This window comes from Miniopterus schreibersii, assembly GCF_964146895.1.
Source record: "Miniopterus schreibersii genome assembly, chromosome: 13".
In the NCBI taxonomy this organism is placed as follows: domain Eukaryota; kingdom Metazoa; phylum Chordata; class Mammalia; order Chiroptera; family Miniopteridae; genus Miniopterus; species Miniopterus schreibersii.
Genome location: NC_138113.1, coordinates 17,629,422 through 17,750,125, shown reverse-complemented (window position 1 = coordinate 17,750,125; position 120,704 = coordinate 17,629,422). Strand labels below are relative to the sequence as shown.

Genomic DNA, 120,704 nt, shown 5'->3' with positions numbered 1-120,704 from the left:
GTTTTGGTTTTAACTTGGTTAAGAACCGACTTAAAATATTCCATAAAATTCTAGAAAACCCTTTGATGTTGGTTAGTGGTCTGTAAGTATTGAAAATGGCCTTTCAGAAAGTCATTTTAAGCAATTTAGTCTTAACGGGAATTGGCTTTTTGCGTAGCTGCTCATCTGCCAGCATGGGTTGCTTGTGTCTGTCGCACACACTTAGATTTCAGCAGTTTCATTCATGGCCCTCATTCCCATACTTTGACCAGAACTGACCTGTGCACCTGAGTGTTTTTCCATCTGTGTCATAGTTGTGGGTGGTGGTGAAAATCCGCTCGGAGAGCTGGCAGCTGTGCTCCTGGCCACCCTCTCCCTTGGCGGGTTTGCCGGTCAGATGACTGTCTCACTTAGATTCCGTCTGGAGCCTCTGTCACGGAGAGAACTTGCAGTTGGCTTCTGGGCAGACAAAGCTAAGCCGGGGCTTTCCAAGCAGGACAGAATTGCCGCTTCCTCTACCCAAGTCATACGTGGGATGTAGGGATTTCTGCTTCAGATTTGTGGTTTGCTGGAGTTCAGGCTGAGGAATTGATCTACTCTTAACATATTCAGTGTAATACAACTATCATGTTCTTGGGGTTTTTGTGACTTTTTGGGCTCAGAGCTCAAGCTAGCAGTTGGCCAGGTCAAAAGTACCTAAAGGTATGTATCAAAAAGGCTTAGGAGCGGGGATCAGAGCCTTTGTATAGCCCAGTAAAGCGCTTCCACGTATGTTAGCACTTTTTATACTCACAACAGTGCTGTGAGGTGCCTGGGAAACTGCTTTATCAAAAGAGGTGTCTCAGATACCAGGCTTGCAAACCCAGGACTCACTCCACACCTCCTAGGGTTTGCATCGGAGCGAAGTTTCAGATGCAGATGAGTGATGTCCCCAACAAAGACGAAAGCTCTGTCTTGGCTGTGTTCTGAAAAGCACTAAAAGGTAGAGAAAACAAGATTTTGTTAATACTGAAGGTGAAAATCACCCATAATAATACATTTAAAAACAAATATTAGGTAAGCAATGGGTTTTCTCCTGTCCTTTTGATTGTATACCTCGCAAGTATCTGTCTGGTGTATGTGCTATCGAAGTCTCCCGTGCTTACTGCCATGTCTATGTGCACATACTCTTGGTTTTTATTTTACACAAAAATAGAATTACTACAGGCATTTTCCTAGGCCATCGAGTAGCTCTTGGTCGAGAAGCTGGCCCTTGCCTATGACTCTGATCTCCTCTCCCTTTTCTCATTCATTGTGCTCCAGCCGCAGCGAGCCTGCCCTTAGCACTCAGCCGTCTCAGGGCTCCTGTGCTCGTTTATTCTGCTAGGAGCACTCCTTCAGCAGATCTCACCGCTGAGAGCTCTCACACGGCGCCTTTCCGGGCAGCCCTCTCCCAAGCACCCTCGTTAAAGCCGCTGTCACCGTTACTCATTGTCTATGACATTACCCTGTTTTAGCATCTTCCTGGCACGTGGTATCTTAAATATCTGTTCACATGTTACTGTGTCTTCTGTATTCGTATGGTAGCTTCTAAGGGCAGGAATTCTTTTGACTCACTTATTTTTCTAGCTCTTAGATCTGCCAGGTAGAGTCAGAACACAATATTACCTGAACTGTCAGAACTGTAAACATGTTTACAGTTATACTTGTAAACATGTTTAAGCCACTTGATGGGGCAAGGGGATGAAATAATTGCATATCTCTCTGCCACGGTAAATGGTCCTGTCCATATCCCCATGTCACGAACTTGGAGGGGCCTTGAGAAGTAAATGGTTAGGATGAATGAATGTTGAAAAGACCAGTCTTACATCAACGGTACCTAAAAATATTTGGCAGTATCCTACAATACTTAAGGGGACACTCCCCATACATTCAGTGAAACTCGGGCGTTTGAAGGACAGTGCAGGCGGAGGCGGGGGAAGGGAGACGCGGGAGCTCCGGGAGGGGGTGTTCGGGAGGCAGAGTCGGTGAGCCCCCCGGTTTGCCTCGGCGGCGTCCCCGTGGCAGTTGGCTCTCTGGCGTCTGCGGTCGGCCGTTCTGGTGAGTAGAGGGTGAGGGCCCTCTCTCCGGGCTGTTCCCGTGTCAGTGTGCGCACCTGTGCACTGTGTGTCTGGATTTAGGAAATGCGGTGCCACATCCTGTTAGGGACTTTTTCATTAAGTCTGATTTGATCTATGCCTGGCACTACACTCCCTAAACCAAGAAACACTCTCCAAATATAAAAGTAAAACAGCATAATGGACTGCCATGTACCCATCACCCAACTTAAATAATTATCAGCACATAACTAATCTGCTTTCTTCTATAGACCCCACACCTCTCTCCCCACCGCCGACTTAATTGCTTTTAGGGAAATCTCAGATATATCATTTCAATTACAAATATGTCAGTAAGTATCTCTAAAAACGTTAGGACTCTTATTTTTAGCAACCACAATACTCATCACTTCCAAAAGAAGAGAATATTACCTCAATATAAAATACCCAATAAGCATTCAAATTTCCCCAATTGTCTTATAAATATCTTCATACTATAGTCCAAGTGCCTGACCACCCACTATTAGAATGTGCACTTACTGTATTCATGGGCATTGCCCCTGCTGTGTGGCACGAGCTCTAGACAGTCAAGATCCTCAAAAATTAAGGGCGATCCATTGACCTTTCCTCTGAATCCTTTCAGAACTGCACATCCAGAATGAGCCTCTCTAGGTTTTACCGATCAAGGCATTTTTAGCATCAACGTATGAAAGAACCCTCCTTATACCCTCCCTTTCTTCCCACCCCAAAAATGAAATTGTATTTCAGAATGAACAGCTTTTTATTCTCCATAGGGTTGTGATTATGGGCGTAGGAACCTGGGGAAACATGTTGCTGCTTTGAGTCTCACTTCCCGCCCGGGCAGAGCGTTGCAAGGAGAATACAAAAAGTGAACGTGGAAGGGCCCAGAAACGGCTGTAGTAGTAGCAGTACAGGGGTCTCCCCTTGTCCTCGTGTCCACTTCTGCAGTTTCAGTGACGGGTCAACGGCAGTCCACGGCACCCCATTTCCCCAGCCATGGACATGGTGTCCTGACAGCCAGCCGTGTCGTGGCTCGGTGGCCCAGGGCCACCAAAGCAGACGATCCTCCTCCTGACACACCGTGAGGTCAGCAGTAGCCTAAGACGACATTGCAACGCCTACGGTACTATCCGCGGTTTCAGGCACCCACTGGCGTCTGGGAACATATTCCCTGCAGGTAAGGGGGGCTACTATATTAGTAGTAGAGCAGTTGAAGGAGTGGTATTTATTCATTTATTTGTTACCTCAGTTTATTTTATCCCACAAATATTTACTGGGTACCATATGTCAGACCCAGTTACAGGCACCAACTTACTTTCTCTTAATACCCTGGGTCAGTGGCCTCAGCCCAGAGGGTCAATACTCTCCCCGCAGCCTCGGCCCCTCACCCGGTGTATTTGCTTGTTGAGCTGTGGTGTGAGAGACTGGCCGTCACAGCTGGTTAAAAGGCTTCCCTGGTGGGAACGTTCTCCGTATCACACACTGGCACTTACCTGTATTCCCTCGAGAGCTGCTCTCCACATGCTTACTTGTTGCCTCCTTAATGAAGCCTAAGCTTCTCCAGGTAGGCCCGTAGGTAGAGCGGATGTCGAAATCTTAGCCATAACGGGACTTCTTTAGTATTCGCTAATCCACCCCCAACTGACGGCCGTGCCCGCCTTTCCCAGGCTTGCCTTCCCTCGTCCTTGAGAGACGAGTGACAGCCGCTGGAGGCGGTGGTGGCAGGGGTGCCTGGAGAATGGGGTGAAAGAGGACGCAGAGAACTTTGTGCTCTCTTGACTGTTTCTGCCACCTTGGAGACAATCTATGTTTTTGATTTTTGCCTCGTGGCTTTTAGATCCTAAACTCTCAAGGATTTATTTCTTGGCAGAAACATTTAGAAAATCTACCTTTATCCTTAAGTCTGAATATTCCAGTTTTATTATTTTGTTCGGCCAGTGGAATTTTTTTATTAGAGAACACCAGGCATGCTTGATTGCCACCAATTTATTTCCAACACGTAGGCACAGGGAATTGCCCAATATTTGCTTTGTTTTCTTTCCTGGGCCTCTGCGTTCTAGGTGTTACGCCCATGCCGACAGTGTGTAAACACACCTTCCTCGCCTGTTTGTTCACTCCGGCGCTGAGACACCTGCTATAGTCCAGCTATGGGCACCTGATATATTCCAATTACGCTGCCTGCCGAGATACAGCGGTGAGCCACAGACACCACCCCTTTTGCCACGGCCTTTATATTCTAGAAGAGGATGGTTCTATCTCCTGAGGCTGTATTAGGAACTCCTGCCATTTACCTAGAATACAGCAGGGGGCAGATGAAGTCCATTTTTCAAAATCACTTGTGACTGCTCAGCATTTCAGATGTAGCAGATTAAAATTGTTACTTAGTTCAGCTTTTGAAGAAAACTAGAATCTGATTTTGCATTTTGCTCATTGCTTATTCACCTTTTGGTGCCTCTGCTATCAAATCTTGGGACACTCCCCCCCGCCCCCAAATTTTCTGAAATAGTTGTGAGGGAAGCTTGTTAAGTAAAGGAATTCTACTCTGAATGCTTTCAAAAAGAAAGACTATTCAATGGACTTAATTTACTATTTTCTATAAATCTGAATTTTCATTCAAGTGTTTGCTTAAATTGAACTGTAGCTGGGTTTTTATTGTTGCTGAGAGAATTGGTCAAAGAGACCATCATGTTCATTAACTAACCTTATTTCCTAGGTCAGCAATAGTAGCCCCTCCTACATCCTTAGCCCTTCAAAACAAATAAGAGGAAGTTTTTAGAAATGTTAAGAAAGCAAATGCTGTGTGTGTATGTGTGTGTGTGTTAAATGTAGTTATGGGTACAAGAATGGTATCAGAGGGGCAGGAAAGAGGGAAAGACCAAGAATGTGGGGTGTTGTGTTTTGGGCAGAGACCCCAAAAGAATATTCTAATTTTCGAATTTTTAATGCTATGCTAGATTTTCTGGGTGCTTTAAAGCAATCAGTATGCATTTGAGTTATGAAGCTGGATATTGGAATTTCCTATGACAATCTGAGCTAAAGCAAAGATAGTTCCTTGAGCAGACACCTTTCATCAACCAGTGTTTTGTTGGCTCTTTCGTTAATCAGTGCTGTCCCCAGCCTCCTGGTCTATTACTCTGTGGAACGAACAGGAAAATTGTACCAATCTTTCTGGCTATGGCTTCATGGAGAGCTGGTGGTCAAGTAGATGTGGAAGGGGAGGGACTAAGTCAATTTCTTGTGAAACTGTGAGCCAATCACATCTCATTAACCTTTCCCATGAGAGAGTTCTGTGGAACAGGGTCATGTTCACCTGGCTCACCGTTGACTTCACCATTGACTTCCCTGTGCCCGTGGCATCTTTCATGTAATAATGTTTTCAGAGCGTAAATAACAGCCGTCCCATTGACCTCATTTAAAAAGGAACAAAGAGATTAAGAAATGCGGATAATCCTAGCCATGAGTTATTTGGGAATTGTGTGTGTGTGTGTGTGTGTAATTTCTAACCATCTGTTCCTGGCCCACCTATGAATATGTGGAAATGCAGAGGTAATGAGGAGTAGCTAAGGAACTGAAACGCCTTTAAACTTGACCGTCCAACATTGTAGATTCTTTGAATTAAAAGGGCCCTGCCATCCAATTCAGGAATTCTACAATGTCCCTAAAGGGAAGTCACCCATATTTTGTTGGCACACTCACCAAATCTTGAGGCAGCCATTGTATTACTAGACAGCCCTTGTTTCTCTCTCTCTCTCTCTCTCTTAGTAGGGCTGTGGGATGGGAGTGCAGGTATTTAAAAAATATAGAAAAAGACAGGGGAAAATGTAATAACATTATATGCCCACTGCCTAAGAATGAACAGGTACTAATGTCTTGTCCTTTTTACCTCAGCTATACATCGTTGGGAAATAATTTTCCATTGGCCTCTCCTTTTTTGCACATCTGTGAATGAGCTACTGACTTCTTGCTCTGGACTATCTTTTCAAGGGTGTTTGTACAGTAAACAGCCGTGGAATATAGAGATAGTGGTCCCCTTCAGAGTTAAGAGCAGGGCTTTTACAACCTTGGAAGACAGAGTGTGTCTTGCTCTGGAGCAAAGGGCAGGTATGCTTAGCGACCATTATAAAATAATCAGGTTCCTTAAATGCAGGGTTCCTCTCCTGTACTCCAACCACTGCATGTGCAAGTGTCCTGTGGCCTCTTCACATTGCCCTGTGGGAATTGGGGATTAGGAAATCGGCACAAAAATGATGATCTCTTTCTACTGCTATTGTTGTGAGTAATAAGCTGTCTTTTGTCTCTGAACCAGGGACAGCATTCATGAAACTGTGACAGGTTGTTATTTAAACTATGCTAGGCCAGAGAAAAGGGTGGAAATAGCACCCAAGTAATATTAATATTAAAACTTGATAAAGATAGAAAAAAAAACCTAGATAATTTCACTTATGAATGTGGAAGCTAAAATACTAAACAATACTTAGTAAGCAAAATCCAGTAAGAAGTTATAAAAAGCATGAAAGTAAATTAATACATGTTTAGTCCAGGTATGTAAAGATAGTTTAAAATTTGGAAATTTATTAAAAATTCACTGTTAGATTAAAAGAGAAAAATTGTATTATTAAAACAGCAGATGGCAAAAGACATCTGCTAACAGAAATATTTACTAATAAAAAGTCCATGTAAAAAGGGAGCAAATGAAACTTTTTCTTAGCCAGATGATGACTTATCAAACTATGAAGTAGTGAAACCATTTAAAAATCAGGAATAAATAACTGCTATTATCAGTATTTAGTATTGTTTTGGAATTTTAAAATAAGGTAATGGGTTAATGAATTATGTAAAATGTTGGAGAAAACCAAAATCAGTTATCTTTTTTTTTTTTTTTTTTTGCAGAAATATAAATATATATTCAGAATTTAGTGACTTTCATAGCCTACCAGAATGAAGAGAATTTGGTGAGGTGGCTGAATATAATAAACATAAAAAAAGGCAATAGCTTCTCTCTAAGGACACATATCCAGTTAGAAATAAACACAAACCCCATTCTTGACAGAAAGAAAAACTACAAAATACTTAGGAATAAACCTGGTAAAGGGGTTGGCAAAAGACATACATAAAAAAATAACTATAAAATTGTGTTAAGGGTCAGAAGGCAAGATTGAATAAGTGGAGATACAGACCAGGATTCTGCAACATAACATATAATTTACAATGTGAATCCTCACTAATAATCTATGTTAATTTACACATTTAATAAAATTTAATTGGAATTAAAAATGATTACTTAGGATGGGTGGGTGGGGGAAATAGATGAAACGATCTTAATTTTCCTATGAATGACTTGCTTTACCAGGTAGTAAAATTTAAAACAAACTCATGAGATTCAGACGGTAGGGAATTGGCGCTGGAAAGGACAGGTGGAAAGAAGAAAAGGGCCCAGACTGTATCCAATGAATTAGGAAACATAATGAATGAGAAAGGTGACATTTTTAATTCATTGGCAAAAGAATGCTTTGAAAAAAGGAATTGCACTGGTATACATGAGTATCCATTAAGAAAAAAATTAAGCTAGGCCTCTAAATTCACACCTTACTCAAAAATAAATTCCAGGCCTGGCTGGGCGTGGCTCAGCGGTTGAGCATCGACCTGGGATCCAGGCGATCGGGGTTCGATTCCTGGTCAGGGCACATGCCCGGGTTGCGGGCTTGATCAATGACTTTCATCACTGATGTATCTGTCCCTCTCCCTCTCCTTTCCTCTCTCTGAAATCAATAAAGATATATTTAAAATAAATAAATAAATAGATAGATAGATAGATAAATAAATAAATTCCAGGTGGATGAATGTTATGAATCTAAAAGTGACATATTAATAAAAGGATAATATTAATAAAAATTAGGGGTTTCAGTGTTTCCCCTCATTCCAGCCCCAAGGAGGTCGCATAAAGCTGGAAGGTCAGGAGTGGAAGCCCAGCCACCAGCCACAGTGCTTTTCTTTTCTTCCCGAGGCCCCTGGGAAACCAGGCACAGAGAGGCAGCCTGTGCCCTGGAGAGATGAGGAATCTGGGACAGACAGACGTGGGCCGAACCTCAGTTTGGCTCCGTGTTAGCTGTGGGACTTCGGGTAAACTCTTTCATTTCTTTCAACTTTGGATTTCTCTGCAGGGAAATGGAGAGAAGTGCAACGATAGCTTTTGGAGGTCCTGCAATAATGGAACCCACCGTGCTGACAACTGCTCGGGGCTCAGGAAATGCTCGTTTTCTCCATCACTTTGGGCTTCTGAGGCCTTGAAAGGGAACTTGATTTTCGGTGTTTGCGAAGGCCCTCATAGCCCTCTTCGTTACTGAGCATGAAACCAATACAGAGGAGCCTATTCCAGTTCTTTTGGCTCAAGCTTCTTCCAGAAACCTGAGAACTTGCAACACTGGCAAACCCAATGGGTGAGTCTGCCTCTCACAGAAGAAAATCAATAAACATTAGCTCCTCCGAGGCAGACAAATTACAGGAACCACAAGCTCCGCAGTGTTTGGTAATCTTGTGACAAACGCCATCCAGTTCCTTACAGTCCCTGGACAAAGATTTTCTTACCAGGGTCCCACTGGCCAGACCCAAAGTTGGCCAGTCTCTCCTCCTGGTTTCGTCACTTTGCTCATATGACCCCTTTGCACTTTCGCCTGCTGTGAGCGAGGCCGCCTCCTGGTCTGGTGGATTCCCAGCCCCCCAGAGCCAGCCAGTCTCCTCGGAGGGCTGGGAGGCCCCCTGTCTGGCCACTAGCTGTTGGCCCTCAGTTCCAGGAATAACACATCAGGCTGAAGCTTTATTTCTTTGGAAACTTTTTTTTTGGCTTATGGCCCAGCTTCCTCCACTCATTTGAGAGTATTTTGGAGTTTCCTAGGAGAGTTAGGACTCCCATGATCAACCATGGGACTCACAGTCCGTCCTGGAGCAGAGCAGAGCCCTCTGACCCGTCCCGTCTCAGATAAGCGTTCATGCCTCATCCCTTACGGGGACCCAGAGAGGACACCCCACGCAGGGCCATTGCTTCTTAGCTCCTGCCTGTGACTGCCAGGGAAGCCTGCAGTCACCAGCTCTTTCTGTTTCTTAAGGGAAGCTGGAAATCTGAATTGAAAAAATTCAGCACAAAATTTCTTAAAACTACAGATGGAACAAACCAAACACGATTTGGTCTGAAGGCAGGTCAGTTCGCAGGCAGCTGCCTGTTGTTTACAAACGTCCTCGCAGGCACTGCGCCTCTCGGACCCTTCCTCAACCCATCACTGCAGCCTGCTCCGGGGCGACGCCAGACAACCCCCAGTCCAGGGACAGCCAAGAAATGCCTGACCAGGGCTCCTCAGAACTGTCAAGGTCGTGATAAACAAGGAAAGACTGAAAAACTGTCACAGGTCAGGGGACACCTGAAAGACACGACTAAATACCAGGTAGGGTCTCCGAACATTAGCGGAAAAATCGGTGCACTCTGGGTCATGTCCGGAGCTCAGCGGATGGTACTGTACCAGCGTTAATTTCCCGATTTTGACAAATGCAGCTTGGTCATGAAAGACGTTAACATTAGTGGAAACTGGGTGAAGGGGATTTGGGAGCTGTGTACTATATAAGTGCAGTTTTTCTATAAACCTAAAATTATTCCCAGATCAAAAGTTTATTAAAAAGAAAAGTCCCTTCCGAGCCTGAGAAACCTTTCGTTGTTGGGGTTCTGAGAATGAGACCAGGTTTCCAATGTCAAAACCTAAGCTGTCCCATTGGTATTCTTTCTCCCGTGCCTAGCACGGTGTTCAGCTCTGTCGTCCTTCTCTTAGCTCAGATGATGCCAGACACCCCTAAAATAGCCTGTGGAATAGTCCAGAAGCAAGCAGGTGGTCATGTAACTTTACAATAGAAAATGGTGTCTCTCTTCCTATTAGTCAGAGCAAGTCTCTTCGGTGGCCTCACACACGGTTGCCTCCCACTGCGTTGCTCTGGAGGGGCTGGAGTCAGGGTTTGACGTGGAGAAGCAGAGTTTCAGGGGTGCTCCAAAGACTGTCATTTTGCCTAAGGATATGGTCGTTTGACCTGTTGGCCAGGCTGTGCGGCTGGATCATTTTCTAAATGGCTCTGGCTCCATGCAGCAGGATCCGAGAAGACCCCCCTTCTCTCTAAGACAACATTCCCCACGTCAGGAAAACTGAAGAGGCAGAGAGGGCCAAAATGAGCTGTCAGAGCGAGGACAGGGCCAGCATGGGAGTGAGAGGCCTTTACAAGTATGTTCATCTCTCCAGAGGAGTTAAGTTTCTCCAGATTTGTGTCCCTCCAGCTCCACAGGACTTTTTTCACCCTCCAGTGTTCCCAGGCGATCATTCCTGCCCGCAAAGCTCAGCCTCCCCTGTCAGGACCCAATCAAGTGACCACAAATCAAAGAGAGCTTGGACTCATTCCACTAATAGCAGGGAAAGCCATTAGCTAGAGTTGTTTGAAAAGGGAAGTGACTCAGATATCTCTAGTCTCACAAGAAAAGCTTCTGTAATGTCAGATTATTGTTACCAAATGGCTGAGTGGACGGAGGCATCACATTTCTCATAATGAGAGGTTATTTATTGCACCACTGAACTAACACACTCTCCCTTGCTCTCGCTCACACAAGATAAGATGAAGAGGCCTTTCAAGTTGAATTAAGTTTAAAAGGAAAACAACACACATGCTCCCAGCTAATGCGTGGGTTTAGCTCGGGTTGTGTAGGGGGCAGTGTAGACGGCTCCCTCTGCGGGTGGTCTGGGGGGCTCTGCGGGGTTCTCCTTGCCCAGTCTCTAATGCTTGAAAGTTGAACCCATGGGGATCATTCTTTAGGGTTAGGGCATTGTTTCCAGCACGTGTTCATCTCCTGGGCTATGGTGACTGGTTCAGAGATTGGCACACGACAGAATGTGGGCCAGAGGTCTTTCCAAGGATTGTTCTAAGAAGAGCCAGTGGTGAAGGCATCTTCACTCGGGGGGGTGGGGGGGTGGATGGGAACCTAGGGTTCCAGAGGCTGTGTTCTCAGTCACACAGGAAACACTGTCTCTCTCAGCGAGAATAAAGCCAAACAGAGATAAGGCGGAGGAGAGGCAGAGAGAGAGAAGGTCTTCCCGGCATTGAGGCCCAATTCTAGGCACCAAGAGCCCAGATCCGTGTGTGGGTGCCCCAGTATCCTTCCAGTAAAGCCTCGTTTTAATTAAGCTTGTGTGCATTGGGTTTCTACCAACTGCAGGAAAAAACCAGTCTAACTAACGCACTCATCCATGAGCCTGTCTGCCACAGTTTCCATAAACACCGTTTCCCGGTGGCGCGCACAGCCGGGCCGAGACGTCAGAGGCCCCTGGAAGGGAAGGGAGCTGAAGAAGGACCGTGGAGAGAAAAACCTTGGCCCAGGAGAAGCAGCGAAGCCAGAGGCCACAAGTGGGGGCTGTTTTTCTGGGTTTTTATTAGTTGTGCTCATTGCCCTGATCATGCCTTAACCGGGAATCAAACCCACGGCCGTCTAGCGTACAGGATGGGGCTCCAGCCAGCTGAGCAACCCGGCCGGGGCTCTGGTAAGGGTTTTTTGTGTTTTTTGTGTGTTTTTTTTTTAAAGAAAGGACTCTACAACTAAAAGAGTTTTATGTTCATTAGCTTAGAAGATCTTTCCCAGCTGCTCCCACTCTCGAGTTCTTTGTTAGCCCTCCTTAGTCACCTGGCCCGCGGGTGCCCTTTGGAGGCCTGAGAGCCAGCTGTGTTCGCGGGCGGGCCAGGCTGCGGCCAGGAGCGGAGGAGGGCTGCGCTGGAAGCGGGACTCAGCCCCCCGAGGCCCGCACAGCGCCCCATTCCCTCTCCCGGCCCCTGCGGCCCTGCTGAGGAAGCCTGGAATCAGCCAGTCACCGTGCCCCCTCCGGCCTCTGCGGGCCACCCTCACTCTGTGAGGCTCCACCCCAGTCCAAGGGTAGGTGTGGCGTGCAGGGCGGGGGGGTCCCTGACGCCTGAAAGGGGCCCCTGGGAAGGCAGCCGCTTGCCAGGCCCCGGGGCTCTGAGGCTGGAGAGGCTGCTCTGAGTGTGGCAGGACGGCAGGCCCGAGGGCGAGGCGAGAGGACGGGGGAAAGCATGTGGGGTGGATCTGAAGGCTCTCGGAGCCTAATTTTCAATTATAAATAACCCCAGGAGCTGTTCAAAACTCAGCAACATCCCCTAGCGCCCCGCGGCTGGGCAGAGCAGCCACGTGAAGTTTCAGATCTCCTGAGTGTGACAACCTCCCGATGGCCTTCGCAGTGGCGGGGGAAGGGTTCTGAGATCACCCTGAAAGACACTTAGCCAACCGAAGTCAAAGTTACCGCCACGTGTTTGCTGAGCTCCTTGCAGCACGTTAACAAAGGAGGCTGTGCCTGCCGCGGGAACTTGGGATGGACGCAGCCACCGTTACTGGACGCCTACTGTGTGCCTGCAAGCCAGCCCCGCACGAGGCCTTCGGGTGGAAGGGGGAAGCACAGAGAAATAAGTCACCGGCCTTGAGTTCCAGTTCAGGGCAGGAGCAAACACAAGAGCGAGATAATGAGCTAGAGTCCAGAACTTGCTCCATGCTCCAGGACGGCCTTGGGGTGACAAGGAAGGAGGCCCTGGGTGGCCAGGTGCATTGAGCTGGTTCATGCAGGGCAGGGGCAGATCCGGGCAGGATGACTGACTCCTGAGTCCTTGCAGTGAATCTCTGGAAACAAATGAGAAACCAAATGCCCAGCACCCAGGCGCCAGTGGAAAGAGAGACTCCAACCAAGTCGAGGTGTCCTTTGGGAGCGCTGCGTGTGGGGGCAGGGCCCGCGCTGGGCCGCAGGGTCGGGAGGTGGGAAGCCAGAGGCTGTGGTATTTTTTGTTTTGTTTTGTTTTTTGTAAAACCTGTGGCTGGTGGTGGCTGGAAAGGGCCTTCTCCCAGGAAGCTTGAGCAGCCTGAGTGCTGGCGGAGGGGGGTGGTCCCGGGGTGCAACCATAGTCCCGATTGCCTTCACCGCTCCACAGCTAGCTGCGGCCTGCGCCCAAACGGTTCCATTCGAAAAGAAATACTTCTCAGGCAGTCCCAGAAAACATATCATTCGAAGGAAATGTCCTTCTAGGGGAGCAATTTTCAACCGGGGTGCCACAAGGATTTTTAAACCATGCGATGCCTGACTCTGCGGTCGGGGCCACTGACCTCTTTTCCCTTAGATTGTCAAATAAAAAAATGACAACAGCCAACACAGCAATAGCCGTCCGGTGTGAATGACTCAAGATTATACCTATTTTTTGGTCAGATTGGCGAAAAATAAATATTTTTTGGCGTGCCGCAGAATTTTAGCAACTAGTTTATGCGTGTTGTGAGGTGAGGAGGTTGAAAATCGCTGTTCCAGGGTTTTCGTGTAGTTGGAGGGAGGCGGGGTGAGTTCAACATCACGGAATGGTACATGGTGTCCTTTCTGACACTGCTGTGCTGTGTTTTGGGAATGTTTTGGGCTCTAGTGCTGCAGGGGAGGGTGACATGATCTCACTGCAATTTGAAAATAGTGTCCATTTTCTTATTCCCTGGAGAAGTGAGAAAAAAAAAGTGTGTGTGTGTGTGAGTGTGTGTGTGAGTTGGGGGCCTCTGGCTAGAATATCAGATGGCGCGGCATCCGAGGAGACACGTTATATGTGTTATTCAATCAGCTGCCTGGGGAGAAGTGGTTAAATATTTTCAAAGCAACATTTCTAAGCCTCATAGCAAGGCTTTTAGCAGAGCAGGAGGAAGACCTCGCACCTTTCCCAGGTCAGTTCTAGCATTTTCTTCCTTTCTCTTTCTATATTGTCCGAGGAAGGAGGAAATTTGTCCCAGGGAGGCAAAGTCAGTGCCGTCCAACCGGACTCCGGACTCTCTGCTAAACCACCCCGGACAATTCACTTCCCAGACATTGAGAGGCTCTGTGGACCTGTTAGAAGGCAAATGTTCTCAAGAACAGAGCACAGGTCCGCTGAAAGTCCCCCGGTGCCCGGGGCGGGGCAGGGCCGGCCTGGCTGCTGAATGTGTGGGAGGGACGCCTGGTGGGGAATCCGGGACGGTGGGAATGGGGCCAAAATCCGCAGCAGCTGCAAATAATGCTGGGATGTTGGCTCCACTGCTCTGGACCCCTGGAGACAGGGCTGGCTCGGGAACCCGGGGCTTATCACGGAGGGCGTGGAGGCCAGAGGACCTGGACAGGGCCTGGTTGAAGAGGGCCTCCCCTCCGTGGATCTAGCGTGTTCAGTGAAGCTGCAGTCCCCTGCTCAGGCTCTGGAGATGCGCGAAGTTCCTTGTATCCTGTTCATTCTTAATTTCCTAAATAAGCTGTCATTTCACCTCTCTGGGCTTCGTCTTCCTTGTCTGATGAAGGGATTGAGCTAGATAATCTTTAAGGTCCTTGCAGTGCCAACCTCCTGTTCAGGGCTGGCTACCTGCTTAGTCAGGCCCAGTGCAAAATGAAAATGTAAGGCCCTTGTTCAAAAATCAGGGGAAAAGTGCTATTAAAAGTCCTAAAATATAAGGCTTTTCCCCTTCTCCTGAGATCTCCCTCTTTCTCTCTCTTGAATTGTCATGATGTTTTTTTAAATTTTCTATTTAATTTCTTTTTTTTTTTTTTTTAAATATATCTTTATTGATTTCAGAGAGAGGAAAGGAGAGGGAGAGAGAGAGACAGAAACATCAATGATGAGAGAGTCATTGATCGGCTGCCTAGCCCCCAACCTGGGCCTGTGCCCTGACCGGGAATCGAACCCCGATCGCCTGGATCCTAGGTCGACGCTCAACCGCTGAGCCATGCCCGGCCGGGCTCTATTTAATTTCTAAAATAGAAATAAAATTAAATTTCTAAATTTGAAATTTAATATTAATTAACACGACTTTTCCCATTTATCTGGGTATTGTGCAATGCCAGTTTTAAATGATTAAATATGAGAGCTTTTGAGTTACCTATATAATCACTGAAATTGCACAACTTATATTTGTAATGTGCACATGCATATGTATTTTGTTTTCACCGGGATAGTAGAAACATGGTACACAACTAACTCAGCTGTGTTCACTTTACTCCTTGACATGCACGCATTCTACCTGCACTCTCTACCTTTGGCTTCCCGGTAAGGACAGACTGAAAGGAAAAGGGACTGTGGGTGGCTCTATCTTTCCTTTTCTTTCTATGTTGTCATTTTCGGCATAAGTTGTTGATTAATACAGGGAAGTAACAGGAGTAAGGAAGCAAAAGCTGATACAGGAAAATATCACCTGTTTCAGTAAAAAGTAATAAGAAAGGAGCCATCACAAGATCTTGTAAAATACAAAAATGTTGCATGAAGAAGGAAGGAAAGGAACAGGAAAAACAAATGTCAAATGAAGCACAAGCTTCAGAAAAATGTTGCAGTCTAGTTGACAAAATTATGACATTAAAACAACAGTCAGATACCACTACACACCTATTAGAGTGGCCAAAATTCAAATCACTGACAACGCCAAATGCTGACAAGGATGTGGAGCAACAGGAATTCTTTCACTGTTGATGGAAATGCAAAATGGGTACAGTTGGGCAGTTTCCTACAAAACTAGACATATTCTTACTCCACAATCCAGCAATTGCACTCCGTGGTATTTAAACAAATGAGTTGAAAACTCATGTCCACACAAATGCAGCTTTGTTCATGATTGCCAAAACCAGGAAGCCACCGAGATGCCCTTCAGTTGGTGATAATAAGTTGTGGCACATCTCGACAATGGACTATGATTCAGTGCTACAAAGAAATGGACTATTAAGCCAGGAAAAGACATGGGGAAACCTTAAATGTATATTATTACTAAGTAAAAAAAAAAGCCAATCTGAAAATGCTACATACTGTATGATTCCAAGTACATGACATTCTGGAAAAGGCAAAAGTATGGAGAGAGTAAAAAGCTCAATGATTGCCAGGTGCTAAGAGGGAGGGAGGGATGAGTAGTTGGAACACAGGAATTTTAGGACAGTGAAATTGTTCTGTGTGATACTATAATGGTAGATACATGTCATCATTCATCGAAACCTGTAGAATGTGACCCCTAATATAAACTATGAACTTTGGGTGATAATGGTGTCCCGGTGTAGGTTCATTAATTGTAATATGTGTACCGTTCTGGTTTGAGATGTTGATAGTTGGGGAGGCTGTGTGGGGGGGAGGCAGGGGGTACGTGGGAACTGTGCTTTCCACTCAGTTTTGCTACGGACTTAAAACTTCTCTAAAAAATAAAGCCTATTTAAAAAAAATCATGACAAAGCATTTTGGAACTAATTTAAAAACTAATCAAATCAAGAGCCCAAAGCAGAGATACAGAAGATCAGGGGAAATAGGCTGCAATAACAAAAGTTGCTGAAATGTAAACAGAAATGATACAAATTACCAAATAAGATTCTGGAAAGATAGACTATCTGCATAGAGTAATTATATTAGAAAAAAATAGAGAGAGCTGCCAAATAGCTATCATCTCCAAGAAGCACAGAGCCCAGAATTAAAAACCAAACCAAACCCTATGATTAAAATTAGGGTGATACTGGAAGGAACATGAAGGAAAACAGGCGCTGGTGAATATAGAGTAGAGAATATAAATGAAAAAAAACCTGAGCAAAATGAAAAGGAAACAAAGGGCTTCAAAGGTTCTGAGGCACTGCCAGTCTGTGTGCCTGGAACGAACACTGCCCTTTTACCTTCTGTACAACGAATTTTGTCCTTCTATGAATTGATGTATGGATTTTAAACGATAGTCTCATCTATAGTATCATCTTAAGCTTAAGAAATACGTAAAAAGGCATGCTTATTTTTAAAAGGCCAAGCTTTTAAAAAGTGAAAATAAAATAATTTTAAATCTCTCTCTCTCTCTCTCTAATCCTTACCCAAGGATATTTTTTCCATTGCTTTTCAGAAAGAGGGGGAGAGAGAGAGAGAGGGAGGGAGAGAGAGAGAGAGAAACATCAATGTGAGAGAGACGCATTGATTGGTTGCTTCCCACATTGAATGCAACCAATTGACTGAGGCTGGGGATTGAACCTGCAACCGGGGTACATGCCCTTGGCTGGAATCGAACCTGGGACCCTTCAGTCCATGGGCCGACGCTCTAACCACTGAGCAAAACTGGCTAGTGTTAAAATAATTTTAAAACAAAAAATATAATAATACTTTTTTTAAGTTTTAGAATTTAAAAACAGTTGAGAGAAAAATGATGGAATTAGAAGACAGGGAATGGAGATCCAACTTGTGAATAACTGAAGGACTAAAGTGAGCCAAATCATGAAATTAATGGGACAGCAAAAAAAACTTGTGGACATAATTTAATAAAGCTTTCCTTAAATAAATAACTTGAATGAACTTAATAAAAGGATAAGCTGGGCCCCAGAGAAAAGTGACTAAAATGGCTCACACGTAAACAGATTCTAATAAATATTCTGTACTTCAAATTACAAAGACACCTTTGAGTAGTGTCTGAAGTTAATAATCAGAACGCATGATTTCATTCTGTTTGGCATTTTGACATTCTTTATATTTAACCTTCATGAATATTTTTAAATTTTAGTTATGTTTTTATATATATTATAGAATTAGGTGTTGTTTTGTGATCTAATCTAAAACATTTTAAAAAATTGATATAAGAAATGTCTGTCATATTGTTTTATTTTTTCAAATTGCTTATGTAGATATTTTATTATGCAGAGTCTTTGTTGTGTTTGATCATTCAGGCCATAAGATCAAGTCACCTATAAGGAATAAATCAGGATGACCTTAGGTTTCTCCACAGTAACATTCTGTCCTGGAAGACAGTGGAACAATAAGTCCAAAATCCTCCTAGAAAGAAAATGTGATCTACAGATTTTTTAAAATCCAGCTAATCTTTCGTTCAATGACAAGGCCAACTAACTGCTTTTGAACATGCAAGAACTCAGGGAATACAGTTCTAGTGAGCCCTTCTTGAGGAATCTACTAGATAAAAAAAGTACATCCAATTGCAAGATAACAGGATAAAAATATTGGTGGTGAGCACTGAATGCCTCTATTGAACTGTAGAGCCTAGACCTAAGCAAATACGAATAGTAATCATTAGAAGGTGGTCATCTGGCTAATCTAGAACATGCTTGTTTAGTTTCTTTTAGATTGTCATCAGACCAGAAACAAAATGTAAGCATTTTCTAGCGAATTTGAGATCAATCTGTAGCTCTCCTATTTGAGAAATTCAGGTGTAAGCAGCCAACATTTTGAGGTATGTGGTCTATTAACTAAAGATTGGTTTTTCATAAATCTTGCCTTACAAATATACATTCAGGATATTATTCAATGTACGTTGTATAGTAAATATTTCTACTATGCAGATTTACTTCTCATGTATCTATCTGAGGAAGGAAACATTGAAAAGAAGAGCAAAAATTTATAGTTCTCAAACTGCACCTAAATCAACTAAGTAAAAAGTCAGGATGCTACTACTTGAATATAAAAGTCCATTAATTTACAAGGTACTTGCATTCCTGGAAAATTCAGTGTATTTCACCACCATGTAAAAAATTATTATCCATGGCATACCTTCTATTCCTTTATTTATTTGTAAATTTGTGAATTTGATTTTTTTTTCTGTGACTATGTTTTATTTGTAAATATCTTTTATTTTTCATGATAGTTTGGAAGCTTTTTGGGAGCCAGGCTGATGTCTTTCGTACTTTGCGTTTGAATCCCGGCTCTGCCACTTAGAGGCTAAGTGACCTTGGGAAAGTCCCTACAACTTGCTAATCTTGATTTTTGTCTTTGGTAAAAATGGATGAATAATATTACCTGCCTGAAGATTAAATGAGGTATTTTACATGAAGTCCTCAGCACAGTGCCTGGCATAAAGTATGTGATTAATACATATGAACTAGTATTATTCTTGTTTTCTGTTGCCATTATTATTGTTTTTTTGGCCACCATCACTTTCTAGTGCTATCGGAATCTCTCATATTCTACCTGCAGGTCAGCACTAAATAAATGTCATCTTGAAATCAGGTGTTTATGGTACATTTATAATTAGTCTTAGGGTAAAATTGTAATGCCTCGCATTTGCACAGCTCTTGGCAGAGCCATCTGTGCCTCACCACGATCTCATGAGGCAGGTATTACTGGATCACTGGGATCAGTGATATGAAAAAACCAGGCACAGAAGGTGAAGCCCAAGTGTGCTGGAAATTAAAACCTCAATTTGGCCCAAACCACAAACGTCACGCATAAATCAAACCTTATATACCCGTGGCTGAGGCTGATGCCCCTTGGAACAGGCACCCCGCGAGCTCAGCTGAGGATACAGCATTTCCCGTCATGTGCCCACAGACCCGCCTGAGGGCAGTAAGTCAGGCGGCCTTGGCCAAGGATGGCGACGGGCCGCGGTGGCCCACCTGCTCCTGGCATTGCTGTAGTGTGCAGAACCACGGCCAGGCAGCCACCGTGGTGAGCAGTGCCCTCCCTGCAGACCCTTGGGGACGATCTGTGCAAGCCCTAGATTACAAATGAGCACCTGCCTGGTCTTCACACAACCTGCAGGATGGCGGTGCTTTTTCATGGCAGAGAAGGGGTTTGCGTAGAGAAAACAGACGGTGCCACCCTGGCTAAGGTCGTCATCAGAACTCCCAGCAGCCAGCAGGCGTCTCAGAGCCTTTTTAGATCACAGGCCATAGTCAACTCAAAGAGAATATATCTACAAATACAGTTACTGAGAACGCATAGGGCTTGGTGAAGAAAACTAACTTTATTGAGGGATGTAAAAGATTTGAGTAAAAGGGGAGAGATATTATGTATCTGGATGGGAGGACCTGAAAGTCTGGGTGTGTCAACACAGTGCCCTCCAGAAGGTGCTGAGGTAAAATCAGAGATCTTGGCCACTGGGAAGTGCAGCTGGGTAAACCCGGGCACACTGGGAGACCTCGGGCCCCAGCATCGCTCGAGGCCGGGTCCACAGCTCTGCTTTAAGAGCCTTTGCTGAGAATCTTCCAGCAAGAGATGCAGAAAGAAGCTGGCTGCAAATTCCCCACAAATGAGGGCGCTGGTCCAGCCTTCTGGTGACAGGGAAGGTCGGGGGAAACCAAGGGAGGAAGAATAATGACACCTGAGGACTTGCACCATGAGGCATTAGGGACTTGGGAAGCCTGAGAGTCAGGGAAGCCAGCAGTGAAGTAGGACAGAAACCACTGGCCTTGCCAGGAACTTACTAGCACAGTGTGGAATCGGCCAGCCTGTCATGCAGATATGATGGAAGAGAAAATTCTTCCACTGCTCATTCCACAGCCAAGCCACAGACCCTGGCAAGTCCTCGCCTCGGAGGCAACAAAGAAACATTCACAGGGTTTGGCTCCCTTCTTCTGAATCCTATATCTTAAGCTAAAGAAGTCAGTCACGCGAGGCTGGCCTGCTGGAAAATGCACCCGCAGTCTCTGCAGAGATCTCTGCCTCCCCTCTCTCAGTTCTCTCCTCCCACATGCCCACACGCACCAATTCTGGGAATGCCCATTAATGACATGACTGATAGTTTCTTCTGTTTTGCTTTCAGGAATCTTTGGTTTGAAGCCATTGAACCAGGTGGAAAAATGACTTTTTACCACTTTGGAGACACCTTGTGGACAATCCACCGAGAAGTCCATAATATACAGGTAACAAACATTTTGAAGGCCAACAGATTGTCAGGCCTGGGGCCAGGTCTGGGAGATAAGGAAGACTGGCGTTTTCTTTCCTTTTTATTATGATTCGAACTGAAGGGCATGGTCTGGGAACTTTGTCCAAGGGAAGAGATGTCAGAATAACTGGACTTGACTCCTGGCTCTGACAGGTGATCACAGGACATCACACATGGCGCCTCTTCAAGTGTTGCATTCACCCCACACCCTAAGTGTTTTGATTACCTTAGTAGGTCTGACCTGTTTTTTCCAGATAGACATACATAGGATCTCTTCGCAGTCTTTTTATGAAGCCAGTTTGTACCAATCGTGCAAGTTCAATTTTTGGCATCTTTGCTTCCAGGGTTTTATTTCATTCTGGGCCAAGTGTTTCTGGTCATATTTCAACAATCAATTAGTGCAAACCACTGAGTGTCTGCTATGGTACCAGATGCTTTTAGGAGATACAGTCAAGGGATTTGGAGGCAGGTAGGCCTGGGTTTGAGTCTTGACTCTGCCTTATTAGCTGGGTGACATTGGGCCCACCATTTAACCTTCCTGATTACATGGTTCCCTAGGTATAACATAGGATGATAATTCTGGGTTACAGATAATATATATAAAGGGTCTTGAGTATATAATCTTTTAATCAAAGGAGGAACAAAAAATATTCGTGTCAGAAACTAGAACAGACAATTACTTGCTCCTGAGACAATGTACTCCTCGTGGAACATATGAAGCACTGGGAGCTGAGACCCTCAGAGAGGATGTGCTGAGAAAAAAGCACATGCTAATGTAGTCTGAGTACTCATGTTGGATCCAGAAAGAACCTAAGATATCATGTAAAAATAGATAAATTAGCGCAAGGCAACAAATTAGAAGTGATGAAAAGTAAAGCGAAATCCAGGTGGGACACAGAGCGAGAGGGAGAGGGAGGAAGTGCAGAGAATGGACACTGGGGAGCCCCCCCCCCACCCACTTGCTTTAGGGGACACAGATTTGATGCTAAGCTTTCCAGTGGCCACCACCAATGACCATAATGACAACGAGATAACTACAGGGAATGTTGAATACAGGCAAATAATCAGCCTGGAGAGGGGGCTGGGTAGGGAAGGCTCCTTTCCATGGGGAGGGAAAATGATGAAGTTTGCACCAGGCTTTGAAGAATGTCGGAGCTCTGTATTGCAGACAGAGGGAACCACCCCAGCAAAATATATAGGAAGAGATTTAAGAAGTTTCCTGGGGTGTAAGGATCCTTTTGGACAGTCTCAAGGTGGGGCAGGCAGATGACTAAGGTCTTTAACACCAGTCTTCAGATTTCACTCAAAAGGGAGTGCTGACTCTCCCTGAGGACAAAATGACCTGATGAGAGTGGTATTTGGAGGAAATTATCCTGGCACCACACAGATACAATTTTCCCCTTTGCAAATTATAATTCATCAGGGCATTTAGGGGAACACTGTCACGCATGTCTCTCCCTCTGTGGTCCACATCTGGCTCTGCCATTGGCCTTACAGAATATTTAGGAAATCTGTGCAGCATTAGTGTCTAATAACCATTGCTTTAAACACAGTGGAGCAAACCACAAACTTAGAAATGGCACATATCCCTCTGGAGTAATTTAGTCCAGGTTCCCTATGTGACAGGAAATCCCACATTGTAGCATCTACTAGTCTGGACAATGGCGTGAGCGTTGAAAACCAGGGAGGTTTAAATTAATCTTAGAAATACGTGTAAACTCAGTGACTCTTACTTTCAGTTTGCTTTCCTTGCACGTATAAGGTTTTGAGAGTTTAAAAGGGTTCTTAAAAGCACTCTACATAAAATATTTATAGCAGAATGAGCAGGGTTTTGTTTTTTCTTAAAGAAAGTTATAATTTCGTAGCATGTGGCCATCATGATCAGTTAAAAAATATTTAGATTTCGAATTTAGGCTTGAATTTTGGCTGAACCCATTTTTCCTTTGTTGTGTTTTGAGGAGCTAAGGAGTTTGTTCAGTCCTTAGAAGAAACACAGTTAAGAGCTCCTTTGTTGTTCAATGACAGAACCTGCAGAGCGTAGAAACACCAGGTACCATGGGGACTGAGAGTGTTTGGCGGCAGAGGACTATTTGAAGGAACGTGCACTTTCTCAGCCCAACGATGCGCTCCTCTTTTACAAGACTGTAGATGTTCTCTTCTTGACCCCAGTTAGTTGTGATCCATGTGCAACTCATCCTCTGGGACAGCTATTATCAGGCTATTGTGGGGGAAGCATGTCCTTGCTAAACGTTTGATGGAGAAGGGCAAAGGGCAAGGTTTTATGGCTGTGACAGTCACGCATTCCCATCATATAATATGTGGCTGTTTTCTTTGGAGGCCTTTCCCAGTGGACTCTTGTGAAGCGGTTGAACTTGTTGAAAGGGGAGTGATAAGATGACCTGCATACCTGTCTTCCGTGGTTCACTCCTAACTCTCAGCTGGGAAGAGAATTTCATGTGCAAATGAAAGAATTCCTAGGAGAGAGTCCTGGTGCTAGAATTCTTTCATGTCTAGGTGGACTGTCTAAATTGGGGTGTTTGCTGTGACCCTAGGTGATTTCTTTGTAGGGAAGTGAAAGTGAAATCTAGAAGAACTACAGAAAGTATAGAGTTTTGTGGTCATTACTTAAAAAATATTTATTGAATGCCTCATGCTAGCTGCTGTGCTTGGTGCTGGAAATACTAGGGATATATGGACAAACAAGATAAAGCATGGCCCATATGGCAGAGTAGAATTCTCAAAGTGTGTACTAAATGATGACACCAATTTCATGAAATTCTCTTGCCCTCACCCAAACAAACAAACAAACAAATAAAGAAGAGAGGGGGATTATTTTTCTCTCAAACAAATTTGGGAACGAGTGTATACTCTGTTTTGGAGACACATATAGACACCATAGAATAATAAAGGCTATGATATATTCTGTTATAAATAATTGTGCCATTCTTTGTTTAATCCAGTATTTATCAAAAGCACTTAGCCTTGGGAATCTAGTTACTAATATTTTGGGTACTCATTTTCTGTGAAACACTTTGGAAAACACTGTGATGGAGGCAACTCAGTGGAAATTAACAAGTGTCCGAAAACTTTCATTTATACATTAGATACTTTGTTGGATTTGATTTGCTAAGATTTTATTGGGGATTTTTTGCATATATATGTTCATGAACAGTATTTGTCTAAGTTTTCCTTTAGTGTAATATTCTTAATCTGGTTTGTTATTAAGGTAATACTGGCTTCACAGAACAAGTTAAAACATGTTCTCTCTGCTTCTACTTTTTGGAAGAGCTTGTAGGGAGATGGTATCATTTCTTCCTTAATGTTTGGTAGATTTTCATCAGTGAAGCCATCTGGGCCTTGAGAATTCTTTTGGAAGGTTATTAACCATTGTTCAAATTTCTTTAGTAGACATAAGCCTTATCCAATGTTCTGTTTTTCTGTGTGTGAATTTTGGAAGTTTGTGTTCTTTTAGAGAAATGGACCGTTTCAACTAAGTCATCAATGATGAACTTGAAAACGGAGAGTGTGTGGCCTGAAAGCCTGAAATATTTACTGTCTGGCATTTTGCTCTAGAAGATCTTCAGATAATTATGATCACATGTTTTCAATGTCATTGTCTATATTTATGATCATGAGGTCAAGTGAAGATCAAACAAGGGTTTCTTAGGAGTTTGAAAGTGGAAAAGTGGAGAGTGAGTTGAGTAATCCCATGGGAAATCTGAGAACAAATCTCGCATGCACTAGAGCATGCCCCCGAGGCAGACAGGCTGTGTTCCTGTCGGGCCCAAGCGTGCAGGTGTCCTGTCCGGCTACGCATTGCAACTCAGTATCAGCAACTGCAGTGGTCACGGCAATGAAAAGGTTTCCTATTTCTAATTTCTGTCCCAGGAATAGTGAAATTAGATACCCATGTCATGCTGCTCCCAGTAATATCTCAATGCTAATCTATCTTCGACTGAAGATAATCATCTTTACATAATCAGCGGGTGACACCTTATTAAAATCGGCATTGAAGGATTGCCCTTTGACAGAGTTTTAGTTAAGTGTGAGATGTAAGTACCCTAAACCAGCAAACAAATCTGTGTCTTAGTTATTCCATTTTGTACAGCGTGCCTTTGTGTGCTCCGAGAGGAAGTTCCGACTGTCCCTCTCAGGAGTCCCTCCACCTTACTGGTTCATGAATCCCTGGGTGTTTTTTTACCATTTTGCCTGCTCCTGTGACATGGGGCCATGAGTGACACCTGAATGAGCTCTACTAGTAACCCCCTGACCCTAATCAAGAGCCTGTCCCTGAACAGTCTGTGTTCTAGACTACCCTTCCCTCCTGTTGAGATTTTCGTTGACATGATTCCTTGCCTGAGGACCTCTGTTAAAACTCATTGTATTACACAGAATCTCCCAGTCCATAAACATGGATACTTTCTCATTGGTTTAGATCTTCTTTAAATTCTTTCAACCACGTTTCGTGGTTTTCAGAATATAAGTTCCCCCGCTGCACACTCAACATGCACACAACCCATCCATGTTATAGCTCCTCAACCACGTGGCCTTTCCCCCCACACTGTCTAGAGAACACAGACCTTAGCTTAATCCCAATGTTCTTCTCTGTGCTGCACAGAGGAAGTTCTCTTTGTGTCCTCAAGATAACAGCAGCAGCAGGATCCCTTTCAGTTCATTAACAACCGTGTTGCACAAAGCAGATGCTGACTTGTCATCTGCAGGCTGCTCTGGAATCCTTCACCTTGACAGAACAACCAGTCCTCATTCACACGCACAACCTTTCCCTGGAGGAGCTGCCTCTGCGAGAGTCTCCAAAGAAGGAGGGGGGTTGCCCGGGAACCCCTGGCTTTTACAATCCCATGCTGTTCTGCACGCACAGTCCTGCCTGCTGAGCAGGGCTGGGTCAGCACAGGGAAGGTCTGGGCTCTGTGGCACGCAGACCCACTGATGTGTAATCAAGTTCAAACCACAAAGCCTCTTAGGAAATGTGTGGGGGGTTCGCAGGGTCAGCCAGAGGCACATCCAGAGCTTTTGTCTTGGGTCTCCTGCCAAGCCTCCGCCTTCCTCTGGCTAGTCCACCCGGGTCTTTTGTTCCCCAGGCATTTGTCCCTGAGTGCCAGACTCAGCCCCTGAGGCCCATCCTAACCCTACTTAAACCCTCCTCCCTGAGATAGGCCCCTGGAGAGGATTTGCCCCATCTCCTCCTTAGCATTCAAAACCAATTGAACAAATGGAACAGATTTAATTAAAGTATTGAGTGTTTTTGTAATAAAACATAAGGGGGAAAATGTATTCCAGCCAACCAAGACCATGAGTCCTAGTTCCTCATTGCCAAATAGCAGTAACTGAGGTGAACCCTGTGGGTTGCTGGGAACTGGGCCTTTGTAAAAAGCAGCCACTCTGGGTGCCAGCCTAACCTGGTGCCTGTGAGACCGTTGGCAGTTAAGGTGAGTGAATTAAGTTAATTAACCTCCTGAGCCACCGGCTCCTCATTCTTAGAACAGGAAAATACCTACCTCCCCTGTCTTCTGTGTTAGGATTGTTATGAACTAACTATGGACAATGCAGGCATATGGCAAACGCTCAGTAAATGTTAGTTTCCTTTCCTTTTCCATGAAGGAGGCATCGAGGACGACAAAACTGTGACTCAGATTCAGGCACATGTAGAAATGAGGACAGATACTTGTGGAGTGCCACCAAGCGTAGAGCCCAGAGCCTGGTGGAGGGTGCGGACCAGCGTAGAGGTGATTAGAGATAAGGCAGCAGGACCAGAATAAGGGCAGATCAGATGCTGTGAGCTCATGGTAGGGACAGCTACTCTTGGGGGTACAGGGACCGTGGACGGACTTAACAGATATTCAAATGAGATAATTAGGTTTTAATTAATTTTTAAAATGAGCCAAGATCTTGACACAATAGATGTTAGCCAAAACATGGAAACAGTTCAAGTATCCTTCAACTGATAAATGGGTAAACAAATGTGCATGTCCATCCGATGAAATGTTACTCTGCAATAAGAATCAATGAAGTAGCGATGAACCTTGAGATCATGGTAAGTGATAAAAGCCAGTTGCAAAGAAACATTATTATACGATTCCGTTTATATGAAATATCCTAAATAAGCAAATCTGTGCAGACAGAAAGTAGATTGGTGGCTGCGTGTGGGGTGGGAAGAAATAGGGAGTGGCTCTAATGAGTACAGGGCTTCTTTTTAGGGTGATTAAAATACTCTAATATTGACTATGGCAATAGCTGTAAAACAGAATATGCTAAAACCATTGAGTTGCACACTTTTAATAGGTGAATTACATGATATATAAATCATATCTCAGTAACTTTATTTTTAAAAACAACCATGATGAGTGGTAACCCCCACCCCTCAATGGTAGGGTGTCATGGACTTACCAGCACATGGTCCTCTCCACTCCACTGGGCTGGCAGAATAAGGGGGTCACATTTACTAAATGAGAATGTCGGACACAGTGGGATCATGAACCTCCCCCGAGCTCAGAATGCTTTGCAGAAGGTCCACGAGGCAGCCAGGTCTCCTGGCAACCCGTTCGAGATGGCTGACAGACCTGTGGTTTCAGAGCCTTCGCAGGGGACACCTGTGGGTGAGGACAGTGGGGCCGGGGTGAGCATGAGAAGTCGAGTTGCTGCTCAGGCGAGCTCTGGCCTCCCACTTGGGTTGAAGCAAAGCATGGATTAGACTCATGTATACGCTTTCTTTGAAAAAAGAGAGAAGGTTCTCTGTGAAAATCCATTGCCCTTAGGCCCACGGTTCTCAGATTGTAGTGACAGTGAACAGAACGCTTTCCTCGACCTTACAGAACTGTCCACGTTTCCAACAAAAAGGAGTCACTCGGGCTGCTAGGACCTTGTCGCTTCGGTGCAGATCCTTTGCTGAGGACTGCTCTGCAAGGTACCTGCTTACAGCCCTAATCGGCAGTGAACCAGGGAGAAGCATGGCCCTCGGCCAAAATATATTCTGTTGCTAGAAAACAATACAGCTGACGTGTTTATGAAATTATCAGAAGACACTGTCACTTAATACTGATATTGTACGAGACGGCCTTGTCCCCAGAAATGCTCCCACCCTCATCCAAGACTGTTTTTTAGAAGCAAAAGTTGTTTCCTAACATAATCTAGGTTTGTTCTCAATTTGTCTTGACAAGGAATGACATAAATTTGCCAGACAAAGGAGTTCCAATTTTCGTTCCCTGTGTTTAATCTGCACGGACAGAAAGCTGTAAATATCGTAAACGGTTCTGCTGGCTGGCCTCGGAGGGCCCCCTTAGTTAAGGACCATGGTCGATGGTTTCTTGTGTGTCTTCCAAGGGCCGACAGGCTGCTTGCCCATCGCTGGTCTGAGGCCTGGTGAACAAAAGCCCGGGAGCCTGTGCTGAAGGAGGGTGTGACCTTCAACCTCCACCAGCCAGGCCTGGAGGGAAAGAGGCAAAGTTGGGGCTCCAGTAATGTTTAGTGACAGATCTTGTTAGGGTTAAAAAAACAGCTCTGGCACCCAGCTGGGACTTAATCCGGGAAGTGCTCAGAGGGACTTAAGCGGCAGCCGCCAGGCCCCATGCACAGCTGCACCGGGTGCCCACCGAGTCCTCTCTCTGAGCCGGCTCCTGCCAGCGACCCCCATCTGTGTCAGCTGGGTCAATAGGAAGAGTCATTCATTTTTCCCGTTTCCACCAGTATGTCTCAACCTTCCTGAGGCTATGGTGAGGTTCTGACAGTGTCAAGGCACTGATCCTGGTGTTTTTTTGATAAAAAAAATCATCAAGAAAGTAACATGGGCTTAAGTGAACATATAAAGGGGACTCCAGAGAGCTCTGTAGTCCCTTCCATTAAGTGACATTACAGAGAGAAGACAGCCGTCTGTAACTTGCCAGAACCTAACCACCGTGATCTTGGACTTCCAGTCTTCAGGTCTGTGAGAAACAAACTTCTGCTGTTTCTAAGCCACCCAGTCTATGGTATTTTTGTTATGGCAGCTCGAGCTGACTAAGAAAACACCTTACATAAATGTCGGGAGCTTGTAGCCAGGTGTGAGTGGTGTTTAAGTAACAGGCTGAGTGGAGTTGAGATGAAGATCTAGGGCACTGAAATAGTCAGACACACTTCAGGTGGGGAGAATCATGCCACAAACAGCAGGCCTCCATTATCTCCATTTCTGAATCATTCCCACCAGGTGGCATATATGTATTTTGGCACATCTGAATAGATAGGAATGGCCCATTTTATTTATGCCAAAAAAGGATGAGACACGCATGCCCTTGGCATCGCTACATTTAGCAGCATGGTTCTTGCTAATCTTTGCAGCAATTTGGCATTTTACTGAGGTGTGGGTTGGAGCAGCCCAGGACCAGGCGTCTGCTCCCCGAGGCAGCACCTTGGCTTGTGCTCGAGTGCTGTGACTTGGGGGGAACGAGGATGGCACCATGGACAAAACTCTGGTCAAAGTGGAAAATACGGTGAGAACTGAGGATGTGTGCAGGGACCTATGATTGTGGAGGTGTGATATGGGGGAAAGCCTGTATGAGCATGTCCATTTTCTGGTATTTGGGGATTCCTGAAGGTTTGGACATATTACTCTCACACATCAATGGTCTGCTATAAAAGAATGTGACATATTAAAGAAGACTTTTTATTTTGAGGCAACTGTAGGTTCACATGCACTTGTAAGAAATGCCTAACACCCCCCATGTCCTTTACCCATTTTCCCCCAAATGTAACATCTTGAAAATGATAACACAATCCTATAACCATGATATTGGAACATTTCCATCACTGCAAGGACCCTGCACGTGCCCTTTATAGCTCCCCCCACTTCCTTCTCACCCTCACCCTCTCCTTAATTCCTAGGAACCACTAATTTGCTCTCCATTTCTATAACGTTGCCGTTTCAAGAATGGCCTACAAGTGGAATCACACAGTATATAACCTTTTGGGATTGGCTTTTTCCACTCAGCATAATTCTCTGGAGATTCATCCAGGTTGTTGTGTATATCAATATACATTCTTTTTCATTGCTGAGTCATATTCCGCCCCATGGATATACCACCATGTTTAAAAAGTAGTCGTCCATTGAGGGACACCTGAGTTGTTTACAGTTTTGGGCTATTATAAATGAAGCTGTTATAAATGTTTGTATGCAGACTTTTGTATAAACATAAGTCTTCATTGTTCTGGAGTAAATGCCCAAGAGTTCAATTGCTGACTTGTATGATAGTTTACAACACTTTAAGAAAACTAAATTTTTAAAGAAAATTTTTAAAAAGCTAAATGTTCACTGCTTGAAGGAGCTGTCAAATTGTTTTCCAGAGTGGCTGTACCGCTTTTATTCCCACCAGCAATGTATGAGGGATCAAGTCTTTCCGCATGCTCGGTAGCATTTGGCATTATCGCTATTTTCTATTTTAGCCATTCTGATAGGTGACATCTCATATGTGGTTTACTTGCAACCTAACTATGTAATGTTTGAAGTGAGTTTCCTGTAGACAGCATAGAATTGGGTCATATATTTTTAGTCTATTCTACCAATCTATGTCTTGCAATTGGTGCATTTAGACCTTTTACATTTTGTGTAACTTTTGATATATTAGGGTTTAAGTCTACTGTTTTATTTTTGTTTTCTGTCTGTTCTCTCTGTTTTTCACTTCTGTTTTCCTTTTTCTGCCTTCTTGTGAGTTACTTGAACATTTTAAAGACTTCCATATCGACTTATCTATTGTGTTTCTAAGTGTGTCTCTTTATATAACTTTTTGGGTGATTTCTCTAGGCATTCCAGTATATATGCATCACATTACAGTCTACTGATGTTATTTTACCAGTTTGAATAAAGGATAGAAACCTTACCTCCATTTGTTCTCTTTACCTTTACCTGTTTATAATATAATTGTCTTAAATATTTTCTCTAGTGCACTTAAAACCTCACCAAAGCGTTACAATTTTTTCTTCAAATATTAATTTAGAAAACTCAAAAAGAAGGAAAGCCTATTGCATTTATCCACACTTTCGCTTACTAAGTTCTTTCTGCCTTCCTGATGTTCCAAGTTTCCTTCTCTTTCATTTCCCTTCTATTTAGAAAACGTCCTTCAGCCATTCATTTAGGGCAGGTGTCCTAAAACGGCCCCATCTCAGCTCCTAAGCACTGAACCCAGCAGCTTCTTCTCACACTTCACGAACCCTTGGAGCTCTCTGTACGACTGGATGCTAGCCACGGTTCAAATGAATTCACCTCGTGAGCTAGTGTCCATTAGTACCTCCATTTCACAGATGAGGAAATGGAAGATTTGAACCCAGATACGCCAAGCTGACCCCAAAACCGACCCCAAATCCCCTGCGTCTGCTGCTGCTGCTTGGCTGCCCTTCGCTTCCCCACGAAGCATTCTTTGCGTTGGCCCGTGAGCGAGCATTTCTTGGTCCCTCCACCCCTCTGCTTCCCTTCCTCCAGCACCTGTGGGGAAGCATTCCCCAAGGCCCTTTCTTCAGCCTCCTCCCGTCCTTCCCCTGTATCGTTGTCTCTGACTATTGTGATGAATGACATGTATTTATGGGCAGTTACAGCCTGTCGACTACTAACATAGACCCCCATTTCCTGCTTGTACAACATCTGTATTTCCACCAAAAAATAAAATTCGTAATTTCTAATTCTGACTGCATTATCTAACCCCCAAACTTGTTTTTTTCAGGGTTATTTAAAAAAAAAAATTAATCTGTAACAGAAGTACAGAGAAATGTACCAAATAATAAGCATATAGTTCAAGGAATTTCTACAAAGGAAACACACCCTTGCAACCAGCACCAATATCAAGAAACAGAACATTCTCAGCACCCCAGATACACCCTTCCTGTCATTATCCACCTCACCCCAAGAATTACCATTACCTTGATTTTTAACACAATAGATTAGTTTTTCCTGTTTTTGAACTTCATGTAAATGGAATCATATTTATGTTTTGTGACTTTTTCCGCTCAACATCATATTTATAATCTCATTTCCAGTTGTTGCATGTAGAGATAGTTTATCCATTCTTATTACTGTGCAATATTTCATTATGTGAATGTGCTGCAATTGTTGAAATCCATTCTATTGCTTGATGAACATTTGAGTGGTTTCTAGTTTCACGCTGTTGTGACTAATGCTGCTTTGAACATTCTTGTAGGGTTTTTGTGGTGTACATATGCGTTTCTCCTGGGTTCATGCCTAGCAATGGAGTTGCTCGATCTCATGATGCACGCGTTTCAGTTTTAATAGGTAATGTCGAACAGTTTCCCAAAGGGGGTGTACCAACTTACATTCCTACCAGCAATGTATGAAAATTCCAATTAGTTCACATTTTTGCTACCACGTGCATTGGATGCTTTTTTAATTTTTAATTTTAGTTATTCTGGTGGTTGTGCAATGTTATCTTATTATGGTTTAAATGACACTTCCCCAATGACTAATGAAGTTGAGCAACTTTTCCTGTGTATTATCATGTGCATATCATCCTGTGAAAGTGCTTGTTTGAGTCTTTTTGGCCCATTTTTCTATTGGGTTGTCTGTTGTTTTTTCCATATTGACTTACACTCGCTCTTTATATATTCTGGAAAGTAATCCTTTGTTAGATATTTCTACCCCTCTGTGGTTTGCTATTCATTCTCTTAATGGTGCTTTTCTGATGAACAGAAATGTTAATTTTAATGTAATCCAAATATTCATTGCCTTCCTTTAGCACTTCTTTTATCCTGCTCAAACATTTTTATTCTTGACTTGTATACTTCTAATAAATGTCTTCCCATCTTCCCTGTCAGTCAGTCTTGCCACTTTGGAGTCTCTTTGGCTTCTTTCTCTCATTAAGTCCACTTCAGTTAGTCACTATATCAATTTGATGCTACTTTAAAATGAGCTCTTACACACCTTTCCTTCTTACAGCCTCACCTCTGTTCAGGCCCCACTTAGCTCACCACAGAAACTTCTAAGTCGCATTACCTACCTCTCTTCTCCTTTGACCATATCCTTACCATAGTAATCCTGTTAAAACACAACACAGGCCCACTCCTTGTCTCAAAAACAGCCAAGGGTGTGTCTGAGAGTTCACACAACCTGTGCTCCATGAATCCTGTGCTCTTCACTGTTGTTCCCAGTGCTCCTATTATGTCCAGAGTTTCTTTATCCCTCAGCAGCTTTTCCTGGTGAGAGGCCACTATCCTTCCAGGCCCAAATAAGCACAAAATTCTCTATGAGTTTTTCCATGACCCCTCTCATAGCACCCATATTTACCACCTCTCCTTAATGCTGTCTTTTGTAAAAATTATCCGTGTACATTTGTTTCCAGTTCTAGATTGTAAGATTCTGGAGGACAGGGGCTCTTGTCTTATTCGTCTTTATATCTCTCTACAGGGCCTTACACTGAGCCTTTCACATAATTGGGCCCCAACATTTATTTATTTTTGTATATAAAGAGAAACTTATTTTAAGGAGTGGCACGCACAATTGTGGGAACTGGAAAGTCTGAAATCTGCAGGGCAGAGTTGATGGTGTGGTATTGAGTCCAAAGGTAGTCTGGAGACAGAATTGCTCTTTCCTTAGAGGACCTCAGGTTTTTTTCTTTTTCTTTTTTTAAAATTTATCTTTATTGTTGAAAGTATTACAGATGTCCCGTTTTTCCCCCCATTGACAGCCTCCACCCTGCTCCCGCCCCCTCCCCAGGCCTTTACCACATTATTGTCTGTATCCATGGGTTATGCATATACACATATATGTTCTTTGGTTAATCTCTTCCCACCCTCCACGCCCCTCCCCTCTGAGATATGACAGTCTGTTGCATGCTTCAATGTCTCTGGGTCTATTTTGTTCTTCAGTTTATTTTGTTCATTAGCTTTTTCTTAAAGAAGGCCCTTCATTAAACCAGTTCAACAAGTGCTTAAAGAAGAGTTTCTTTTATGAGATAAAATATTGATAAATTTTATAAATCAATTTAGTTCTAATATATAAAGAACATATATATACCTTGGCCACATCCAAACTCACAGGGAGGCATTTTTCCTAAACAGGTTTATTGAGTCCATTTCCCTGAGGAGGTGGGTCTCTCCCTAAAATAAATTCTAGAGTTAGTCGATTTAGATTTTCTCCACCTCATTCCTCTTGAATTCTCTGTGCCTGGTGCCTTGGCGAATGGTTGTAGACCACTCCATCAACATACACGGAAATAGGAAGACTGCAATTTTCTAGATGCTTTCAGTCAAAAATCCTGCTCTTGAAGTCAAAAGAGAGTAAGTCATAAAAAAACCCCACAAAAAACCACCAAGATTGTTTTAAAAAAATCTACCAAGGATACCCTCTCTTGAATAACCTCTTAATTCATCCCTTCAACTTTGGCCTTACAGGCATAGTAAAGATTCTCGTCTCTTGAAATTCACGCCCCGGGTAGTCCCTTCCCACACTGAATAAGCTGACCTCTGGAACCACTAGAATACTGTGCATGTGATGGTGTAGGACTTCTGCGGCTAGGCCATAAAAGAAGTTGTGGCTTCCATCTCTCTCTCTCTTAGATGATCACTCTGGGGAAGCTAGCTGCCGTGTTGTAAGGCCACTCAAGCAGCTCTATAGAAAGGCTGATCTGGCGTGGAACTGAGGCCTCCAGAATACAACCAGCACTAATTCACCAGCCATATGAGGGAGCCACCTTGAAAGCCAATCCTCTAGCCCCAGATAAGCCTCCGCATGATATCACAGTTCTCGTCAACATCTTGAGTATTATGAGGTTTCCCAGAGAAACCATGCGAGATAATAAAAGCTCATGGTTGTTTAAGTCCCTATGTTTTGTGATAATTTGTCACCAAGCTCTGGATAACTAATACAACTGGTTAGAAAGGCTTACAAAAATTATTCCTAAACCTCATAATAAAAACCCTTGGACAACCTCATTTAATACAGTGATAAGCTCTTTTCATGAGGAGCTCTGACTGTTTTGGCAAGACGTGAGCGGTTCTTACAGTTTTAAGTGAGGTGGTAAAGGGGCAGGTGCCATGCCTGGCTGTCCTGGAGAAGGAGCTAAGGCAATCAGCAGGAGGCACATCTCGTCGTCTTCTGCAGAGTGGGACGGGGCAGGGCGTCCACAATGGTGATCTCTTTGCAGAGTCCCAGGTGCTAAAGGAAAGTCAGGAGAACTCCGGGGTTTCTTCTGTGAACGGCTCTGTCTTAGAAAACGTCAGACAAAGCAAACAAAGATTTATTTTCATTTCTCCATTGTTTCTCGGGTGTATTCTGATGCGGCAAAAATCCTTCCTTTGTGCTGCATATCAGCGCTGGACGATTGAGATGTGAACTCCTGTGAAATTTTCAATTAATTACACATTGAGGCTCCATAGGATTTTACCCACAGAACAGTAGGGTTGTTTTGTCGAGTGTTCAAGGCCTACATTTGCCGCTGGCTCACCCCGAGCGCAGTCATGCGATCAGTCACGCAAGTTGTGACAAACCCCTTTGCCATGAAGGAATCGCAGCTGCAGGCCCCACCGGCGCTCGCTTTCCCAAACGGGGCTCTGAAAACTAAGCTCAAACATGCATGTCCGTTTGGACTTATTTTTCATGTTTGTTTTGCCCAAAGCGTGGACCATGTCAGACAAGATGGAGACACCTTCACGGCCTGTTAGTCGCATCTCCCCAGAGCTTCTCACTGGGCTGTCAGGCCAGAAAGGAGCCTCCCGTAGCACCTTCATCAGCACCCCATCCGGGGCCATCGGGACGGTTCGGGCTCCAGCTCTCATTAGCTGAGCGCATTCCCCAGGCCTGCCCTGATCTTCCGTAACTTTTGCTGCCCCGTCCTGAGAAAGCCTTTCTGCAGAGTGACACTTCCCCGTGGGGCAGCCGCAGTAATGAGCCGCCGGTTGGGGTGCCCTTTGCTCTCGCGGGCCGTATATGTTGACATTAACCTTTCGTGTTGTGAGATGTCGCTTTTACCCTTGGCTTCTGCCATGTAAGTCTCATTATTTCTAATAGGCTGAGGCAATTAGGGTCTTGGGGGCTGTCGATGGCAGCCACTTGGAGTGGGGAGGGGGCGCTCAGGGAAAACAGTTGCTTTTTCTTTACTCGAACAATGCGACAGACCTGCCAACAGTGAGGCCGTGGCCGACCTCGGGCCACGCACGGGAAACTCCTCGGCGAGCCCTCTCCCATGTCCTTCCCTCGCAGCAGCTACTGGCTCTTTTCAGACCCTTTTTTTGTGCAGAATTGGACATGCTTGGCAGATATTTCACTGTGTTGGATTTGGCCTAATAAGGAATACATTATTAAACAGGATGATTTGGGAAAGAAATGAGTGCTTTCAAAGAGGCTTTTTTTTCTTTCAAAGATAGTTGGCTGGAAAAACAAAGGGACACTGACAACCAGCCGTCCTGAGCGGTGCATGGGCCCTTGAGGAAGCAGCGCTGAGCCCCGTGGGCCCAGGAAGGTCCCTCAGACTTGTGACTAAGGAAATCTTGACTCCTGATGGAACTCTGTGGTTGTTAAATTCAGTGGGCTTCCCATGGCTGTAGGTGAGTTCAGAAGCTGTTCACTCAAGAGGGAAAACAAAACAGAATTGAGCATGCCTTCTAGGGCTAAGGGATCGAGGGCTAAGGGACAACTCAGAAGAAGGACTTCAGCTTATTCGTAAGCAGTGAAGCTTGAGTGTTCTACATCAGGACAAGATTTTTCTAAACAAATGCAAGAAAAAGCCCCTATATTAATCTGCTTATGAAAACAGCACTTGGGAAAGCCCCTCCAAGTACTGTGTCATAGCTAAGGATGTGCAGTGTCAGAGACCCTAAGGTGCTGCTGCTGAAATCATAGCTCTCTGGGATGTGGCAGTGTGGTCTGCTTCTGGGAGTCCCGCGCTGATTTATTCCTTGCTCTGCAAAATGACACATTTAAAAATGTAAGTTCATTTCAGTTGGTTTGTGCATAGTAGAAATATATGATAGTTGTGAGGTAGAGGGTTCAGAATGTATAACCAATGATCATGAATTCTTCTGTGAATAGGTAACAAGTCTCTAGAAGCCATTGAAAGCCTTCTTTCCTTCCTTCCCTCCCTGCCTCTTCCCTCCTTCCTTCCCCTCCACCTTCCTCTGGTCAGCTGCTCTCAGCCCCAGGGAGAATTTTTCTCTCCTTGGGTCGTCCTTCCTTACTTTTTCAAGTTGTTAACACCTTAGACTCCAGGTGAGAGTGTGGGCTGCTCTGCTTTTGTTCTGGACTATTCAAGCCTTCTGAGCAACAGAAGTCCTCCCTGTTTATATGTCCAGCCCAGGTCAACAGGGAGAGGGCTCAGGCCCAAGGTCCATTTGGCAATGAGGAGTTTACATCATTCTGGAGTCTCCTGTTTTTATAATTTCCTCATGAGCCTTTGAAAACAGTGGCTTGAAAAAGTGGGGGTTGGGAGTTTTCAGCTGACTAATTTTTTACATTCTGAAAATGCAACCCAAGTCTTTGTAATAACACATCCACACAGGAAATGCCAACTCTGCCAGGACAGCGTTATGAAAAGGAAAACTTGTTACTTGGTTTGTTCAATTTGAAGACCAGAATCTTTTTATAATAGGTCTATATGGTCCAGATTATCTATCTGTCTATCTATCTGTCTGTCTGTCTGTCTATCTCTGTCATCTATCATCTATCTATCACAATACCTAACGGGGACTTTAGAAGGTAATAAAAATGATTTTGAATGACGGAATTCATTGAACAATTGACAGATGAGAAAACTGAAGTTCGAAGAATACAAGTGACTTTCCCAGGGTGACATATGTGGTATCTGGTGGAAGCTGCACCCAATCCTAAACTCTTAGTCTTTAAATCCAGCATTTGTTTTCTACCATATTGTGAGTCCTGAAATAGCTACTGAACTTTTCCCCTCTAACATCCCCAATTAGGATACCATAAGTGACCTTTATTAGGGAAAGTCTTCTAAGTTCAAGAGTAGAGGACGTGTGGGAGAGGGTGAATTATGGAGCTGGAGCTGGAAGGAATTCAGTGGCGTGACTGCTGTTCAGACTGTTGTCAGCTATAATTCAACAAGAGCTCTTACAGAGAACTTCCTTAATTTATGAGATAGAGAATTAAAAATTCCCCCCCCAAGTACTGTGTCCATAAATGGTTAGATTATATGAAACCCTTTTCTTTGGTATGCTTATAGTTAGCTTGTGCCAATACACAAGGTTGAAGTACTTCTTTCAGAAAATAAAATTAAGTAAGTTATGGCAAACTCCTGTTTGGAAGTAAGCTCAGTGGCGAATGAGTACTTCCCGGCCACGAGGAGACTGTGCAGGGCAGCAAGGAGGTGGCTGACCGGCTGACCTTGGAAGGAGGAATTCTAGCGAAGGGACAATGCACGCACCTTGCAGGAGGCCGTCATTTTCTCCACAGTTCTTCCCACACTGGGTTACAAACCACAATAAATGTCTGTCCCTAAGCGAACTTAAGATTCTGACAATGGAGAGAATTCCACTAAACAGTGGTTTGACTTTCAATTATCATTATTATTTTTTTATAGGCACTTGGCAGAGTAAATACATGGTTATAAAGTGTTTAAAGTTTATTTGCTTTATATACTGACCAAAAAAAATAAATCAATCCACGGCGTCGATTTTTTTCTTGAAGTTGCAGACTTCAGAAAGTGAATCCCCAACCCATTTGTTTATGGTAAAGGAGGCAGAGGTAGCCACCTGTTTCACCCAGTGAAGCTGTATGATTGCTTTAGTCAGTGATGCCCTTCCCTTCCCCATATTAAAATGATTGCTATGTAGCATATATCATTTAGCACTTATTCTAAAGAAATAAAGTCATCTGTCTGGGAGAATTGTGAAACCCTTTGAAATCCCTGGCTCCAGCTGGAGGATACTTGAGAATCTTCTTAATAAAATGTAGAAGATCAGGCCTAGTGACCTGCGGTTTTTCACACTCAGCCTTTATATAAAGTTTTTGTACAAACTGGAATTTTATCCCTGTGGTCTCCAAAATACTTTTGAGAAGTGAATTTCCTCTCCATAATGCAAGGCACGCTGTCTCGGCCCAAAGCTGCAAAGAAGAAAATGATGAGTTCAGTTTTTTAAGGAAAATATTCTTTTTGTGTGAAAGGTCAATAGTGACATGATTAGTTTAAAGTCATGGGAGTTTTGCCCAAAACCATGTATTGAGGTTCTGACGCATTTCTAGTAGACTTGCCCCTATGAAAGATCCTCAGTGCAGAGAGAGGTTTTCATGCTGCTCATTGAAATCACAGTAACCTTGCTCCGACTTGGAAGCCACTGAAGCAATGTGAAGTCTGTGTTAAAAGCAACAGACTCATGGTGATAGGATCTTATTCCATTCAACATGTTAGAATGAATAAGGAATATTTTTAATGCACATTAGTTCCTGTTCTATCCACAAATGGCACAACCATCCTGCAGAGTCTAGTGACTTGTCTTCTGTGAAATATGCGCAGAAAAATTCTTTGATTGAGTTCTCAAGTATGTCTTCCCAGGTAGTGCCTGGTCTCCTGGGGCCCATAGGATGAGGAAAGGGAGGACACTGATGCTCATTTATCCAATGCAGTGAAATGTACTCTCTTTTAGGGTTGGAAAAAGTTACTCTGCTTTCCAAAGGTTCAAAAAGCCCCAATGTGAGAAAAGGGAGAAAGCTGGGAAGCTCCTGCATGGTGGAAGCTGGGCTGTGACCTCCTCCCTCGCCACAATTCTCCTGGAGAGAAGGGCAATCCTGGGCAGTCCTGGACACTGCTCCTTTGACTTCTTGCCTTACTGGGCAGAGCATCTGACCATGTGGACATCTGCCCTTTGGACTCGATTTAAGGGAACACTGCCCAAGGGTGGGTACTGGGTTCTCACATTTCCTGTGCAGCCTAGGTACTAGGCATATTAAAGTGACTTGAGGAGGCAGGGAGCCATTAATCAAGTCTGTGTGTTTCTAGAAGGAAGCACATTTGATGGCTAAACATTAGTTTCTGTCCTTGAAGAGATGAGCCCCTGGAAGATTCTTCAATATTCCACGTTAAGTGCAAGGATATGAGCGAGCACTGGGTATTGCAGGCACCAGGGAGGAGTGGGCTCTACTTTCCTTACCTGCAAGATGATCCTTCAAGACTTGAGGATCTAACCACTCTAAGGAAAGTTGTAATAGGAGACTATCCTGATCCTGATCATCTTTCAGCCTTTAAGAGCTTTCACTTATTTGATACATGGAGAGTTTCATGAAGAAGTATTTAGACAGAAGGTTCATATCCATTTGTATTTCAACTGGACGATTGCATAGCAAAATTAAAGAACAAAAAGATCTACTTTGACACTGGGTAAAATTTTTGTTCCCTGGTTTTCAAGTTTCTAACTGAAAAAATTAACCTTCTATTGAAATGACTGGCTATAGATTCCAAAGGACCTGTGATCATGCAAAGGCAAGAGGAGGGAGGGTGTTTGGGAGTGAAGATGACATCTTAGGGGTGGGCAGAGGAATGCAGGACACTGAAGGGTCTGGGTCAGATTTCGTCCTGAGTCAGGACTTAAAGGCTTTGTCCATGTTGTAGGGATAGAGGTGCAGCTCATGGAACTGAAATATGGTTCTGCAAACAGTTCTGAGACTTTGGGAGGACAGCTCAGACTTGCTGGGGATTATTGGTTCGGTGAGTGACCTAAGCTTCTGTGTGTGTAGAAGGCGGTGGCATGTGCTTGGGGCTCCCTGTGACTCCAGGCAGCTAACAGCCAGAAGCAGCTCCTGGGACAGCAGCAGTGACCCCAAGGTAAGCAATGTACTGTTCTGGCTTGATTGTGTGAGACCGTCAATGTTCCCCCCAATTATTTTCAGTAATCTCAGAGGCTCCTCCTAAGTCCTCTCAAAAGAAGGATCTCAGCAGCCATCTGGACCCACCATTTTCCCTCTTCTCCACCTCTAAATCCAAACCCAGAAAGTCACCTGAAGACTGCACTCTGGCAGGTTGGGGCTGAGAGGACTTGTTTAAGAACACACCTAAGACGTCCCCTGGAGACTCCCAGAGAGACTTGAGGAGGCTTTCGGGTTGGAGTGGCAGAGTAACACACTATCTTTGTATTTGCTGATATAGCACAAGGTATCTGTCACTTATTCCATATATTGTTCAAGACCCTGGAAAGATAAATCAGCAAAGAACACTAACAACACCATAACAAACTGCTGTCAGCAGTTACTAGGAAATGTCTTAAAGCAACTGTGCACATATTCACACAGTCATGCACTCACATTTATTCCTAATACAAACTGAACTGGACTTTTCTCCTGTAGAAACAAAATGCCTACAGAAGGGTCTGTACTTTATTCATGCGGCGATAACAGATTGGGTTTCCCCCCTGCAAGAGCCGCATGTCCGCCTTGGAATGCAAAGCAGTTGGTCAGGCTAGACCATGCTAGCATGTCCTTTTCTGGATGGTTGGCACCATTCAAGCTTTACTTACGGGGAATTGTATGGCTGTCATGCTCTTCGTGAGGTTTCAAGATTGTGTTCCTCGAGGTCATTTCTTCACTCTGTTAATTCTCAAGCCACCGGGTGCCACCCTGGGAAATGACCTGAGAAAGACTTCAAAAACCACCAGTGCCTGAAGAATGGTGGAAGTCAGGAGCCAAGACAAACTTGGAAGGATGGTCACAGTGCCAGGAACTGGAAGAAAATCAACCTTCTGAGTCCTGCGTGGTGCCTTAGAGGCCACGGAATAGTGGCTCTGGCTTCCTCCAACAGAAACCCTTTGCCGAGTAAGAACTGCCTGTGTCAGAGGCTGCAAGCGGCTCTTTCCAACCACAAGACAAGAGACTATAAGGTCACTGTCAGAAGTTGGGGCCTGGGGCCAGAGCGAGACCCTACTTCTGTGACACTGGGCTTGGGACCTAAGGGTATTCTAAGCCCTGGAGAGCTCCACTTGACTAAATCTTGTAACCTCCTGTCACTACAGCTATTTCCAAGTACCACAGGTCCTTTTGAGAAATTCCCAGTGGTTGGAGAGGAACCTAGTTCTGCAGTCAAGCTGGGGGCATCCCAGGAGCCAATGGTGAAGAAAGAGGGGAGGGTGTGAATTAAAGGGACAGGCAATTTGTTTGGGTTCTGGTGTCTGGGGCAGCACTTGGCCCAGATCTAAATTCTGTGGAGCTCTCACCTGCACTGCATGGAGAGCTCTCTCCCAGGCTGAAAGCTTCAGTAGTCAGGACTGGATGTAGCTCCGAATCAACCATCTAGTGGTTCTCCCCCAAGTACATCATTATAGTATCCTTTTGGGGGAGAGAGCCTGAGGCAGTTCTCTCTTTCCAGAAAACAGGTAATGATATTTGGTTTAGGATGAATATCAGCGAAAAGACCTCCTAGGTATCTGCCTTTGCCCTTGCTGAGCTGGGCTGCACTGAGACCATCCACCTGTCCATTAGCTTCACCTATCCCAGGATGGGGTCGTCCCTCCTTCCCTTGGCCCACGGCCGCTTCATTGGGGAGCAGAGGGCCATCAAGCGGCAGGTAGGTCGAACCACAGAAACTGGTCGTTTTGTAAGTTCAAAAGCTATAAAACTGCTGCTATCTTGACCATTTTTGGCCTGTAAAATGGCTCTTCCAGGTCATTCTAATGTTTTCGGGCATTCCCTGCTTAGGTCCGTGCTCAGCGCTGTGGGGGTACAAGTAACGTCATCCGCACCCTTGTCTCGGGGGTTCACACTGCACCAGGGCTCAGCGACTGTGCCCCGCAGCCAGATCGGGCCGGGCCCTGTCCCGTCCCGTCCCCTGGGGCTCAGCCGCGCCACCTCTGTACTTGCCGTCTGTGGCTGCCTTCGTGCTCCGGGCGTGGCGACGTGGGACAGGAGCTGCACCGTCCACGCGGCTCCCTGGCCCTCACAGAAAGGCTGGCGGCCCGAGTCCCGTGGTGGGAAGAGGCCGCGTCGCACGAACGCGGCCGGCTCCTGATGGCTGCGCAGCTCCGCTCCTCTGCGGCCTGGTCTCCTCCACCCGTCAGCACCGCGCTCTCCTCCGCTTTCTGGGCTTCCAGTCTCCCCTTTCCTCAGCCTCCTCTGCTCTTCTTGCCTGTTCCTGGTCTGTTTTTCTTTTTTAATATTTTAAGTCTAACTTTTACTTGTCAATCACAGTTTACGTGCAGTGTTATTTTGTATTAGTGTCAGACACTCACGTGCTTCACTAACTGATCCCCATATTCTAGTGCCCATCGGACACCACGTGCAGCTATCACGATGTCCCCTGTGCTGTACTTTACATCCCTGTGACGATTTTGTAGCTACCACGTTGTACTTCTCAATCCCTTGCCCATTTTCACACAGTCCCCCAACCCCCTCCCCTCTGGCAGCCCTCAGTCTGTTCTCTGGGCCTGGGAGCGTTTCCCAGTCTGTTTTTCCAACTTCCCATTTCTTCCTGCTCTTCTCTGTTCATCTCCCCCCATCTCTTACCTGCTCCCGCTCCGTCCCATCCTTGGCCACCTCTTCCCACCTCTCACATCTTCCACTTCTTTCCTTCTCATCTGTGCCCCCTTCGTAGAACTCGTCACCTCCTTTGACTTAGGATGGGTGGGCCTGCTCCTCTTCTCACCACCCAGAGCAGCCTTTTCTCGCCCCAACACAACCCAACAACCTTGTGTTGAGTTCCTTCTTGAGATCTCCTTGGCCCACAGGGATAGTTAACTGGTAAGGAAAGGAGGCAGGAAGGAGTCAGGTACCTTAAGTTTGGTTGGCCACTTCCCTGATTGGTCAGTGTCAAATATTTTGAAAATTACTCTCGCCATGAGATCATCTGCCAGACAGCTCAAAGGTTAGAAATGCTGTCTAGATACCATTCTCCTGGGGACTTCATTAGTCCCTGTTTGTGGGCACAGCCGCTGGAATTTTAACGAGGCTCTTACTGTTTTTTTTTAATGGCCTTGTGAGTCAGTGTCTAGAATTCAGAAATTAAGTCCATTCAGAATTAGGATGGGTGTGTGTGCTGGGTGGTGCCTTTCTTCCCACAAAGCCATGTGTTTTGAATCTAAGACTCTTGTGGTCCAGTGTTTCTCAGAAGCATGTACCAGTCGTTGCTAAAGACTTCCTCATACAGTGGTGCAGGAAGGAAACAGTCAAAACTGAGTAGTTTGGAGTCATTTTTAAGTAATTATCAGAGATATACCTGACATTGTCACAGCACTCATCACTGAGGCCAGAGTGACTAGCGGTCTCTCATTGCTGAGTCACCAACCACCAAGACAGCCCACAACCTAAGTGAGGGGAGAAGGCCCCAGGGCGCTCCAGCTTCAGGCTTTACCTAGCTTTAGAGAGTGCTGCCTAAAACACATTTCAGGGGCAAAGGCTTGGTTGAATTTGCCTTGAATTTGAACCTATTCACTCTAATTACTTTTCTTTCCCTTTTAAATGTTTTTGTTAAACTCCCTTTTCTCAGCATTATGGTGGTTATGACAGTTCTTATTTCTGCATAATATATTTTTGAAACTTTTGGGCAAACCATCTAATTATTGTATCTAACATAAACTTGGTATAGGAAAAAAGTTAAAAGGCCCTAGTCGGTTTGGCTCAGTGGTTAGAGCGTCGGCCTGCAGCCTGAAGGGTCCCGGGTTTGAATTCGGCAAAGGGCATGCACCTCGGTTGCAGGCTCGCTCCCCGGCCCCTGTCGGGGTGCGTGCGGGAGGCAACCAATCCATGTGTCTCTCTCACATCGATGTTTCTCTCTCTCTCTCCCTTCCACTCTCTCTGAAAAGCAATGGAAAAAATATCAAGTGAGGATTGAAAAACAAGAATAAAAGTAAAAACGAGGTAGCTGAACAGTGTCTAATAGCCATTTTTGGTTTACCCTGCAGCTTCTCTTGTTTGCTTCCTATGAGCCCTCATTTCCGTTCGGAGACCCATGTGGCTCTGCGGAATCTGATCCCGGGGTAGAGCATGTGACCCAGATCAGCCTGTTCGACTCCCTGTCCATCGTGGCTGCTTCTGAGTAGACACGCGACTAAGCAGATGCAATGAGAGGGATCTCAAGATTCTGCTTGGAATTCCAGAGCAAACACCTTTTATCTCTCATGCTGGATGTGAACTAGTAAGCACACAGCCCAGGGAGCTGTTTGCACCCATCTTGGAACCACTGAGGGTGCTAGGCAGGGACTAGACAAAAAGAAACTAGGTCCTCAGGGACATTGTTGAGGTGCTGGACCAAGCCTCACCTGAAGCTTCTGGACTTTACAGTTATATGAGTCAATAAATTCCTTTACTTGTCCAAGTAAAATTGAGTTGGGTTTTCTGTCACTTGCAACCAAAAGGTTTCTAGCTTTTGGATAGGACAGAAAATATCAAGAGTCCAAAGCCTGGGCACTAGTGTCTGCTTCATGCCAGCTAGCTGTGGGACTTTCCACAAGTCCTCTATGCGCTCCTCTCTGGGCCTTAGTTTTGTCTCTGAAGTACATAGAGGAAGTATAAAGCTGGGCTTCGTTCCTTCCTTACGATCCATTCCAGCTTTAAGATTCTCCGAGTTAAACTCTCTTCTTGACTCATTGTAAACTGGCTCCTCCTGGCGTGCTATTTCTGTCAATGGCCCCATCTCACTCCCAGCTCTCTGGGTAGAAACCTTGATGCCGTCCCTCTATCCCACCCCCCTGTTCAGTTATCGGGGCTTGTCAAATTTTTCTAAGTGTCCCTTCTTTTCTTCCCTTCCTTCTCATTCTTACCAACATTATTCATATCCAGGCCTAGATCTGCTCTGCACATTTCCCCATAGTGCCTACTCCCTTAAATCCAACTTCCTCACTCTTGCCAGATTAATATCTTCAAATAAACGTTTAAAACCTTACTGGGTGCCCCATTAATATAAAATGAAATCTACATCACTCAGCATGGCATTCTGTGTGATCCACTCGTTGTAGCCACACTAGTTCTTTGACTTGGCTTACCTACAGGTTCAACTGAAACACAAGAACAGAATGACTGTCTTTTAATTTAATTTAATTTTTATTAACTTTTAGCTATAATAATGGTATCATAGTTTTCTATTTTCTTTTGATTTTCTTTTGTATTGGTTTCAGGTACAGAGTTTAGTGGTTAGACAATCGTATGCTTTACAAAGTGTTCCCCCTGGTATTTCCAGTACGTACCTGGCACCATGCATAGTTGTTACAATATTATTGACTGTATTTCCTATGCTGTACTTTACATCCCCATGACTATTCTGTAACTACCAATTTGTTCTTCTCAATCCCTTCTCCTCTTTCATCCAGTCCCTCAACCCGCTCCCCTCTGGCAACCACCAGTTAGTTCATTCTGTGTGATAGAATGACTGTCTTTTTGAGGGTGAAAACTTTATGCATGAACTGTGTCAATAGTCCCTTACAAGGATTTTTCGGGAAGGGTTGAAATCTGGGAGTAAATCTGTGCTGGCCCCAAGCTGCAGGGTATATATGCTGGTGAATCCCAGGACTAGCAGCCTCAGCGCCAACAACCCAGGGCCAGGAGCTCCGCAGCCTTATAAACGCTCTCAGGACGGTGTGTCCTAGGAAAATGTGTGTCCCTTTCAGATGTTAAACAGACCTATTAACGCAATATGTATCTTGCCTGTGGTCAGCTCTGAAATGGTGGCTTTTCGAACATTTGTGACTTTAACACAGCCCAAACAGTACTGGTTAATGTCTCAGTGCTCCATTCTTTAAAACATGTATTAATAAATTAAGTATATACTTTATCTGGACACTGTAGTAGGAAGCCATGAAAAAAGGTGTCGATTTCCTGTAGCCTAGGAATTAGGGCTGGATCAAGAGGAGAGAGTCTGTATTTGCTTTTTTAAAATAACAAACCCTGGCCCAGGAAGAACTGTGTGCTCTGAGAGAATGGGCCGAGCTGGCCATGTTTTCTTCTTTCTGGTCCCTGTGACAGGCTGCTCCTCCCTACAAGCCCTTGCCAAGCCCTTTTGCGTGTTGAGTCAAAACATTTTGAATATGAGCTCATCACATGTGAAGAGGCTTTAAACAACAGCTCAACATGTAAATGTACTATGGGCTCTCTCGGTCAATATTTCAGTTCAAATTTCCTGAAGCTTGGAAAACTGCATGTAGTTTGTACATCTCAGCATTCCCCCTGTGGACTGAAGCGGGGCAGCTGGCTTCCTGCTGCAGACTAAACAAATGAATAAAGATTATTAGGGAGCCAGGAGATAGTGAATCTATAGCTTTAGGCATTGTCTATTTGACTGACTGACTTGTGGGTGTACTTATATATTATATACAATTGTCCATTTGTTATCAGTGGGGTGCTCTCTGTGTCCTGACCTGTTGCTGGCAAAAGTGGGTTTCTTGTGATGTCACGAGAAAAGAAATTTTCTGAGACTCTCACAGGAGAGCGAGTGGTATTTACTTGCATGGAATTAAACCCCTGAGTTTCCAAGGTCCCCTCTCCCTCCGTCCCTCCATGGAAGAAGTCCAGCTGTGTCTTCAGCAGAGCTAGGATTAAAGCTGTTGCCCAGACTTTTTTCTCCATATTTGCACAGTCCAGTCCAGCATCAGGCTAGCTTAGTTTGTGTTCCCAACTGTAGTCCATTGCTTGTGGGGTCCACATGGCCTTGGGCCATGTGACTTTTAGGGCCATGTGGCTATGGAGGGAACATGGCCGAGTGCAAGGAAGCAGGACTGAAGCAAAAGGAAAGAGAATAGCTGGGTCTGCGGATTTTAACCTTGTTGGATTTTGCATGCTTGCAGTGACTCCACCCCCTCTAGCCAATCCAGGGTTCCTCAGGCTGGGCTGACAGGCAACTGTTTTCCCTATGTCACCCCAACTTCACTGTGCATGCGCCCATCTTCCCCTTTGTCCAGTCCCTTCCCCCAGTGACCTGCAGGGGAAGGACCCACGGTTCCCTGGCGAGTGTAAAGTTGCAGCTTCCTGGTGAATCTGCCCAAGTGACCATGCCTATAATGTCTGGCCTTTCCTTTGTTCCTTCCTATATCAATAACTAACTAATGACAATGGTGACACATTGTGCTGATTCGGTGGTCAAAATAAGAATTCATATTAATTAAAACCACCTTAGCTGGCCCATTTTGATTTCAGCTACAAATCAAGCCAGTTTGAACATCTAAAGGAAGAACTAGATACAGGAACTGTCTTTTCTTTATTTTCACGGGGAAAGGGGACCCCAGGAGAGAACTGGGGTTCTTTTAGGACTTCAGTTCAGGAAACGCCAGGTGAGAATGTATGAATAAGACGAAAACGGCTCTGGGAGAGAGAAGGGAGAGAAAAGGGAGAACGGGGGAAAATGGAACTTAACTGCTTTCTAATGTCTGAGGCTGAATATCAGCACCTGCTTGGCACTCAGTTTTTTTTCTTTCTCCTTTCTAGATTGATCAAGGAGAAAGAAATAGCCAGTATTAGATGAACATACCTCTTCCTGACTTGTTGTACCTTTTAATAAATCATAATAAAACCTCAGGCTTAAATGATTGAAGGGCAGCCCAGGTTAGTGAATGACCTGAGATACTGAAAATTATGAAAAGGGTGCATTGTTATAACTAATAGGTATATGTAGGGACATAAACCAGTGGCTAAGGAAGTGTGCTCAGCACTCCCAGGCTAAGGTCTTTGTCGGTTTGCTTTAATGAACTGAGAAATGCCATTGTATTTGCATGTTTCTTGTTGGTAAGCAAATATTTACTGCTAAAATATTTGAAAACAGGTTATTTTCCCAAGTAGTGCGGAATTCCTCTTATTAACATTATTGCTGACGCTGAAGAACATGTTATGAAATCTTTTGTTGGTACAAACTTTAGGCTGCCTTGAATCCGACTGAAGATTAGCGTGTTATTGAGGGTGGGATTTAAGCAGGCTTCTGCCTGGATTTCCCATTGGGAAGCTGCTGAGGCTGCTGAGGAACATTTAAGGGAAGGAGCAAAGCAGAGTCAGGCCATTCGACAAATAACTTGCTGAGTCTTTCTCTGTCCTGCCCAGACAGGACGGGATGTGGCAAACTGGGGTCATAGGAGCACGGTAGCTAAAAACACAAACAAACCAACAATGGCCACGCACTCTACGAACCACACTTGAGCCGCAAACACCGCTTGGCCCCTCACATTCCTCAGCCCAGAGGCCAGCAAAGGGTAAAACACAGTGATTTGAATTTCACTTCCTCTCCCTGATTCGGCCCAAACCCGGGAATCAGAAACAGACGGCAAGAGGTGGTAAGAAGGGAAACAACATCTGGATAACCACACCAGCGAATGGCTTGGGGTGAGTCCCAAAGCAGGGCACGAGGAAGAAGGAAATCATTAAGATGTTGTTGTTCTATCTCCCTGTGTGAACCTTCGAGTCCCACTTTTTTTCAAGCGCCGTCGAGCCTCTCTTCTCATGAATTTCCCTGCTCGTAATTTCCTCCACATCTCGACTGAGCCCGTGGTCATCCCCGAGCATTATTTTCATTGGGAGTTCAATGCTTTTTCTTTAATTTAGCTAAAAGAGTGGCCACCTATGAATTTCTTTATATTCTCTATACCAGCTTCATTTTTTAATTTTTTTTTTGCCAGCTCTTGAGAAGTCAGGCTAACTTTAAAATCCAGAACTCCATTTCCCCCCCACTTCCTCAATTTTTCTTTCTCGTAGTTGAAATTTTGGCCTGCTGCCCTGACCGGTCCTCTTTCTGTGTGTGCACAGGGGCTTCATTTTTTATTATCTCTCTCTGAGCTGTGCTGTGACCGAAGGCCGCACCACACTCATCTGAAACCAGCGAAGCCAGAGAAGAAAGAGTTCAGTCACCTGGCAGTGGTGGAGCCATAGGCCAGACACCGAGAACTGCAGTGGAGGGGGTGGCTATTTTATTTTATTTTGAATGGCGTCACCAAGGACAACAGGAAGCTAATGCTCAAACGCTGGAGCTCCCCGATGGCCTGTGGGTTCCAGATTATGTATGGCAAACTCACCAGACCCCCGGGGTTAGAGCTGCGGGGTCCTGCTGGGAGCCGACTGGTTGGGGGTGAGGTCGGGGTCATAAATCACCCCTCCAGGTCTTGAGGACAGCTCTGAGGCCTGCCCTGGTGTCCCTCCATCTGGTTTCAACTCACCTCTCCTAGCAGCTGGGTTCCTCCGCACCCAGTCTCCATCGCCTTCCTGAACTCCTCTGACGTCACAGTTCTAGAGCTTCTACTGGCTGAGGGGGAGGAACACCGTGCAGGGGGTCAGGACAGTGGGACACTTGGGGAAGACAAGGCTCTGTGATCCGTGGAGCTTGATAAATCAGGAGTCAGCTTTCACTTCTACTGCTCCTGCTGCTACTGACTGACATTTATTTGCTATTTCCCATGTGCCAGGAACTTCATATACTTTATCTGTAGTATATAGAAATTTTTCTCTCCATTTTTTTTTTTTTGGTGCTAAACCCGTGGTGAGACAAGTTAAAACACATTTAATGTCGCAAAATAATAAGAGGCAGAGATCTCGCGAAGATGCCCGGCTGTGAACCTGACTCTTCTCTGCGCTCACGCCCGTCCAAGGGGCGTGGACTGACCTGCAGTGTGTAGAACCGCCTGCAGCTGTGGGATGGCTTCTGACAAATTGCAGCCTGGTTTCATCCACAATTCCATCTGAGTATTCAGACATAAACTCTCATTTCCCTTTGCAGGCACAAAAGGCCATCCATGCAGCAGGAAACAGCTTTGTAAGCTCCTATTCAACTTCCTGTCCGTAAATCTTTTAGAGTAATTACGGCTCATCTCTCTAGGTTTCCGTTGGTATCTATGTTTTGTTGATTTCTCTCCACATGCACTGGGGGTACATGTCCAAATTAAATGTCATTTATTTCCTGCCTCGTATTTTTAAGTTCCCTTTGCCCTTTACTCTCTATGGGGTTTATGTTATATTCCAGTTCATTTCTTACAAACCTGAGGCAGGCTATAAATTGTACATTCATGTCACTAACAATAAGCTCAAGGCATGCAATTCTACCTGTTATTTAATCTTGGACTTCTCAAGATTTAGCCCCAACCATAGGTAATGCTTGGAATCAACCTCTGAACACCACATTTGACCTTCACCTTAAACATTGAACTCACCCCCCTCATCTTCACCAGAACCTCCAGGCCACTAGGCTGGGCACAATTGTCTATTGCTCATAAATAAAAGCCAAGGGCAGGACAATTGTAAGTCTTGCCCAGGCTCATGAAATGATATAACCATGAGCAGAACAAAAAGCTTTTGTTTCATGACTATAAAAGATCAAAACCACTCATGCTTCACATGCATGTTATATAAAAATGATTGACTATTATTTATTAAATTGCACTTTATTTGTTAGCATAAAAGAACAGCTTTCAGGTTTTTATTTTAAGTGAGTTATGCTCACCTTGCAGTGGCTCTGGGCAAAATGCTGACATCGATGAAGCATGTTTTCAACTGGGCCTCCACTTTTAATACCTTATCTCGAGTTGGGGCCCCACCGCCCCATTTCTCCAGTGGGTTTGTCTTCCCATCGCAACTCCTTCTAGGTGCCAACTTTGAAGCTCTGGGCCCTTGATGCTCCTCAGATCACATCCTGGCTGTGAAGGTCCAGCTTTAAGTGGATCCTCAGTCCGGAACATCTAGGCTCAAAATGCCTTTAACAGAGAACAAGGCTTTCATTCCTACATCCTAGCTCAGATGCAGGCATGTGCTTGAGAGAGGAGCCACATGGAGAGGTGAGCGACTGATGTCATATCTGCTCCTATGGCAATTTTAATGAGCATGGGAGGGTGGGGACATGAGTGTCTGAGAGGTCAGTGTAGAAGGCAAGCGCCTGAGAGAGTGGACAAGAGACATGGGGAGGAGCCTGGGAATGCTCGTTTTAGTACTAGTGGCAATGAACAGGTGACTTCACCATTGCACTGAGGGTGGACCCCTCTGTGGGCTACCACTTCTCACACGGATCACTCTTCCCCCAAATTTTTGGCTTTGACACACACAAAAATCAAGGTAATTATCCATTGCCAGAGAGGGTGTGCAGAAATAGACAGTAGAAATTAGTGCATCCCTTTGAAAAAAATTGTATAGTACTTCTGGCCAAGAGTCATAAAATGTTCATATCCTTTGACTCAATTATCCCTTTTCTGGGAATATAGCCTCAGGAGGATCCCATATGTAACTCCACAGTGTGGGGTGCAAGCAAACGTTTCCTAGTGTTGCTTGAACTTGCGACGCTGCGTTGGCAGGAAGCTGTGTGTTGGCTTCTTGAGACTCCTCCTGACCCCCACCTTTCTTGGTCAAGATTACCAGGAGCGTATTCACCCCCAAGACAGGCAGAGGAGAGATGTGAACTAGTCCACGGCAGATCCTCTGGTTCCAGGCACTGGTGCTTCTGTCACTACCACCCACTTCACTGTCGCGAACAACCCAGGGCATCCCTGTCCGTGGTCCTACTGGTCCCTGTTAGTTTCAGCACAGGCCACAGAAGGTCTTTGAAGCTCAGCAATTCCGTATCTCAGGGGTGAGCTTATTAATGGGCTGCACACTTTGGTTCCCAAGGTTCCAGCTCAGAAGACCATGTTGCCAGATTCAGTGATCTTCCCAGAACAAGAGCACTGTGCCAGGATGAGCTTCCAGCCTCAGCTACAGGATGAGTCCCAGCATCCACCATGTGGCATGCACACTACTAGCCTGATTAGTCCTTTCATCCCAGGTCTTTGTCTCTGGGGTCTCATTGCCTTTCCTGGCCATAGGACCTTAGGAGGTCACACTAGTTTGCCCCTCTAGGTTTCTCTAAGTTTGAATTGTGAGGAGTAAGTCTTAGATATTAATTTCTTCTCTGCTGTAGGCCCTTTCTCCTTAGACAAATCAACCACCTCCTCTTCAATGATTAACTTTGCACTATGATGGCTTTCAGAGAGTTTCAGTTTTAAAAGAGTTCTATTACACCTGCATTCCAGAATAATTGATACCTATTTCCCTATTGTTGTACAACTAAGGCAACCACTCAGTGATCTTTTATTGAACAAAAAATATCAGCTTCTCCACCCCACTGGCTTTACTGAATAGATCTTCCAGACAAAAATCACCAAGGAAGTAATGACTCTAAATAACACACTTGATCTGATGGATTTAATTGACATTTACAGAACATTTCACCCCAAAGCTGCAGAATATACATTCTCCTCAAGTGCACATGGGACAGTCTCAAAAATAGACCACACATGAGGTCACAAAGCAAACCTATACAAGTTCAAGAAAATTTAAATCACATCAAGCATCTTCTCAGACATTTACACCATGGAACACTATGCAGCTGTAAAAAAGAAGGATCCCTTACCCTTTGAGACAGCATGGTGGGACCTGGAGAGTATTATGCTGAGGGAAATAAGCCTGGCAGAGAAAGACAAGTGTCACATGATCTTACTCACATGTGGACTCTAATGAACAAAATAAACTGATGAACAAAATAGATCCAGAGGCACAGAAGTGACCTTTAGATTGGCAAAGAACGTTGTTCATGACCTTGAAATGAGCAGATTCAGTGGCATGGAGAGAAGGAAAGACTGGTTGGAGTTGTCTGAAAAAAGAAAGAGATGAGAAAGCAGAGCAACGATTATAGACTATTCTTTCGGGAAGTCGTGCTATAAAAGAGCTAACAGGTGGGATTGTGTCTGGAGGGGCATCTGATGCCAGAGGAGTTTTTTTAAAGGAAGTGCTATGGCATGCCTGACTGCTGGTGCCGGTGATCCTGGGAGGAGGGAGACATCGATCACGTAGGGAAAGGGGTTAATTGCAGGAGGAAAGCCTTTGGGAAGGACAAGGGGACAATATCCAGAGCACAAGTGGAGAGACTGGCCTTTAATGAAGTGGGCATGCACACAGAGTCCTTGGCAAGCACACCTGGTACACACAGTAAGTGCTTAGGCAGTAATTGCTGCTATTATTATAAGAGTCTGTCTCCTTGAATAACCAGGGGAGCAGCTGTCAGCCGGTCCAACTCGTTGCTCAAAAGTCAAGCTGTGAATGTTGGCATCAGCAGTTGATATGGCCTGGCCAACGAGAAACCAAAAAGGCGGAGTGATCCATTCCTCTCTGCGACAACCCCGCTCAGACAGGGTAGACTCACGCATGAGGGAGGGTAATGTGTGATTGAAAAAGGACTGATCCTAGTAATTAATGAATCACTGGGATGGTTTGTCTTTCAATTGAGCCTGTTATTTCTTTTTCATGGGATCTTGTTTGCCTATTAACAATGTTCTTCAGGGTTCCTGAGGGCAGCAGCCAGGGAAGTGGGGACTGTGGAGAAAACCACAACCTCCAACCTCTACTCTTGTGCAATCGAGATGTAAACCACTCCAACTGCTGAGACTCATACCCAGAAGTGGTCATTTCACCGGCTCTGGCAGAGAAAACCTCCTAACCAACTGTGTAGCAATCTAAGAGAGGCCAAAGCTATAGCTGTTATTCTAGGAAGTACTGTATTCAAGCCAGGAACTCAGCACTTTCCCTACACGGAATGTTACATTTAATCATTTGGCCTCACTGTTGAAACAGAGTAAGTGGATGTTCCTTGCCAAATAGCTGATGGAGAAAGTGTCCCTGTCCTCAAAAGCATTGTTAAAAAGGATTTTTACAGAAGAACACAGCTCTTTCTCACTCAATAAAAATTTAGAATTAAAATGAAAGTGTATCAGGCAGGATTCTTAGTTGTAAACATCAGAAATTAGCTCCAACAGATTTAGCAGAAAAGTAATTTATTAAAAGAATAATGGAAATTACCCTGATGCCCACTGAAATAGAATGGATAAATAAGTTGTGATATAGTTGTACAGTGAAATATACGACAATGAAACAGAACAAATCATCAATACATTTTACAATATGAATGTATTTCACAGACATAATACTGGGTGAAGGAAGCCAGACATTATGTACGGAGTATGTACTGTATATTTCCATGTATATACAATTCAGAAACAAGCAAAACAAACCTATGGCGTTAACATCGGGGTGGTCATTAATTTTTGGTGGTCAAAGGGCTGAACGGGGACCACATTCAGGCTGCTGGTTACATAGTGTGCTCTGTCTGGAAAATTCCCTGAAGTGTACACTTTTGATATGTACTCTTTTCTCTACGTATGTCTTCATGAAAGTTACACAGAAAGAAATCAACAGAAAGGCTATTGATAGGTCAAAATATCACCAGTAAATGCTGGAGACCCAGGCTTTGGGCTGTAGGTCTGAGCACACTGCCTAAACCTGCCACAGAACTTGAACGAGCAAATTGCCAATGAGCCCTAGATGCTGTTTGCTCTGTTCACCCTTCCCCAGGAACAAGCACCCAGCTTTTGGTCATATATGCATTTGCTTTTTTTCTGTCTCCCCAACCAGAATGCGGGCCTACTGCTGGCACATGGCAGTTACTCAGCACATTTTTATTGGATGCAGTTGCCTTGTTCTGAGCTGAACTCCCTTCTCACGGATGCGTTTTTTCTTCCACTGTATTAATCTCATCCATCATCGTCCAGCCCAATCTTGCTGTCCCAGGAACATATTTGTTCTTTAAAGAGATTTCCCAGATTTCTTCTCTGATTCATCAGCATTAAAAATGTAAGCCTTGTCAGGCAATCTTATTTCCTGTAGTTCCAAGTTCCTAGCAGGGGAGTCGCCCCATTGTGACCCCTACATGCTCGCCATAGAGACATGGAACAGCCTCCCCAACATGCAGTTTGAAACAAAAATTGCTGAGGCGCGTTGCGAGGAAGATGGTGAACTGAGAATCAGCCCGTCAGCGGGAGAGTGATGAGGTGATTTCCTTGACCTAGAAGAGATTGCACAAACCCTGCTATGTTTATTGTTTCACTTTCACCCCCAGTGACCCCAAGTCATTTATTTTGGGGCCTGTGGGGAAATTCATCAGTGGAATCTTGCCCTTCCACTGCCCTCTCTCTTATTTAGGATATTTTAGGAAAGACCTGACTGGCTGCTCAGATGGAGAATCTCAGGGGGTGCGGTGCATATCTTACCAGCGTTAAGCCTTGCCTTGCCCCCCAAAACAAGGCCCGTGTGCTCCCTGACCTGTGATGGCCCCTCCACGCCTGCCCTGGGCAGCGATTCGAGATGGCTCCCTGGGAGACTCACCAGGACTTGAGGCCCAAAGGTGGACAGACACCCTTTCCTTGTCTTGGTGGAAGAGAAAGTGGGCTGCCCTCCTGCTTTTTCTTAGAATCCCCCCACTTCTACTAACGCCGCCTCTATCCCTCCCAATAACGGGCAGTCAGAGAATGATTCCACAGGACCATTTTGTAAAACGTGGACCCACATTTCTCCATTTCGTTCCTGACTGGGGGTGGATCGTTTGGGAGGGGATGGCTGATAAAACTCAGAAGGTGTCTCTATTATCTGTTGGGAGAGCAGAAAAAACAAACACACACACACCTGGGATGATTTCCTCTGCCACCCTCCTGTGCCTACTTGCCTCTCTACTGCTTGCACACGAAGTCTCGATTTCTCTTCCTAGCTTTGTCTTCTCCCGTTGGCAGCCAAACTACATTTCCAAGCGCCTGATAGACATTTTACTGGAACTTACTAAGGGCATCTCAAAGACAACATAGCTCAAAGCAAACTAATAATCTTTTAACTCATACCAAGTTTTTCTTCTGGTTTCTTTCTTTGGGTTAGTGATAGTATCATTCTTCCCTTCACCCAGGCTCCAAATCAAGGGCTTCCACAGGCAACTGTTGACTAAGTCTTGCCAGTTGGATGCCTCTTTTCCGTTACTATCACCCCTTTTCTAATTCAGAACCTCGCAAGTCCCACCCATTCTGGCCTCCTTAAGAAGCAATCAAGCATAGTCATTAAGAGCAGGTAAGCAAGCTGCCTCTATTTTTTATTAACTGTATGACTTTGGGCAAGTTGCTTAATTTGCTCACCTATAAAGTGAAGTACTAATACCTCTGGCTCTGAAATTTCAATCAGATTATGTGTATGAAGCGGTACCGGTAAAGTACTCGGCAGCAGTTGTGATTATTATGATCTGTCCTTTCATTACTACAGTTCATGTTACGCGCCCCTGCTAGACTTTACCTTCAACAGGGAGCTCTGATCATGTCTTAAAAACTCTCAGTCCCCACCCAGTATCTACCCAACACCTAACATTTCCGTGCTGGCATTCCAGACTTTCCATGAAGCACTTGGCCACCCTTCTGGACCTTTTCCTTCCTTCCATCTGCCCCGTGTTCCAGGCAAATGGAGCCCTCCCCCCACCCGCACCCTCTCCCTGTTGCAGCCTGTGTGCGTTTGCTAACGCTGTATCTTCTGTTCAGTTCACCTTCCCTGTCCTCCACGGTCTAACGCAGATAGTTTCCCTCCGAGACTCGGTGCCCTCTTCTCTTCCTTCGAAGTCTCAGCGCACAGCCGCACGTTTCTACGGGATGGTTCACCTTCTGGTCCTGTAGCTGCCTGTGTGCTCAGCCTCCCTCTGCAGCCAGAGGACCCTCCGTTTCCCCAGCCTCGGGTCTCCCCATGTCAGGGTGAAAGTGGAACATCTAAACATTCATTTTCCCCTACTCCCAACGAGATGCAAAATAACCAATTTGAGCAAATTCTCCACTAAATCATTTGGCCGGGTCAATGTTTGATAGACAGGTCTTGCTCAAATAATTTCCAAAGCTGGAAAATTATTGGGACTCTGAGAAATGGAAAAGATCTGATTGTTCTAGCTCAGGCAATGTCCTGCTCATCCAGCCTGTTCCCCTGGTAGCGTCCCTGCTCCTGGGCTCTCTGCTTTTGTGATCAACAATGCAGGATGGCACATTGGTCTTGGCTCCTACAAGATGGGGTAGGTCAGCTCTAATTTCTTGGATGTTTTTCAAATGAAACTTTCACTTTTATATCCATCGGTTGGATATAAATTCCAATTCTCTTTAAACTCTTGGAAGATCCTTAGAAAATTTTTTTGTTATCCCAGTGACTGCTTCTTTCAAAATCCATGCTAGTTTCTTAAAAATTCCACCTGTGAGTAGCAATACTTTCCTCCAGACACTGGCCACAGACCGGAGGGTGTGGGAGGAAAACCATGAGTCCTGCCAGAAAACGATGCTTTAAAAGTATAAGGTTAAATTCCTTTTTGGTAAGTTTTAACACAATTTCCTTTCCCCTCGGAGCCCTAACTTACCTCATTCAATTTTTTTCCTCACTCAATTTAAGAGTGGTTTTTAAAAAAATCTCTTGTTAAAACATTTAAATAAAGAAATCAATAGGGTATTACTAGCTTAAGAGTAATGAGGATATATTTTATGAATGAGGCTAGGCTCTTCAAGCCTAAGAGAATTACAAAGGCTTAAAATGTTTGTGTGTGCCATCCTGCTCCGACCATTGTAATATTTTGCACTGAAGTGCACCCCACATGGCACTGTTGACCCGTGGTTCCATGAGTGGCACTCAAATATGCCAGGCTTGCCTTTGCTTATGATATTCTGAGTATATTTGTATTTGTTTTCGTTTGTTTAATAAAAGAATTTTATTAGAAAAAATTCCAAGCATACACAAAAGTAGAGAAAATAGTACAATGAACTTCAAATATCAATCATCCAAATTCTAGAACTGTCAGTGTCTTCCCACTTTGGTGTCATCTAGACTTTTCCATCTTTCTCTCTTTCTTTTGACTGAAGTGTGTTAAAGCAAATCCCCCCTTCCCAGAAAGAAAAGAAATTTAGAGACTTCTAGAGTAGGCCTTGCCGCAGCTTTTGCTGCCAATCCATTACAAAATGAGCTGTCCCTGTACTCACAGGCATATTATGTGCAATCCCATCCCTTCGCCTACTACTCCATTTTTGGTAAAAAGAGACCTGGCAAGTTTGCTAGGTTGCTCTGTGCTGATATTAATGCCTTCTGGATAACCATACCAGAATATATGTCAGCACCTCTGATGTTAAGGATTTAACCTATAAAAATCAATTCTAATGCAACTTTGAAGTATTGTGCGACTCACCTGTTTATTAATAGTTTACCTTCTGTGGATCTTAGTGAAAATGGGTCTAATTCAAAGGGTTCACTTCACATATATTTTCTTTGGCTATGGAGATAAAAGTAATTGGCAATGAACAGTGGTGGGGCAGCTTCTGTCAGTGCACAGTAGACCGATCAACTCCCTCCCACAGCTCTTTGCAGCTGACTTCAAACGTATTTTTTTTCATCCCTAGAAGGAGCCCTTCAGGCTCCTAATTACCAGCCCACTGGGATACCAAGTTGCTGGGAATTTTATAAAGCAGAATTCCCCAGGGAGTTTCAACAGAGGTGTTCAGGAAGCCAAAACCCCATTAGCTCTTTGGCCCAACACAAGAGCCCAGCTGCAGAGTAGCCTCCCACACTCCAGTTCAGCAGCTGTCTTGTTCTCCTCGGTGTCAATGCCTGTTCATTGAAGGGTGACTCTTGAAAGCCTTGAAAGAGTGGTCCTTTTACTTGAGGAGCCATCTAATGATCCATGGGAAGAATGTTATGCTGGTTGGGAACTTTTTAATTCAAGTGACAGAAAATCAACCTTACCGGCTTAAACGAAAAGCTATTGCATTTTCTCAGGTAACTTAACAGTCCATGGGTATGCTTGAGTCATGGTTGGATACAAAGTCTCATACATGTCATAAGAACCCTGGGTCTCTCCAACTCTTGGCTCTGTATCTCCTCTGTGGGCTCTCTTTTTGCACAAACTCTGTTCTTTGTAGACTGGTGGCTGCCAGCAACTTAATGCTTACATCCTTATGGCTACAGGTCCAAAAGTAAAGAGTTTCAATCATATCCAGTTGCTTAAAGACAAGTCTAGAATTAATTCTGATTCACTTTATTTGATTCCTATCTACATCTTTAAGCCAATCCCTTGACCTAAGTGAAGTAATGTTCTGAGTGATGAGATCTGGGTCGCATGTCCACCCCTGGCATAGATTGATTGCATTTCAACAAAAAGTGCGGTAAGCATGGTTCCCTAAAGCACAATCAGGGTGCTGGGATGGCATAAAATAAATGTGCACTTCAATTGGTAATAAAAACATTTAATAGTCAGTCTAAGACATAACTCACCGTGAGGTGGGATTGAATAAAGGTGTTTGCCAGACCTATCACTTTTAATGTTCTTGATACAAAAAAAATAAAAAATAAAGCTTCTGACCCAACCTCTAGAAAACTTGTTCTAAGTTTCTGGTTGGGGAAACAAGTTTAGAGAGTGAACTTATTCTCTAGAGAGGAGCAAAAGGGGCACCTGCAAGAGACCTGGAAGCTTAGTTTCTAAATGTTTCTAATACTAGGGCGCTGTAAAAAGACTAGAGAACAAAGATGCCCATATTTGGGACCTAATTAAAGAACCATGAGACTGGTTGGCAAAGGCCTCTCTGATCTAAGCAAGAGCTGAAACAAGGTTGGAAGAGGGATAAGGTCAAGAAAAGTGATGAAAGAAACTGATGGAAACAGGAAAAATGGCAAGGCCATGCTCCAGCCCCACAGCGGGGAGGCCGGTGCCCTCGGAGAGAGCAGCGCAGGAGCAGCAGCCAGCGCAGACAGCACGGCAGTGACTGTGCGTCGCTCCCGCTCCAGGCACGTCTTGTCTCTCGCCCTCACGCTTCCTGCCTGTGTAAGCTTGGGCACATTCCCCCTCACATGAGTAATGATGTCACGCCTCCCTCCTTGGGTTGCCTGGGGACTGAGTAATGTCTCAGCTGTCAAGGGCTCAGCACAATGCTCAATAAATAGTAGCTGGTGAAAAGTAGATGTTCATATTTTTGAAGTTGACATTTAAAGTTCTCAGAGGCCATTTTGGGTGGGAAATGTCTGGAATTCTGGGAAGAGCGGCCTGAGCGGCTCCTGTAGGGTTTGCGGTTCTAAGGCACGCGTCTGCCTGTTGGGGGACCTTTCTAGATGCTGCTGCTCTGTGCTCTCAGGCTGCGCTCTTCCCTCCCCACTCCCATATTTATCTGCTGACACGCGTTTACCTAGGGAGAGGGGGTCCTTCAGAGGAGAAAGGATTGCCAGTTCAGATTTATTAAACTCCCTGTTGATCAGAGCTGGCCCCAAGCGAGGCGACACAGCAGGGAAGGAATGTTGATCAGGATGGAAGCAGGGACTGCCCGGCCGGCATGGCTCAGGGGCGGAGCGCTGACCTAGGGGGCAGAAAGGGCGCCTGGCCGGGGAGCAGTCTCCTGGGCTGAGCCCTCACGGGTGAGTGGGGTTGGCCAAGTGAAGGGGAGGCGGGCGAGTGGAAGGCACTGGAGCACAGGTGACAGGGTAGGAAAAGCCACAGGGTGAGAAGCAGCTGGGTGTGGGTGAGCGCTCATCTGCATGGCAGCTGGGGGCAGAGGCGACACCGAAGAGGCAGATGGGGCCCTGTGAGCCTTCTCAGATGTTCTGTCACTGGGACGCGGGGGAGAGGGAGGCCTGAGGCAGAGGTGAAACACGGTCAGGTTTGCACTGTAAATAGGTCCACTGCAGTGCTGTGGAAAGACCGGATCATGGCAGACAGTTTTGGAGGCTGTTGGAGTAGGTAATCCAAGCAAGAGAAGGTGAGGGCCTGGGCCTAGGCTGGGGGTGAGGAGCTGCAGAGGAGAGGGCCATATGTGCTAAGGAGGCAGAGAGAAACTAACAGAAAGCAGAGAGAAATACTTCCTGACATTCCTTAATGTTGTATTTAGAATTCCACCAAGTTGGAGCTGTGAGGGACCTTGGTGATCCCTTAATTTCGTGATTTTTTTTAAATAGCTGAGGCCCAGAGAGGTAAGATCCAATTTTAGAACCCAGGCACCCTAGTTCTCAGATGAGAGTCTGTCCATTACTTAATGGGCGGTGCTTAAAATAGGAGAAAAGCAATCTTTCTTAGGAAACAAGAATACTTGGACAGAAAGGGTGCTGCAGTGTGGCTGGGTGGCTTTAGTTAAACCTTTTGCAATTCCTCAACCCACAGTTGAGATCTGAACTTTTTGATTCTTGATGATGTTTGCCATTGGGCTTTTTAAAGAATTTATCTAATGTCTAGTTGACAATGGCTTCAAAGTTGAGAGAAGGTGTGGCTGGAATGAGCCAGAAGAGGAGCCCAAGCTGATGGCTAAGAAACCAGCCTGTGGGCACAGTAGCTTTGCCAAATAGTCATGAGGCCATCACCAAATGAAGTTCTATTTCATAATATACTTGCATTTGTTTCAATATGGAAGGGTGCCCCAGGTTTACCCTGGAGCCTTGGATTCCCTCTGGCTGCAAACCTCCCAGGTGGGTGTATCTCAGTTTAAGATGTGTAGTCTTAGAGTAAGTATTGTCTTCTCCTCTAAAAATATCTTAAACACGAATTCTCATAGACATTAAGTTGATGGAGTTATTTTATGAATTATTCCACCTTTCCTTCAGAACTGAAGATGGCTGCAATGTCCTGCCTAGAACTTCTTAAAGAACAGACTTCAGTGGATTGTGAGATGTGACATAGCAAACCATAGAGATTCTAACAAAATGCCTCCAGCATGAAAGACTTGTGACCAGCAGGTGTAAGGACAGGGAGTATGAAAATGCTCTCTTTGTTTTCAATATCCTGACTGCTGTGGGTGAAAATTCAAATGACTTAAGTCCTGTTTCATAACAAAAGTTTTATGCAGAGAGCCCCAAGTTGTGTCTCCTAAGGTCACTGAGAAGAGACGGAATCTCAAACTTAGGCGAGGCAAAGAAACGTTCTTAAGAAAGAGCATTACATGAAACCGTGGTCCACCAACATGTCCTCCATCCCTACTCTCAACTGCAGGGCTTATTTTCTCACAGCATTTTCCTAAGGTGAGGAGCCCCTTGGAATTTTCAATATATATAGCTGGATAGATAATTTGGCGGGTCATGGAGAAAGCTGGATATTAGGCCATTCATGCTGAATCATTCCATGAAATTTTCAGTAGAAATCCACCCAACTGTGATTTCTCTTGTTAGGCGCAGATGAAAAATTGCCCCCAAATGTGAGAGGTCATTCTCCATTTTGGTTTTAAAATTTATTAACTTTATAAGTGGTGAGGCATTTCCACCCACATTCCTGACTTCCCATGTCCCCCCTCTAAGCATCCCTGGAGACCACCTCAATAGTCCCAGGATGAGCCTGAGAAGATCTGTTGACTATCTCATCAAACGTGTCTTCAGATAGTTTGTTCTGGCACATAAAGTCTACTTTAAACATCTGTGCCTTGATTTAAAACAATAGGAGATGTGTTCAGTGAATGCCTTTGATTCTACCAGACTCTGTGTCCACAAGAGAATGTGTTAGGTTCAAAACCATAAACCAATGGGGAATCCTATTTACCTTGCACGTCAGACCTCAGGCAAACTAAATTTTAGCAAAGGTGAGGGCCTATTCCAGGTCAGGTTTAGGGAGTGGAAACCTTCTACCCAGACAGCATCCAAAAAATAAACAGTGGGTTAAGTTCTATAATTTCCCCCTACTTTGTTTCATTTGCCGCATCAATCTGAATGCTTGGACTCAGCCCCCTCGTGAGCTGCAAGACTTGGTCAAAGTGACAGAGTTTCTCTTTCACAGTGTTCTTCAGAGACAGACCATTTAGCAAAACACAGGATGTTTTTATCAACAAGGGTCACTTCTAAGAAAGGGCTGTTCTTCATAGCAAGTATTGACTTGCTGCGCTGCCAATAAAATGGGGTTGGAGTGAGCAGCATTTGGCAGCCTCTTATTGGTCTTGCTAACTTTATTAGAAAAGACTGTCTTCATTTTCAGCCTTACTAAAATCCTTATTTGTTTGGCTTCCCCTCCAGAATGATTTTTCTGGTCTGCCCACCATCCTCTGAGAAGAGTGACCAAAAGCAAACAAAGTTGGAGTGACCCCCACCCTCCAACTGCAATTCCCTTCTCAGCCTCTACTTTAGACACTAGACCCTTCCAGGGTTTGGTCTGCCCTTCAAATAACGAACCTGTGATATCACAATAGACATTTTGTCTTGGGGCCTTCTAACCCCTTGCTGCAGTTAATAGAATATAAAGCATGGGTGGATTTATTGCTTGCATTTGGCATGGTCAGTGCAATCATCCTCTGCCAAGGGAAATATCAGCAGGGGACAGAAACTAGTAAGAGAAGCAAACAAACATAAGTTTACTCCTTACTAAACTGGAAAGTGAACCTGCCATCTGTGTCCACATCTCCCTTTCCAAGGAGGCTCGGAAGCAAGTTCTCTTGACTTTATGTTGGCAATTCCATATGCTTGGCAGAGGTTCCTGTAGCTCCCTCCGTGAGTAAAAAGCTCTCCGAAACCTTGCAGAATTAGAAGTTACCCTCTGAATAACCTATGTATTGTGTCCAACTCTCAGTGTTTTTAAGAGGAATTCATTATAATTAATTCCCCATTCCCTCTCTTTTCTTCCTGCAAAACTTCACAGTGTGGCTGGCTCCACTCCACCCACTAACATCCCTTTCATCTCAGGCTCTTCGGTCCAAAGTTTTCCTGAGTTCCTGGAGCTGCTGTCCCTGAAGCTTTTGTGTCAACTTTTCTCCTGCCTCTGAACTTTGCTTCATTTGGCCGCATTTTCTTAACACAATTTTATCTGTGATGGAATGAGAGAGCTGGGAGGGTAAAATCTGTTTTCCCAAAGCTGCACCTACTCCTGAAAAATGAACTGGAAAATTGACCAATTTGCTGAGTTCCTTAGGCCTAAAAGGAACTTTTATCTCCAAATAATAATAATAATAAAAACTAAGCAGAATATATGACTCCAAGGACGCTGAATTAAGCAAATAATTGTTTCCATTTGCCATTTTCTTCTTGCTTATAAGGACAAAGAAAGACTCCTCCAATAGGTTCTCCATCTGAACTCCTTCACCTGGAAACTTTGTTCAGAGTGGAGGCAGGGGAGGCCAAGGGGAAGGCCAGAGGCACTCACTCCCAAGAGGATTCATGAGAAAACACTGTGACTTTCCTTCCCGATAAGGATTCTATAACATCTTGCCTCATAAACCAAAAAATTCCAGTGATCGTTTGTCCGTTTAGCTTGTGTCATTTCTCTGTGATCCAGGAGTGGCAAACACATATGCCCGTGAGCCTTGGTCTACATAAAGGTGCCACACTTCTTCCCCTTTGGTAGGTACCCGACCTAGGCTTGAATCTCTGAGCAGCCAGCTTCCTAGGAACTCTTTAGTGTGTTATTGGTGTCCATGGCTTCCTTCTGGTAGAACTTCACGGAGCTCTTAACATTAAAGATGCTGCTGTTCTCTTGCGGGCATCACCACCCAGAAGTTGAGGAATGCGACATCAAGTTTCTTCCCTCTTCTGTCACTCACAACATATACTCCCTCCCCCACTGAGAGTCAGATTTCTAATGGACCCATTCATCCTATGGCTCTGGTACCCACCTAATAGGGTATGTTGCTCTTAGTAGGTCCTCAGTAAGTGGCTCTAAATGGAACTTAGTAAATGGCTACTTTTGGTCCCTGAACAACCAACACAAAAAGAAATAGACATAAGTATAATTTATTCTCATTCTGTCATATTTATTTTAGCCCCCTTCTCAGTTCCTCACTAACATTCCCAAGTGATCAGGATTCCCGGACAGTTTTCTTTTGGGTCTTGCCTAAGTTCTAGAGTTTTCTCTCCTCTCTCACTTCACAATACATCACCAGAGAGCTGCTTCCCACAGAGCTGATGTATTAATGGCTCACAGTGGTTTAAGTCTATTAAAGCAGTTGCATTTTATCTGACAGAACTCATGGGAAAAGTTTAGGCACCACCAGGAGTCGCAGAGGATGTTACTTTTGACCAACGGTAGCCATCGCCAATGATACTGATACTATTTCTTGGAAACTTGTCTTCCCAGTGGTTGACTCAATGCTCTCTGATGTTGAAGACAAGTATTCCAGGAGCTCTGTCTATATAGGTCAGAAAGTAGCTCCCATCAACAAAAACCAGTCAAACCAGTGAGCTGAGGAACCTGACCAGACGTTAGCTGCTCTGAGGCAAACTGCACAGTCGATAGTGAGCTAGTCAGGATCAAACCAAGACCAGGAGTCCAGGACTTGTTGTAGGCAGCATAGATGGGGTCACGCCATGTTCCTGGGAACATTATCTTCACTCAGCTGCAGGGACCACGCTTCTCAACCTTCTGTTCTTTTCTGTTCTCCTTCCCTCCTGCCTCCATGAAGAATGCTGCGATCCTCACAGTCTGGATTAGTTTTCTGGGGCTGCCATATAAATGACTACAATTCAGTGGCTTAAATCAATGAAAATTGATTCTCTCACAGTTCTTCAAGCCAGAAGTCCCAAATCAAGGTTCCAGAAGGGCAGTTCCTTCTGGAGGTTCTGGGGAAGAATCATACTTCTCTCTCCTAGCTTCTGGTGGATGCTGACAGTCCTTGGTGTTCCTTGGTTTTGGGGCTACATGACTTCAGTCTACTTTTTGTGGGCTTAGGGGACATGCCTTGTGCCTTTTCATTGTTGGAATGCACTCTCTTTAACTGTTATATGAGTCTTGGCTGCAGGGACCATGATATCCTCCAGGTGCCTCCAGCAAGTACTTGGGCTGTCCACCAATAAATGAATGTTGTTTGATAATATAAATCTTTGTTGGCTCCGTCTAGGTGATGCAGGTTCAGCCGTACCAGGTTCACACTTGACCAAGCAGCTCTCTCTTAAAAGCCAAAGTCAAACCTTTATGAGGCAATGGATACTATTAGCATTCAGGGCATTGCCGGGCCAGCTTGCACTGCCCCTTGGGAGTCAGTTATGTACATCTCTTCTAAACTCTGCATTCAGTGACATCACATTAATAGCTTGGAATCAGGCGTGGTGAGAGGAATGGGAATTTTCAACATGGAAATTGGCAAAATGTAAGTCAGGGCTCCCTGCCCCTGGAGAACTAGTTGTTGAACATGTACCTGCGTATCGCTGCTACGTTGCTAAATCCAATGGTCCAGTCGCGGTCCTCATTCTACCTCAGTCCTCATGATAACATAGCTGATCAGTCTCTCTTTTGGGGAGCAGTGGCTTCACTTAGCTTTCAGGAGACCACACTTCTCAATCTGCTTTGCTCATTCCTTCTTTTTATCTGATCTCTTAACATGGAGCACCCCAGGATTTCAATCTTGGACCTCTTCTCTTCCCTTCCCGACCTACTCTCATTCCTTCGTGGTCTCTTTCACTTTCATGTCTCTAAATTCCATCTATATGCCAAGGACTTTAAAATGTGTACTACCGGTTTGGACCTCTCTGAGTTCTAGCCCTGCGTTCCCAGTTGCCTACTCTATAGCTCTACTTGAAAATCTAAATCTAACAGACATCTCAATTTAAAGTGTTTAGAACTGAAACACTGTTATTCCCTCCAAAACACGCTTCATCTATAGTTTTAGCCATCTGGGTTAATGGCAACTTCATCCTTGCACCTGCTCAGGCCCAAATCCCTAAAGTCGTGTTTGATTTCACTGTTTCCCTCACAGCCTCACATTTAAATCCTCCAGAAAATTCTGTTGGCTCTGCCTTCAGAGCATATCCTCAGTCTGACCACTTCTCATAACCACTATCCGAGTTTAGATTTTTACAACATTCTTCTGATTGTTCTGTTTCCACCTTGTCTGCTTCGTCTCTCACTCATAGTGAAAGTTCCAATCGTCGCACGGGGTCAGCAGGCCCTACTGAGCTGACCTTCCTTACCTCCAATGACTCCACTCCAGGCCCAGGAACCCCTCCCGGTTTCTACAACATGTCAGGTGTGCTTGCACCCTAGGCCTGGGTCTGCTTTCTCTTTTCTTTCCCTGAATTGTAGTCTGCATGATTATAATACCATGTGATTAGCCTTCTAGAAAAGCAGCGTGACTGCAGCTTATGACATCAACCCTTCATCGATCAACTTTTCTCTATAAACAATCTCATTGTACTGGGGGAGGGCTGTGCAAGGACAAATTGTTTCTCAGGAAAAGACTTTCTGGGAAATTCCAAAAGCAGTGAGTCTAGCTGAGAAAAACTCCAGGCCAAAGCCACCTGGCTCTGGTTCTAAGTCAGTGTTGAGAGTTCGTGTCTGGGACCAAGGCCTGCACAAATCAGGAGGCCTTGCTGGTCATGCAGGGCCTCCAGAAGGCCGAGCAGGCTGAGGCTTACCCAGAGGTGTGAGTCCAGGAGAGGCCAGGCCTTCTTCAGAGGGAATCACCTATTGCTGGCTCAGCTTAGACTTACGCGCCAGTCCGTCAGGTCAACTCTAGACCTGACAGGCTCAAGGGATGTTTTTTGGAAGCAGAAAGCGATCAGAACCCTGGCTCCACCCCTATCTCTTCAGTCTAGTCCATTTTAGGGAGCTAAGTGGGGAAACTTTATATTTTGGTTCATTTGCCTTAATGTGGCCCATTATTATTAGGCCAAAGGCCTTCTGTGGTATGTACGTGCCAGGTTATTTTTTAGTTTTTTTAAAATTCTCTTTTGTATAACTTTTAATCATGACTTGGATGCAAGGCAAGGTGGTCCACTCTGTGGTACCAAAGTTGGTTGAGAGAAGAGGTTGGAATCCAGCACAAGAGTGAAAATCACTGTGGCGACTGGCTCCAGAGGGGCAGCTGGGGCTGGCTCTGGAGGGGAAGGCTATGTGTTCTGCTTGTGCCACAGGCAGGAGTCCACGGGGTTCCAATCAGCTGACACTGGGAAAGGGTTTCAGAGGCAGCACCGGCTGCTGATGGGCTCTGGGATAGGGGACAAGGGAGGAGGGCAGACTCCTGAGAGGCAAGACAGAAGGGTCTCCAGCCATTAGCCTGAGGATCAGGCAGGGTGCACATCCTCAAGGGCTACGGGCTAACAGCCAGAACAAAAAGAACAGGTCCCAAGGCAGAGGCGAACAGGGGTTTGGGGAATGAGAGAGTAACATCACCAATAGTTCAATTAACATGGAATTAACACAGAATTGAAATATTTCTTTACCATCCAGGGTAAACTGCCCCAGGCACAGGGAATGTTTCTTTTGATGCCTGGAACATCTGCTTTCAGAGACCCCATTTAGCTCCCCGTTTCCCCTTTATCTCACCCCCCCTTCTCCCCCATTCCCTCTCTCCCTCCCTTCCTTTAAATATTTATTGAGCACCACCATGTGCCAAGGGCTTAGCGGAAAGCCTCTTATCCCATGGATCTTATATTCTAGTTGGGCGAGCCATAGTACAAACAAACATATAACTGTTAAACATATCAAGTGGTAAAATAAATAAATAAATAAATGCTATAAAGGAAAAGAAAGTAAGGTGATGGTATACTCAGGGTGACCAGGAAAGAGCTGTCTGCCAAGATGGCACATGAGCCTGGATGCAGGGAGGGAAAAGCCGCAGAGATACGCAGCCAGGCCCGGGAGGGCAAAGGCCGAGGGCTGGGAGCCTGCTTGGCCGTTGGGATTCAGCAAGGAGGCCGCGGGGCTGCAGCCGAGGCAGGAAGAGGGGCGTGGGGCGAGAGGGAGGCAGAGGTGACTAGGGGCCGGGCGGCGTGCGAAGGCCAGCCGGTCCCATTCGGCTTCAGGAAGTGGTCTTCCCACGGTAAGCTTTCTCAGTGGCTACTCAAACCCTGAAGAAGCTTCAAAACTTAAATGAATGATTCTGGAATGTTCTTTCCATGTCCGGGGGACAAATGATTCAAGCCCCACCATGAGTATGTGTCTTCCACAGCCTTGTTTCCCTTCTCCTCTCTGGAGGTTGTTTCCAGGCTGGGGTGTGGGGGTGGCAGGGGAAGGGGACTTCCTGCAGCAGGAACAGAAAACATCAGACTGTGTTCTCTGGCAATGGGCCTCCTCCCACCCAGCAGATGTCTCCAGGGAAATAGGTGAACTGCCAAATGTGGCTTGGGCCCAGCTTCCCTGTCCTCCTCGTGATGGGTCTCATCTTCAAAGCCTCTCAGATGTCAGCTGGTCCTTCTTCCTAGAGCAAGGTCAAGCCTCAGGATTCTGCAAACCCTACAAAGAATGTGCTCACAGCCTTCTGGTAAACTCATGTTCCCACTTGCTCTCTAGAACGTTCACCTTACATCCATGGGGTTGAATCACCAAAAGCTTTACAGCTAAGTTTGAATATCTAAATGAAATATTGACTATTTTGTTTTTCTACTGAGAGCTGGGGAGCCAAGGGGCCAAATGGGTCATTTTTCCCAGGACGTTGCCTCTTTACTAGTAAGCTATCTGCAAACTTCTGTCTGTCTTTCTATTTCTATGAGTACGCGATGACAAAAATCAAAAAGCGTTGCCCATAGGTATACAATAAGGGAGTTATTTAAACAACAAAAATAAAGTTCTTAAAGCTAAAGAAAAATGATGCCAAATAACAGGCACTGGACATAAAAAGATGTGTGTAAATACAAAAGCCTTTTATTTTTTGTTTCGTATAATTTATTGACTTCCAGGTACGGGTAACAATGATGGCTGCTTGTCTTTGAATCACCCCATACAACCTAAAAAAACCCCCAAACAATCCCAACTCCCCAAACCCCCAACCCAAAACCCATAGAAGAAATAAGGAGAGAAAATAGAAAATAATACAAAGCTTTCCTCATTACTAAGAATCAGAGAATACTACAAGCTTCAAATTGATATTAGGTAGAAAAATGAACCAAATTCCAACAAAACCCCAGAAAGAGAAAGTCCAACTAAGCTTAAAAAATCCTGACTGTGCTTTGGGACTTGCCGGTTCCAGCACCAGCGCCGGGGAAAGGGAGAGGATATGAACCTCCTCTTAAAGTAAAGGCTGTGCTTCTAAAAAGGTTCACTTAGAAAGCTACGTTCCCTTGAAAATCGAGAGAAGGAACAGGAGAAGGCATCGAAAGGCGGGGCTTCCAAGAGGCTGGGCAGCCGCACCGTCTGGAGGACCTCAGTGTGCCTCTTGCTGAGCTGGTCCTGGAACGGGACACCTGACGGCCGCGCCGCAGCGACCTGCGCTTCTTCCAGCCCCCGCCCGAAACCTTGAGGTCCTCGGCCTTCTGAGAGCCTGTTGAATTTTGTAGGCCAGGTTAGTATTCCTGGGCCCCCTCTGCTGACATCACCCCGCTTCTTTGGGGACCCAGGCCTCCAGCCGGAGAGGACTCTTAGCGCAGACACACATTTCTCAGGTACACTGTTGCATACAGTATGCCCGGCAGACTTAACTCTCAGGCCTCTGTGGTGGTTTGTCTGGTTCCCCACAATCCCACACCCCCGAGTCCAGCCCTGGCCTCTGCCCAGTCCCGCTGGAGGCCCCACCACGTCTGCCACAAACCAGACAGGCCCCCGGAGTCTGGCGACACGTCCTGCGCACACTAACATTTGCGTCAGTGGTGCCAGCCCACACCCCCCACGCCCAGCATCTGCAAAGTCTTAGAGCTTACTAATGAGTTAATTATCTTACATATTCACAATCCTGGTGAATTCACGGGCTCTAAGAAGCTTATTTTGTGTGTTTTCCGATTTGTACTTCCACTGGGCGTTTCACCAGTACCCGGCGGCAGGCGATTACATTTACCGTCATCAGGCCAGAGGAAGGATGGGTCAGCACGTTCCTGGCCGTGGGTTCTGCACAAACAGTACTGTGAAAGTAAATAATGACCTTAAAAAAAGAACTTAGAGGGTGATTTCCAATCTCTCTCATCTCTGCTCTAAAGCTACGGAGGTTTGGAGGTTCGCTGTATTTATTGCATCTCTGGGCATCGTTTCTATACAACAGGCCTGGCTTCCGTTGGTTCAACCTGTTTGAAAAAGGAGACACGTTGAGGGAGGCCTCTGTCTGAGCTGCTTGGAACTCCAGCCCTGGTGCCAGGGTCTTCCCTGTAGCAATAGTTAAAACGATTCAATGAAAACTTGCTGAAAATGTTTTGAAACATGGAAGCTTCAAGGACATACTGGCTATCTGGCTATTTTGTTGCTTTTTTTTTTTTTTGGGAGAGAAGAGACAGAGAGAGAGAGAAACATCTATGTGAGAGTGAGACATCGATGGGTGCCTCCTGCACGCCTCTTCCTGGGGATCAAGCCCGAAACCCCGGCATGTGCCCTGACTGGAAATCAAACTGACAAGCTTTCAGCTCGGGACCACGCCCAACCAACTGAGCTGCACTGGCCAGGGCTATCGTGTTGCTTTTTTGAACTAAGCCCCTGGAAGAGGGGTTCCCAGCAGCCCACGTAGCAGCGAGGGAGGCAGCCCAGGCGTGGGTCCTGGGAGGAGCCCCTGCCAGAGACAGGTGGACAGGTCAGAGGCCAACTGGAGATAAGTGGTGGGAAGAGTAGAGGTCACTGCTGGGCAGACAGGTTCAGGCAGGTTGAAGAAGAGATACAAACGGAACAGCAACCTGTCTGCCATAATGTCAAGATTGGGCTCTCAAGAGTCTGTCTGACACAGTCCCAGCTGGCAGAAGAGGCTCCTATTATTTCTCTTTGAGGGAGATGGTAATACAAATATGGTGACACAGAGGCATGGTATTTGAAAGTTGCCACCTAGCACTCTTTCACCTGGACGAGACCCAAGCTAGGCATCCACAGTGATTACCCACCACTCACGGCTACTGCTAGCCCCATCCAGAGCCAGGGGCCCACCTGGCAGGGTCTCTGTGGCTCCCATGCCTTCAGTCAGAAAACTTAGGAGAATGTGGTCTGTGGTGCCAATGTGGAGGGTGAGGGCCCTGGAGGGCTCTGGAGGTTCCCATCAACTGACTCTGATTCCAATAACCCTTTTAATTACACGGCCAACATGTGGCCGGTACCCAAGACCTTCCTGAAGGCCAACATTGACACAGGTCATTTAGGAGGCACACAATATCAACAGTGAGGTTTGCCTTCCCTTCTTTTCTGTACCAATTTTCAAGCATAGAACTCTCTAGTTCATAGAACTGACAACCTATAGCCTGTGGGATGCAGGCCAAATCTGACCATGTCCATTCATATATATATTGCCTGATGACTTCTTGCAAATGGCAGAGTTGAGTAACAGAGACTGAAAGACCTGCAGATGCAAAAATGTTTATCATCTGGCCCTGTGCAGAAACAGTTTGCTGCCCCCTGCTTTAGATTAACACCAGTTCTGGGGACAAGGGGTTGCTCTTGTCCAATGCCCCTAGTAGGGTCGGGGTAGGATAGGGAGTCCATTTCTCTAGTGGATTCTGATAAGCAAAGCCAAGGTGGTCTGACTGGGATGTCTTAACTTTTAATGTTTGGGGCATCGGTGTCCCCATCTTGAACACCCAATCATTCTGTGGAGCTGGAATAGAAGCTCCTCACTAGGGAATCTTGACTATTTGGAGGTCACTATAAAATACAAATAAAAAGAACCATAGTTCATGTTTGTGTTTCATGTAAAATAAATTCAGTTACCAGTCGCTTTGACGTGGCTACAGATAAGCTGATTACCAGTCACTTTGACGTGGCTACAGCTGTGATCGCTTCGGGCATATGTGATTCAGAACTTCCATGAAACAGGCCTGTGCCTTCAATCAGAGGTAGCCCAAGGGACGAAACTGCAATCTTCCCACCTACAGTGGTTCAGGAGAGAGCAAAATAACCTTAAAGTCTGTTAAACTTCTGCACATTTACCATGCCTGAACCTTGAGGCAAAACTCTAAATCCAAATCATCACAGGTAATTACCATTATCATATCATAATTTTCCCAAAAGAATCATGTGTTAGAAGAGGATGGTCAGTATCTCAAAAGCCATCAATGCCAATTCCAGTGTCAGCAACAGTGGTCTGGGTGGATACTTAGAACTGGCATGGGAAGGTGTTTTCAAACCCAGCTCTGCCTTTGTGGTGGTTTCTGTAACGGCCTCCATAGGGGGAATCACAACAAATGTTTGCTTTTCTCTCATGCTGATGAGCCACACGTTGAGGTCAGATAAGTATAAATTTTTTTGTTGAAATCTCTCTCTTCTCTCCCTTGCCTTTAAGCAATGACTCTCCTCCAGAATATTCCCCCAGAGTGGGTTTCTGGTTGTAGCCACTGAAGCTCCCCCATCCTGAGATGGAAGGGCGGGGGTAGAGGTGGGGGGGCTGTTGGGGGTGAGAGAAGGAACCAGGAGGAAAGATAACCATGGTCACTTTTCTGGGGAGAATAAATCAGAGAGTCCAAGTAGATGCACAATATCCTCATGTTCAAGTTTTATGAGACAGCCTTATTTCCAGTGTGTCAGCTCGCCCAAATTTCTGTTTAGAGAAATATGATGTATCTCTTTAAATATATAATCTTAGCATGGAAGGGCTTTCTAAGTGAGACACAAATCTGGAAACCATAAAGAAAAGACGGACAGATGAGACTACCCATCTTCAAATTTTAAATAACCTTTGACAAAATTAAAAGTGAAGGATCTACGTGAGAGCTGAGGATCCCCTGCTCTGTTCCAGACTCCCTCCAGCAGAAGGGCAGACACTCCCTCAAGGCTGCGAGGTGGAGGTCCACTCACCTGTCGCACTGTGGCTGCCGTGACTACTGAGAGTGTCGCAACCATTGGCAGCAAGGCCATGACCTCTCACTGTCCCAAAATAAGAAAATGAAAGGGAAGAAAGAAGAAATGGGATGGAATGAAAAGTGGATGAGAGCAACAAGGAAGGGGCAGGAACATTGCGAAAGCTGAAAGAACTGAGCTGTTTATCTCTGTTCTGCTCCTGGGCCCTCTCCTTTGCGATTCTCAGGTCATGAATTAACTCACCGAGTGTTATCTCAGTCATGGGTTTACAATTAATTGAAAGGGAGTTGTGAGAACCAGCATTAATTGAGTGTTTATGGTGGTGGCTTAGGAATGTAGCCCATTCCATCTGACCCCCAGCCCAAAGGGTAAATTAAATCTATTGATTACCCAAAAGGCTTCTGAACACAATCTTTAGGTCTAACATTCCCTTCCCATTTTTATCATTTCCTCTTTCCCTAAACTAAATTCCCTTTAGTCTTACCAACCACCAAAATGGAGAATTGAAATTAGGTTCTTTTACTTAATAGCTTGCCAAACTATAAACAGCTCTCTCAAACTAAGCCGCATCTCATCTAAGGAAAGGGCAATAAAAATAATGATCTATGTGTTCAAGAGTCCTCAGAGACATTACATCACAGATGGTTTTCCAAATTGCAGAGCAGCTTTCTTTCTTTCTGTATATCTCAATTTCTTAGCCATAATTTGAAAATAATACTAGCTGCCCACTGCCTATTTCTCAGGTGAATTGGTTAGATCATGAGGGTCTCAATATAAAAACACTTTGAATCTTAGAAGGTGGGAAAAAAAAATCTTATGGAAGCCTCATATAATGAGAAAGCTCGGTGTATTGCAGTGTTTGGGGGGAAATAATTTTGCCCAGAGAACACTTGACTCCATGCAGCATAAGCTGCATAAGAAGACTCAAGTCTAGGCTGTGCACTGTCATTTCAGATACGACTCAGATATTTTAGAGCGTCCATGGTTACAGGAAGTGCCTGTATAGTAAGAGATGGGGTGGAGATGAGCAGGGTAAATATAATTGAATTGGTCACTGTAGAAAACAGTATGGTAGTTCCTCAAAAAGTTAAAAATAGTATTACCATATGATCCAGCAATTCCCCTTCTGGGTATCCAGTCAAAAGAACTGAAAGCAGGGTCTCAAATAAACATTTGTACACCCATGTTCATAGCAGCATTGGAAGCAACCCAAGTGTCCATTGAAGGATAAATGAATAAGCAAAAAGTGATCTGTACATATAATGGAATATTATTCAGCCCTAAAAAATAAGGACATTCTGACACATGTTACAACATGGAGAAGGGGACATTGTGTTAAGTGAAATAAGCCAATCACGAAAACACAAATACTATATGATTTCATTATATAAAATACTTAAAGTAGTCAAAAATCATAGAAGCAGAAAGTAGAATGTTGGTTGCCAAGGGCAGTGGGGGAAGGAGGAACAGAGTTATTGTTGAATGGGTACAGAGCTTTAGCTTCACAAGATGAAAAGGGTTCTGGAGATAGATGGTGGTGATGGTCGTGCAATGATATGAATGTACTTAATACCACTGGACTGTACACTTAGACAATTAAGCTGGTAAATTTCAGATTGTATGTATTTTACCACAATAAGAAAAATTTGAAAAAATTGGGTTGGTGATTCTTCCACAGATGGCATTTATTTATTTATTTATTTTTTGCTTTTATTTTTTTTCTTGCAAGAAATTTGCTCTTTTAAGTTGAGGCCAAACATAGAATCACTACTCATAGTTTTACAATTTGCGGGGCTGAATGAATATACTTTTGATAGTTTTATCACGTTCCTGATTGTTATAAAAAAGTATTTTTCCCCCTGGGATTCAGGGCATTACAGTAGAAAATAAGTATTAAATTAATATGGGGCAGGGGTCATGGCACATATCCTCTAAAATCCATCTCCCCCATGATCCTATATTTACATTAACCCATATCTTTGAACTTGGAACAAATCATAAGATCCTCACATCTCAGGGTTCCCAGGAAAAGAACATACTAATTAAATATGAACTGAACATTGCCTGTGGGTGTATATTGGACTAAGTGCTTCAAATGTACTATCTCATTCAATCCCCAACCCTTTGAGGCAAGTACTAGCTTTAGCCCCATTTTACAGATGTAGAAGCTGAGTTGTAGAAAAGTAATTGCCAGAGGTCACACATCTAGAAAATGATGGAATCAAAATTCGAAACAAGGGCATCTCGATCCAGAACTCATGTTTTAGCACCTTGCTGAGGCTTTAATGTGGCTGCTGCAGGCCTGCACCGACTAGCCTTGGACTCTGAGTGGCTGTCCTCCCTCAGTGGTTGACAAGTTCATGTGAGGCCACTGGCAGCTGGTGCCAAACTACCAGGTGCGGTATCTGCTCTGAGTCTGCAGCTGATAAGAAAATCAATGGCACATGGGAGAGATGAGGAAAGATTATATGAGAAGGAATGTGCATGTCTAGAATAAATCTATGCATTTAAAAACATACAATGCTAATTTTTTAAATCATCACCGAGGACACGCTTACTGATTTTAGAGAGGAAGGGAGAGAGAGTGTGCGTGTGAGAAACATTGATGTGAGAGAGACACATCAATTGGTTGCCTCCTGCTCGCATGGACGGAGGCCGGGGATTGACCTACAACCAAGGTATGTGCCCTTGGCTGGAATCAAACCTGGGACCCTTCAGTCCACTGGCCGACGCTCTAACCACTGAGCCACACTGGCTACAGCCAATGTCTAATTTTTAAACAAACTCCACATGCAGAGAAAATGCATGTTGGAACCTAAGTTAGCTAGTTCCTTTCTTTTTCAAGTGGTGGAGCCACTGGGTGTCCCCTGCTTTAGCTGGCTCTTGGAGATGGCACCAGGCTGTGGCTGGGCTTTCTGCTCCTTGGACACAGAGGAATGAGGGTGATGAGGGAGGTCCCCTCGTACAGGCTGGAGGAGACAGGAATCCCCAAAATTCAGGGAGGAGAAAGTAGCCCAGTGAGTGGAATCTGATCACAGCATTTTAGAGCCGAGCTGGACTTCGAACACGACCTCCTCGAACGCCTTGTGTTCAGCTGAGGAAGCTGAAGACCTGAGAGGTTGAGTGAATTGTCTACGGCCACACACCCAGTCAGTTAGATGCAGTGCCAAGACCTTTTATTTTAAAATTCAGAATAAACTGCTTTTTCCACTTTGCCTTCGCTCTGCTTAGTTTTTACTCGTTATTTAGAAGTTCCAAAGATCAAAAAATTGAATTGCTTTTGGTAACATAATTTCATATTATACAGTTTTGCTGAAAGGAATTACAATAATATTGCAAGCAGATCTCCCAAATCCAGGGGCTCCAAACTGTTTCGGCCTTTTGCTAAGTTAATACATAGAATCCGAGGCCACATTTATACCACATGAAATTTCCAAAGAGCTGGGTAATTTCCTTGGTTGTGTACTGATTAGCAAGTTGGAAAACTCAGGGTTTCTTGGCAAGTCCCAATTTCCTTGTGCTCAGGGAGTGCAAACTCCTCAGCAAACAGACTCTCCTGACTTACTTCCTCCACAGTGGCCCTTTCTGACATTCCTGCCTCCCTTGTTTACCTCTCTTAAGAGCTCCCAGTCTTGCCTCCAGCACTCATCAGTTGACTAACCTTAGATGGTAAATTCCTGGGAGGAAGGCTTCATATGTGTCTCACACAAGAAGGAATATTGGACTGGAACTCAGATGAACTCACTTCTGGTCCTGGTTCAAAATGAATCAGCACTTTCAATTCCCAGGCCTTTAGTTTCTTCATGGATGAAGCATGGACAAAAATCCCTGCCTATTGACCTTACAGGGCTGTTCTGGATATTTTGAAAGTTAGAGATTCCCGGAATCATGGGCACAAACCAGACCTGCTGAGTCTAGCTGCTCCTGTTAGAGGTGAGAATGCAGAGACTCAGAGGTCCCTCCCTTCCCCACACCCCTCCCTCTCAAGGTCACCAAGGATGTGGTTAATGGCAAAATCAGGACCAAGTGTCAGTCCTTCCCAGATGTTCTTGTACTGCTCAGTGCTGCCTGTGATGGTAAATATGACAACATGCTTATAATTATAAATAATGAAACCGGCAACATATAATTATTGAGGTATTAATTAATAGACTGTGTACAGAGTCAGCACTTATCAAAAGTTGTTTTTCATGCCTTAACAGGGCTGTAGGTTGTCAGGAATTTCTAAAGATGGCAAAACATCATGTCCAAAGACGAATCCTTCCCCTTCCAGTAAATCCAAGAAAAGCAGCAAGTTCAACCAGAGATATTTAAGCTCCACCTCCTCCAGCAGCCATCTCTGGTTGCTGTTTAAAAAATGTGTTGTTATTGAAATAAATTCACATACCATAAAATTCACCATTTTAAGGATTCCACTTCGGTGGGCTTTAGGGACTCACGGGCTGTGTGACCATCACCACTGTCTAATTCCAGAGCACCTTCGTTGTCTTGCTACTTATATCTGTGTGGTCAAGTTGAGTGTAGCTTCACTGACTTGGCTCTGGGATCGGGCCTATGGCACCAGCCCTGCTGTCATGTGCATCTCGGCTGAGAAGACCAGATACCACAAGCTCGCTCTCTGTTTGGAGAGCTCGGTGTCTACCGAAGGTCTGACTCCTCAGACATGGGCCAGGAGTGGGAATGAGATAGGCACAGAGCCTCCAAATAAGACTTAGCAATGAGACTCAGGACTTGAAAAGCAAAACTCAGCCATCAGGGCTGATTGGCAGGGCTGAAATAGAGACAATTTCCCAGGCCCAGAGGAGACTGGAAGAGGGAAGTGTGATTGCCTTAAAGACTCAGGGTTCATGTGGTTCATGTCTCAGGCTTTTACATGTGCTGATTCATCCACCCTGCCCCTCTCGTCGCCTGATTTAAGCCTCCTGGGATCCCTGAGCACTCACTGCTGTGGGTTCCTGAACTTGCCCTACGATAGCCCTTCCTGCCCTGTGTGCACTGGGGTCGCCAGCCCACTTGTTGGCATTCCCGAATAGACCACAAGCTTTGAAAGGGTAGAGCTGCCTTTTTTTTTGTTACCTACCCAACTTGCGCTCAGTGTCATGTGTCACCACACACAAACAGATCTTGAACAAATCATTAATTTGATCAGGAACACAAATCTCTCCTTCTAGGTGTATCCCTCTAACACTCAAATTAAAATTGAGCGCCAGGAATGAACCCAAATGCCCCACAGTTTTTCAACGTGGATACCCATAACAATGATGACCGTAGGTCAGAGCTGCCTTCCTGTCGTTTTCACTGAGAGCCCTCATTCTGGTCCAAAGAACAAGCCCCCTTCTCTGTGATAAGGCTTCAAGTATTTGAAATGCGCTGTCGTGTCCTGGCTTTTATTTTCCATTTCAAACATATGTGCTGACATCAACTATCATACATAAAATATGGATTCATGTGCTCATTCATTCATTCAACAAATATTTTGGAACACGTTCTATGCAGGCACCGTGCCAGGGGCGGTGGGTTCAAGAGAAGACAAGACACAGACCTGCCCTAAAGGAGTCTCAAGGTCATGCTGGCTGTGACGTACTCTCTGGGGTTTCTCTAATGGTCAGTATCCCTTTCTGAATGTCCAAATGTGGTTTCCAGAACGTGGCACTGTTTTTCTCTGTGGTTTAACCAGTGCAGAGTTCAGAAGAGCTATTACTTCATGGTATGGACACTCTGCTTCCAAGAGCCTTTGATTATCTGTGTTAGCCTTGGAAGTGCTCAGGGGCACTAATGTGGTGAGAGAGAGAGAAAGAGAGAGCCCTTTTGTTAAAATTTTTAAGTCTGTCTGCTCTTTGTGATTAAAACCAAATACGTGATAGTATTTCTGATGATAAGATTCCAAGTCAAAGACATCCCTATCCTGCCCCCCCAAAAAACCCCAAAAACAACAACCAAAAAACCACCCCATAGGAATAAGCAGATGGCAGTCTTCGTAGCAGACTGAACTCATAAGGATGAACAGATTTTTTATAAAGAAAAGGACATTTCACACAGTCACTAATGGTCCTTTATGATGTTTCTGATAATAATTGAAAGGGAAGCATGGACATCTGGCATGTGAATAAAGCTGTTTCCAATTACGGGGGCTGTCCGCCTTCAAAGCAGAGCAGACAGTGGGGTACCCTTGGATGTGCTCTTCTTTAATGACCCTTGCTCAGGACCTGTCAGCCTCCCCCAGGCACCTATTTGAAGAATGTGGGGCGGGTGGGCCACTTCATTTTCCCCTCTGCCCTGATGACTTTGGTCCTTAAATTCCTTCAGGCTTTGGGCATTTTTTTTTTCTTTTGGATTTTGCTTTGAGGCTGAAAATGTGGATTTGGGGGTTATGCTCTTTCCTGGGTACTTTCTGTATGTACAGGAGACAGACTCACCAGGGGCCAGAAGGTCAACAGAAGAGAAAGTTCTCCTCATGTGTGACCACTGGGATAAATGTGGGAGAATTCCTCAAGACTTGGGTGGTCAGGAGACCCAGGAATGATTCCAGAAAAAGCAGAGTGTATGAGAGTCCTTCTGGCCTCAGCCATAACATAATTTGTAGCAGGCATCATGTTCAGTTTTCATAAATTGCTAATTTCACTGTTTAATATTTTTAAATCAGTTTTCTTGGCCTAACATCTTTCCATTTACTCAATATGTATTAGGCCCTGAATATGTGCAGGAACTTTAAACTTCAGAAATAACTATTGTCGTAAGTGTTGTATTAAGAAGAATCTATAGCATTTTGCTGTCCCCAGGATTCCTAGAGCTCATAGTCGTGCCTTGCTAATCGGCCGCAGGTACAGTGACCGTGCTTCGGAGCAGCTCGGTGGAGACATTTTAAAATCCCCCCAAGTGATGTTTCTTGCCCTAAGATTGCATCAGCCTAGCGGATAGATCTGAGGGCTATTGCCATTGCCTCTGACTCTATTTCCAGAAATCCTTTATGGAAACTTCTGGGACCTGCCAGCTATGTCTAAAAAGCAATATTCTTGTGGAAAAAAATTATTTAATTGTAAAAAATATTTTTGCAACTAACAGACATTTTTTCTGATTATAATGTTCTCACCAAAGAAATCCTTTGTTATATATTCTCACCAGAGAAATTTGGAAAATAGAGATAAGCGCAAAGTAGGAAATGAAAACCATCTATTAGTCCACTACACAAAGGCAACACCAAGACAACGCTGGTGCATGTCTCCTCATTTACCCAGGTCTGCTTTGCGTTCACAACAGTTTTATGGCCCAGCCTGCTTTTGGTGGAAAATATTGTGAACATTTTTCCAGGTCACTGCCTTTTCTTCTACAATATAATGGTAACAGCTGCATGATATTCCATTGTATGTATGTACTATCATTGATTTAACTAACTGCATATTATTGGGCTCTCAGGTTGTCTCCACTTTATATATATATATAATGTGAATATATATATATAAAGTAGATATATATATATAAAGTGGATATATATTCATATATATATATAAAGTGGATATATATATCCATATATATATAAAGTAGATATATATATATATCCATATATATAGAGAGATACATATTCTTGCCTCTCTTTATTCCTGTTTTCCCAATCATTATTTTCTTATAATAATCCCCAGAAACAGACTCTCTGGGTAAAAGGATAAAACAAAAATTTAAACTTTTTGGAATGTACATAGAGAAGCCCTGAGCTCTAACCCAGCTGTGTGGCCTCGAGCTTAATGACCACATCTGTAAAATGGGGAACCCGGTCAGACACTCCCCTGTATTTCAAAAGACAAGCTAGAAAAGATCGCGGTTAAGGCTTTTGAAATACGGCATGTGGCAGGCACACTGATGGTTGTCTGCTCAGCAGCCATCCTTTACTTCATCATTCCAACAAACCTTGATTTGTTTTTCAGGTGTTCAGCTCTCCCCCACTGCAGGCCCTATATCTTCTGGGTAAACCTAAATCGTCTCGGCATAATCTCATCACCCCTGCCAGTGACAGGTGCAGAAACAGGCATATAAACCAAGTCGGTTTCATGAGATTCAAGGGGGAAGTTTGCGGGGCTTCTGGAAATTCCACCCTTAAGAGAGAGCCATAGAAAGGGAGAGCCTCTCTTCTTCGAAGCTGTCATGTGTCGATGTCAAGCTTGATGGTATTGCTGCAACAGCCATGTGACCCCCGGCCTGGGCACAGAGCTGGGCATCGCGGGGAAGTGGGACCGGGGCCACGGGATTAGTCACCTGCGAGCCCGCGCCGCCTCTAAACTTCCAGCTGGGAACCCCAGTTTCCGTGGTGTGTATTCTTGGAATTAGTCCAACTTGAATGATAACTCCTTTTCATTTTGTTCCTTAATTATAGGAAATGTTTTTTAGCCTCTTCCAGGTTTCCTCCCTATCCCAACTTTCCAAAAAAAATTTATGCCTCAAGGAAATATTTGAGTGACGAGGACAGTGCTTATGCCAACAATTCAGAAATGACTCATTTAAATCTGCTGAGCTGAGAGAGCCCAACCCTGGCCTACAATTTGGTCACAGAATTTAGATGTTCAAGTTGGAAGGAACCTTGATCCTTAACAAGGAAACTGAGGTTTGGAAAGATTTATGATAATTTGCTACAAAGCCCATAACAACTGATGCTCCCAGATAGTAGCTTCAGGAAACTTACCCGGAGCGTCAGTCTGACGGCTGGAATTCAAGCTAAAACATAAAATTGGCTCGTCCTAATCTTTGTTGCTTGGGAAATCGAAGTGTCCCGTTTGTAGCAAAGACAAAGAGCAATGCTTCCCTCCACCGTATTGGAAATCCCGTCTTTTTAAAAAGTTCCAGTGGTTTTTCTAGAAGCCCGGGAAGAGGCCTCGCAAACAACCCAGACTTCTTTGGGCAGCTCCGCAGTGCCCTTGGTCTTCACCTCTTGCTGACCTTCTGCTATTCTGACTATTGTTTCTCTCTGCTCCTGGGTCACAGTCCGTGCTTCTGCCAAACTCTCCCAAACGTCATTGTCGTTCAACCCTCGGGTCATTGTCCACGCTCTCTTGGACTGTCCCTGGATGGCCATCGACTCGTATTCTTTTTCTCCTCTCGCCGATCGGACAGCTCTTGCTTTCCTGCTGGTGCTGAGTGGGTTCCCCCTCGGAGCCGAGCCCTCCTGGGGGCAGCTCTTGGCCCTCTTACTCCGCCTGCTCCTTTCTAGACAACACGTGCTCCCAGGAGCGGGTTCGCCAGGCTGGTCCTGACAGCCTCACACGGTGATGGGACCATATCCCCCTCCAGCGTCCAGCTCTGCCAGGCTGCTTCTTCACACGCAGTGCTTCTCAGAGACACCATTTCCACATCACGCGGTGGGATGAGAGCAGGAATTCTCAATCTGTGAACTCTGGGGTGGGCATTTGTTGGGCATCCACAAACCCTTTAAAACTGTATTCAAAACAGCCTTGTATTAGACAAAAGCATCTACCTTTTATCAGGGTGCAAGGGGTCTGTGACCCTCTAATGGCTGAGAACCCCTGGTCTCTAAAGCTGTTTAAGCTCTACTGTCCTTGACCCTGTGATTCCATAATGCAGTCTTGTAGCAAACACACAATCATTGGGTCCCTCTCCCAAACTACTCTCTTACATTTCTAAGAGGGTCCAAGAGTTTCTGTGAGAATTTATACCCTTATTTGCACTGGAGATGTTACACTGTTTGACGATAATAACAAAGGATTAGGAATTGAAGCTTTTACTAGCAAGATATTAGTACCCTATCCCAAAAAAAGACTATTTATTTTAACCTCAAGTGATATAAATATCGGGAGATCTCTCTTTTCATAGCAGCAAGGTCTTGGAAAGTATGCTGATTGGAAGAATGGTGGGAAATGGACGGTGCCCGGAATGGCCTGCTTTTCCCGTGCTCTTTCCCATTAAGGAGCAGGAGGCGCCTAGGGGGGCTCCCTCCTTCTCCGAGGGGCCTGTAGTTCCACAGTTGACCCCTAGGCGGGGTTCTCATGTCGTAAGGGGCCTGTGGTAACTGAAACTGTCAATTGGTCAAATAATAAGTGAAATATAGGTGATTTTAAAACATAATTGGAAGACAGACTTGGAAAATTGACACAAAAATCTTCCTATATTACTTTATTCCAGTGATTGACAATATGGTTTAAGTGTGATGGTTAGACGAGCCTGCCAATTTAAATAATTTTTTAATTGGGGTAAAATACACTTAACACCTAATTTGCCATGTTAACCACTCTAAGTGTACAGTTCAGTAGTTTTAAGTACATTTACATTGTACAACCAATCTCCAGAGCTCTTTTCATCTTGTAAAACCGAAACTCTATACCCATTAAACAACTCCTCATTTCCCCTCCCTCCAGCCCCTGGCAACCAGCCTTCCTCTTCCTGTCTATACATTTAATTACTCTAAGTACCTCATATAAATGGAATCATCAGTATTTGTCTTTTTCTATTTGCATCTTCCACTGAGTACAATGTCCTCAAGTGGAATCTATCAATTTTTATATACATATTATTTTTTAATTTGTAAAGAGAAGTTGTTGGTAATTTAAAAATATGGCTGGATTATTGACTCGTGCAGACAGCTTCACAGAAAAATGTTCTTGTTCAAACCACTAAAAGTCAAAACATCACCTGCAACGCTCACAGGAAGCCTTCTAAGGCCCTACTACGCATGGAGACTCACAAGTCTGCCATGCCACACTGGGCACCCTTGGACTCAGAAGGAGGCATAGGCCAGGGAGCAAAGTATGCTAACAGGGCACATCTGGCATTCCTCTTCTGCAAGACCTTGCATTCAGAAGTTGTTGTCCTTGGCTCTCAGGTGATGACTCAGGTGTGAAGAAATGAGACTGACATCAGGAAGGTGTGGAAGTCACTCTGGGTTCAAAGCCCCATACTCCACAGCAGCTCATATCTTTTGGAGAAATCCACGGGCACAGCTCCTGTGGTCCCTTCTGGGTCATGCCAGTTACAAGAGTCACGGTTGTAAGTGAAACCCAAAGATAGGGCTACCAACCGGTATTTACAGTTGTCCCAGTCCAGCTAGAACTCACCATCAGGGCTATTTTTATCACATTTCTAGGGAAATAGAGCTCTAGAAAGTTACTAAAAAATCAAATGGTTATGCCAAAGGGGAAAGGGTTTTGTTAATCTGTTACTCACAGCCCTTCAAATAATTAAATTATAATTTCTGACATAGCATCTGGTTAAACAGAAAGGTGTCAGAATGACAAACTTATATGAAAAACTAAATTACAGAATAAAATTTGTCATCTTTGTTGGTTGGGGACCCGTCCCCCTACTCAAAGATTGATAGTGATGGAGCTGTAATTGGAATTCAGGCTCCTGACAACACGCCTGTCAAATGCCATATCCTTTCCTAAGAGAAGGAAGAGGGAGCAATGAGAAGGGAAGGAAGTGGGTGCTGATCTCGGGAGAAGACGGCAGAGGGAGAGAGGGGAAGGCGGCAGGCATCTCCTCTCCACGGGGCTCCTGTCCAGAGCAGCCTTGCCCGCGAGTGGGCCCCACAGGAAAGGAGTTTTCTTCTTTGTCACTCCAGCCCCTGGAAGTCTTAACACTGAGTAAGTTACTCAATACGGCCAAATGAATATGGTCTGTAGGGGATGCTGCTTGATGCCTCACTGTTGAGGAATCAATTTTCCACCAACTTTTCCAGAATATTCTTAATTTCTGACTCATGGCCAACCAATGGGCCCTGCTTTTTAGTTTAGAAAATGTACTTGCTCTAGGGGTGTGAAGAACTGTGGAGGGTCATAAGCCATGTGATGCACCCACAGGGTCTCGGGTGGTGACAATACAGATGACATTTGAAGGGACACGGAAACTCTGCCGTGTGTGTGTGTGTGTGTGTGTGTGTGTGTGCTCGTGCACACACACACATGCACAATCTTCCAAGATTTTCTCCTAGGACCCAGTTACATTTGTTTTTTAGCTTGGTGACATCTGGCAGCATTCAGTCTCTCCTCTGAGCTATTGCTCAAAAACACTAAGGTGACCCAGTGTCACTAAATTGTCACCAGCTGTGTGTGGCCTTAAAATCTGTTATTAATAGCAGAGCTGAATGTTACTTATTAACCAAATGCTGCTTATTAATCATTTATAGGTATATGGTGATGGTTAGAGTTGAGCCCCCAAAGACAACGCCCCAGTAGTTACAGATTTATGAGCTTTTACAAAGAGAGCAACAATGGAACGGGAGAAGTGCCACCAGGACGCAAAGGGCAAAGGGCGTAGGAGAATACAAACCTTTGCCCAATACAGCGTGCTGTTTAAACTGCCCTTTAAAATGCTTAGAAACAAGGGATGGCCCTGCCCACTGAGGAAAGGAAGCTGCAGTTAATGTCCCCAGAAATGCAGGCCTCTGAAATTGAGGATAAAAACATGACTCTGGAGATCAGGCAGTTCGGCCAGTTTGCTCCCTCTGCTGGGTGCCAACAGCGGGAGGGTGCAGGTCACACAGAGTCTCTCCTTCCTCATGTCCCCGGAGCTCATCAGTTTCAGGGGTCAGCTCTTGGAGGTGTCCTCTCTAAAGCCTATAGAGTGTGGGGCCACCCGTGAGCTCTTCTGCCAAAGGGCAGGTGAACACGGCTGCAGGTCAGCGAATCGTGGCGCTCCCCCCCCTCCCCCATCCTCAGAGAGGGACCGTGAAGAGCAAAGGCGCAGTCCCCGGTGCCCTACTGAAGGTGAACTGGGAGGGGCCACCTGCTAGAAGGCTGGGGGCACAGTACTAGGAGACCGTCCCTCCAGGAATGTGCTCTGAGGTTACACAGGGTTTGAGAGCTCACCAGAGACAAAAAGGATCCTGGCTGAGATGGAAGGAACAGCCCAGAGCACTGGAACACACGTGTACACACACACACACACACACACACTCACACACACTCACACACACTCACACACACACACACACACACACACTTTTGTACCACGGATGCGTGTGAATGGACATTTTGTGGAGAAGTGCTCACAATCAGGGAACCAGCTCATCTGACCAAACTATTCTTGAGTTCCATTTCTCAAATTACAGTAGAAACATGTGATCTTTGTAGAAAAAAATCAGAAAACACAGAAAAGCACAAAGCCACCAGTAAATAACCCAGCCACCAAGAGAAACAGTTAGCTTTTTGTGCCTGGCACTCTGGTCGTTTCATTTGACAGACGGAGAATTCTTTACTTTGCTTTTCAAAATTGGGATCCTACTCAATATTCTGTTTCATTTATGTTAATGATGTAACATAAACGATTTGAACTTCAGGGTGTATCGTGACCATTCCCCCAAGTTCCCATGATTTTCAGCGTTGGTTTAGGGTTCCATTCTGGGTGCCCCTAACCAGACACATTAACTACAGTCAGGATACACATGTTTAGGACTCGTCACCTTGGTTCAGGGCGTACGTGAAAATGAGTAGAGCTCTCCCGGGGCCCTATAACCTCCAAAGGCCCAGGCCACCAGTATTTTTCCGGGGGTGGGGAGGGGGGCGAAGAGCAGGGCTGCCTGTGTTCCATCTTTCTTGTGTTTCTGGGAGAGAGATCATTGTCTTCTCTCCTGTGACTGGATTTGTTTGGTTTTTCTCTCTCTGCTCACTTGGGGTCTGCTGTTTGCCAGGCAACCCCCCTCCCCCTCCCCCCATCTGCTGTTGGAGCATTTCTGGGTGGCTTAGAGCCACAGGTGGGGGGGAGCTTCAGCACCTAGGGGAACGAAAGCCTCCCCCCCCTCCCGAGGGCCTGTCGGCCAGCCTCGCTGCTTCAGAGCTAGGGGTGGGGGTAAGGGGGGTGGGTGGGGGTAAGGGGGTGGGGATGGAGGGAGCCATCCATCCTGAGCCCGGGGAGGCCAGTGGGCTGGCCGGGGAGCCTTAGCTCCTCCTCCTATCTGCTACCATTTAAAACCATCTGGGGGCAGGGAGGTCGTTTGCTCAGCCCACACACGCTCTTTAAAGAGATGTTTACTAGCTGAACAGGAAAAAATTCCCCTTAGAAACGTTCAAGAAAATACCGTCCGTTTTCTCCCCTTTTCCCCTGTCCGACTCTAACAAAGGTACTTGTGGCCTCTCTAAACCGGTCAGACTTTCACCTTGGCTGTGACTTTTCTCTCCCAGCTGAGATTTGGTGAGATTCTGTTGCCCGGGTGGCCTTCCCCCTCCCCTGGTCTAGTTCCAAGGCAATCCCTGGGCCCGCGTCTCCGTGGGAAGAGGGCCGAGGAGAGGGCCGGGTCCTTCAGGAATAGAAGATGTGACTGTTCAGGCCCCAGCAAGGTGAAGGCAGGCGGGACAGGAACAGATGACGCAGTCATGAGCAACAGCGACACACTGCAGTTATAGTCCTTCGGTTTACAGGACAGTTTCATGTCCCCGGTCTCATTAGCTCCTGAACAGGACTCACGACAGGCAGTGTGGTTATGTCTGTAACTATAGACTAGGACCTGCAGGTCTGTAAGGCATGCTTGGTGTGCCACCCACATGGCCCCTCGGGACAGAGGTGCTCATGCCAGCAGCTGTGGGGAGGGTGGGCTGCTGATGGCACCACTGAGTCCCTCGCTGGGGACTGCCCTCCACCCAAGGGATCTGCCTCACTCAAGGTTCCCCTCCCTCCCTGGGCCCTCGCTCTGATTCTGGATGACTCTACAGAGCCACCCCACTCCAGAAGGCCCTGTAGGATCAGCCGAGCGGGCTGGAGCAGCTGCGTAAGAGTTCAACAAATAGGCTTTACTCTGTGTTCTACTTTCAATACCGCACTTCTTTCACTCGATAAGTTATCATGGCATCTATCCATATCAACGAATGTAGACATATAGTCTTTAATCGCTGCAAGATATCTCATTTTATTAATATCTTGATTTATTTATCCAATCCCTTATTGTTGAATATTTAGGTACTTTCCAATTTTTTGCAATCAATTATAAATACTCTGTTGAACATATTTGTATATACATCTTCTCAAACTTGTCCGCCCATCTTTAGGATGAATTCCTAGAATGTGATTGTTAGGCTGAAGGATATAGCCCTCCAGAAAAGTGGTAACAATTTACATTCCCAACACAGGTGTTGGGAAAATCACCAAATCCATCTTTCTCAATTCAAACTGATGCAGAAAAAACTCAAATGGAACACTCAGCACTGCAATGCTACCATACATCTCTGCAGTTTGCTTTCTTCCTTTGCAAGATGAATCTTTTAAATCTCTATTTCTCCTTAACCTACCTTATTCCCCCCCACCCCCCATATATGCCCAGCTGATGTCCTGGTTTCATACCTAAAAAAATAAAAAATAGAAGCCATAGGGGCAGCACTCTTATCTGTCCACCCCCAAATCAATACGCATGCATGGCCCACAAGAACTATATACCGGAACATGGTTTATCTGCTTTCCTCCCCCACTGTGGCAAAGAGTACACGCACTTGGCCGTGGTCCGTATCTTGCCTGAACCACGCTTGCTCAACTACTCAAGGACTTCTCTCTTTCAACATCCCCTCTCTCTCTTACTTCATCATTATCATCACTTTCTTTCTCCTGGATCTTGCCCAGCAGCATAAAAAACTATCGGCCCCCATCTTAAAATACAAGCAAATAAAAAAATAACAAAATAAAGCAAAAACCCTCCCTTGAGCACATGTTTCCTCTGGCCTTCATTCTCTCGGATTCTTTTTCCTGCAAAACTTCTTGAACAAGTTGTCTCCGTTCTGGCCCCAGTTCCTCCTAGTCCGTGTACCCTCCACCCACTCCCCACGAGTCCCCAGCACTGACTCCCGCTGCTCTTGGCTAAATCACTGATTCTTTTCGAGGGGCAAACCTAATGGACACATCCGGGTCCTCATCTTAGCTGATTTTTAGCGGCAGTCGCATTGTCTACAATTGACCCCTCTTTGGAAACGCTCCCCTGCCTTTCCTCTGAGGTTATGCACCCTGCTGTCTTCCCTCCTACTTTGGGGCTCCACCTGCTCACACTTGTTCGCCAGTCCCTCCCCTGCTACAGGAGCCCTGAATAGTGGCACCCCCAGGGCTCAGTCCTTGACCCTCTAAGCCCTTCTCATTCCCTCACCCCTCCTCCCCTTCTCAGTAACTGGCACATAAAACCAATACCAAAACTTAGCCAAAGCAGCCCAGGAAGAAAAATAAAGATCAATGTTGGATCCTTTGTTCACTTATTCAATACTATTTATTGAACACTTTCTATGTGCCAGGCACTGAGGGAAGAGAATGGTGACAGAGACAGACAAGATGTCCGTTCTCAAGAGACTTAAAACCTAGTGACAGAAACAGATATAATCAAGAAACGAGATGAGTATATTGCAAGGGATGCCAGCTGCCAAAGAGAGGTGATTGGGTCCACAGCAGTGCAGTGAGGAGGGGGCCCTGCCCCAGAGAGGAAAGTCAAGGCAGGATGCTCTGAGAGGGCATGTGTGACCAAGCCAGCCATGCAAAGATCTGGGAAGAACTTTTCAGGCGAAAAAGAACAGCAGGGCCAGAAACTGAGATATTCGCAGCCCTGTGAGGAGACCAGTGTGGCCTACTGGTTGTGAGGTAGAAAGGTAGGAAGGGTCCAGACGGGCAGGCTTGGTAAGGGGGTGGGATCCTATTGTAAATTCATTGGGAACACTCTAAAGAGTTTAAAACAACATGCTTAGAATTTCATTTTTAAAAGACCTTTTGAGCTAACCTGAACTGAATTTTAAGGAAATTCAAACTAACTGGAAAATGGCCTCGTTATTATTTTTTTATATTGAGTCATAAGAAACTTCAATAATACAATTGTATATTCATTTTAATAAAAGGATCCACCCCAAAGGGACATGCTGTAAAGTGCAAAAATCCTACCCTCAAAGCAGAAGTGAATTAATTGTCAGGATCCCTGAGTGCTATAACTGCACATGAAGATCTTTTTCTTTTTATTTAAACATTTGGCTTTATTAACTTTTATTTTTTTTTCAAGGAAAAGGGAAAACCAGGTTTGTGCCTCTGAAAAAAAATTTGGCATGGATTCTAAATAAACACACTAAAGATTCTCTAATCTTCTTAGATTCATAAATGAGCTATTTCCTTACTTAAATACAATTAGGAACGGCTTATTTTCTCAATTTTAAGTGAGTTTCTGAAACATATCATATGACACAGAGGATGAGTGGAAATTAGAAGCCGCGGCTGCTCTTTCTAGGTCATCAATCATGCTGTTGTGCGTTAACCGTGAGGTCTGAAACCTAAGACCACAGCCGTGAAGCGACTTACAGCTCAGAGTTAAAGGGACATCACCCGGCTCAGCACCACAGGTGGCTGCTTGCATCGCTGTGGGGTGATAAGCTGGGAAACCAATCCTTTGTTATTTAAGATCTTCCTCTCAGAACATTTCTATCCATGTAACCAGTGCCTTTAGGATAAAAGTGAGATGGGGCCGGGGTTGGTCTGGAACTGGTTTTTGTTTTTAAAATGTTTTTATTGATTTTAGAGAGCAAGGAAGGGAGAGGGAGAGAGAGAGACATTGATGTGAAAGAGAAACACGGATCAGCTGCCTCCTGCCCCCTCCTGGGGATCGAGCCTGCCCTTGACCAGAATCGAACCCGAGACCCTTCAGTCCAAGGGCCGAGGCTCCAACCGCTGAAGCAAACCGGCCGGTGCTGGATTCACTTTTATTTCCCTCTCTGGTGTGTTGACCTGAATGCAGAGCATCCCATCACTCTCGCCAAAAGTTCTCTTTCTTCCTCCAGCTTCCCCCATCCACCAGCTTCGAAGTGCCACGCCCCTCTAAAATCAGTAAGTAAAAAAATGTTAAAAATAGTTACAATGTTTTTACCAAGGTGATCAGCTTGTCAATTAACTTGATCTTTTCTGAAGAAATCGTTCAAATTTTGCAGCATCCATGACAACATCTTCCTTGGGAGGGCACCAATCAAGGATGAATTTCAGAGCCTCCTTTTGTTTTTGGCTTTTACCACCATTCACTACAAAATATTTCCCTTTGCTCATTTCCTTGTGAAAGCTTTGCTGAATCGCACATGGCCTTTCCAATGACGCAGCTTTCTTATCTCTCGCCCACTGTGTTTAAAAGCACTTTATCTAAACTTTTCTTCCTTAGGCTCACTTTTCAAATCCTCATTCATTTAAAAATGAGAAACACATTTTCTGCAAAACCTCCATGTAGTAAAAATCAAGGAATTTGCTTTAAATTAGAAGTTACCTTTAGCAAGAAAAGACAAGCCCACACCAGGGCTCAATGGCTCCAAACAGGACTTCACACCAAAGGCGACAGAAGCGTCGGTGCGCTCAAGGGCCACCCTGCAGAGAGAGCGGGGCGGGCGGGACTGTTCACCCGGGGGTGCCCCAGGCTGCAAGGAAGAGCCTGGGACCAGCAAACTCAGAAAACCTCCCAACTAATCTGAGTTGGTGCCTTTACAGAGCATGCTGACAGGAGGTCACTTGGCTAGTACTGAGCCCGGCTAAGGAGAAGAGAGCATTTAGCCCTCTCAGCAAGTGAGGCTAGACCTACCTTGGCCCACCACCGAAAAGCCATCTCTCTCCAGGGCCCCACCGTGTATGCTCCTGGGACCCTGGGCCGGCAGCGCCCCAAGCCCACAGCCTCCTCTGTCACCAGCCTAACAAGGCTGCCTCGGAGGGCGAGGACCCGCGCTGCTCAGCCCCGGCTGTGACCCTCTAAACCAGGGGGTTCTTGTTCCCTTGGGATGCAGTCCACAGGGCTCAGCAATGTAATTCTGTGGACACGGAATGTACACCAGGAGCTGGGGGGGAGGGGGAGCAGGAGGGCCGAGAGCCTGGGCTGTACAGATGATCCAGTTCCCCCTCCCCAGGCCCTGAGGTCTCCTTGAGCAGAGATGTGTTGGAGATAAAACCAAACATAACACCAGAGAGAATGAAGTCAATGGAACAACAGTGCAAAGTGCTCAAGGGGTCCAGAGGAGAAAGCAGTTCATTCCACGGTGGGAGAGAAGAGGGGGAGACTTTTCACAGCACAGAACCGGAGGGGGAACGCTGGGCCGAGGGGACAGCTTTGAAATGCAGGCGGTATTTAGAGGCCATTTAGCTGTCAGGCTGGCTATGGGGCCAATTCCGTAATTTGATAAAGAATGAGCCGGGCACAGAACCTCCACCTCAGATCCTTTCCTGTGACATAGCCGCCCTTCCTCACCCCTCTCCCACTGTGTTTGAAAGCAGGTCATCTAAACTCTTCTTCATCAGGCTAACTTTTCAAACCCTCATTCATTTTAAAATGAGAATCCAGTTTTCTGAAAAATCTTTACCTAGTTAAAAAAAAAAAAAAAAATCAAGGCATTTGCTTTACATTGGAATTTACATTCAGCAAGATAAAGACAAGCCCACACGGAGGAAGGCCTGATGGGGGGTGGGAGTGGTAGTGGCTAGAATCCTCCTTGTTTCATGGGAGTTAGGCCAATAAAAGTATTTTTTATATAAATATATCTTTATGGATTTCAGAGAGAGGAAGGGAAAGGCAGAGAGAGAGAGAGAAACATCAATGATGAGAGAGCCATTGATCGGCTGCCTCCTGCGCACCCCCTCCTGGGGATTGACCCCGAAAACCCGGGCATGTGCCCTGATAGGGAATCGAACCATGTTCTACTGGATCATAGGTATCCGATGTTCAACTGCTGAGCCACGCTGGCCGGGCAATAAAAATATTTTTGAAGAAGAATTTTGCAGAAGAAATCTTAAAAGAATTTGCCTGGCCAATGAAATCTTTGGAATTCTAGCAGGGAATCACAGATAATAATAGTAGTAATAGTTATAATAATCATAGCTGTTATTATTATTATTTTGTCAAACTGAAAGAAAAAACAGTGTTGGGAGTCTAAGAGGTTGGCCTGTAGTCCCACAGCCACGGGTGGCTGAGACAGAACTCAAACCCAGGACGTTAGGGATGTGGAGACAGTGCTCTCCTATAAGCATTCTTACTAAAATTAAACCCATTCACAAGGGATGAAGCACCAGACAGTAGATCGAGAGTGGTAATTAAAGAGCAAGAATGCATGTTTTTCTGCTCAGGATCTGGGTGAGAAATCCAGGGGCTGCAAGGAGTCTGCTTTGCCTCAGCTGCCATCCAGCCTAAGCCCGCATAAGCCAGGCTGAGGGAGCTCTCTCTTCACCAAAGGCTTAGCTGCAATATGGTTTAAATTAGACATTTCTTGCCTGAGTAGAACAAATCATTTAGGTTATATGCTGACAAAAAGGGAACAGTCTGCATGCTTGGAAAGCTTCGGGGGAATTAAATCATGCGCTGTCACTCCAGGGTTGTTCCTCTGTCTTCTCCAACACCACCTCTCAACTACCCTCTGGAGTCCCGGAGCCTTGCGTGCAAGCCGAGCCATAACCCAAGGCTTAACATAACCGTCGGGCTCACAGGTCATTGGGAAATAACAGGTATATCCGGTTGAGCCTTTTGTACTTGTCTGCACGCAAATTAAAAGCTTGTGCAAAGCTGAACTCCTTAGAGCCTCTGGTTAGGGAGAAGGGAGGATTCCTTGGAAGAGAATTCTCACACGATCTCTGTTTGTTTTTGCAGAGAATGGGGGATAGAGCCTGTTTATGGGAAGTTCGCACCTCTGGGAGGCTGAGCTCAGACGGGGCGGGTGTGGATGTGGCCTTGAGCCAGATAGTCTGCTGGAGAGCAGGGCTCCAAAGGACCCCAAGGCAGACTTTTGAAGGGGTGTAGTTGTAGACCTTCAGAGAGGGGCTGGAGATGGCGGTGCCAATCCCCTGACTTTCTGGCTGTTGGCAACAATGGTAAGAGAGCCTGCAGGACAAAGTTGGGTGAGGAGGAACCTGAAACCAAGGGCCATGCACCTCCCTCAGTCTTGTGATGACCCCAATCCAATTCAGCTCTGAAGCCTCCAGAACACCCTTGGCAAGCAAAAGGCGTGTGCACCCTGTCCCCATGTTTCATCCCATGGGAAACAGCAGACCTGAGTTCAAATTTTGGCGCAGCTGCCACAAGGAGCTGTGTGACTTTGGTTAATAACTCCAACTGCTCCTGCCTTGTGTCATTTGTAGAAAAGGGATTATGGTAATAGTGACCTCAAAGGGTTGGTTGTGAGGAATTAATGATTTCTATCAAGCGCCTGGCTCAAAGTGCTCAGTAAATGGTAGTTCTCCCATTATTAGTAGGATATGATCATTGTTACCATTGTTATTATGGGCAGAGCAGCCATCCAAATTGCCACTGCAATTTCAGGCTCAGAGGCCCTCCTGGCCCCAGCCCTGAGCAGGATCCCCTGCCTCTTCCACTGAGCCAGGTTCTCGCAGCCAGGCGCCTGACTCGCACCGCCTGGGCTCGGGGCCGCAGAGAGCTGGGTGCCACTCTCTGTCTTTTCTTCCTGGCCCGTTTGAGGGTGAAGGTGCATTGTCCCAGCCACACACCTGGAGCTGGAACCTGCGCAGCGGCCCAGCCGGGTTGCAGTGCTGTCTGAATGTGTCTACACTTGTCTCAGGGGCTTTCCTTCTAAAATCACTCCCTCCGAAATCTACCCCCACTCCCACCAACTTCCTACATCAAGACCTAAGTCCTTTAGATATATCTTGGATGGAGAGACACTCCAGGAGATAAATCACAGCTTTGAGCTTAGGCAGTGGTTCTCAAAGTGTATTCTAGGGACTCCTTGGGAGGAAAATCCCTGGGGCCCTTTTAGGGGATCCAGAAGGTTAAAACAATGGTCATGGGCTCTTCTTTGCCTTCCTGGGTCTCTCCGGGGCTGCGTGACATTTGATATCACTACAGATTACATGCAAAATCAGGTATGAGTATTCAGCTTTCTGTTAAGTCAGAAATGAAAGAAGCTTGTGAAAATGTAAAACAATGCCATCAACTATTCGTGATTTCAGAAAATGCAGTAATTTTTCATAAAATGTTATTTATGTTAACATTTATTAGGTTTATTATTTTTTAATGAATAAATATTTTAAATTCGTTCCGTTTCCATTTCTAAAATTGTAAATATTGATAGATGTAAGTTAGATTAAGCAATAGCTGTCTGAGTTCTACACTAATTTTTAGAGTATAAAGAGGTCCTGAAAACAAAACATTTGAGAAACACTGAGCTAAGATTTTGGCACCAGGGCGCATGAAATCATCGCTTTGCTCACTTCTTAAAAAACTGTTATTTCTGGGGATTTGGAATAGTGTGAATTTTATAGTCATTTCAATATAATGGATTTGAGTGGAGCAGATCATGAAGCCCATGTGGAGGCTTCATTCCAATTCTCTGCATGTTGCAGCCACTGTTTTAAAGAAAAATATTCTAAACTCTCCTGACATTGGATTGTAAATTACAGGGATTGAATTGTGCTGGGCAGATACCAGGGGTAGTCTCCACTGGGAGGGGAGGGAGAACATTTGAATCACATCCTGCTTGGAACCAAGGTGGCCTTGCTTGTTGGGTCCCTGGCCCCTGGAGGGAGTCGGCTCTCCTGGCTGGGGAGAGCCTCGGTTGCCCAGATCCTTAACAGGTGTAATGGTGCCAGAGAAGCCTATACTTAGTGTAGATGAGAAGGGAGGGGCTTCTGTGAGATTCTCGACAGTAGGCAATAAATTAATGAGTGTTTACAGGTGTGGTGTGGATGCGCTTCGGAGTCTGCAGACCTGAGTTCAAATTCTGACCCCCTCATTTGCAACTTGTATGACTTTTGGCAAATAGTTCACCATTTCCGAACTTTAGTGCCCTTATGGAGGCTAAAAATACCCACACTTTTAGTATGATAGGGAGAAATAAATGAAACACTAGATGTAAAGCATAGAACACAGTGCCTGGCACGTGGGGGAGAATACTAGCCCCTTGCCTTTCTCTATCCTGACTTGCTCTGTGGTACTAAACATGCTAAGAGAATGGAAAGCAGAAGCCCTGGGCCCTGGCCTTCTGACGATAACATCAGAGAGGAGGACCGTCCTCCCATTTAGCTGGGCACAGAGCTCTGTGTGTGGCACTCTAAACTGTTATTCCTTGTTAAGTGATATGTGTAATTAGATTTTCATCTCTGCGATCTGCTTCCAGGAGCCTCAGGGATCTGCTCTGAGCCCTGCAGTGAAAAAGAGCAAAGCAGAGCAGAGGCACCTGCTAGTCCAGATGGGAAGCAGATTTCCATCTTGCTCCGTGGCACTGGTGACCCGGGAGCTCAGGGCTCAGTCACATCCTTATCAAGAAGTCCAGAGGGCAATGGTCGCCAGAGAGCAAGGTGCCTGAAGGCACAGCTGGTGGTAAGAGGCCCGGGCCACACCTGAACAGGCCAGGGCACCAGGCGTTCAAAGCCAGACGCTGAAAGCCCCTCCTTCCTTCTGCATTCAGACCCGTAAAATGAATGGGCCACCAGGGACTGAGTCAGCACAACGGGATATGGGAAAATAAAGCTTGCTCACCACCAAAGCACAGACGATGACATTTAACTTTTCATTTTGGACAGGGGAGTATTCTGGACAATTTCCTCCTGGCCTGTAAGAAGGAGAGCTGGGTGCCTCTCTGCCTTGCCTTCTGGCGCAGGCTCCTGAGATGGCCTCAGTTTCCTCAGCGTAGCTGTTAGGTGTCATATGCCCCAGGTCCGAGGCCACAGTGCACTCTCAGCCAGACCTGTCCTATAAGAAAAGAAGGCGGCACCTTCTGGGGAGCTGGGCAGCATCGCTTCATGTGCACGACTCACGGGGAGGTCCCACGACAGCATCTCCTATGTTCTCGCACATTTGCACTGTGTAGAGTGTCGCCTCCCCTCCCCTGGGCAGGGCGTTGCATGAGTGTTGTCCGGCAGCCCTTCACCGCAGGCCCGGGGGGCACTCATGAAAGCCAGAGGGACGGGCCCAAAGCCAGCTCGGAGGAAATCACCCGGCACGGCCTCGTCCAGGACCTTTCAGGAACATGGCATCCCCCTGCCTAGAGAACTGCTCTGTGCCGGGGGTGCTGAGTGAGCACATCTGGGTGGGTAAAACGAGGTGAGGAAGAAGCACTGCCCCGCTACCTTCTGGGGGTTGGAGGAAAGCGCAAGTTGGCTGCTGGTGCTGAGCCTTGTGCCAAGAGCAGATGGCCCTGAGGTCAGCCCTTTAAAGGCACCAGCAAATGGCCTTCGACAGAGTGATGACAAGAGCCGATGCTGCTGAGCCCCTCTCCGGTGGCTCGGTTCCGAAAGCTCTGCATGCGTTAGCTCGCTGAGCCTTCACCACAGCCCTGCGAAGTGGGTGCTAGGGATGCAAGCGTTCCGGGGGTCAGGGACCCGAGGGCCTGCAACCACTGTGGCTCCTTGGCTTTGCGCAGGAAAGAACTCAAACTAGAGCCAGCATAGAGTTTAAAATAAAAGTGAGTTTATTAATTAAGCAGAGACAGAGGGTGGGCTACTCCACAGGCAGAGCGGCCCTCCCTTTAGCAGAACTTTCTTCCTTTATTAGGTTTATTTAATTGGCAGGGGGGTTGGGCATTCAATAAGGGGGAAGAGTAGTCAGGATCTTTCTGGGAAAGGGGTGGAGATTTCTCAGAAGGGCTCCACAGGCCATTTTGTGTCCGCATGCGGACTTTCTGTTTCCGATTTTGGCAGTTCTGGGCGTGTCAGTTAGCATGCTAATGGATTAGTTGAGCTGTGCCTGTGATGAGGCCAGGGGTTACTGTTAGGTAAAATTATTCTCCGTATTGGATTGACCTGGTCACTGCCGGTTTGAAGCCATGAATCCGGAGAGCGGTGGTCCTCCTTCTTGACAGTTCCTGTAGCTTTTGTCGATGGCAGCTCTTCTGCCACACACCCTATCTCACCGGCATCATCTCCATTGTACCTAAGCACAACCTGGGCCCAGGGAAGTGATTTGCAGCAACTGAAGTCACTCAGTTATGAGTGGTGGAGCCAGGTTCACCCCTGTAACCACTCAAAGGGTCACAGGGAAAGGTGGTTGGTGTCACCTTAGGCTTTTGGAGCTTGCAGGTGGGTAAGGGTGTGTCGCCCTGAGAGCCATCGCAGTGAACCAAGCAGGCCAAGTCTTTATTTCTGTGAGGTCCGAGTCCTTGCATGACTCTGATTTTACTGGACAGGAATGAGGGCTTAGTAGTAGTGGGAGTAATAGTAACGGCTTTTATTGAGAGCTCGCTCTTTGCCATCAACTATGCTAATTGGTTCCCTCACAATATCTCATTTAATCCTCACAACTATCTTCTGAGGTTAGGATATTCTTATTCCTCTTGCATAAATAAGGAAACGGGTTCCAAAGAGTTAACTAACGGGGCCAAGATCACCGCTTTTAAGTAAGAGCTGGGTCTCACAGCCAAGAGTGCCTGGCCCCAGAAGCCAAAATCCTAATGACTGTGGTATGTTGGCTTCATCGCTTTCGATCTCCTCTGGAGGATTAGACGAACCCAGAAGGCATTTGGGCCTGTGCCCAGGGGCCTGTAGGGAATTGTCATCTTCTCAGAGGGGATATTCGGAGATGCTGAGGTAGCTCCCCCCCGGCTTCCGTGGTGCATTCCACAGGGATGTGGAGATCCGGAACGCAGCCTGCTAAATTCTTACAGGCTTCAGTCTGGGGATTTCCCTCGTCTGGCAAGAAGGCGAGCTGGGCTGAACACAGGCAGACCTATTCTTTAAAGTAAGGCGTACGTTTGAAAGACAAGTCATGTTGCTATTTCGTTTCTTCTTTATTCTACATTTGCAAAGCTAAATTAAAGCAGCCATTCTTTACAGAAGGAAATGGGTTTTGGCAGAGGCTACGCAGTACAAAACCCCAGGTTCATGAGGATGCAAACTGGCCCTCCTTTCTGGAAGCTAATGAGGTGATATCAACACCCTTTAAAATGCATATTCCCTTGGTTCAAGTGTCTCTACTGGGGAAACACCTACCAGTGTATATAGAATTGCACAGAAAAGTGAAGTCATTAGAGTGGAGTCTGTAGTAAGCCAGAAACAACACAAATGATCATCTAAGAGAAATGGTTAAATAACTTGTTACAATCATACTTCACAATAGTTTAAAAGCATGAGGTAGATCTATACCTTCTGCTTTGGCCACCAAGACAACTGTCAAGTTGAAAAAAAGGGTCACTGAACAGTAATTCTAGTATGATCCCATTTCTATTAAAAATACATACATATGTACAAACATATGCATGTACATAAATAGAAGGCACATGTCTCCCTTGGGTAGGAGTATGGGTCTTCCCACTTCTTTTATATTTTTGTACATTGATTGAATCTTTTGCAAGAAGAGTCTATTCATATACTACGTGTGTGTGTCTTACGAATTTACATCTCACCAAAACAGAAAAATAGTATGTGTAAGATTGTGGATATATAATATAAACCACAGTCCAAAGATTTTCAGCTTAGAAGTAGTCCAGAGTGGGCCAGTGGTCCCCTGGTCACTAGATGTGTTTTCCCCAAATTGTTTTCCTGTTCTGGTCTCTGGCCCTCAGGGCCAGCAGTGTGTCGACATGGCCTCCATGGGCTGGGACACTGTCCTAAAGCCCCAAGATGCATTTAATAAGAATAAATGTAGTCAGCTGTAATTGAAAATGTAATAAAAAGGAATAAATGTAAAATCTCATATTTAGTTTAAAAAAAAATCAATGGCCAAAGTGCAATTAAAGACTGAGAATGGCATCAAGTCTTATAATAAAAGATGAAGACTTTCGTTGATCACAAATTTAGTATGGGTACAACAGTGGAATGCAAATATTTTTAAAATAGTCCAAAAACTTAGTTTGCATTAAAAGAAACACTGTGTGGCTGATGGAAAGTAACTACGTCCCTCTGGGCTGGAAAGGATGTCACCTTTGGGATACTGTGCTCAGTTTTAGGCATATGGATAAGCACATTTTAAAACTACATTGTGTAGAAGGCACAGCAAAGCTGGATAAAGTTCTTGAAGACAAGTTATTCAAAGAACAATTGATGGAACTTAGTTGGTGGGAAGGTGGCTCAGCAACAGCACAACAGCCACCTTCAAATATGCGCAGGGCTATTGTGTGAAAGGGAACTTGGTCTATGTCGCTCCAAGGGGTAGCTCTAAGTTCAGCAGAAGACAATCACTCCAGATTCTTAATGTTGGGAAGAGCTTCCCGACATCCAGAGCTTTCTAACCAGAGCAGTCCACCCAAGGGACAGGCCACAGCTGAGTCATGAACCCTTTCATCATAGGACAGAAAAGTCCTGTTGGGGGGTAATGGTCAAAAAGCCAGTGTAGAATCATCCAGCCCTTGTGTTCTCTTTTGGGATTGTGTAGGGGAGGAATAGCCACTTACGTTATTACATTATTTTCTCAAGTCCTGGCTGTCTCTGCAGTTTTTGACCTGAATCTTCTCTCCCTTTCTGCAAAGAGAAGAAATCCTGTGAAGGAATACAGAGCTAACCCTAAAAACTAAGAGTTAATGGAGAAAAAGAAGACTGGCATCTGGATTCTCTACCAAGAATCCATCCCAAATCTGGAAGCTGTAGCAGTCAACATGCCCACGGTTAGATGCTGTGTGCCCCAGAACCCAAATGTGCAGTCTGTCTTTTTTGCTGTTGTACTTTACTTGTTGTTGCTTTATGCGTTTTCTTGGTAACCTGGTAAATATTTATTTTTAAGAAATAAAAATGAAAAACAATATCCTTCATCTGCCTAAAGATTTCTGTGCTTGATCGAAGGATCAGGAAAGTAAAGTTTTTCTCTGTTGACCAAAGTAAGTGGACAGCAGGCTCCTGGTTCCACTGTTAGAAATGAATTTCAGGAACTGGATGAGGTAGGAGTTGGAGCCCTGGGAACAAATGTGCAGAAGCAACCCAGACAGTTCCTTACCATGGAATCATCACTGTTCGGCGTTAGTAAGACCTTCAGCCCACGAACATCGAGCAGGGGGCACTCGTGGATTGACCACGAGCCTAGACTCAACGATCCCCAACATTATATTTGAGCCCGGGCCTTGGATATTTGGCTCATTTTTCTTTCCTTGGCTGTTCTAGCTCCCTGACCCCTTCTCTTACTTTCTTCACTCCCACTTCTCTTTTCGCCTGGGCCCCTACTCTTTGCTCTTGTGTAAGAGAGGAAGGTAAGCAGGGGACTGTGGGGAGAAAGGGAGAGACAGGCTAGAGGGGTGCTGGCAGCTGGAGAGAAGAATGGTGGTCGCCCAGGGTGGGGACCAGATGAGAATGGACCCAAGGAGAGGGGCGGTGAAGGGGGGGGGAGGAGAAGGAAAGACGAAGGGAGAGCCAGGGAAGAGAAAAGGCAGAGAAGGGAGGAAACCAAAGGGAGCAGAGAGAAGCCATTAGAGGCCTGCTCTGTCTACTTAGGAAGCAGGGGAAACTAAGAGGATTATCTCCTTAAAAGAACCCACTGAAACAGAGGCTGTACTCTTCACATATTATATTCCTTCTATTTTCAAAAGGAATTGAAGGCAGCTTACAATAAAAGACATAGATACATTCAAGCCTTTCCCCAGACAGTGCTGGGGAAAACTACTGCAGTTGAGCACAAGCTTTTTCTTAGCCCTGAACTCAAATAGCAACGAAGCACATGGAAGACATTAAGCAATATATTAATCGGGTTCTTTTCATGGTCCTTTCTAATAAGAGACTTAATAAAAGCTGAGAGGACAATGTGAGATCAAAATGTTATGAAAGTGTTTCTCTATTATGTTCTCATATTTTATTTTATTTTTAGTAACGTTTCACTTTGATATGATTTCAAACTTACAGACAAGTTGCAAGAACATCACGAAGAACTCATTTACCCAAGTTCTCCAGTTATGAACATTTTATCATGTTTGCTTTATCACTTTCCTCTCTCTCGTTTCCTCCCTCTCCCCCTCTTTTTTTTCCTTGAAACATTGGAGAGTAAGTTGCAGGCATTGATGTCTTTTTTACTTCTCAATATGTATGAAAGCATTTGATGGGAAATTAGAATAATGGAGTATTGCTCTGTGGCTTTCACAAATACCAGACTATATAGAAAGGGCCTGGTGGGCAATCAAGTTGGAAGGGGAGGAAGGTTAAGAAACTTGTCTTATGCTGCATTGGTTTAGCAAGTGACTGTCTTTTTCTTCGATTTATTTAGGTTGATAAAATTAGCGAAATCTTCCAAAGCAGCTTCTACCCACACTTTACACAGGATTGGAAAAACATCATATAATATTAATGGAAGAGGAGATGGCCTAGGAGGTAACATTCCTGACCCCAATTGCTCCGTCTATGAAACCTCAGGACCACCACTGCTTAATACAAAGGCAGAAGATCTTTGTTAGCATGCATAAGGCTTCATTCTAAACACACTTAAAAACATCTTAACACCTTTGAAATTAGAATACGTCTTACTATCCATGGCATAATTACAGTTGGCAGCCCCCTGCTTTTATATTAATCAGTACATAAAATAATGATGCGTCCTACAAATGATGGTTTCTTAGATTAGATGAAATAAGACCTACTTTGAGCTCTGTGGCTCTCAGCCTGTTTATTTCCAGTGGGAAGGAAGCAGCAGCACGTCAGGTGGGGCACAGGGTTTTGCAACCAGCTCTTAAGAATCCTCTCATTTCCCAGCATGTGATGTGCAGGATCTTACAGTTGCTCTCTGTCCATACTCTCGGTCACCTTGGACACTTGGTGTGTCTTCTTAGTCCTATTTTGCCTGCCTACCAGCAGGTGTCTGATTACTGATTCTTGCCCACCTCACGCACCAAGGCCTTGCCAGGGATTATGCTTGCACTACACGGTCTCCTCAGTGCACGTGCGGATGTGTGTTTGGAGGAGGTTGGAAGAGCAGTGTTTACCCATAAAATCAACACAGAGATTATCCTAGACAGAAAGTCCAGGAAGAAAACCAACTTCTAGCCTGATGACATAAGGGCTGAGTTTTCTTGGCTATTGACGCCAGGCGCACTTATCTCACTTGCTGATTTAAACTAGTAAAACTAATAATAGGTTCGGGCAATCCTCCAACCCAAAAAAGAGCGATGAACAGAAGTGGGATACGTGCAGACTAATGGAGCTGTTGTCTTTGGCTTCCTAGCATGTTCCACCCATCCCATCCCTCTTTTTCTGATAACAGCCCTAGCCCCTTGGCCACAGGAGTGGCCTCATGCAGCCTGGCATGTCGGAGTTCTTCCAAAGGCCTGTATAATGACTTCGGAAGAAAGATTTTCCCTTGTTTTTGTGGTGGTTCATTTGAAACAGCGTTCCCACCATGTGGAGAGTCTGCAGAACGAAGCCCAAGCAGAGACCAACATAGACAGAGGTCAGGGAAAGCAGCCCAGGTCTCTCCATCCTGTGAGATACCACTGTTATCATTCCCTGCACATGAGCCAGTGCATTCCTGTCCTGCTTAAACAAGCTGAAGCTGGATGTCTGTTCTTTGTAATCAATACAATACACAGTATTCTAAACCTCTACTTTAAATTCTCCTTAGCTTAGCTGTTCTTTTGAAAGTTATTTGCAGCAAACAACTAAAGTTTCAGATTTGGGAGGGTGAAATCCCCAAAGGAGATCCCTGGGCCTTAAATACTGACTGGTTGAGAAGTTGTGATGATAATTAAAGAGCCCAGTGGAATTCTCACTAGAAGGAGGGGACCCACCTTGAGCTGGATCAGAAGTGCCCACAGGCCACTTTGGATTTACCCTATATCTTCATCAGGTACCAGATGGGCCCTGCAACAGAGGCCTACACCACAAAGCCTGGGAGAACCCAAAGCCTACAGTAGAATCCAAAGAAGGTGTTACCATAGCCAGTCATTTCAGTTTGTCATAATTGAGAAGGGCTTATATTTCTGATGGCATTTGCTCAACTGCCACATCCTAGAACAAGAGCTACACTCAATGCAATACCATAGCTTGGAGGACACGCTTGAACTGTTTTCTGTGGCAGGAAGGCATGCACTGCATTTATCTAAAAACTATATGACACTATTTAGGAATTAAACAGGAGGTCTTAGGAACAGCCTTGCTTTATACTTTTTAAGATAGGAATTTACTTGGTTTAAAGGAAATCTCCATCTACTCTGATTCTGGAGGAGATACTGTGGCTTTCAGGAATGTTGATAGCTCAGAATTGGCATTAGCCCACAGACAATTCCCATCCACCAAATTAAAGTCTAATAAGAGATTGCATGCAGAAGACTTGAATTATTAGGCAAGGATCTCACTAAAGCTGGACATTGTGAGGTTGTTAGGAAACTCATTTCAAAGGATATGTAGATGAACACAGCTCTGGGAAACCAATGCTTATTTAACCAGTTCTCAAAAACTAACTTCATCGTGGCTGCGAGGGCTCCATAGTGGTGTGTGAAATCATTTATAGAGAACCTCTCAAAACTACCAAATGGAGACTTTTACAAAAAGGCATTTTTTTATCAGGTCAGATATTTCATTGTTGGTTTCAGTCTCTCAAGAAGTGAGACTCTTTTTCAGACACCCCTTTATTTTTCTTTAAATTTAACCATATTCCAACATCTAGTGGAGGCACAGTCCATAGACTCCCTTCATTCAAAACCACTTTAATTGCAAAAGGCGAGCATACTGTTTCTTCTGTGTGATCCTCAGAACCTTCAATTCTGCCAAACAAAAACAACTATAAAAAAATTCTTCCAGGGTGATCATTTTCTATGGTATACAAATGTCTAATCCCTGTGTTGTACACCTGAAACTAATATTTCATGTCAGCTGTAATTGAAAAATAAAAAATTAAAAAATTCTTCCAGCTTATTTATTTTTAAGGCATAGAGCTGGGGAGAGCAGACAGGCAAGAAGGCATTTGTGCCTTTTATCTGAGGATTTCCTTCCGAATAATCTTGTATGACGGATCTGGAGGGAGATTTCGTGGGTTCAGGTCCTGGTTCCACCTCTTGATTAATAGCTGTGTTGTCTTGAGTAAGTCACATAACCTCTCTGAATCCCAGTTTCCTCCTCTGTAAACGGGAAACAGATATTCAAAGCTCGAGTAACATTCAAAACACGGGGTTGTCACATGGGAAACGCACAACTTTTCTATTTACACTTGACCTCCCCGGAGGCCCAGAGGTTACAATTCCTACCTCGTTAACTAAGACACATCCCACCTTTCCCACGGGCTTGCCCTTTCCCAGCCCTGAAGACCTCTTCTCGCAAAAACACTGTGCACCAGCCGGTAGGAATGAGCGCAGCCAGCCAGAGGCCAACGCCGCCCCGGCACCCCGCCTCCCCTTTGAAAGAAGCGCCCCACTTCCAGGACGCGCGCGCCCAGGCCTGGCCGGCGGGTGGTGCCCGGCCTCGCGGACCCGCGGGCGCGGCTGTGCGTGCGCCGCGCAGGGTGGTGGCCGCCGGCACCCCGCCCTCAGCCGCCGCCCCCGTCGCCGCCCCAGCGTGTCAGGTGCCGTGAGAATCGCCGAGGGATACGACTGGCTTTCCAGAAGCGACGCACGCAAGGCCCGGCTCCGCACGCAAGGGGGAGGCGACAGCGAAAGAACTTTTCAACCCGATCAGGTTCTCCGGCGCGCGGCAGTTTGCCCCCCCTCTCCGGGAACTTTCAGAACGACCCCCTCCCTCCCTCCCCTCGGCCCCCCCCGTGCGCCCGAGCTTGGCTCCCGGCCCAGCGCCGCGGGCCCGGGACTCGGCCTGCGCGGCCCCGCGCGCTCCAGGGGGCGGCGCCGGCTGGAGGAGTTTCCACGCGGGAAATCGCGTGGCCAGCTGCGCCCCGCCAGTGCTGGCCTTTGTGTGCCAAGGACAGTTGGGGCCCCGGGGCAAGGTAGCGGCGTCTCTCGGGGGTTCTTGATACCGCTGCACAAGGAGAACTTTGCGCGCAAAAGGGCCTCATTTGGGGGCCTTTTGTTGACGAGAACGTTAGGATAAAATAACTAGGGAGGCTGTCGGGCAAACCGAACTTTCCTAGTTTCCAAACTGACAGGTTTCCTTCTCCGGCTAGGGCGCCAAAGGACCCTGAGCAGTGCTCTCTTGGGGACCTAAGTCGAAGTCACGGGGAGGGGAGGGAGTTTCGGGGCGCGCTCCCACGGACAGCTCCCGTTCGGAGCGCGCCTCCGCGGCGGCCGTTTGCCCAGGATTGCGGGCGGCGGCGATTAAGAGCGGTTTTCGGGCAGACGAAAAGTTCAGGCCGCCGCTGCTAATCAAGTCACCAGCTGCCTCGCCAAGGCCGTCGGGGCGCACGGGAGCCGCCTCGCGTGACCACCTGCGTGCGGAGCCGCAGGCTTGCGGACAGTCCAGGGGCGCCCCGCCCCCAGCGCGCCCCGCCCCGCCAGGTCCGGCTGCCTCCTCCCTCCGCACAGACCTTAAAAACGGGATGGCGCGTTTTCACTCCGGAGTGGCTGCGTGTAAACCGGCCACGCCTCTGCGACTCCCGCCGTCAGAGCCCATCAGGGGTCGTGAGAGCGGGGGATTGCCTCCACGCACCCAACCCCAACCTAAATCCCCACGCCGTTAGGAAACCCCGACTTTGCCGAGGCGTCACGTGCAACGGGGCTCTGCAAAAAGAGTCACCTTTCTCCGTCCCCATGCCATCCAAGCGCCCCTAGCTCTGGCAACGCCTCCAGACTGCAGAGCGAGCTCTAAGGCTCGCAGAGCTCGCGGCAGGTGTCCGGGGCGGGCGTCCAACTTTCTGGAGACGCTCGGGTGGACGTCTGGCCTTCCCTAACGGCCCTGCCCCTTCTCGGAGCCCGCTGTCCCTCGCCGCTGGAAGCCGTGCCTCTTCGCAGGTCAGTCTGCCCGCGGCGCCGCCTTCCCGTGGCCTCTTCCGCTGGGTTCCCGTAGATCGGGGTGAGGTGGGGCGCAGGGGCTGGGGTGACAGTCCCTAGAGGGAACTGAGCGCCCATGCCTCGGTGCCCGCCGTGTTGTCCCCGAATTTCAGGAACCGTTACGCGGCTGCGGGGTGGGGGGGGGGAGGCTGAATCACAGAGGAGCAGAAACACTCCCCCTCCCCTTTCCTTTGGGGATTGGGTTTGGGAAGGGAAAGGACGTCCTCAGCTGCTTCTCGAGCGAGGCAGCCCTGCCCTAACTACCCACGACCCCCTCACCCAACAGCGCGCGGCGGCCCGAGGCTGGGACGGGCGTGGGGTGCCCGCTCCTTCCTCCTCGCACCCGAGCGTCCTTTGCCTCCTCTCTGCAGCATGGCCACCGGGCTTGGCCTCGACGGTCCTCCGCTGCCGCTCGCGCTGTCCACGCAGCAGACCACGCTCCTGCTGCTCTTCTCGGTGCTGGCCGCCGTGCACGTGGGCCAGTGGCTGCTGAGGCAGCGGCGGCGGCAGCCGGGGTCTGCGCCCCCCGGGCCCTTCGCGTGGCCGCTGATCGGCAACGCCGCGGCCGTGGGCCCCGCGCCGCACCTCTCGTTCGCGCGCCTGGCGCGGCGCTACGGCGACGTCTTCCAGATCCGCCTGGGCAGCTGCCGCGTGGTGGTGCTGAACGGCGAGCGCGCCATTCGCCAGGCGCTGGTGCAGCAGGGCGCCGACTTCGCCGACCGGCCGCCCTTCGCGTCCTTCCGCGTGGTGTCCGAAGGCCGCAGCCTGGCCTTCAGCCAGTACTCGGAGCGCTGGAAGGCGCAGCGGCGCGCCGCGCACAGCACCATGCGGGCCTTCTCCACGCTGCAGCCGCCCCGCCGCCGCGTGCTCGAGGGCCACGTGCTCGGCGAGATGCGCGAGCTGGTGACGCTGCTGGCGCGCGGCAGCGCGGGCGGCGCCTTCCTGGACCCGCGGCCGCTCACCGTGGTGGCGGTGGCCAACGTCATGAGCGCCGTGTGCTTCGGCTGTCGCTACCACCACGAGGACGCCGAGTTCCGCGAGCTGCTCAGCCACAACGAGAGGTTCGGCAGCACGGTGGGCGCGGGCAGCCTGGTGGACGTGATGCCCTGGCTGCAGCGCTTCCCCAACCCCGTGCGCACCGCCTTCCGGGAGTTCCAGCAGATCAACCGCAACTTCAGCAGCTTCGTCCTCGACAAGTTCCTGCGGCACCGCGAGAGCTTCCGGCCCGGCGCCGCCCCCCGCGACATGATGGACGCCTGCATCCTGTCCGTGCGCAAGGAGGCGGCCGAGGGCTCGCGCGACGGCGGCGCGCGGCTGGACGAAGGCTACGTGCCGTCTACGGTCACCGACATCTTCGGCGCCAGCCAGGACACGCTCTCCACCGCGCTGCAGTGGCTGCTGATCCTTCTCACCAGGTAAAGCCTCCGGGAGGCGTGGGTCGGGCCCTCCTTCCCTCCCGTAAAAGGCGGAGTGAGAGTAGAGAACGCGGAGTTCGAGGCCAGCGCGTGGGGAGGGTTTGGGGTGTCGCTCCAGGACCCCACCTCCCAGGTCTGATTCGGCGTCCCCGAGCCGCAGCTCTGCACAGGCAGGACCCGGGCAGGGACACGTGCGCCCGCGCGCCCCACCCCCGGGACCTCTCCGCGTCTCCAGCTTGTCCCTCGCCGCCTCTCCGAGTAGGGACAGATTTGCGAGAACCCCCTGGAAAAACAAGATTTTTAAAGTGCCCGCAGATCAGTGCAGATCTCTCCCTCCCTGGCACGGGAGGAGCATAATTGGAACGGCTCCGAGAGAAAGGGTAACGCGGTAAATACGTTAAATAAGCACAGCAGCCTAGTGGGCGCCGCCAGCCGGCCGTCCGCGCGGGGCCGAGCCCCCGGCCAGGCGCTCCCCGCCGGTCCCCCCAGCCGGCCGTCCGCGCGGGGCCGAGCCCCCGGCCAGGCGCTCCCCGCCGGTCCCCCCAGCCGGCCGTCCGCGCGGGGCCGAGCCCCCGGCCAGGCGCTCCCCGCCGGTCCCCCCAGAGGGCCGTCCGCGCGGAGCCGAGCCCCCCGCCAGGCGCTCCCCGCCGGTCCCCCCAGCCGGCCGTCCGCGCGGAGCCGAGCCCCCGCCAGGCGCTCCCCGCCGGTCCCCCCAGCCGGCCGTCCGCGCGGAGCCGAGCCCCCGCCAGGCGCTCCCAGTGGGTCCCCCCAGCCGGCCGGCCGCGCGGAGCCGAGCCCCCGGCCAGGCGCTCCCAGCGGGTCCCCCCAGCCGGCCGGCCGCGCGGAGCCGAGCCCCCGGCCAGGCGCTCCCAGCGGGTCCCCCCAGCCGGCCGTCCGCGCGGAGCCGAGCCCCCGCCAGGCGCTCCCAGTGGGTCCCCCCAGCCGGCCGTCCGCGCGGAGCCGAGCCCCCGCCAGGCGCTCCCAGCGGGTCCCCCCAGCCGGCCGTCCGCGCGGAGCCGAGCCCCCGCCAGGCGCTCCCAGTGGGTCCCCCCAGCCGGCCGGCCGCGCGGAGCCGAGCCCCCGGCCAGGCGCTCCCAGCGGGTCCCCCCAGCCGGCCGGCCGCGCGGAGCCGAGCCCCCGGCCAGGCGCTCCCCGCCGGTCCCCCCAGCCGGCCGTCCGCGCGGAGCCGAGCCCCCCGCCAGGCGCTCGCAGCCGGTCCCCCCAGCCGTCCGTCCGCGGGGAGCCGAGCCCCCCGCCAGGCGCTCCCCGCCGGTCCCCCCAGCCGGCCGGCCGCGCGGAGCCGAGCCCCCGCCAGGCGCTCCCCGCCGGTCCCGTCGGGGCTTTGCTCCGGGCGCAGGAAGCCCTTGGAGGGCGGCCTGGAGCCCTGCGGCTGGTTAACCCGCCCCGAAGTTTGGGGAAGGAGGCCGGGAACCAGAAAGTTGTGCTGGATTTTATAAAGCCGCCGCGCTAGGAGTTAGAGAAGCGCCTTTCGGGTAAAGAGCCCGAGAAGGAGTCGCTTTCACCCGGCACAGAACAGCACCCCGAAAGGCAGACTGGGTCCCCGGGAAGCCTCTGCGGCCCTCTCTGGCCCCGGGGCGGCTCGGTTGGTTAGCTGGTCCGCGGAGCCCACCTTGGGCAAAGTCGTGGACCATTGTGAGGCTCTGTGAACGCACGAATCCAACAAGTTCCGGGTATCTCTTGTTGCCAGATTTAGAAAATAAAAAATAAATATTACCTAGGACATACTTATTCTAAAAGATTAGCCACTGTTTATCTGAACTTCAGATTTAACTGGGTGGCCTGTATTTTGTCTGGCAACGCTACCCCTGGGGCAGATGCCTGGCTCAGGGCAGATCTTGATCGCCTGGAGCGACCAGAAGTCCCGGTTGTGACCCTCCTGGCGCCCAGGGAGATAGATACCCGCGGGGAGGCGGACCTCGCAGGCGCCCCATGCTGAAGGCGGAGCGGCGGCCTGTTAGGAGCCGCGGCACTGCAGCCCCTAGGTCCTGCACGCTACTTCACCGACGGCGTGTTGTGTATTTAAAATCGCTTCTCAGTGTCATGGTCATAGAAACACACAGTGGGGGAGGGTAGGTCAGAAAGAGGGCATCCCAAAATGGGATCGGTAGGTCCTTAGCATCCCCAGATAAACGTCCTTTTTTGAAACCGACTTTCGTCTTCATTAGAAACAGATTGGGCAGAGAGCGGTAATAAAACAATTTTGGGGTCACTTTCAATTCAATATAGCTGATGAGTACATTTTTCTTCTTTTTGGTAAAAAAGACAATATGATGGATTGGCACATTACACTATCCATTTCAGTGTGTAAGTTTTATCAAAATAGATAAAATATATTTATGTATTGTCTATGGCTGCCTTCAGACTAGAGTGCAGGCAGAGTTGAGAAATTGGGATAGAGAGGGTTTGGTCTGCAAAGCCCAAGATATTTACTATCTGGCCCTTTATGAAAAAGCTTGCAGACCCCTGAAGTAGGCTGCTAACCAAGCAATTTTTCAAATCACCCCTGATTTCATCACATACATGGTTATATTTTTTTCAGGGTTGCAATAATTATTTACTTTTTTTTTTTTTACTTCTGACATTTCCACTTATTGTAATGGACATTTCCCCATCCCTTTAAACTTTATTTTGGCAACTTAAAAAAATGTTGTCATTTTATCGATAGATTGCTAACGTGTCCACTTTAGTAATTTTTGATAGTATCATAGTATTTTGCCATAATAATGTAATCATTATATATAACCATTGCTTGAGCTTTAATATTGTTGTTTACATTTTCAAATTTTCAGCCATTGCTGTGGTTATATATTTTTGTACCTGTTACTTCCTGAAAATACATTCCTAGGCGTGGATTACCAGGTTTACAGAGAGTGGGAAGAGGTTACCTTTTGGATCTTGCTTTTGTTTTCCAAAAGGATTGTGCTAGTTTATATCATCAGCGGTGAATACGTATTACAATTTGTACCATAACCTCATGAACATTGGAGTCTGCCTTCACGTTTAGCAGATACGTTGCTTTACCTATCAGCACACCAGTTATCTTTGGACAAATGAGAGCAGCACAGGGAGATGAGGGGCAAAGAGGATCTGCTTTCAGAGCTGCGTTTTAACTTTTGTGGGCCCTGGGTGCTTTTGCCTTTCTAGACGCCTTATTCCATAAAAAAGAAAATTATATTTTATGACCACATTGGTATAAAGATAAATATATTAAAATTATACATTAAGACATTTTCCTTGACCTAAAAGTTCATTTTTTCCTTCTGATTTGAAAAAAGAAAAAGACAAGAAAGCATTTTTTTGTGGGCTTCTGGAAAGTATTGTTGGTCCTAAGCATTGTGCGTGTTTCGTCCAATGGAGACATTGGCCGTGTGCATTATGATGTTTTTTTTCAGGCTGAGAAAACTTAGACATTTTTTGACTTTTGATAGGAAAGAGATCATTAGCCAGATGAGGCTTATTAGAGGAAATGTAACTATGAATGTGCCCATCTTCTAATTTGGTGAGAGATTAGGAAGTTGCTTTAGATTTTCGGGGGTGGGCGGCTGGAAAAGCTGATCCAGTCACTGATTCAGATAAAGTGGAATTAAAATAAACTGTAATGTGCTTTGTACATGAAAGAAGGATGGCTTTCCCTCACGCCTTCTCTTCCTCTGCATTAACAACGAAACAGGTACCCTGACGTGCAGGCTCGGGTGCAGGCGGAGCTGGATCAGGTCGTGGGCAGAGACCGGCTGCCCGGCCTGGACGACCAGCGCCAGCTGCCCTACGTCATGGCCTTCCTTTACGAGGCCATGCGCTTCTCCAGCTTCGTGCCCGTCACCATCCCTCACGCCACCACTGCCAACACGTCTGTTCTAGGCTTCCACATCCCCAAGGACACGGTGGTGTTTGTTAACCAGTGGTCGGTGAATCATGACCCGCAGAAGTGGCCGGACCCGGAGACCTTCGAGCCCGCCCGCTTCTTGGGCCCGGACGGGCTCATCAACAAGGACCTGGCGAGCAGCGTGATGATCTTCTCGGTGGGCAAGCGGCGCTGCATCGGGGAGGAGCTCTCCAAGGCGCAGCTCTTCCTCTTCACCGCCATCCTGGCGCACCAGTGCCACTTCAGGGCTGATCCCGACGAGCCCTCGGAAATGGATTTCAGTTACGGCCTGACCATTAAGCCCAAGGCATTTAAAATCAACGTCACTCTCCGAGAATCCATGGAGCTCCTGGACCGGGCTGTCCAAACGCTGCAAGCCGAGGAGGAGTGCCAGTGAGAAGCCAGAGCAGGCTGGAATTCCAGAAGGACTCGGTTTTGAGGGCTGGGGAGGAAAAATGTCCAGCTCCTCTGAGCTGCTTTCTCGGTTAGCGTCCGAAGTGGGCCCAGGTCAGGACTGGACTGTGCGGGAGCTCTGGGAAGATTTTTTTGTTTTTCAGTCAAAGAGTTAAAAGGCCCAAAGAATTTTTATACATACATCGAGTGCTGGTAATAATTTCTCGAGGGAGCATTCTTTGGAGATAAAACGCGCATGTGCACGCCCGGAGAACTACCTGATGAAGAGGTACTTCCAATACCAGGCTCTCGTGGGTGGGATCTGAGATTTGTGTTCTGCGTGCTGAGCGTCAGTAGGAAACTGTATTAAGCAAAGCTTCAGAATATATTGCTGAATATGCAAAGGCAAATAATTTCAGTGTAAGACGTGACTTGAGGGTGAGAGGGAAAAGATTCCAACCAGAAATTTCCTTCTCACCTTATCAATACGGTTGCTTAGTTGGGCTCTGGTACCTGTGGATGGATTTATCGTTTGGCTTACTGATGAGCTTTCTCTTACTTTTTTGGATAGGTCATAAAGTCATTTGCTGAAAAAGAAATTAATAGTAGTTGGTTTAGCGATTATAGTGGGTTTCAGCGATTTATCATGATTTTTAAAGTGAAAGTTGTTAAACTGTAAAATATTCTGCTCTGTGTTTGTTGCCGAAGTACAGAATTTCAATTATGAGCAACATCCCCCAAGCCCCCCAAAAAGATTTACCTGCCCAGCTAAGCTTTAAATGATGTGATTGCAATGCACTGATTTCAATACTTCGCATAGATTTTAAAAAATCACCAAATAGTATTCAATATGTATACATATATAATGATTCATAAGCAATATGTATTAGTTATTTTATTATTAAATAGTACTAATTATTTTGGTCAAGAAAAGGTTGAATAATGTATGTCTTTTATAATGCCATAGAAAATTGAAAAGTACAACCCATTCAACTAATGTTGGCTCAAGTCATGAAATGAGTTAGATTAAATCAACTGCCTATTTTTGACATGGAAACCAAGTTGAAGCAAAATCCCGTCTTTCATCTGAAACTCTAATGACAACTGAAAAATCTAAACATTGGGCCAGCAAAGATGTCTCCCTTATTACTTTACAGTAGATTTATTAAAATTATATTCATAATACAGAATCTCTTTTGAAAATTGATCAAGCTAATATGTTATAATTACAAACTCTTGGCATGCTTCGATTTTAATTTAATTTAAAAGACATTCTGATTATGGAGTTGCAGTTAAAGTTACTGGAAATCTGACCATTAGCAATTGGAAGGCAGAGAAATTTCACCTGTGCTTCCTGATGAGTGGTGAGCAATGCAACAAATTACCAGAATGCTCTCTTTATTAAGAGAGAAGAGGGACATTTTCCATTATAACAGACCTAGTTTTCCTTTTAAAAGATTTTCAAAAAAAAATAGCATTAACGTCAGTGTTTCGGAAAGTCAGAACCAGAAGGTAGTCTTGGAGGCTGTACTGAGGCTTGCATTGCGTGCCACTGACGCTGACTGGATCAGCTGTGCCGTTTAAGACGGGCAACCCAGTGAGCCGATGCTTTGGTAACTGAAAACATAAAGCTTGAACGAAATGTGTACATTCAGTTTATGCAAATAACCTGAAAACCTTAATGAAAGTGATGGAAGACTGCAAGAGTGCAAAGTGAAGTTTAACTTTCATTGCATGTCAGTGTCCAAAGGAAGTTGTACAGTATCCCTACAAGCTTATAAGCTCTTGGACTCTTATCAAAATTACAAAGGAAGGTATATCATGGCTGTGTGTGGGGCGGAAAGAGAAAAGTGAAAAAGTGAAAGGAAGAAAGATGGTGAAGCATTTCCCCACTCATTCCAAATTAATTCATTTGAAATGTGAATATTTAGAAAAAAGGTATTTTTCGTGTGTCAGCATTAAATCCCAAGTAGACTTTTAAAAATCTACAATATATTAGATCTCTTTTGTAACTTGAAATTTTTTAAATCCTCACCCAAGGATATGTTTTTATGGATTTTATTTTTAGAAAGAGAGAAGGGGGGCGGGGGGAGAGAAAACATCAATCAGTTGCCTCCTGTACGTGCCCTGACTGGGACTGAACTCACAACCTTTTGGTGTAGAGGACAGTGCTCCAACCAACTGAGCCACCCAGCCAGGGCTGTAATTTGAAATTCTTTATTAGTAAAAATCTCACATAATTTTAATTATAAAATATCATAGCTGTACCTCTTGAATATGAAAAACTGTTTGTGCCAGTATTTTCAAAGGCACTAAAGTCAGCTATAGAAATGAAGTTTACCAACACATTTACATTTTTTTGGCACTGGCAATTCCAAAATATTATTACGCCTGCCCCCATCCCTCCAGCGGGGCTGAGACAGTGACTTTGGGCTGCCTTAGCCTGCTTACTCTGGGAAATGTGTAGCAGCAAAGTAATCATGTACTAATCTGGATGCCTCATTAAGTCAACTAGATCCAGATGTGCTATAATCTGTTTTTATGTAGTTTTTATGTATGTGGGCTCAGTTAATCTGGAGCTTTCAGCAATAGGAAAGCTGTGCTTATATAGAAGAAAGTAAGGTGGGAGCTTAGAGGTTAGCTGGTTTATTTAATATGTTCCTAACCTAATTAAAGGAAGAAAAGCAAAACCAAAAACAAAAATAACCAAATTTGGGGCCTACAGTAATTGTGTTACTGGCCAATCAGAAAACCTCATTTTATTTCTGCCAGAGCAAAAATGCATTTGCTGGTCACCATTATAGTCAGAACATCTACTCCAGGTTACTGCAATAAAGTATATTGTTTATTAAGTGCTTCACTTATATATTAAACTTTGACTTTGTAAGAAAATTGCTTTTTTCCCAAAACAAAAAGGTGTCTCAGGTTTGTTTTGTGGGTTATCTTAAAGCCTTCGTGTCTCAGAACTTAGCCTTTACCTGTGAAATATTATTATAGCCTTAATATTTTCATATTAGATCTACATTAGATCAAATAGTTGCATAGCATTATATATTCATTTGTGTGTTTTTAGCTATGACACAAATATGTGATAAAAAGGTACACTTTATTAGATGTTTATAACTCAAGGATTACTTCTTATTTAACCTTTTCTTATTTTTGTACTTTATCGTGTATGCTTTTAATCTGTACATAGTGACAATAATGCATAGTTGTACCTGAAATAGATTTTGGGGACACAGCATTAATATGTTGTAGCTTTTACTGTGTGATATACCAAGTAAAAAATTCTGTATCTGCAATTACCCATAATAGGACACCATTACCAAAATAATAAAAATCACTTTCATAATCTTGTTATGAAGTTTTACTTTACGTTGTAGCAAATATAGTCTAATGCATCTACTCATTTTCAACTACTATTTTTAAGTGCTTGAATTAAAATGTTGCATTGTAAACATTTTATTTGGTCATTCTACATTTTAGGCTGCTTTCTTTTCTTTTTAAAATAGGCTTTCATCATTCAGTTTCCTGCCAAATTCCTGACCTCTGTATTTGAATTTGTGAGAACCAACACAGACATTAAATTTGAATGGCAAACAACAACCAAGCTCAAAATTAATTTTAATTTTGAAATATTGAGTAGATTGAGACTTTAAGACTCTGGCCTTATATTTCTGCTTTATCTAAAAAGTGCAGGATGCATTTTTTTCCCCCTTCCACACATCAATCTTTTCCTTGAGTATCTCATTCATTCCTTTTTTTTTTTTTTTTTTAACACGGAAGCCTTCGTTTTTAATTTGGTTGATACAAATTCATTTATTCATTTTTTTAAAGGTGCAATTAATGTCCAATAAAACAGAGTGGATGAGAGTATTCTGTAATATACTATATGGAGATATTTTTCTGCTGACTTATTTACCTGGTGAAAGCCTTGGCCTCGCAGGGGCGGCCCCTCTGTGATCTCCAGGCCGTCAGTGCCCCACCCTCCCAGATGGCAGCGCTGTGCAGTGCCAAGGGCCCTGATTTCTTCCAGACTTTAGCTCCCGTTACTGTGAAAACAAGAAGAGAAACTGTGAAGTAAAATTGCACGCCATGCTTTTGATACACTGGCTCGAGAACATGACTTTAGCAGCCAAAGCTATGGCTATGAATTGGTTTAACAGAATACTCACTTGTTTTCCAGATGTACTAACCTAGGACCTTGGAAATGGTCATCGAGTTTCAGGACAACTGAAGTAAATCTTTTCAAAGGAAAAAATTTCTTTAACAAAGTCATAAGTGGGGTCAAATGTTCGCAAAAACGTCAAGCAGAGTTGGGTTCTACCCAAAGAATGCACTAGAACAGCAGCCCGGAGCATGGGCTGTGGAATGAATGCAGCTTGGTTCAGAAGACAGGCGTGGTTGTTGCAAACTCACCAAGGTCATTTCCATAACCTCAAAGCCAGTCAATCTGTCTGCACAAGGGCTACCGAAGTTTTGGATGTTAACTCTCCCTTATTTTGGTTCAATGACTCACATATTCTCTGCTCTCCAGTTTTGACCTATAAGTTATAATTCTTAGAAAAGGGAAGAGAAAGGAAGGAAATTAATACATTCAAATACATTCAGAAGCAATTATTTTTAATGCAAAAGCTTGGAGGAAAATCCAATTTAAATAGGTATGGGCAAGCTAGAGGCTAACAGCAGCCTCCTTATTTACTCACAGGCTGTGTGGGCTTCGTGACTGCTTTTCAGTATGTGGCAGGTGTGAAAGAAGTGGAACTAAACTGTTGAGCACTAACTATGTCTGAATCGCCACGCTGACCACCTGGATGCCTATGACACAACAGTCCTGTGGGGGGGTAATAACACAACATGCCCAAGTGTACATTTGGAAATGGCGTGCCTGACTTTTCCCGAGAGATGGACTGACTGCAACACTGCTGTTTTCTGCGATGTAGCTATCGCTCCTCAGCCTGCCTGTGTTGCGTATACAGTCTAGTCGGTCCATATTTTAATCCCCATGATCCTTGGAGATTCACAAGCAAAGTACCTCCTCTGTCCAGGGTGCATTCCACACCCATCAGGGAGTAGGAGACTTTGTGAAGTGCCAGCCAGAGTCCTAACGCTCCTCTCTTCTGAGAATAGCATCATCAGGTTGTTCCTTATGCTGAAAGAAAAAGAAAAAAAGCTCATGCTTTATGTTACAGTCCCAAAGTCTTTGTCCTATAATCCATCTGGGCCAGGGATCCTCGCCGGAGCCAAAGGCCTTCCATAGGTCGGACGAGTTGCCTGTGAAGTGGCCTGGTTCGAGAACTCTCTCTGACAGGGCCACGCTGGGTACTGGCTCATGTGGCCAGTCAGAGCCTCTTCTGCTCTCAGAGACCTTGAGTAGGATAAACGCGGGGAGCACTGGCCAGACACAGAACCAAGGCATGAATGAAACAAGTGTGTTGACCGGAAGCCTGCCTCTGAAAACAGCACAACCGGAGCACCTGGACCTGGTGTTGGACCAATTGTGACCCATCTAGGTGACTGAGAGGCCAAATAAACTAAGTAAATATTATACTAAACAAACACAGATCACAAATTACGCAGTATCACAGCACAGACCTAACAGCCACTGAGATCCCGTCGGGTCAGGGCTAAGAGTCTCTCCACAACCCAGAAAAATCTTCCAGCCTCTTTTTACCATTTTTAATTCTGTTTTTTCTTTCTTTCTAAAAATTAAATTCTATTTTGTTCCTCTTTTTCTCTTAGTTTCTGTCCCTCTCAATAGTGCTTAATGTGCATTTATTGTTTATGTCCCAGCAGAATTCATATTATTGTCTTATATACATGTTTTTAATTTGTGCAAATGCTGCAATAGCCCATCCTGTCGCTTCATCTCCCCTTCACACCATATTTGGGAGTTCCATATCTTTAAATCTCATGGCTTCTAACTGTGCCTCGTGCCCCATGGTGTTCAACTATCACATTTTCTCCATCCACTTTGTTGGGAATGGGCATCCAAATGGCCTCCAATTGTTTGCATCCCTAAATTAATGCTGCTAGGAGCATCCTTGTACATGTTATTTATAATCATCCCAAACTGGAAACAACCTAACTGTCCTTCGATAAGAGATTGGCTGAACAACTGTGATACATCCATCCAAGGAAACAACACTCAGCAATAAAAAAATAAACAAGCTATTGATCAATGCAACCGCTTGGATGAGTCCCATGGGAATAGTGTTGAGTAAAAGAAGCCAGCCTTGAAAAGTTATATGGTACATGAATTCAGTTGTATGGTAATCTCTAAAAATCAAAACTAAAGTGATAGAGAGCAGATCACTGGTTGCTAAGGGTTAGGGGTGGAGGGAGGGTGTGACTACAAAGCATGATGGAGTTTTTTTGGATTTTCTGATTGTGGTAATGGTTACATGGACCTAGATGTGTGCTAAAATTCATAAAACCGTACATTAAAATAGATTTAAAGATAATTTTTAAAGGAGAGTTGGTGCAAATGAGCTTAACTAAAGCCGAGTTGAGGTTGGCAGATAGCACAGCAACTGCTGGCAGATATAGAAACACTGAACAAAGGAGGTCAAGCCCAGATGTGTGAACCGGGGTCATGGCCTGTGTTGAGTCCTTGCAGACTAAGGGAAAGAGTGGTACCAGGTCCTCAGAGCAGAACAGAAAAGTAGAACACCAGCTTTTGGGATGAACAACAGTAGCTATAGCCATGGCTGGAACCTGCCACTCAGGGCAATTATAATTCAGTGCCGTGTTAATTGAGCACCTACTAGTGGCAGGCACTCCTCTGGACACTGGGAATATAACAATGGACAAGATAGCCAGGCCCTGAGCTCTTAGAGCTGATATTCTGGTGGGGTGGGTGGAGGGAGAAAAAAAATAAAGAAATAAGATTTTAGTTCATTGTAAGCGTGCTGTCTGAAAAGACAATAAAACAGAGGGGTGTGTGTGTGTGTGTGTGTTGGGGACACCAGGGCTCAGGTCACACACACACACCCACACACACACACACACACACTCTAGAAGGAGTAGTCAGGGAAGGCTTTCTGAAGGAGGTGACATGAAGGGGTGGGATTAAGGACAAGCATTCTCTTCCTCCCTCCCTATATGAAGGAAATACCAGCACTGTTATCAGGCAATAAATTAATTACATGAAGAAAAACAAAGCTGGTTATAACTCATTACATTGATTTTATGGTCACTAATGGGCCACAGACCACAGTCTGAAATAAAATAACCTCAGCACACCCAATGACAGATGTCCTAGGCAGGCGCTTAATCAGACTTCTGGTTC

General features: G+C 45.8%; 1 protein-coding gene and 1 long non-coding RNA gene across 3 annotated transcripts; both read left to right on the top strand.

The window, feature by feature from the left end:
- The first annotated feature begins 13,756 nt into the window (after positions 1–13,756).
- LOC308566463 lies at positions 13,757–101,639 on the top strand. Of its 2 annotated transcripts, none has more exons than XR_014000166.1 (3): positions 13,757–13,845; positions 20,629–20,728; positions 101,356–101,639. It is a non-coding gene; the product is annotated as an uncharacterized lncRNA (long non-coding RNA). The 2 variants fall into 2 exon arrangements; XR_014000167.1 differs by having other exon boundaries at positions 101,351–101,639.
- A 5,650-nt stretch (positions 101,640–107,289) lies between these two features.
- Positions 107,290–116,769, top strand: CYP1B1 (cytochrome P450 family 1 subfamily B member 1). The gene is made up of 3 exons (XM_081156373.1): positions 107,290–107,683; positions 108,094–109,137; positions 112,829–116,769. The coding sequence occupies exons 2-3, from the start codon at positions 108,095–108,097 to the stop codon at positions 113,415–113,417; spliced, it is 1,632 nt and encodes a 543-aa protein (XP_081012499.1). The 5' UTR covers positions 107,290–107,683; position 108,094; the 3' UTR covers positions 113,418–116,769.
- Positions 116,770–120,704: the final 3,935 nt, after the last annotated feature.

Coding starts and splice junctions, on each gene's coding strand:
- CYP1B1 (XM_081156373.1), top strand. CDS start 108,095: ATGGCCACCGGGCTTGGCCTCGACGGTCCTCCGCTGCCGCTCGCGCTG. Junction 109,138..112,828: donor CTGCTGATCCTTCTCACCAG/GTAAAGCCTCCG, acceptor ACAACGAAACAG/GTACCCTGACGTGCAGGCTC.